The sequence below is a fragment of the Neofelis nebulosa genome, chromosome 2 (assembly GCF_028018385.1).
Source record: "Neofelis nebulosa isolate mNeoNeb1 chromosome 2, mNeoNeb1.pri, whole genome shotgun sequence".
Lineage (NCBI taxonomy): Eukaryota > Metazoa > Chordata > Mammalia > Carnivora > Felidae > Neofelis > Neofelis nebulosa.
In genome coordinates, this window is record NC_080783.1 from 14,538,256 (window position 1) to 14,682,434 (window position 144,179).

The 144,179-nt window shown below is 42.9% G+C and overlaps 1 protein-coding gene across 3 annotated transcripts; it reads left to right on the forward strand.

Annotated features, from left to right (window-relative positions):
- Positions 1–1,897: 1,897 nt before the first annotated feature.
- Positions 1,898–63,071, forward strand: AP1S3 (adaptor related protein complex 1 subunit sigma 3). Of its 3 annotated transcripts, none has more exons than XM_058703284.1 (5): positions 1,898–2,062; positions 45,492–45,670; positions 48,200–48,308; positions 55,778–55,915; positions 60,826–63,071. In XM_058703284.1, exons 1-5 carry the CDS (start codon positions 2,060–2,062, stop codon positions 60,859–60,861), a joined length of 465 nt encoding a protein of 154 aa, XP_058559267.1. In that variant the 5' UTR covers positions 1,898–2,059; the 3' UTR covers positions 60,862–63,071. The 3 variants fall into 3 exon arrangements, 2 of the variants coding, with proteins under 2 accessions (XP_058559267.1, XP_058559260.1); XR_009254811.1 differs by lacking the exons at positions 1,898–2,062; positions 60,826–63,071 and adding exons at positions 15,197–15,598; positions 52,691–52,821 and having other exon boundaries at positions 55,778–55,890; XM_058703277.1 differs by lacking the exon at positions 1,898–2,062 and adding an exon at positions 15,438–15,598.
- The last annotated feature ends 81,108 nt before the right edge of the window (positions 63,072–144,179 follow it).

A 144,179-nucleotide genomic window follows, 5' to 3' on the forward strand; every position in this document is an offset into this window, starting at 1 on the left:
CTGTGCGCCGCCCTGAAGTCAGTGAAAGGAAACAGACCCGCAAAGGTTACGGTTGAACCGGGTGAAGTCGAAAGGCCAAAGATAGGCAGAAAGCACACCCCGGGGTGACAATCAGAAGTTTGAAAGCAGCTCTCCTGAATTCACAGTAAATTGTGGAGCATCTGTCAGAAGGCACACTCACCCCATTGGGATGGGGCATAAATTGTTACATATCCTCTTCCAGAATCCTCTGGAAGATGTCACAACACCAGGGAAGGAAGCCAACAGGAGGCGTGAAGCGTGATGGAGGTGAGCTTTCTGAGAACTTTGCGGTTGCCGTCTTGGGGGCTGTAAGCCCTGTACGTGATGCCCTAAAGCAGAGAAGGCCCACGGGCTTCTGGTTCCTGCCATCTCTCTGACGTCCTATCACTTAAGTCCAGCCACAGAGGTCCCCTTTGGGGTCTTTCGAAAAGGACAACTCTCTTCTTTTCCTTCCAAGCACCGGCTTTTCACCTCCAGGTCTTACATCACTGCCTCAGGGGCATCCTTCACCTGCCCCCCTAGGTTCAAGGTACATAGCCTTCCCTGAGCCCATCCCAGCCACCTGCACCCACCTTCCTTAGAATCCTTTCACCCACTTAACACTGATCTTACTTTATAATTATTATCTTGAATCATCATTATTTATTTACCGGTTTATTATCTGTTGTCCCACAAGAGACTATAAGCTTCCAAAGACCGGCTGTCTCAGTCGAAAGAGCAGGTGATTCTTGATCTTGAGGTCGTTGAGTAGGAGCCCCACATTGGGTGTAGAATTTAGTTAAATAAATAAAAATAAAAATAAAAAGCTTCATGAGTTCACGAGCCCCACATTTGGTGTAGAGATTCCTTACATAAATAAACATAACAAAAAAAAGCTTCAGAAGAAAGACAGCTTGTTTCTTCTCAGCTGGCCCCCCATGCCCCTTCTGTAGGACCCCGCACAGAGTTAGCACTGATAAATGTGTCACCAGTGTATGGACGGACGGAGCACGCCTTCTGGCCCATCTTCTCAGCCCACACCCCGTGGAAATTACACAGTAAATCCTAGGAAGGTCTTTCAGCAATTTTGGCCTCCAAGGAGCACCCGGGCAAAGGTTTTTAACCTTTCCGCACGGATCTCTTCAGGTATTTGATAAAACAAACAGCTTCTCCCAAAAGAACATACACACACACCAAAAACTCTGCTTACAACGTGGGGGTCTGGACACTCCTACCGCCCCAGGTAAAAATCCAGGCTTAAGAAACATCAAGCGGAGAAGGGAAGGGACTGGACATTCGACGCCACAAAATCTTAGGAGAGACGTCCTAAAACCGGGCCTGTATAAAATGACCTATGTCCTCGGATTGCAGCATTAAAAAAATACACAAAGACGGGAAGAAATCGGGAATGGGTGGGGGGGGGAGGGGGTGGTGGCAAGGGATGGCTTCTAGTTCCGGCTCTGCCAGCCGCTCCCTCCCTTCTCGGTTTAGGACAAGCCAGCAGCGTCTGCCACGTTCCCTAAGGGTATCTGCAAGTGCTGGGGCAGATGCACATTTCTGGAATACAGGAATAACATATTCCCCGGGGCAGAATCAGGAAAGCAGCCCCCTCGGGGGTCCCTGCTCAGGGGTTCCCAGTGGCCCGGGGTGCAGAGGCGGGGGCAGGTGCTTATGCACCTGCCACAGCCTGCGCGCCAGGCTGGGAGGGGTGGGGGGGGGGGTGTGTGGGGAGGAGGGAGAGGAGGTGGAGGAGGGAGGGGAGGAAGTAGTGGAGAGACGGAAGGAGGGGAGGGAGAAAGCAGGGGAGGAGGGAGTGGAGGAGGGAGAGGGGAGGGGAGGAGGGAGAGGGGAGGGGCGGAGGGAGGGAGGGGAGCCGCGCGGGGAGGAGTCTGCAAACTTTCAGTTCGAGGGCATTGTGGGAAGCAGCCATGGTCTGACGCGGGCGCCTCACCTGTCAGCCTCCGGCTCCTGCGCTCGCCTCGCGCCCTGGTGACCCCCGCTCCTCGCTCGCCGCTCGCTCCTGGGCGGCCGGGGAGGGGGCGGCGGAGGCCCGGCCACCATGGTGAGTGACCCGGGGGCGCGCGCCGGCGGGAGGCACCTGCGGCGGCCGCCGGGGGGACCCCGGGGTCCCGGTCCGCCGCCCGACGGTGCGGACGCGCGGGCCACCGGGACGCCGGCCCGGGCCCCTCGGGGCCACAGGCGCGCTCCTTCATTCATTGGCTCGTTCGCTGAGCGCGGGGTTAGTGCCAGGCGCGCGCGGCCAGGTGCAGGGTGTCGCGGGGGACGCGGGGGACCTTCGCTGGCAGGGGGGTTACCTTCTGGGAGGAGGGTGTGCAGACGAGATGGGGAGCCGGGTGGCAGACCGGGGAAGTAAAGGTAACCGCCGCGAGTGAGTGCTCCCCAAGTCTCCAGTACCACCGGATGGCGGAGGGGAGAGGCCACTCGGGAGGAGATCGCGGAGAAGGCCCTTTGCGGGAGTTGACATCTCAGATGCCGGAGATCCCGCAGGGGCCATGCAGGTGGTGGGAGCCGAGAGAGAGCAAAGAGGAGCGAGAAGAAATCCTTGCTTGTGGCAAAAAGAGAGAGAGAGGGGCCAGGTCCAGTTGAGGCGGGTCGTTAGAAGCCAAGTTAAGGAGTTTGGGTTTTATTCTAACTTAGTTGAGCCTTGGGAGCCTTTTAGCGAGATTACTGGTCTCATCTCATCCCTTCTACACGCAAAAAAAAAAAAAAAAAATGCCTGTGGCTGTTGGCGGAGTCGCCTGAAGGACGCGAGTGCGAGGAGGGGTTTCAAAAAAAGTAGAAACAAGGAGACCAGTTCCAGCGCCCCAGGTGAGAGGTCGTGACCTGCCCTTGGGTGGAAGCAAGAGCTTCAGGCGCCTCTTCCGTTGCCTTCTGTCCAGGGCTAGCGTTTTGACAGTGAGGTGGCCTGAACTGTGCCAGTCGCACTTCCCCAGGTGAGCTCAGGTCCCACATCTAAGTAGGAACAGAAGCGACCGGCAGTCTGAGGGCTTGAGGGCCCGCTGCGGGCTGGGCAGGAGATAGTCAAGGACATGGTGGAATGCTAAGCCCCTGGACGCAAAGACCACAGATCCTGGCCCCGGGGAGAGGCCTGGCTGCACAGGCCGGAGATGCCTTTTGTTGTTTGTTGAGGATTCCTTGTAAATACAGCACGGTGTAAAAAGGAGGCTGTAAATAATGGAGCAGCTCTGTTCGTTTGCTCGGGTTTCCCAAGGAACAAGGTGACAGCGTGCGGAGCTCGCCAGCATCACTTGCCTGCTGGAGGGGTGGAAGTGGGAATGAACTGGGGCAGGGTCCTCCCTCTGGACAACACTTGCCGTGGAGTTTTGTTTTTTTTCTTGCTGGTGTCGTATGATCAGGTAGTCAGAAATGTGTACAGAAATGGGGCGCCTGGGTGGCGCAGTCGGTTAAGCGTCCGACTTCAGCCAGGTCACGATCTCGCGGTCCGTGAGTTCGAGCCCCGCGTCAGGCTCTGGGCTGATGGCTCGGAGCCTGGAGCCTGTTTCCGATTCTGTGTCTCCCTCTCTCTCTGCCCCTCCCCCGTTCATGCTCTGTCTCTCTCTGTCCCAAAAATAAATAAAAAATGTTGAAAAAAAAAATTAGAAATGTGTGCAGAAATGTGTGGCTTTACCACCAGGCCTCGCCCAACCAGAAATGTTCATGTGATTGAGCACTTCGGATAGGCCCAGCGGGATGCTCAACCCTACTATTCACCATCTCAGGCAATTCCTGATGAAAGTGAGTGTTCTGCTCTTTGCATTTTACCTGCTCTGACCCGTTTTTAGCAATGTGGCCCTGGACGGTCTCTTGACCTCTCTATGCCACTTGGCTTATTTGTAAAGCGAAGATTGTAAGTGTTCCAAACTTGTTTGAAGGGGTTCTCCACGTGCACCCTAAGGAGTCCCTGAAACTTTTCAGAGATCCACAAGACCCGAGGAATTTCATGATAGTTTTTTTTTTTTTTTTTTTTTCATGATAGTTTATAACAGCACTATGATATGTGCCTTTTTCACATTCATTCCTACATGACCGTGTGTGGAGTTTGCTTGAGACTAACATGTCCCGGGATTATGTGACAGATTGAATACGGACACAGCTAGGAGAGTCCAGCTGCCTTCTATTGAGCCAGACATTGAGAAGATTTAAAAAAAAAAATGTAAAATAGGGGCACCTGGGTGGCTCTGTCACTTGGGCTCAGGTCATGATCTTAGGTTCGTGAGTTTGAGCCCCACATCAGGCTGTCAGCACAGAGCCCGCTCTGGATCCTCTGTCTCCCTTTCTTTGCACCGCCCCCCCCCCCCCGCCATGCTCTCGCTCTCAAAAATAAATTAAAAAGAAAACGTTTAAATTTTACAAAAAGAAAAACTATAACCATACATAACCTACATAAATAAAAGGTCTTTGGAGCTGTCTATTTTTAAGAGCGTGAAGGAGTCACAGGCAGGTTCTGTGAGTCAATGTAAGCGAATGCGTTTAGGGCAGTATCTTTGCCCCCGTCCGAGCTCGGGGACTATAACGTCTCCTCCGTTATTACTGCCACGTGCTGGGAAGAACCTTCTTGGTGAGGGCCACTTTGTGACCCTCTGTCTTTCTCCTGCTCCGTTCTTGACTCCTGCCAACTCTTCCCTTAGGAAACTGAAAGGTGCTTACGCTGTCCTACTTGCTCCCTCCACACAGGAGATGGTTCTTCATCCCTGTGGCCGTGGGCCAGGTTTCTAGCACAGGGATTCTATACCTCCTGAATCTGGGGACTGGGTTTTTATCCGAATTGTCTTGTTTGCATCAACTTTGTACCTCGGCACCCTGTCTTTGTTTTAGAAACCTCTGCCCTCGGAAGGAAGCAATGAGAGGGTTATTGTGTTTCAGGGATCCCCGTGGCTTCTGAGCACAGTGTATTTAAACATCTTAGTGGGAAGCCTTTACTGTTGGATGGTTGACAATGTTGGTGGAGGAAGGAGGATTTTCTTTCATTTGTTTATTTATTTATTTATTTTTTTTTTTAATTTTTTTTTTCAACATTTTTTATTTATTTTTGGGACAGAGAGAGACAGAGCATGAACGGGGGAGGGGCAGAGAGAGAGGGAGACACAGAATCGGAAACAGGCTCCAGGCTCCGAGCCATCGGCCCAGAGCCTGACGCGGGGCTCGAACTCACGGACTGCGAGATCGTGACCTGGCTGAAGTCGGAGGCTTAACCGACTGCGCCACCCAGGCGCCCCATGTTTATTTATTTATTTATTTATTTTCCCTGTAAGAAGATAGCAGTGAGGATTTAGAGGGTGAAGTTTGAAGGGCTGTGGGGACGCCTTTGCTAAAAATGCAAGCGGACCTTGCTTTATGCAGTCCATATGCTTCGGATAAGTTGAAATGGCTTTTAAGGGGTGCCTGGGTGGCGCAGTCGGTTGAGCGTCCGACTTCAGCCAGGTCACGACCTCGCGGTCCGTGAGTTCGAGCCCCGCGTCAGGCTCTGGGCTGATGGCTCGGAGCCTGGAGCCTGTTTCCGATTCTGTGTCTCCCTCTCTCTCTGCCCCTCCCCCGTTCGTGCTCTGTCTCTCTCTCTGTCCCAAAAATAAATAAAAAACGTTGAAAAAAAATTAAATAAAAAAAAGGCTTTTAAAACCACGTTGCAAACAAAATAGAGGAATTACCCATTGAAAGAAACTCCAGGGGTGACCCATTTTTGAAATATGAAGAATCATCCTCTTGCGATGCAAATGATCATAATGGATGCTGCTTATATCTAAAGTGAGATCCACTTACGCTAAAAACAAAAAGGTTGAAGATTCTTTGGTGTGATTTTAAATCTTAGTTTAGAGAGAGACTTTCCCGAGCTGAACTGGGAAGCCAGTTCTTTTTTTTTTCAACGTTTTTTATTTATTTTTGGGACAGAGAGAGAGACAGAGCACGAACGGGGGAGGGGCAGAGAGAGAGGGAGACACAGAATCGGAAACAGGCTCCAGGCTCCGAGCCATCAGCCCAGAGCCCGACGCGGGGCTCGAACTCACGGACCGCGAGGTCGCGACCTGGCTGAAGTCGGACGCTCAACCGACTGCGCCACCCAGGCGCCCCTGGGAAGCCAGTTCTTGATCAGCGTTGACGTCAGTCAGTTTGAAACAGCACGAGGGCACCTTCTCCTAAATCAAGTACATCAGAGTTCCCCGTGTTCGTCCTAATCTCACCGTATTGCCTGGAAACAGGAAGGATGAAGAGGGTTGCAGAGGGCTGAGGAGGGAGAAATCTAACTATGAACCTGTAGATCCTGCTATGATCCCGCCTCCCTACCCAGTATATCAATTTAATCGTCCAAGGCTTAAGTGAACTGTAATAAGCACGTAGTTACTTAGGCAGTTTAAGTTCTAGTTCCAGGGTGAAGTAGTTTATTAGAGCAAGGAGCGCTTTCCTGCTCCAAAGCCTCGCGTGAGCTGCTGGGCAGCCATTAGTGGCGGGGGGAGGGGGTTGGGAAGAAGGGAGGGAGGGCAACGTGGCCTCCGTGGTGGTCGGTTATCCCCAGAGGCGAGACCACAGACAGCCCTTCCCCCAGGTCTCCCAACAACACCAGTGAGACTTGTGTTTACCCGACCCCAGGATTGTGATTCCTGAGTTCCCATTCCTGGTTTCTGTGGCCAATAATGTCAACAGCTTATGATTTTTGTGTGACATTTTACAAACAGCTGGAAGGAAATGGTCAGCAGATTGTGTACTTGCCACAGGGTATTTTCGATGTGTGTCTGTTTGGGTCCCATGAGTGATTTCATTATTGACTAAGACGGAACAGATAAAGCGAAGCCCATCCCCCAACACAAAGGACGAAAACTCCTTGAAGAGCCCCCAGAGATAAGCATTTTGGGATCTCCCCATGACCCATTCCTTTGATGATATTTTGTGGTTACTATGGCCAGGCCAGAGGTTCTTGCAGTGATCGGAGACTTCACTGGGGTTACTTCTTCCCTGGGGCCTGCCCGTGCCTATCCTAGCCATTTACCTGGGAGAAACTCCCTTTGGACCATCTGGAGCCCCCAGATCCTGTGCTGTGAGAGAATGCGCAGGGAAACCAGAAGCCAAGCCCCTCAGGCCTCCCAGGGCAGCTCTGACCTGTCTCGCCAGCACCCTGACGGGCCAGAGGAACTGTGCTGATTACGTGGCTGCTGATAGCAGGATAAATGGTGACTTTTAACAGTGAAAAGGAAGCGCTACAAATCACTTAAGTTAGAAACGAAATGCCGTTGAATGTTATGAGGAAGCTGGCCTTCGAAAAAGCTCCGACCACGTCCCGAGCCTGGGAACTTTCCGACAGGTAGAAGTGAGTTCTGAAAAAGCTCTGACTAGTTTCTGCAAAGCGCCCGGGGGAAAATGATCAAGTGTCCGGGAGTCTGCCAGTGCGATGGGCCACTGACCTGCAGTACAAGAATAAGGGCACTCAGGATTTCCTATGTTCATGTCCTTGTCGGATCCTCTCTTAGTAGGGCTTCCGGGCTGGTGAGAAAGGATGGGTGTGAGGTGGGGTTCGCTGCGTACTTAAATGCTGCAGGAGGCTTCTGGCCGCCCTGGGTTATTAAAGAGGAGAAGCTAAGGCCATGGTTTGCAAGCTGGGCCGCCTCGTACTTGGTCTTGTAGAGAGCGGACGTCAAGGGATAATCATGACTTGCACAGATCATTTTAGATTTAAAACTTCTTTGCACTAAAACACGAATGGGGGTGCCTGGGTGGCTCATTGGTTAAGCGTCCGACTATTGATTTCGGGTCAGGTCACCCTCTCACCGTGTGTGGGATGGAGCAGCCCATGTCGTACTCTGTGCTGACAGCACGGACCTGCCTCGGATTCTCTCCTCTCTCTGCCTCTCCCCCACTTGTGCGCGTGCGTGTGTACGTTATCTCTCTCAAAAATAAATAAACATTAAAAAAACTCACAAATGCGTTTGAGTCCACGCTGCAGAATTCGTACACACTTTAAAGATTAAAAAAAAAAAAAACCTAAGAAGTAGCTTGTGTATGGCTAGTTGCTTAAGACTAGCACTCTACATCTCACAAGGCTACCTGCCTTTTTTGCTGTCTCGGTGATTTGGGTCGAAAAGGTTGAGATGGTGTTTGAAGACGGGGTCAGAAAAATTTTTCTGTAAAGGGCTGGATCGTAAGTATTTTAGGCTTTGTGGGCCCTAAAGTCTCTGTCACTGTCACTTAACTCTTCTATTATAGAGTGAAAGCAGCCATGGATGAGACGCAAATGGGTGTGGCTATGTTTTAATAAAACTTTATTTATAAACAAAGGGGGCGGGCCAGAATCGGGCTATCGGCTGTAGTTTGTTGACTTACGTTCTAAAGTAACTTCCATTCATTCACTATATATTTGACAAGTGAATTGGGCACCTGCCCCAGGACAGGCAGTGCACCAGGTAGGACTGGCTATATAATTTGTCACACCTAATACAAAATGAAAATGTAAGGTCCCTTGCTCAAAAAACTGTTGAGAATTTCAAGATGACTGCAGAGCACTAAACTAAGGACTTGCTCTAGGCAAGAACCCTGTGTCCATGGAAACCAGCCCTGGGTCTAGGCCTCAGGGCTTGTGTTAAATAAACCAGAAACTCCTTGCTGTCCTGGAGCCCATGTTCTTGGTAGAAAGTTCTCGAAACTTTCTAAATATTTTGTACCAATGACACAGAAGAGGATATTATAAAGCATTCATAAATCGTCCTCTCATTTTTTTACTTGATGGAAGTTGCAGGTGTTTCTGATGTGGGCAATGTGGGACCCTGTGGGACCATGTGGAATTGGGGGCAGTCCTGGTGTTGGTGGCCACTTCAGGCCCTGCAATTTCACCCCTTCTCAGCCTGAGGAGGTGGGTCCATTCATCGGGCCAACTCAGCTGGCCCTTGGTCACTTCCTGAAGCAGTTGTGACTGGACAGAGAGTTCAGGAACCATGTCCTTCTCCCATATCCCCTTGGGTACAGGACATCGAGGCTTCCCCAGCCCGTTCCAGGTTTGCCCTAAAAGTCCAGGTGTGGTGTAGTTTGTCAGTGTAAATCCTGTACATTAGTTCCCCATTTGTGTAAAATGAGACCCATATGCCCGTGTAAAAACTGGAGACTTCCAGGAGGATATGAAAGAAACAATGATTATTCCTGGGAAGGGCTCTAAGCATCCAGTGTGATACATTTTCACTTCGTATTGTATGTTTTATTAGATACTTCAGTTCTCTCCATTTGAATGTTAATTATCTTCTAAATTATATGAAAAATAACTTTTAAAAATATCTCCATTTACATTAGTCCTCCAGCAAGACTCTGTTTGGTTTTTCCCTGTGTTTTGTAACTTTTTCTTAAAGTTTATTTATTTTGAGAGAGAGAGAGCACAAGCAGGTGAGGGGCAGAGAGGAGGGGAGACAGAATCCTAAGCAGTCTCCGTGCCTAATGGCACAGAGCCTGATGCGGGGCTTGAACTCATGAATAGTGAGATCATGACCTGAACCGGAGATCAAGAGTCAGACACTTAATTGATTGAGCCACCCAGGTGCCCCGCGTGTTTTGGAACTTCTTAAGGTTGGATGTGTCTGGAATTGGGATGTAGGCAGAAGTTTCCTGAAATCACACACACACACACACACACACACACACACACACACACACACACAGGCTTTCTCTCTGACTTGAGCTCTTGGCCAGCCTTCTGAGACTCCTATTAGTACCTGTTTTCATATGAGAACTGAGAAAACCTGAGGGGAAAAATGTGAACCATCTTTCTCACTTCAGTGACTCTGAAAACTTTTGGTAACAATGTAGAATAATGTTTCTAGTCACTTCAGAGAGGACTGAACCATTCAAGTAGAGAGATGGGTTGGCAGATCACCTAAGGTTGGCCTTCCTGCATTCAGTAAAGAACCGAACATTCCAGCAAGATTAAGAAGTCACGTCCCTGAAAAAGTCAGGAAGGCCCCATCAAATGTGTCATCAGATAACGACTGTCACTGATTTGTTCTGCCCCTGATTTCAGTGTCTGCTGCATATCCCCAGCTTCCCAAGCCTTCCTTTAAAAAAAAAAAAAAAGAAAAAGGACAAAAAAAAAAAAAAAAGGCAGCAACTTTTCGTTATATGGAGGTGAAGCTGTAAAAGGCTTGAAAAAAAGGTTTCTTTGAAGATAAATGTCCGAATTTCATCAAGTGACAGAACGTGTTATTGGAAGACACATCTCTGTTGTGAAAACGTTCAGCTGCTGGTTCCCTGTAGAAGTGACACGCGGGGCATTTTGCCCAGCTTCCCCCCACCCCCTAAAGCCTTCATGTGTTCATTTCCAGAGGCAGGTGTCAGATGTCAGTGCAATGTGTCCAGGAGGAGCACATGATGAGGCCGGCAGCCCCAAGCCCTGCATGTGTGCCTTGTGACCTTGACCACGTGGTTTATCCCTTTCACACAGGGCCCACTTCCTCGGTTTACCTGCAGATTGAATGAGATAATACAGTTCAAGCCCTTTGCATGCGGTCTGGCACCTGGAACACATTCCATAAACGTTAGCTAGGCTATTTTTAAGAGAAACAGGAGGGGCGCCTGGGTGGCGCAGTCGGTTGGGCGTCCGACTTCAGCCAGGTCACGATCTCGCGGTCCGTGAGTTCGAGCCCCGCGTCAGGCTCTGGGCTGATGGCTCGGAGCCTGGAGCCTGTTTCTGATTCTGTGTCTCCCTCTCTCTCTGCCCCTCCCCCGTTCATGCTCTGTCTCTCTCTGTCCCAAAAATAAATTAAAAAAAAAAAAATGTTGAAAAAAAAAGAGAAACAGGAAAAAACCCTAACAAAATGTTTAAAAAGGGTTATAAGTTGATTCCCGCCCCCCCCACCCCCCCAGGAAACTTATCTGAACCAATGAAATAAAGAAACAAAATATCATAGACTGTAAACACCGGGGAGATGGGAGAAGGTGAGGGTTTTTGTAGTATCACAGTGTTTTTCCAATGTGATTCAAAACCCAGTGTATGTATAGGACATTTTTCTTTTATTTCCTAAATAAGTACTTTCAGTTTCTTTACTAAGAAGCTGAAACCTCAATTCTAAGTGCACTGCACATGCACCCAACCTTTTAAAGTTTATTCGGCCTCATGACTTTTATACTTTAAGGATTCAGATAATCTAGTCTATATCAACAGTCTTGGTAAAATAAATAAATAAATAAATAAATAAATAAATAAATAAATAAGCGGGAGAGGGAAGACTTGACTATATAGCAAGCCAGGTCTTTCTCTCAGATTGAACCTGAGCTTTGAAAGAGGATGATGGATGTGCCATTGCCCACCTCCTAACAAATTTTGTTCGCCGGTGTAGACCTTGTTGTCAAGGTATAAAGGCGCGAGGGACAGATTTTTATTGAGTTCTGAGTAGTCTCCAGTAGGAGGAAAATGGAAGTTCTTAATAAACATTGAAGTGGTCATTACCATCGAGGTTAGCATATTAAGCATAGCCTCTTAAAGTTCCTGATCACAAAAAAATTCACATTAAGAATGATTGAATGAGCATCACTATGAAATACGAATAGGGTCCCAAGTTATTCATGTTTCGTTGGACTTCAAAGTCATACTGAATGTTGCCTGGAATTTCTACCCACTATTTCCAGTTATCTTTTTGGTCCTTAAATGATTTGAAACAGAACCAAAGGCCGGTCTGCCTCTCAAAAGACTCTAGAAGAAAATCTAATTGGAGTTATAGTTACTCTAAGACAAAAATGAAGCAATTAACAGGTATTGTTGGTATGTTCTAAATTGATTACTCTGCCCAGAGGAAGTAATGAATGGAGAAATCATATGTGAATCACTTCTCAGGCTTTTTTTTTTTTTTTTTCTCCTCACTTGTGAATCCTTGAGCTCTTTTAACTGGAGGTTATTAGAAAAGAAAACCCAGGGGCTCCTTGGTGGCTCAGTTGGTTGAGTGTCTGACTTTGGCTCAGGTCATGATCTCACAGTTCACAAGTTTGAGCCCCGCATCGGGCTCTGTGCTGACAGCTCAGAGCCTGGAGCCTCTTCGGATTCTGTGTCTCCCTCTCTCTCTGCCCCTCCCCTTCCCCCCGCCTCGCTTGTGCTCTGTCTCTCTGCCTCTCTCTCTCTCAAAAGTAAGTAAACATTAAAAAAATAAATACAAAAAAAGAAAAGAAAAACCCACAAGTGTAGATCTGTTTCTTGATTGCAAGATATGTGTGTTGTGGGGAAGAAATTTCTCACATGCGCAGGAGTGGATGATTAAGCACTGAAGTATATTGTTCAGATTATATAATTGCCGCAGGAACAGGACACGGTATGAGCTCTCGGGAGAGATGGGCACTGGGCTGAGACCAGAAGGGCAGGACGATCCTGCCTGCAGCTTTTCAGAAGAGCACGTATTGTAGATATGCATGTGAGTGGGAAGGGTTCATAAGCAGGCCGTAGAGACAGGCAGTTTGAGGGAAATGCAAGTCCTGGAGGAGAGCCTGGTTTCTCATCGACTCCACCTTCTCCAACTTTGCTCGTCCATCAGCCCCAGTGGGACAGGATTCATCCAGTATCATCTGGGAATGAGTGGATTTTCTAGAGAGCAAAATGGACAAACTTTTTTTTTTTTTTTTTTAGTTTTAGAGTTAAAAAAGTGTTAATACCCTCCTCAAGCATTTGGGGAAGTTCATCAGAAGTAGTTTGAAGCAGCCTCACTTCCCTGCTTGGTTTTGGGGATGAGTTAGTTGCCTTCTAAGCAGCCAAAGTACAATGGTACAGAAATTGCAGGTGTATTTAGGATGCATGTGTGTGTGTGTGCGTGCGTGTGTGTGTTTTAGCTCCGAGTGGGTTAGTTCCTTTAAAATACTGGGGTGCCTGGGTGGCTCAGTCGGTTAAGCATCTGACCGGCTCAGGGCATGATCTCTCGGTTTGTGAGTTCGAGCCCCGTGTTGGGCTCTTGTGCTGACAGCTTACAGCCTGGAGCCTGCTTTGGACTCTGTGTCCCCTTGTCTCTCTGCTCCTGCCCCATTCATACTCTGACTCTCTCTTTCTCAAAAATAAATAAACATTAAAATACCATCTGCTGTTCCTTCCCTCCACTACCCTGTATGTCTGCCCCCAAACTCTCTTCCTCCAATCACTTTCATGTATGTTTCAAGAAGGAAAGTTCATTTTTAAAAAAAAGTTTGTTTATTTTTATTTATTTATTTTTTCAACGTTTTTTATTTATTTTTGGGACAGAGAGAGACAGAGCATGAACGGGGGAGGGGCAGAGAGAGAGGGAGACACAGAATCGGAAACAGGCTCCAGGCTCCGAGCCATCAGCCCAGAGCCTGACGCGGGGCTCGAACCCACGGACCGCGAGATCGTGACCTGGCTGAAGTCGGACGCTTAACCGACTGCGCCACCCAGGCGCCCCAAAAAAGTTTGTTTATTTTAAGAGAGGGGAGGGGCGGAGGAGAGAATCCCAGGCAGGTTCTGCACTGTCAGCATAGAGCCCAATGTGGGGTTCCGTCCCATGAGCCAAATCATGAGATCACGACCTGAGCTGAAATCAAGAGTCGGTCGCTTAACTGACCAGGCCACCCAGGCACCCCCAAGACAAGGGAAGCTCATTATAATAGCAGCTTAAGACAGATATCACTAGGAAGACAGAAGAACATAGCACTGGTAGGGGTTGCCGCATTGGGAATGAGAGAACTCAGGGCCGTCACCCGGCTATACCAATGACTGTGACCTTCACTGCTCTCCTGCCTTCCTGGCTCTGTTCTTGCTGTCACGTGAAGCAAGCTTGGACCTGAGGCATGATCTTAAAAACTCTTTCTGGCTCTCACAGTCTGTTACCTGCTGCAAGAAAATCCCATGTCTCTCTAAACCTAACGCACACTGTTTTCTGAATGTGTCAGAACCAGAAGCAGGGCGGGGGTGTGATGCTGAGTTGTTGATCCATGTGTCTTTACGTTGCTGTTGATGCCTGACATGTCCTAGGTGCAACTTGCAGGTGCAGTTTCCATGTCTGCAGCTGGCCTGAAGGTCTGATGGTCGTCCCAACACTGAGGGTACATAACTAGGTGGTGAGTCATTGCATTCCTCACACATCTGTCTGTTTACAGCGCGTAAACGTCATGAGTGCATCGTTAAGTGCACGATCGTTAAGTGCAATTTTGGCTTCAGTCAGCATAAGTTTAAAAGAAGCACAGCGTTATTATTCTGCTTTAGGTACAAATTTACTGAACACCTACTGTGGTCTAAACCCGGAAATGGAGATTATTAAGCGCTATGAGGGAAACAGAACTGATGATACTTCTGATCCCACTGGGAGGGAAACCTATAAATAGAACAGTTTGTACTGCTAAACCATGGGTTTCTTCAAAGAACGTTGAAAAATGAAGATGTGGTCAGGAGGCACTAGGGTTCAGAGGGAAGTGTGAATCTGGAGAGAGGTTTTGAAAGGATGTCGCAGACGTGCTTTGGTGATGAGTGTATTTCAGACACGGGGCTCGAAGGAGGAGCCAGCTGCTGAGGTGGGTCCCAGTAACACATGTTCTAGGGCCTGTAAGCAGATTGGCATGGCTGCATGGGGGAATGGGTTGGAAAACACACACACACACACACACACACACACACACACACACACCCCAAATACTTGGGAGCTAGATATCTCCCAAGAAAGAGTAGAGTACTTTGGTGCTTTGGTGGAGGGCATTGAAAGACAGGAGATTTTCTCTGTGCCATTCTGGAGGACAGTCCCAAAAGGTCTGTCTTTCCTGTTTTCTGTTCAGAACCATCATTTCACAGATGTGGAGTGTGAACAGTGGACAGGCACTGCTTGAGACAAACACCTAAATGAAACCTCCGTCCCTCTGTAGTATTTTTAGATGGTAGGGGGTAGCGTGTGCACATATAGGTATAACTGATTTGAAGTTTTAAAGTGAAACAAAGTTTTTTGTTCATCTTGTTTGTATTGGTAACCACACCCATTTCTCGGAAGAATTTGAGCCTATCTTTGCCAATGATCATTTAAAAAAAATTTTTTAATATGAAATTTATTGTCAAATTGGTTTCCATACAACAATCAGGTTAAAAGAAAATTCAGGCAATAAATATTTATTGAGCAGCTGTTTGTCCATACCTATTAAAATTCAAGCCATTACACTTGCTCAAAAGTAAAAAAAAATTTAATTTTATTTATTTTGAGAGAAAGAGGGGGAGAGAGAAAGTGAATGGGGAGGGGCAGAGAGAGAGAGGGAGAGAGAGAATCCCAAGCAGGTTCTGCAAGGTCCACGCAGAGCCTGACATGGGGCTCGAACTCATGAAACCATGAGATCATGAGATCATGACCTGAGCCGAAGTTAAGAGCTGGATGCTTAACTGACTGAGCCACCCAGGTGCCCAGGCACATAAGGGACTGAAAGTGAAAACTTCAATTCTGGCTCCTTGTGTAAAGCTTTGGAAAGGACTTTTATTCTTTGTCAGTTGCAAGATAAGTAACTATTGGTCTGAGAAAAAAAGTTTTTTAAAGTGTCCTTCTTTAAAATAATGCGCTCGTCTGATTAAGTGATGTTTATCCATATTTATCAGTTTCAGGGTCAAAATGCTGATACTCTAAAGACCACGCTAAATCTTTCCAACACAGTAATGGTGAGACTTTTTTTTTTTTTTAATAAAACTACCCTTTCAATCCCATTTTCCTGAGCTCCTTCTTATAACCAGTGAGTATAATCATATTTTATCAGTAAGAGTTCAAAGAACAGAATATTTAAGATCAATAGATTTGCAATAATTATATTTTTTAGCAAATATTTATAACGTGAATGTTTCTAAAATATACTTTCAATTTAGAATTATATTCTGTACTACAGTCTTGACTATGGAAGCTAAAAATTTTAGACCTTGAGCAAAAGTGACCAAAAAAAAGGTCTAAACTTCTTTTTTGTTAACTGTGAAATGAGATAGTCATAAACACAGTAGGATTTCCTTTTTCTTACAAAGCATCTTTTTTTCTCCCCAGTTTTATTAAGATACAATTGACCAAAGCGTCTTGGGGTGGTATTTTTTTTGGTAACATCATAGAAAGATTTATAATTAAATATCAGTTTTACTGAAAATGCACACAATTATTTATGGGAGCCAATGACTTTAGAGTTTATTCCATAGCTACACGTTGCTAAAATTGGGTTTGATTTCTGAATTTTAAAGTAACTATTTAAAATGTTGCACAAGAAAAAAAAATGAGAAAACAGACTGTACTTATCTTACATTGCCGGTTTCTCTACTGAGTGGTATAAGGAATGGTGATTTCCAGCAAAAGTGACCGCAAAACATCTGTTGTATTCTCCCGTAATAAAACTTTATGCTACATGGGAAGTCTAATAAAAAAGAAACAGGTGTTCAAAATGGAAGATGTTAAGCCCATCTTCAGCCCTACCTGCACATGGCTGATTGCTGTGACCCCAAAATGGGCCAGCCCAGTGCAGGCTGTAGTCTGATGCTCCCTTTTGGGTAGGGAAATGAAGGCCACCAAGTAGAGAATAGAAGCACTTCGGCCAATGCATGTGCGTATCACCATCCACCCTTAATTACTCACGTCTTAAGAATAGAAGGAACCCGGAGAGGAATCATATAATGAGCTCTGAGCAGAGGTCAGGTTCACTATCAAGTAATTAGCCCTGAAGTTACTTTAACAGCAATTAATATAGTGTTAAACGATTTGCCTGTGACTGAAACTTAAATTGGTAACAATTAAGTAATGTCACCTTAATGCATGTAGCCTGCACGAAATACCGTGCTGGTGGTTCTTAAAGTTTTCTGGAATAAAAATCCTTCTTAAAATCTGCTAAAATTTCTGGACCTGGTTTCTAGAGTAATCGCTCATCTAAAAGTTCGCATCTAAAAGTTTGCATAGACTTTCAAGTCTACCAACACTCCTTTCCCTTTTGAATTACCCTTAGACCTTGGGGATTTATTATAAAGGTATAGAATCCTACCTGAATTCAATACCTAGCCCTGCCACCTATATTTTGAAGACTCCACGAAAGTCTTTGAAGTGTCAATAACTAATTTTTTTTTGTATTCAATATGATACGTCACCTAGGTATGTGGATTAAACAATACAATATGACACACATATAAATGTGCCCCAAACCGTGTCCGCCATGCAATGGATTGTCTTTATTGATGAGTAAATAAATTTGTCATGTGGCATAGTATGTTCATATGGGTTGGTCTGTTAATAGACTGGAGTCTTCCTGGAGAAAAGGGACCCTGAGAAGTTAGATGGTGATCAGAAAGTTTCTTGGAAGAGTGCAGGATCAGAGTAGCAAGATGGGGGGCCAGTGACAGTGTCTGTAGTGTGATCCTCCTCATAGCTGTCGTATCTACCTCCACTCTAGGTAAACAAGTCAACAGATGCTACTCGGAGAGGCCAGACAGGTGCCTTTGTCCCTAGAGATGTGTTCACAGATTCCTCCAAATTGTCCTATTTTTTTCAAGAACTCTGAGCAGACCACTGCTGCTAACACAGCTTTCTTCAGACCAGCTCCTGTCGAATAGGAGCTGGAGGCCCTTTCTGGTTGTCATCCCAGCCGTGTCATCCTGTGACCACACTGTGGCTGATTGAGCTGTGTCTTCTGTAGAGAGCTAATCCCACCACTATGGGCTATTTTATTTTCATTGCCAGATTATGAGGGTTACCCGTAGTCTTTTGTGAACAGGCTGCAGTCTTGTGGACCAGAGTGTTATGTATCTGTTTAACAGAGATTCAAAAGCATCATGTAGTATGTCCAGCAGTCTCACAGGCGCTGTGCACGTTGGAAGACTGCCTTTGACTGGCGGATTGTGTGGGAAAACCTCAGGCTTTAGAGTCGAACGTATCTGTGTGTTGGAATCCCTCTCTGCCATTTACTGGCCTTTGAGCTGAGTCCCTGACATAGGTATCATAGAACATCTATCCATGACCTCATATGAGTATTATCTGTTCCTTGCTGGTGGTTATCATGATTGTGATGGCTTGTGGCTACTCACATTTCCTGCTTCTCCTAGCAACGCTGCATGTTCGTGGCCCGGAACCCTGGCTTTGCTCGAAAAGGACCATCTGATCTCTTGATTTGTTTTTGATGGGTTATCAGTTGAAGTAGTTTTTTTTTTCCAAATGTATGGGGATGAAAAGAATAATCATCCACTCTCTGTCATAGAGGCTTATCACCACACACGTTACACTACGTTCCTAATTTAACCAATTAACCTGAGACGATAAAAGTTCACTCTGATAGTATTGTGTTCTGTGGAATGCAAAGCGATGTACCTATAAGATTGGTTTATGTGCTTGGATTTGCTGTGGAGTTAAAACCGTTTCAGATTTCTTAGGAACCTAGGACCCATTGCTTTAGGTTTTCTTACCAGGTTCACATGTTAAGTTGGTTTTACAAATCTGTGCATCATTTATTTTAGGTTAGTACCGCAGTCGTTAGGAATCTGATGTCGGTTCATAAAGTTAGGGGGAAAGTGATTGTTATCTGACCCTTAAAGCAGAAGCTAAAGATCTGTTACTTTGGGTCTTTCTGGAGTTAATTAACCCAGTCTCTCTGCTTTCCTTGGGTTGAATCCAGCATCAGCCCTGGACGGTTTTTCCCAGGCTTACCTTCCCCAGACTCTCCCTCCCGAGGAATACGTGTCTTACACTGGAGCCCAGGACTAAAATTTACCATGCAAGGTGAATCCGAGACTGTCCTTATTTTTATAGCAGAAGATACCCAAACATTTTCCAGTGTGGTTTATAGAACATTTACAGAATCAATGGTATTGTTTCACTAACTCAGTCAATCCCACTGGTAAAATGGTTTAAAAGTCCAAGTCAAAAATTATATTGATGTTCATTGAAAATAAAATTGTGGGGGTGCCTGGGTGGCTCAGTCCGTTGAGCGTCTGACTTCGGCTCAGGTCATGATCTCGCGGTCTGTGAGTTCGAGCCCCGCGTCGGGCTCTGTGCTGACAGCTTAGAGCCTGGAGCCTGTTTCAGATTCTGTGTCTCCCCCTCTCTTTGACCTCCCCTGTTCATGCTCTGTCTCTTTCTCTCTCAAAAATAAACAAACGTTGGGGCGCCTGGGTGGCTCAGTCGGTTAAGCCTCCGACTTCAGCTCAGGTCACGATCTCACGGTCCGTGAGTTCGAGCCCCGCGTCGGGCTCTGGGCTGATGGCTCAGAGCCTGGAGCCTGCTTCCGATTCTGTGTCTCCCTCTCTCTCTGACCCTCCCCCGTTCATGCTCTGTCTCTCTCTGTCTCAAAAATAAATAAACGTTAAAAAAAAATTAAAAAAAAAAATAAACAAACGTTAAAAAAAATTAAAAACAAAATAAAATCAGGTCTTTGTTATTACTGTCAGCCTGAAATATCTTGCACAGTCTTAGAATTCTTGCTATAGTTTTTAGTTTAATGTGCAAGCCTCATTTGGATTGAGGTACAGCTAGGAGCTGCTGTGTTTGAAGCCTGAGATTGTTTTGCAAATGGTGGATGTTCACATGATCAGTGAGAATTTTGTTCATGACGTTTGTTAGGGTCTTTGGAGAATCCGTCCTGGGCACCTGCCTCTGATTATTTTGGCCTAGGATGGTGACCAGGGATGGTTTAAATGTGACTTTTCAAGTACATTTGGTTTCAGAATTTGGTCATGTCAGTCCCTAGGCTGTAGGCTGTGAACCAGACAGAATGAAAAACAAAAGCAGAGAGGGGCCATTTCCTATTGTTAACAAAGCAGAGTGTAAGATTCCAGCTATTACCAGCTGTACCCACCACAGCCTCTTATCTATGATTTTTCTCAAAATTAGCATAGCCTTCCTCCTAGTGAGAGTCACAGGGAGTCAGGGCATGGACTGCGGGGGGCGGGGGCACAGGAAACGCAGGCTACTTCCATATTCTGAAGCCACCTGCACGTGAAAAGAGAGTGCCCGAACGAGGCTGTAAACATTGTGGCACCTTTTCAAGCCTTAGGCTTAGCCAGTTAGCACAGGCAGCATGCATAAAATACCGCGCACTTTCGTCTTGCCTTTTGCAAAATGTTTGAGGGATTCGTAAACAAAACAAAACAAAACAAAACAAAACAAAATATATTGATTCACTGTGTATGCCAGGAGCTTGGACTGGTAATGGGCACAAGCTTATGTCCGTATGAAGAATGTCTCTGCCTTTTGACCTCAGTGGGCCTTTTCTGTGACATCCTGAGTAGTATCCAATTTTAAGTTTGAGATCCTTTGTGGATGTGAGGCCTGCCCCTTCCTTCTAACCCCTTTCACTGAGATGGGTACCTCTGATTCTGAGGATGACTTATCTGTCATTGCTGCCCCAGTCATTGCCACTTAGGGTCCATATGTTAGAAAATGGCTTACAGGAGGTCAGAATCGCATACATGAGGCGATGGTGGAAGAAAAGGACATTTTTTCGTTGGCTTTTTTTTACTAGTTTTGATTCCAATTTACTTGTTTTTGTGACTTTGTGGCACATTCCCGATTTCGCTCCCCCTCCTTCCTCTGTTCTTTGAACAAGTAGACAGTAGTGGTCAAGCAAGGCTCCACGGAGACCCCCGGAAGCCTCCCACATCTCTTTCACCATAGCTGCTCAGATTTCTCTTTGACTCTTTGTAATGAACTTTTATTTCGATCTAGACACTCTGTGTTTTAAATAAAAGCACTCTTGAAAGCCCCTTCTCTAAGGGCAAAGGATAGAAGAGAACCAAATTTTGTTGCACTTGCCTTTTACCAGGTCAGCAATGGCTCACATACCTACATGCATAAATGGGGGAAGACTTTGGTCAGTGAATGGGAGACTTTTGCTTTTCTATAACATTTGATTTCCGAAAAGTGTGCAAATATGCTTTATGACTGCTGATCCGAGAATCACTTTCTGCATCCCATTGTTTTAAAGAATGTATGGGTGTCATTGCCTTGTATGATGGATAGATATCTAACGTCAGACTGTTGGGGTTGAAGGGAACTATGGAAATTATTTTAGGTCTAGTACCCCAGAGACACTGGTCAAGTTGCATAATCACATGGAACTAGTTCTTGGTTAAACCTGGGATTGTAACCACATTTTAAGCCTCTAGGCCATGCTGTTTTTCCTAAGGCTAATTATTTTACTGGCTCAAGAGTAAATAAGTAGAGAATAAGCAAGCCTTAAACTACTTACAGGGCACCTAAAAACTACCAAATCATGTATTCCAATTTCTACAGCTTATGTCCAGGAAGCCCCAAAACATAAACACAACTCCCAAGTCCCAAATAACCATTGAATCAGAATGCTCCCACCATCTACAATTATATGTAGGTGGAATTGTTTGGTTTTTTTTACTATTTTTTTTAACGTTTATTTATTTTTGAGACAGAGAGAGACAGAGCATGAATGGGGAAGGGTCAGAGAGAGGGAGACACAGAATCGGAAACAGGCTCCAGGCTCTGAGCCGTCAGCACAGAGCCCGACGTGGGGCTCGAACTCACAGACTGAGAGATCATGACCTGAGCCAAAGTCGGACGCTTAACCGACTGAGCCACCCAGGCGCCCCTGTAGGTGGAATTGTTAAAAATGGAGCCCAAACAACTCAATGAAGAAATAGATAAAGGCCTTGAATAGACATGTCTCGAGAGATGATATCCAAGTGACCAATATGCACATGAAAAAAAAATACTCAGTGTCATGATTCACTTCACACCCATTAGATGGCAACTATTAAAAACAAACAAAATAACAAGTGTTGGTGAGGATGCAGAGGAATTAGAATTTTTGTGCAGTGATGGTGGGGATGGAAAACGGTACAGCTGCTTTGGAAAACAGCATGGTGGCTCTTCAAAAATTTAAACATAGAATTACCATATGACCTAGCAATCCCCCTCCTGGATATGTACCCCCGAAAAATCGAAAGCAGGGACTTGAAGGGATTTGTGCACCCATGTTTATAACAACATCATTCACAAGAAAGTGGAAGCAACCCAAATGTCCATTGATGGATGAATGGATAAAATGCACTGTATATAAATGCAATGGGAATATTATTGAGACTTAAAAAAAAAAAAAAAGAAGGCAATTCTGACACATGCTACAACGTGGATGAGCCTTGAAGACATTCTACGAAGTGAAATAAGCCAGTCACAAAAGGAAAAATACTTTGCAATTTCACTTATGTGACATCCCTACAGTAGTCAGATTCGTAGAGACAGAAAGCAGAATGGTCGTTGCCAGGAGCTGGGGGGAGGGAGGAGTGGGAAAGTGTTGTTCAAGAGGTACGGAGTTTCACTCTGGGAAAATGAAAAGGTTCTGGAGGTGGGTAGTGGTGGTGATGAATGCACAACATTGTGGATGTATTTCATGCCGCTTGAACTATACATTTAAAAATGGTTAAAATGGCAAATTTCAGGTTATGTATATTTGACTACAATAAAAAATTTTAGATCATTAGAAATGGAGCCCAAATTTAAGCCATAAGAAAAGGATAAGGTACTTCTGGAAAGAATATTGCAGTGAGTGGATCTGTAAGAGAGGAATCTTTAATGGTTTATTATAAATAATGGCTGTCTAATTTATTGGGCATTTTCTATTCATCACAAAGTATTTGTGGAGTGTTTTCTGCATAGTAGTTTTTTGGTAAGTGGAACAGCAGATCTTTGCATTTAGGTAAGTAGACATTACTTCATGTGCTATTTCTTTTTTTTTTAATGTTTATTTATTTTTGAGAGAGAGAGAGAGAGAGAATGAGAGGGGGAGGGATAGAGACAGAGGGAGACACAGAATCCGAAGCAGGCTCTAGGCTCTGAGCTGTCAGCACAGAGCCCAACGCAGGGCTTGAACCATAAACCTTGAGATCATGACCTGAGCCTAAATCGGACACTCAACCGACTGAACCACACAGGCGCCCCTTTCATGTGCTATTTCAAGAAAGGAAATAACAATGCTTCCTTGAGCCAGCTGCAAACTTAAGAGTAGTGTATTTCAAAAACTACAAAAGAGAGGAGTTGGGATGGGGTCAGGTATCATTTATTTTCCCTCTGTCATGTATAAGCCACGTAGTCTAAATTTTCACTGCCCCAGCTGCATTTCACTTTGGTCAAAAGACAGCTGTGTCCTGGAATTTAAAACACACACACACACACACACACACACACACACACACACACAACGGTGTTTGTGGTCACGGTTGATGATCCTGAATCATCAGCTTATTAGTGATGCAACTTTGGGCAGTGGCCTCTCCTCTAGAATTGAGTTTCTATTAGACTGTATCCAATAGTCTATTCAGCTTTAGCATTTTGTGAACTCTATGCGATTTTTTAGCGCATATACAAATTTTAAAACATCTTGCTCTTGACTCTTGATCCATCTAACTCTTTTCTCATTTCGCAATCAAGAAAGTTCTTGAAGATTGCTTTTGAGTTAAATGTAGGAAACCCAGTGGACTCAGGTAATAGCCCAGACCTGAGAAGAGGTATGGTCAAAGATGTAAAAGCATCTTGGTGTTAGAAGGATTCTCAGTGTTGTTAGAGAAACATTTTCGTGAAAACCCCTCTTGAGCCCCCTTGATGCTAGTGCTGATGGGATCCATTATTAACTCCCTCTTGAGTCCCGTGGCGGGTGGGCCCTGCCACTTTTCTGCCATTCAGACGACACCTGGAAAATTCATAAGCAAAACATGAAGGGATGGACGGTGACAAAATCTTGGCTCTCCATTCCGAAAATACTGGCTTGGAAATTGAAACAATTTTTTTTTTTCCAGGGAAACAGAAAAATGAAATGGCTACCTCTAATGAGTGGTTTTAAGAAAATTCTTTTATTTCCTACTTAGCTAAATTTTCACATGTCCTTAGAGGCTTCCGTTGTGCTGGCTGTACAACGGTCATTCACACAATCTAGGTACATGCTAGACAGCACGGCCCAGTGTACTTTTGTGTTGTCAAGATATTTCCTTTGGCTGTAACTTTTTTTTTCTGACAGTTGATCATCTCATTTTCTGGGAAGGGTAACGTTGAATGTCCTGGAAGAAGAGATACTTGGTTTCCAGTTGAAAAGTTAAATGTTCATCAACTAAATGTTACGTCCCCATGGCGATTACTCCATGATAGTCTCTCTCTCTCTCTCTCTCTCTCTCTCTCTCTCTGTCTCTCCGTCTCTCTTTTTTAAAACATTTCTTTATTTTTGAGAGACACAGAGAGACAGAGAATTGAGCAGGAGAGAGAGAGGGAGACACAGACTCTGAAGCAGGCTCCGGGCTCTGAGCTGTCAGCACAGAACCTGACGTGGAACTTGAACCCGCAAACTGAAAGCATGACCTGAGCTGAAGCTGGACACCCAACCGACTGAGCCACCCAGGTGCCTCTACTCCAAGATAGTCTTGTTGGTAAATGCACTAAGGGAAATTTTCTTTGACTATATGTGATGGATTCTTCTTTTTTTTTTTAACTGTAAAATTTATAGGAAGAAAAATTCATAGTGTTCTCATGTTGCTTTCTCATCTGTTGTCCTAGGCTTATCCAAGAAGATTGGCACCAAATATACTTGTAGGCTGATTAGTAGATCAACATCCCCTAGAAGAAATTAATTTATCTTCTCTCCCACAGACACAATTCTGCCATTAAAATGTGAAGCAATGATTGATTTAGACATAATTATATAATAATAACCCATCAATATTATACTAAACATTAATCTTCTAAATCCTCACAGCTCTATTGTGAGTTAACCAAATAATTACATTTTACACGCTACCTTTTCTCTTTTGTATTACGGAACTACTATTGAGTGAATTACTGCTTCATCACCTACCTACAAGAGCAGATCTGCCATAATCATTCATTCATTCAAAAAGTATTATTTGAGGGCCTACTATGTGCCAGCCACTGTTCTGGAAGCTTGGGATACATCAATAAACAAAAGACAACATGACTACCTCATTGGGCATATATTGTATGATGTGTATTGAGTATAATAAAATAATAAAGTAAAATATTAAGTCACAAGTACTTTGAAAAATAATGGAGTAAGACTGGAAGATTAGGAGTATTGGGCCAGGCCAGTGATGGGATAGTACGTTTCATGTAGAGTGGTCAGGGTGGCTTTACTGAGAAGTAGATTTTTGTACGGATTTGATGGAAGTGAGGGAGTGACCCATGAAGATATGTGGGGGCAGAATGTGCTGGGCGGGGGGTACAGCTAGTGCCCTGAGGTAGGGTGTGCCAGCGTGGCTAAGGATAGGGCGAGTTAGGGGACAAGTGGCTGGTGACGTCAGAGGTAGAGAGGGCCTCATTGAGTAGGGCCATGTAGGTCACAGTGAAAACTTGGCTGTTTCTCGGAGAGAACATGTTGAGCAAGGGAGTGGCCTGTCCTACGATTGTAGTCGGGGTGCTTTATTAAGAACAGATGGTAAGGGAGCAGTGGATGAAGTCATTGTTATGACCTGGCTAATGAAGTCTCTTAAAACTTCACCAGCCTGTTAAAATGTATTGAAAAGAAAATGTTGAGTATTCTAAGGAAATGCAGCTGTATGGTTTTCCAGTGCTAATATTAGCCTGGTGCATTCTGGTTGATTGACCATCAGAGTACGAAAATTGAGGGCTCGTTTTTGGTCTGCCTTTTAATGAAAAGCTGAGCTATTTAAAAGTGGAAATTGTACATCATGCAACTTTGTAATGTAAATGTGATTGAAAAGAGTCCTTCCTTCTGCAGTGTTTCGGGGGGCCTATGGAATAACCAGAAGAAAAAACCCGCCCCTCACTTCCATGTAGTATTAGATTAAATTCTCCGTAATAGCCTAGATGTTCAAATGTATCCAAAGGGAGGGGGGTGCACAGCGGAGGGAGCAGAGACTTCATCCCATCTTGGGTATCCGGGGCCTTTGGGGTGGTGTTGGCTCGAAGCTGCCAGTGAAGTCATCGCAGCAAGATAGGGGTCTCCGAATCCTTGGAGCTCAGTTCTAACTATGTCACCTCCCTGTGTTCTGGGGTCTTACTTGCCTCCGAGAAGAATTTATATTACCGATTTTTTCACTTTTTAATGAGGGGAATGCTTACAAATACTCGGTGGGCCGTTTCTTGACCTAAAGCCCACATCAGTAAAGCCGTATTTTCTTGGGCAGGTGTGTTGGGCAGGGGTGGGGGTGTGTGTGGCAGAGTCCTTGCTCCGATGTCCCTGAATAACAGCTCTGCCTCCAGCTGCCCAGCACCCCAGGAAGCCCCTTCCCTTGTTAGAGTCGCTCCTGCGTTCTGTGTTTCCCTAGCAATCTTCACTTCAATTTTTAAAACTTAAAAATTTGGAAAAAGCAGAAATACAAAGGGGGAAATGCGAGCGAAGCTTGCAATGTTGTTTATACAATTACTTTTTCATTCAAATATAAAAAAATAAAGATGAACAATATCTGATATTATTGGCTCCCCCCCAAAAGCTCAGGTACAGCCTCAATCACGTGGATATAAATGAATACACATATGTTCTAAATACTGAAAGTGTAAGTCAACTTCCTTTTTTTTTTATTAAAAATTTTTTAATGCTTTATTGATTTTTGAGAGACACAGAGAGAGAGAGCAGAGTGCAAGCTGGGGAGGGGCAGAGAGAGAGGGAGACACTGAGTCTGAAGCAGGCTCCTGGCTCTGAACTGTGAGCACAGAGCCTGACACGGGGCTTGAACTCACGAACCATGAGATCATGACCTGAGCTGAAGTCAGATGCATAACCGACTAAAAGTCAACTTTCAAAAGTAAGATACGTAAAAGGGAGAATCTAAAATGATGTAAAACGATATGCAGCAAAAAGATATAAAACGCAGGTAAATGATGTGATATAAAAATAATCAGCCAAGTGATATAAAATATCTAGGTAAAATGATATAAAATAATGCTTTGTTTATATCAGAAACTGAAATGTGACTGTGAATTTTACAAAGCGTGCATTTCACTTTACTGGGGTGATTACCAGGAGGGGTTATTTGGGTTTGGCACATTTAGTAATGAAAGCATGTGGTCATTTGGAACCTGTCTGGTTTCTTTTTAACTTGGCAAGCATGCCTGCTGGAGAGCCATGAAGTTTTTTCTAGTGTTTGTAACCAAGTCTGTCTGTGTTTTTGTTTTTCTAGAAGTTAGTTTGACATTCTTTCTCTCTCTCCAGCCTTTACTTGGAACAGTACCAATTCTCCTGTAACATTTGTGATTCGGTCCTTGATCAATCATTGTTAGAAATGGAGGTTTCTGGTGTACTCAGACTAGGGAAGGCACAGAAGGTGCCTTCAGATTTAATCTCAGAATCATCATCATTTGCAAAAGTTCTGAAAAACATTATAACTAAATTATGTATGCTGCTTGGGCAAAAAGCATAAGGCAAAAGGGAAGAAAAAAACAACAACTTCAACTCATCCAAACTTGCAAACAGCCTAGGTTAAGGATCAGCTGGCAAGATCAGACTACATTTTTTTAATGTTTTAATTTTTATTTTTTTATTGTTAAAGTTTTTATTTAAATTCTAGTTAACATAATATTAGTTTATATATTATTATTATATATTTATTATATTTATATATTATTTTATACTTATAAAATATATATTTATATATAAATATATATATTATAAACTATATATATTTATAGTTTATATATTATATTATATATTTATTATATTTATATAATATTATTATATAATATTATTAACATAATATTAGTGTAATATTAGTTTTGGGAGTAGAATTTAGTGATTCATCGCTTACATATAACACGCAGTGCTCATCATAGCAAGTGCCCTCCTTAGTGCCGTCACCCATCTAACCCATCCCCCCCCACCTCCCTCCAGCACTTCTCAGTTTGTTCTCTATCCTTCAGAGTCTCTCTTCGGGTTTGCCCCTCTCTCTCTTTTTTTCTTTTCCCTATGTTCATCTGTTTTGTTTCTTAAATTCCACGAGTGAAATCGTATGGTGTTTGTCTTTCTCTGACTTATTTTGCTTAGCATGATACACTCCAGCTCCATCCACATTATGGCAAAAGGCAAGATTTCATTCTTTTTGATGGCTGGGTAATATTCCCAAGTAGAAGAAGGGAGCTGTAATTCTGACCTACAACAAGGTATTAGCATATACTTGTTAAAGTAACTTACAACGGTGCCGGATACACACCTGAAGCTTCTCGTAGATCACTTACTTGGCGGAATAAACTTTGAGACCAAATGCTTTTGTCCTGATTTTAGCAATGTATGTTGGAAACGTAATGGTAGAGAACAAAACCGTCCGGAAGCATTTCTGGAAATTGCTCGTAAACACGTGTTAAAGCTGTAGTGGTCACAATTGCCTTCTTCTTAAGCCCGCTGACAGGTGTCCAAGGCTTCTGTTCAATGCTGGCCTTTTCTTTGCTGGGCCATTCAGAGGCAAGTCCTTTCAGTGGTGGTTTTTCCTTGACTGTTTTCTCCTGGGTTCTTTTTACGTGACTTAACATTTGACATGCATTTCAAGCCTATATAATTTCAGGAGTTAGCGATTTCCAACTAACCAGCACCAGAGTGCCCATTCCTGCAGTGCTGCTGCAAAATTAAGTCTTCTAAGATGCAGTATTGAAGATGGATGTACAAACACAAGTTGCAGATTTTACCATTAATATCCTTACTTTAAAAAACTTCTGTTTGTTTCATTTGATCCAGAAGATCCTGGTCTTTTCTGTCATCCCATAGTTTGGAATCAGTGGGCCGGGAAACTGGAAGAAAGGGAATTATGGCATTGGCAAAGCGGGCATGTTCACTTGAGCGTGCATTGTGATGTTAATTAGTGCTTACACCTCCGAGTGGGCAGCTCAGATCCACAGCCACTAATTTGGAGCATTTGGGACATGTGCTCAGCCCCCATCCGACGGCTGTTCTGTCACGCTTAAGCCACGGATGGGACCTAAATTTAAGTGTGTGAACGTAGACATCGATTGGGAGGCTCTAACTTTACCTGGCTCTCATTGCAATAGTTTTTAGTTGTTTTGTTTGTTGTTTTTATTTTCTTTAAATGTTTATTTATTCTGAGGGAGAGTGCACCCGCACATGCATGAGCGGGGGAGGGGCAGAGAGAGGGAGAGAATCCCAAGCAGCACGGAGCCCCACTGGGGGCTTGATCTCCTGAACCCAGAGATCATGGCCTGAGCCGAAATCAAGAGTCCAGATGCTGAACGACTGAGCCACCCAGGCGCCCCTGTTTTGTTTTTAAAGGCTGTTGTTCAGCCTATAGGAAAGGGAGATGCAGAATAGGGTGGGTCACAATTCAGCATTCTATTTGAACTTGAATAATGACAGCCTTGCATCCCACGTTGCTTCTGTCCAGTCCTCCTTTCAAAGGCCAAGAAAATTATATCTGTTATTAAATACCTTTTGGAGCTTTCTGTCATCATGGCTCCTCTCTCTTGTTTTAGTTACGTCAACTTTCCCACATGTTTTCTGAATTCAGGCACACAATTTTCACCCCAGTGGTAATAAGTGACCTGCCACCCTGGGACTTGCAAGAGCAATTTTCTTTAAGTACACAATATGGCTGGACCCATCACCTTTACCCTCACGCTAGGTGCCATGCTGTTAGGATAAAACCAATTAATTGTTGCACAAAGCGAAAAGCACTTACATACGGAATTCTGAGAGGTGATATTTAGTAACACTAAAACGCATCATGAAATTGGCGCATTATAAACCTGATGGCATCTAATTTTTGTATGCCATTTTGGCTCCTCTTGACTCATCTTGGAGATAAATGAAAAAACCTACTGGCTACATTTGACTTTGAATAAAGCTTTGGCTTTCTGAAAGAGGAAGATCTCTACCTGAGTTTGTGATCTCTCTGAGGCTAGATCTTAGAGTTGGGGTGAGTTGTCCACACCGAGCACGAGTGACTTACAAGAAGAAAGAAGAAACTTGACGGCTGGTAGATGTATTGGTTCACAGTTGATATCATTGCAGTTTCAAGTTGCTTTAAGCAGGGTTCAGGCAGTCATAGAAGAACATTGCCTTCTAGTGACAAATGTGCTTCAGTATCATATTGACTTAAAAGTGGTGAAGCCAGCCCAGTTGGTGCCCACGGATGTGTACTTGCTGTCTTCAGGGAGGCGATGTTGTAGAACCATTTAAGGGGTGAACTCTAGAATCAAGCCCAGCTCTGGAGTCTTCTAGCTGATGGACCTGGAGCTAGGCACTTCACTTTTTGGGGGGCCCCAGTTCCCTTATCAGTAAATGGGGGTAATAACAACATGCTGACAAGGATGAAATGAGGTGCTGCATGGAAAGTGCTTGGTGTGGTTACAACCACATGTTCCCACGTGTCAACCATCGTAAATAGGTTTCTCGTGTTAGCATGAGACTTGCTTGCTTGTCACTATTTGCACAAATAGAAAAAAATGAAGAAGAGTAAAAATTTTAGCTTTGCTGGAAACCCAAAGGGGTTGAATGCATCGAGTGCAAACAGCCTTGGGAGGGGAGACAGGAGATCATTTTAACTCTGCTGCTCAGTAGCTACCCAACTGAGGGTCCAGCCCCCTAGCTCTCTGGGTCTGCATTTCCTCATCTTCAGAGGAGAAGATTTGCCCCAGCCCAGCTCTGTTGTCCTTGCTAACGTCAGCATTTCGTGCGTCCAGGAATGCGTGATTATTTCATTTAAAATACCTCACTGTGGTAGACACTGAATAAATATTTGCAACGTTGAGTGGAATCTGCCAACTTTGTCTCTGGAATGTAGATGATGCGGTTTTAGGATAGGCATTATAATGGCGTAGAAAACAGCAGTCGTGCTTTTTGAGATTAAAAAAGAAGACATAAAATTCAAAGCCACAGACAAGCTGCTGTAATCAAGTACCACAGACTGAGGGGCCTACACAAGAGAAATTTATCACCTCAAAGTTCTGGAGGCTAGAAGTCCAAAGATCAAGGTTTCTGCAGAGCTGGTTCCTTCTGGGGGCCCAGAGAGAATCTGTCCTACACTTCTCTCCTAGCTTCTGGGGGGTTGCTGGCCATCCTTGGCACTCTTGGTCTCTGCTGTATCACTCCCACCTCTGCTTCCATCCCCCCCCCCCCCCCCCCCCCCCGGCATGCTCTTTGTGTGCGTGCCTGTGTCCAAATCCCCCCTCCCCCCCCCCCGCCGCCTTTTTTAGAATGGTGCTTATCATATTGGAGAAGAGGCTCACCCTCTTCAATACGACCTCATCTTAACTCGTTACATCTGCAGTGACCAAGATCACATTCTGAGCTACTGGGGGTCAGGACCTCCACATATGAATTTTGGGGTGATGCAGTCTACCCCCAATAGGTTACTTGTTCCGTCTTCTAATGCTGCTCCCCAGCCAGCCATCCTTCCATCCTTCCCCCCAGTAAACACTACTGCTCAGTACAGGTGGGTGGATACCAACCAGACAGTCTTATGAGGAATTTTCTTCACAGAAGGATCTTTAAAGTCCTACATAAATGGTCCCCAGCTAGTTCTCAGCAGTGAATCCTTTAATTTGCGGCTGACTGGTGACTTTTGTTTCTATCTCATTCTTTTTGCCTTTTCTCTGGCTGTCCCTCTAATTCTGCTCTTCCTCTTTCCTCCTCATCCCGTTCGCCTTCTTCACCGAGCATGTCACTTGTCATAAGCAGACCATTCTGCCACCAGATGGTGTGCAAGGATTGTGAAAAGAATCGAAAGATGTTGGCCAACGTGGCCGCTTTTCAATATTTTATTTCCAGGAAAAGGCTAGCACTGCCAGCCCCAAATGAGATTCTGAGATTGTGTAGATTTGACTTTCCATATAAATTTCATCTTCTTTTATTGTGGAGACAGAAACCAGAACTGGAAATCTTGCAGAAAATTTGATGAATTAAGTTCATAAGAGATTCTGATTCAGAATGGATTTGACAGTATTATTAGGCTGGGATGTGGGAGCGAGACTGTCGGGTCGGAGGGCCACCTCCTCAAACAGATAGATTCAGAAATCTCAAGAAAAGGGAAATCGATTGAGGGCACGCATGCTATTCGTGACTTGAGCTGTCCCCTCATTCAACAGTGTCACATGAGGCCTGCAGCCTGAATGCCATTCGAGACTGCAGCCACTCACAGTCTGCTTTGCTCAGCTTATATAGTGTTTTCTTAGAATTATTATTATTAATTGCCAATGTTAAAATAATCACGGTATTTTCCACAATCACCCAGATTTCGGGCTTCTTTTGGAAAAGAGAAAATCTGAAGACCCAGTGAGACTGGCTCCTAGTTTTTCTTGGCAGTGCTTTCGTATGGCTGAGTTATGCCTGTCCCTTTCGTCGGAATGTGTGATTTCCAGTTTCACTCTGTTTCCTCCACCCCCTCTTATGTTACCCTGAACCTTTACCTTTGTTTAAAATGTTACCTGCCTCTGCCCAGCCCTTGAAAGGTATTTGAATATGTGACCCTGCTCTCCTGTTCCCTAGGTGAAGACACGGGGCCTGGAGAGGGGAACTGATGGCTGACTCAGTGCCACACGGTTCTTGCTAACCCAGGCTGCCCCTGTGACTACCTGGCACAGAGGAGCCCTGCCTTTCAAACAAAGAGCTAGGAGAGAAGGCAAACACTAATAATTAAAACATGAATCGCCAGGGGCCCCTGGGTGGCTCGGTCAGTTGAGCATCTGACTTCGGCTCAGGTCACGATCTCACAGTTCGTGGGTTCGAGCCCCGTGTCGGGCTCTGTGCTGACAGCTGGGACCCCGGAGCCTGCTTCGGATTCTGTGTCTGCCTCTCTCTCTGTCCCTCCCCTGCTCACGCTTTGTCTCTCAAAAAATAAAATTAAAAATGTTAAAAAAAGGTTTTTTTTTTACAACATGGGCTGCCATCACTCGGGTGTAGAAAAGGAAACTGGAGACACACACACACACACACACACGAAGAAATGGGGAACCCTAAAGTAAACACCTCACAGAGAACTTGGAGAGAATGGGTAGATACACGATCAGAAGACCATCGGTCTCCAGAAAGAAAGGAGCTCTGAAGGATTTACATGCAAGTTTGGGCAGTCTTTGGGGCAGACTCATGATTAAGCATTAGGCAGGTTAATTAAGGAGACTAGGTAGCAAGTCAGCTAGAAACTGGATGGTTTATCATGACGCCAGGAATCAGCAGAATGCCTTTGTGGGTGCCTGGCAGAGACTCTCCATATCAACGCGGGGACCGAGGAGGGAAAACAGACGGGGTAGCAGTGATTCTAAAGGAGGGAGCAGAGAATTTTTGGCCCCAGTGAAAACCAATGGCAGTATCAGCGGGTAGAGCTGACTCCTGGGTGATTTATGGCAATAGCAAGACTTATTGAGAGTTTACTCTGTGCTAGACTCTGCACTGGGCTTGATACGTGTGTTATCGTTGCAGCCCCTGGAGGCTCGGCCTGGTGATAAATGCCCTTAATCAAATTTGGGCTGGCCAAGCGGTAAACGCACAGCATACGTAGGATGTGATCCGCAACAGTGGCTGAGACACATGGTTTTGGTTGGAAGACAGGTCACAAGTTTTATTTATTTATTTTTTAGATGTTCACTTATTTTTGAGAGAGGGAGAGAGAGAGGGGGAGGGGATGAGTGAGGGAGGGGCAGAGAGAGAGGGGGAGAGAGGATCTGAAGCGGGCTCTGTGCTGACAGCCGAGAGCCCCGTGCGGGGCTCGAACCCACGACCACGAGATCATGACTTGAGCCAAAGTCAGACGCTCAATGACCAAGCCACCCAGGTGCCCCAACAAGTTTTAAAGAAGTAAAATTTTGGGGTGCCCAGGTAGCTCAGTCGGTTAAGTGTCTGATGCTTGATTTCGACTCAGGTCAAGATCTCGTGGTTTGTGAGATCGAACCCCATGTTGGGCTCCGTGCTCTCAGCACGGATTCTCTGCCTGGGATTCTCTCTCTCCCTCTCTCTCTGCTACTCCCCCACTTGCATGCATGCGGTCTCTCTTTCTCTCTCTCTCTCTAAATAAATAAATATACTTAAAAAAAAGTACAGTTTTAATTTCTAGCATGTAACAAATTTCCAAAGGGTCACTAAGCTGGAGGACTGACAGATTGTCAGTGAACCTTTATCCTGAAAGCACGATGTAGCTTTTGGGAAAGCGTAGTCTAGCAAATCTTATTGCCACTCAGGGTGTGCTGGTAAAATCTGTAAAAAGGGCACCTCACTAAAGTGCTAAGCAAATGACCTTTGTGGAGAGAGAGAGAGAAGATTGCTGGGCTTCCAGAAGAGGGAGCTGTGTGTGGCTAGAGCCCTTTTGAGGAGGGGAACGCATGGGGCTGGTAAAGAAACCGTGGATGTCCCGTCCCACCTTCCAGAAGCCCCTCTGATGCTTCAGAGGCGGCAGCTCTGAAGGAATGAGTGCCCAGACCCGTTGTGTGTAACGTGGTTATAATCGATCTAGAACAGTAGCTGGATCTCTCTGTTTGTGGATGCTGTTAAGCTCTTTGGACCAGAGGACTACTAAACCAGTCGGGAAAAGCTGCCAGAACTCCTGGAAGGTACAAATCCTAGACGCATGTATTGCATCTGGAGAAGAGTGATTCCAGTTGTAAACTTATGATGCCCCATGAAACCCCAGGCTTTTAAAAGGTCCGCTCGAGAAAACCATAATGTTCTCTAAGCCTTAAGAAAACTCAGTTCTCAGGATATTACTACAGGACTAGTTGCCATTTCTCAAAATCCAACAGTCCCACCGATAGGTATTGAGTCCCTGTTATGGGCACAGAATGGAACTGGACATAATTCGGGAAGAAACCTGCCAACTGATCTTTTCTCCTTGCTTTCTTACTGTGTCCAGTGGTTTACTTTCTTTTTCTATTTGTTCTAAGGGCAGAGTCACACCCACGGCCGAGTGAGGCATTTCCCTCCATTTTACTTGCTGTTTTAGTTTGTCTGCATTAAGAAAAAAGACGTTTGAGTTCACTCCTACTCCAAAGAGGGCATCTTCCTGTTGTCACAAGCGGACTTAGTTATTTGACCTTATGCTGCTCCTATCAAAAGTCGGCTTTCTCACTGTTTGCGATATCATGGTTGCTACACCCAGAGATCCACTCCAAATGGCTGCTTCTCATATTTGGGGAAAAGAAAATTTTTTTTTAGTTTTCATTTTTTAAAATAATTTTATTTTTTAAAATTTATATCCAAATTAGTTAGCATCTAGTGCAACAATGATTCCAGGAGTAGATTCCCCAGTGCCCCTTCCCCATTTGGCCCATCCCCCCTCCCACGACCCCTCCAGCAACCCTCAGTTTGTTCTCCATATGTTTGAGTCTCTTCTGTTTTGTCCCCCTCCCTGTTTTTATATTATTTTTGTTTGCTTTCCCTTATGTTCATCTGTTTTGTCTCTTAAAGTCCTCATAGGAGTGAAGACATGTGATTTTTGTCTTTCTCTGGCTGACTGATTTCACTTAGCATAATACCCTCCAGTTTCATCCGCGTAGTTGCAAATGGCAAGGTTTCATTCTTTTTGATTGCCGAGTGACACTCCATTGTATGTATATCCCACATCTTCTTGATCCATTCATCCACCCATGGACATTTGGGCTCTTTCCATCCTTTGGCTATTGTTGCTAGTGCTGCTATAAACATGGGGGTGCATGTATCCCTTCGAAACAGCACACCTGTCTCCCACGGATAAATTCCTAGTAGTGCAATTGCTGGGGTGTAGGGTAGTTCTATTTTTAGTTTTTTGAGGAACCTCCATACTGTTTTCCAGAGTGGCTGCACCAGCTTGCATTCCCATGGGGGAAAAAAATATTTGTATGTGAGTATTCTTTCTGGTACCCCGCATTCTCTAAGAGCTTAAAATATTAATGCTGAATAAAGGGCTATTTTTATGTTAACATTCCCTTACTGACTAGCCTCACATAAAAATATTTTTTCCTTATGTTTTTACCTTCAGTGGACAACCTTTTCACTAGGCTCAGTGTCTTTGTATTTGTCTCCCCCTCCATTTCCTCCTCTTCCTCCTCCTTCTCCTCCTGTCCCTCTTTTAGCCACAACCAATAGCAAGAAATGTACTTTACACGACTACTCAGTATAAGTATACACAATAGGAACAAGTTTCTTGAACCACATACCTTTAAGATATGTGGTTGCTCTGCTATGTTCTGTTCTGTCCTTTTTCATTAAAAATATGCTGATTGGGAACAAACAATCCTAAAGACCCCACAAGCAACCACAAAAGACCCCAAATAGCCAAAGTAATGTCAAAAAGGAAACCAAAACTGGAATTATCACGGTCCTGGACCTTAACCAGTACTACAAAGCTGTAATCATCAAGACAGTATGGTATTGGCACAAAAACAGACACGTAGGCCGGTGGAATAGAATAGAGAACCTGGAATTGGACCCACAAATGTATGGCCAACTCATCTTTGACAAAGTAGGACAGAGTATCCAGTGGAAAAAAAAGACAGTCTCTTTAGCAAATGGTGCTGGGAGAACTGGACAGCGACATGCAGAAGAATGAAACCGGACCACTTTCTTACACCAGACACAAAAATAAACTCAAAATTGATGAAAGGCCTAAGTGTGAGACAGGAAACCATCAAAACCCAGAGGAGAAAACAGGCAACAAACAACCTCTTTGACCTCAGCCGCAGCAATTTCTTGCCTGACATGTCTCCTAAGGCAAGGGAAACAAAAGCAAAAATGAACTATTGGGACCTCATCAAGATCAAAAGCTTCTGTACAGCAAAGGAAACAAGCAACAAAAGTAAAAGGCAACCGATGGAATGGGAGAAGTTATTTGCAAATGACATCGTATAAAGGGTTAGTATCCAAAATCTATAAAGAACTTACCAAACTCAACACCTGAAAAACAAATAATCCAGTGAAGAAATGGGCATTAGACATGAATAGTCACTTCTCCAAAGAAGACCTCCAGATGGTGAACAGACACATGAAAAGATGCTCAACATCACGCATCATCAGGGGAAATACAAATCAAAACCACAGTGAGATGCCACCTCACACTGGTCAGAGTGGCTAAAGTGAACAACTTAGGAAACAACAGATGCTGGCGAGGATGTGGACAAATGGGAACCCTCTTGCACTGTTGGTGGGAATGCAAACTGGTGCAGTCGCTCTGGAAAACAGTCTGGAGGTTCCTAAAAAAATTAAAAATAGATCTACCGTATGACCCAGCAATAGCACTACCAGGAATTTATCCAAAGGATACAGGAGTGCCGATTCATTGGGGCATATGTACCCCAATGTTTATAGCAGCACTTTCAACAATAGCCAAAGTTTGGAAAGGGTCCAAATGTCCACCAACTGATGAATGGATAAAGAAGATGTGGTTTATATATACAATGGAATATTACTCGGCAATGAGAAAGAATGAAATCTGGCCATTTGCAACAGTGTGGATGGAACTGGAAGCTATTATGCTAAGTGAAATAAGTCACTCAGAGAAAGACAGATATCATATGTTTTCACTCATATGTGGAATTTGAGAAACTTAACAGAAGACCATGGCGGAAGGGAAGGGGGGGGGGGAAGAGTTCAAACAAAGATGGAGGCAAACCTTTGTATTAAGAGACTCTTAAATACAGAGAACAAACTGAGGGTTGATGAGGGGGGCAGGGGGAATGGGAAAATGGGTGACGGGCCTTGAGGAGGACATTTGTTGGGGTGAGCACTGGGTGTTGTATGTGAAGAATCATGGGAATATATTCCCAAAGCCAAGGGCACACTGTATACACTGTATGTTAGCTAACTTGCCGATAATTACATTTAACATACATACATACATACATACATACATACATAAAACAAATGCTGATTGTGGTCCATTGAGTTTGTTAGCCTGTCGTAAAAGCAATACTCTCATTCATGTGAGTAAAGCCTAACCTGTAGGTCCACTTTTGCTCCCTCTCCCTTTCTTCATTTCGTTGTCAGAATTAAATAGCATTGTTTTGAAATTAGAGAAAAATAGCTATCAGGGCCCCCCATGTCAGTATGGCAACAATGATCATTTTGCATATTCCTTCCCTACCTCCCTTGTCCTTATGCTTGTATAGTTGTGTGGCCAGGACACCAGCTGTGAGCCCCACTTGTCTGATTACATAGTACTGCAGGGTCTCTTGAGTAGAGTACGGTCTCCTTGAGGTATAGTTGTATTTGTTGCAAGCACCTTGACATTTACGTAGTGTTTGGCCGCCAGATAGAATGCTGACTGATTTTTATTGAATTTGCTAATATTCTTTTCATTATGCATTTTTTTTCTAATTATAAAATCACGCGTATGAATTTGGGAAATTCCAGGCGAGTACAAAGTAGAAAACAGCATTTAGAATTCCACTCTTCCAGGATAAACACTATGAACCATTTAGTGTCTTTATATAATTTCTATGTGAGTATAGTTTGAGATTGTTGCTATAATACTTCATGTACTATCTTATATTCCTTTTTTAAGCTTGACATTGTACTATAGACAGTCTCACTTACTGAAATCATTTAACAAATACCACTTAAAAATTTCTCTATTATTGCTAATATAGGTAGTTTATAGTTGTATTTGTTTTGTATGTATGTGTGTGTTTCTATAAAGAACTACAGTAAGCATTAGGGCTTAAATACTTATCTGCATTTTAAGGCACATCCTTAATATAGATTTAAACAGCAGGCTTATTGGGCCAGAAGGTATGGGCACTTTCTGGACTCTTGACACTGACTGCTGAGTCCAGGTTGGGATTCCAGAGTGGACCACTGTGTTTTTATTTTTTTTTGGTAATGTTTATTTATTTTTGAGAGAGAGAAAGGTGGTGGGGGGAGGGGGAGCGGCAGAGACAGGGAGACACAGAATCCAAAAGCAGGCTCCGGGCCCTGAGCTGTCAGCACAGAGCCCCACGCGGGGCTCGAACCCACGAACTGTGAGATCATGACCTGAGCTGAAGTTGGACACTTAACCGACTGAGCTACCCAGGTGCCCTGAGGATCACTGTTTTTTTTTTTTTTTTAAACATGAGAGGGAACTTGGAATTACTCAATATCTACGTGTAATGTGTCTCAGAAGGGAGGGCCAGTGTCAGAATGACGGATCCACACTCCTGAAGACATCGGTGAGGGTTGAAAGCCAGGGCAGAAGATGATGTCGTGTCCTCTGACCCAGGGAGAAAATAAGTTGGCAGGGGTGGGGGGTGACCGAGTTTGTGCATGTGAGTATACAGGTGTGTTGGGGGCGGGAGAGCTAAGGAAACCCTGCAGAATGGTTTTTATCCTCTCGACTTTTATCTTCCCAGAGTCAGGGAGTAATTGTGGAAGTAGGGAATAGGAGGGGCATTACGGTAACTTGCAATAACCCCCTTGAGAAATGGAAGGGGGAGTTGCCTAGCAACCCTTTATATGAAGAGGTGGATGGAGAGTTCCCAAATAACACTGGGGAGTTCACTGAGCCGGACCTTCATACATCTAAAGTAGTACCAGTCTGCAAAGTCCTCTGATTTTTCTATGATCGGGAGTGCCTGATGCTTCAGCAGGGAAGCAGAGAAGAGAGTGGATGAGCTGATCTGGGCTAGGAGTTTGTAGAGTGGCTGCCGAAGTTGGGAATGAGGCTAAGGAGGCAAGGACTCTAGCAATAGTGTTGTTTAAGTGAGGCATCATGGGATACAGGGCACCAGAGGGCCTATCAAGTTTATGGAATGGGAGGAAAGGAGCGTATTCTGTGTATTTATATTTGCAGCTCAGATCCTGAAATACAGGCTAGCCTGGGGTAACGGTGTTGGAGGTAGGAAGAGGCTCCTGGAGACCTCTCTCCTTAGAAGCTAGTTTTGCGTCTACTCCATGGGTTCAGGTCAGGAGCAGGGAGATTTGAAGACATTAAGAACTAAAGCTGCTATCGGATGCTTTCGCCTTTTATCTTCGACTAGAAGGAAAATGCTAACAGTGGCTCAGAACAGCAGACTAAATAGTTCGGTGCTGGTCTGCTTGGCGCATCCTTAAAAGGCCAAATGGTGCCTCCCTGGACATACTTCAGAAATAAAATTAAGAAAGTGCCCAGAGCAGTTTGCATTCTGGGTCAAAGTGAGAAATTCGGGCTATCTTCCATCAGGTCGAGGATTATACTAGTGGACATTCTGAGGACTGGGCATTCTTGGATTAACTTGACATGTTTGGATTTAAAGGATCGTTTGGGACAGAACCAGACCCCTCAGAAGGGCTTCTGGGGTAGGGATGAGAGATCTTGGTGAAGCAAAATGGCCACCTGCCAAGGTATTTGGGCCAAATGTAGGAAGTCAACGTTGCTCAACACACTTCATTGGATTGTGTGGTTATTTCTGGAGTTGGCGTTTTCCGAAAGAGTATTATCAGTCAGCCTCTCCATTACTCTTTTTGTCTCAGCAATATTATGGAAGGGGAATGTCTGGGTATTGTATTCTGAAGTCAGATGAAGTTTGTTTATGACATTAACTGAAATGTAAGTTGGCTCTTTGTAAATATTGGAAAAAAGCCTTCCAGCTGCTCTTTTTCCTGCTCTCAAGCTAATGCTAATCAATGAAGGTATTTGATTAACCTCTTGAAGCCTATTATTCAAATAGGCCTTGAATGACTAGACTGATAAATTGGACAAAATTAATTGCGGGAGGTGACGAACTCTTGTGCGTCACCACAGTTCATACAGCTCATTCTGCCGGTTCTCTCAAGCGAGACCATTAACTCTGGGGTGTGATAGACACCAGACACCGCAACACAAGCCATGTTTCATTTCAGAGCAGAACTTGAGAGGACTAAATCTCTCAACACTGCCTTATGCAGTGCAATTATGGGATAAACTTGAATCAATTTGTTGCTTCTTTTGAATTTGGAACGCATTTCTGTATTTTATACGGGCTTTATAGATGTGTGTATCACGTTCCTAATCATCCTTCTCTTTGAACTCATGGTTAGAGTAAGGAGTTGCTCTTTGTTCATTGTCCTACATCGGTGATCCTTGTTTAAGAAGGCCGGCAGGGGCTCCTGGGTGGCATTCGACTCAAGTTATTTAATGTTTATTTATTTTTGAAGGAGAAAGAGACAGAGTGTGAGCGGGGGAGGGACAGAGAGAGAGGGAGACACAGCATCCAGAATCCGAAGCAGGCTCTGGACTCTGAGCTGTCAGCACAGAGCCCATCACGGGGTTTGAACTCACAAACTGTGAGGTTATGATCTGAGCCAAAGTTGGATGCTCAACCGACTGAGCTACCTAGGCGCCCCGCATCTGACTCTTGATTTCAGCTCGGGTCATGATCTCATAGTCATGAGATCGAGCCCTGAGTTGGGCTCTGCTGGGCACGGAGCCTGTTTGAGATTCTCTCTTTCTCTCTCTCCCTTTGCCCCTCCTCCGCTCATATTCTCTCTCTCTCTCTCTCTCTCTCTCTCTCTTCCTCTCTCAAAGATAAAACAAAGGCAGGCACCCAATCTTGAGAGAATGTTGCAACGTAGAAGAACTAGAAGGGAATCCACAATTAAACTCAGACCTAGTGCCAGCCTCTCACTGGAACTTTGGACATAGATCTGAGTGCCCCCAGTTAAAAGTAACATTTAGCCTATGGAGAAATCTTGGAGGAATCACAAGAGTGATTTCGAGATCTGCAAGTAGAACCAATATGAAGACAACATGAAACCAGGCTTATTTCTTCTGGAAGGAAAAAGATTTATGGTAGACCAAAAGGCATCTTCAAATATGTGAAGGGTTAGCTATTACTCCTGGGATAGTGTGATATTGTGTTTTAATATACTCTCTGGATAAAAATCAGGGAAAATTGGTGTAAATGGTAACAGATGGGAGGAAAAGAATTTTCTGACGGGAAATGCAAAGAGAACACTAACAAAACGTGTGGATTTCATTTCTCTAGTGAAGGTCTGACCATTTTCTAGACATTGGATTGAATAGATTTTTCCATTGGTGGTGACCCACAGCTGAGTCTTGTTCTCAAGATGCTGAGGTTTTATGATTCTGTCACCATTCAACTTTGCCCTTTTAGAATGTCACTTTTACTATGATCTCTTCTTGGAAGTAAAAATATCTTTTCTCAGGTTAATTCTTAGAAAACGGTAACGGTGTTCCATTATGGAGTTATTTATACCTGTGTTGATAGAAAAGGCTGTGTTCGGGGCGCCTGGGTGGCTCAGTCGGTTGAGCGTCTGACTTGGGCTCAAGTCATGATCTCTCAGTCCGTGAGTTCAAGCCCCGCGTCGGGCTCTGTGCTGACAGCTCAGAGCCTGGAGCCTGCTTCAGATTCTGTGTCTCCCTCTCTCTCTGACCCTCCCCCATTCATGCTCTGTCTCTGTCTCAAAAATAAATAAACATTAAAAAAATTAAAAAAAAAAAGAAAAGGCCGTGTTCTCAACAGATATTTAACACTCCAGACTGAGGGTGACTTTTTTTTTTTTTTAATTCAAATCCAAGTTAGGTAACATATAGTGTAATAATGATTTCAGGAATAGAATTTAGTGACACGTCACTTACGTATAACACTCAGTGCTCATCCCAACAAGTGCCCTTCTTAATGTACATCGCCCATTTAGCCCATCCTCCCACCCAACATCCTGAGGATGATTTTTCTTAAAGTTGCTAGATGAGGAGGGCTTTTAAATTTGCTTTCTCCTCACTTGTGATGTCGTGGCCCTCAAGTCCTTGTTTTCAGAGATGTGTTCTTTGTAAGACAGAATATAACCTTATTAAGAAGACCTCAAATTCTATAGGCTGGGGTCTGGGGAAAGAGCCTGGTTTCTTTTGGTCCTCAGATATCACCACCTAGTGAGTTTTTATGACTTATGCCCTGACATTCAGAGCCAAACCCCTTCAATAAAAGAAGGTGAATATTTTATTTATAAAAATTCTTTAAAATTATAAGAATTTTGGTTTCTAGTATATATTATTCTTCCCTCCCTGACACAATTAACCTCCACAATGAATTTTATCAAAAAAGGATAAAGCAAAAAACATGATAAATTATGATTCTAAACTTCTTCTCATGCAGTACATGAGAAAACGTCATCTCCCATCAGATGAAGATTATGTACCATGTGACAATTTCCAGGAAGCATAGTGACTATACCTCCAAGGTAGCAAAGTAAATTTCTACATGTTATGGTGTTTTCTAGTTATTTAAAACTTTTAAAATTCATTGAAATGTGGGCATTTATCTAAAATGCAGACTTTGAAACTTCACTGAAAATCAAGATTGGGTTGCTTCCTAACGTGGTCAACACACTAAACTGTTAACAGTCTATTGTGGTGACAAAGACAATTGTTACATGAGATGGTTGATTCTAAAGCTCTCAGCCAAGTTACCCACAAAGTGGAGTAAAGAGCTTATATGTAAGACTTAGTTTGAGTGGCACTTGGGTGGTTCAGTTGGCTGAGCATCTGACTCTTGATTTTGGCTCAGGTCATGATCTCTTGGTTCATGGGATTGAGCCCCCTGTTGGGTTCTGCACTGACAATGTGGAGCCTGCTTGGGATTCTCTCTCTCTCTCTCTCTCTCTCTCTCTCTCTCTCTCTCTCTCTCCCCCTCTGCCACTCACACTCTCTATGTCTCTCAAAATAAATAAATAAGCTTAAAAAAACCAAACAAACTTAGTTTGATCTTCAACAAAGGTGCCAAGAACACACAATGGGAAAAGGACAATCTCTCGATAAGTGATGCTGGGAAAACTGGTTACCCATGTGGAAAAGAATGAAATTGGACCTTATCTCACTCCATTTTAAAAAATCAACTCATGTTGTATGGAAAACAATTTGACAATAAATTATATTTAATATAAAAAAAATCAACTCAAAATGGATTAAGACTTAAATGTTAAGATCTAAAACTGTAAAACTACTAGAAGAAAGCATAGAGAGAAAGCTTCATGACATTGATCTGAGCAGTGATATTTTGGATATTGACCCGAAAGCAAGGGCAACAAAAGCAAAAATAGACAAATGAGGTTACATTAAACTAAATAGCTTTTTCACCGCAAAGCAAACAATCAACAGAATGAAGAGACAGCCGAGGACTGGAAGAAAATATTTGGAAACCATATATCTGTTAACAGGTTAATATCCAAAAAATATAAGAAACTGAAGCCAATAGCAAGAAAATAAATATCCTGATTTAAAAATGGGCAAAGGACTTGAACAGATACTTCTTCAAAGAAGATACACAGATGGCTAACAGGTATATGAAAAGATGCTCAACATCATTAATCATCAGGGAAATACAAATCAAAACCACAAGAGGAGATCACCCCACACTGATTAGAATGACTGTTCTCAAGAAAACAAAAGATAACAGTGTTGGTGAAAATGTGGAGAAAAGGTAACCCTTGTACACTGTTGGTGGGAATGCAAACTGGTGTAGCCATTATGGAAAACAGTATGGAGGTTCCTCAAAGAATTAAAAATAGAACTACTGTATGATCCAGCAATCTCACTTCTGGGTATATTTCCAAAGGAAATTAAGTCGGTATCTTAAAGGGATACCTGCAGTCCAAGTTCATGGCAACATTATTCACAACAACCAAGACATGGAAGCAACCTAAGCGTCCATTGATAGATGAATGGATAAAGAAAATGTGGTATATATGTGTGTGTTTATGTGTGTTTGTGTGGGAGGGTGGGTAATAATAGAATATTTTCAGTTATAAAAAAAAGAAAGAAATCCTGTCATTTGTGATATCTTGGATGAACCTTGCTCAATGAAATAAGCCAGGCATAGAAGTAGAAATACTGCATGATCTCACTTACATGTGAAATCTAAAAAGTTAAACTCATAGAGGCGTATAGACTAGAACAGTGGTCACCAGGGGTGGGGAAACGGAGGAAACGAGATGTTGGTTGAAGAGTACAAAGTTGCAGCTGTAAGATGAGCAAGTCTAGAGATCTGCTCTTCATGATGACGACGATAGTTAATAATGCTGGACTGAATACTGGGAGTTTGCTAAGGGAGTAGATTTCAGGGTCTGTCATCATACACACAAAATGGTAACCATGTGAGGAGGTGAAATGTTGATTAGCTGGACTATAGTAATCACTTCACTATAGACATGGATATAAAATCATGTACACCTTAAATATATACAATTTTTATTAAAAAAAAAAGACAATGTTGTCCCTTTCTTTCTTTCTCACTCTTATCCTCCTTCCCTTCTCTCCCTTTTTTTTTTCTCTACTATCATTACATTGCTGTAGTTGTGATGGGCAACTGGGGTGTAATTTTTAGAGCAACCTCTTCTGCCATTTTTTAACACTTTGTTTTTGGCTTGGGAAGGAAGATTTTGTTGTTTTCTCAAAAGAGTTACATGCTTCCTCAGTATCTTTTTCTCCGTGTAATAAATTTATGACTCCAGAAGCGAGTACTTTTTACAAATCCTATCTTTCCCCACGAATATAAATAAGCCATGTTTTTAATGTCCCCATTTCTTTATTCTTTAATGGGTTAAATGTAATTTGCAGATGAGATCGTTTTCACGCTGGTGAGAATTTTTTCATTTGTTCATAACTAGCATCCTTTGTAAGCCCTGCCATTTAATTTCCAGTGTCCATGTAGAATGACGTAGCTGATAAAGCTCTGTTTTTCTCTGTGCTTTATTTGTTCTAGATACATTTCATATTGCTTTTCAGTCGACAGGGGAAATTACGGCTGCAGAAATGGTACACGACTCTCCCTGACAAAGAGAGGAAAAAGATCACCCGGGAAATTGTTCAGATCGTTCTCTCTCGTGGTCAGAGGACAAGCAGTTTTGTTGACTGGAAGGAACTAAAACTTGTTTATAAAAGGTGTGAGTAACTTTATGAGAATTGTCTTTCTCATTATGGCTTTGGATTGTTTAATACCGAGCGTTTTCGATTACAACACCAATTCCACCATTCACTGAAAGTTTTGGAGGCTGGAGCCCAAATATTTATACCCATAGACTAACAAAAAAGAATTCTCATTTATTGAGAGGTTCTCCCTGTGCCATGATGACTTCTAGGTGCTTAATCTACATGTGGCTAATATACAAGTACATTCAAGGAATAGCTTATGGGCACCTATCCTATTTCCAGCCCTTCTAATGGCTGTGGGCGCAGTAACTACCAGGCAGGGCTCAGTGCCGCTCTCTTGGAGTTCACTCATTGGTCAGGTAAACAAAACCTCGGTTAATAACAGATGCTGCGGGGGGCGCCTGGGTGGCGCAGTTGGTTAAGCGTCCGACTTCGGCCAGGTCACGATCTCGCGGTCCGTGAGTTCGAGCCCCGCGTCGGGCTCTGGGCTGATGGCTCGGAGCCTGGAGCCTGTTTCCGATTCTGTGTCTCCCTCTCTCTCTGCTCCTCCCCCGTTCATGCTCTGTCTCTCTCTGTCCCAAAAATAAATTAAAAACGTTGGAAAAAAAAAAAAATTAAAAAAAAAAAAAAAATAACAGATGCTGCGGAAAAAAATGCAGGTTAACGTGACAGAGAGATGGACGGCTGTTATTATTGCTCATATTTGCAGATGAGGAAACTGAAGCCGCAGAGAATGCAAGTAATTAATTAGTCTTCAGCCCCAGTAACGAAGTGGCAGTTGGTAGAGCCAGGCTTTATTTTTTTTAAGTTTATTTATTTATTCTTTTGAGAGAGAGAGAGAGAGAGAGTGCGCGAGTGGGCGAGCATATGTGCATATGTGGGGGAAAGGCAGAGAGAGAGAGGGAGAGAGAGAATCCCAAGAAGGCTCTGCACTGTCGGCTCAGAGCCCCGTGCGGGGCTCAAACTCACGAATCATGAGATCATGACGTGAACCAAAGTCGGGCGCTTAATCGGTTGAGCCGCCCAGGTGCCCCCATATCTTTCTGGCTTTAAAGCCTATATATTCTCTCGTGATAGCACCTGCTTGCCATAGCAAGACCATACTGGAAAGGGACCTCAGTTTATGGATGAGGAAACTGAAGCCCTAAGACGTAAAGCACTTTTGCCCATAAAGACCCAAATAACTGATGCCTAAGCCAGGACCAGAACCCAGCTGACCTGACCCTGCATCCAACATCCTACTGCCACTCCCAGAAGGAAAATGCATTAGGAAGGTTCTTGCACGGGGTGTTTATAAAACCTGAAAGGAAAAGACAGAGGCGACCTTGTGGACCATATTTAATGAAGTAAATTACCAGGAGGTGCCTGGGCAAAGCTTCTGCTGCTGAGTCCCAGGATTAAAGCTTTTAGTACTAGCATCCAGAGAGATGTCAGTGAAGGCCTCTTAAAATGAGCATCCCAGGGACAGTAAGGCAAAGTCCCAGGAAGCACTTGCCAACAGGAAGCTTGCCCTTACTCCCTGCCTGCTGGTTTTTTAAAACTTTAAGGTCATTTGTAATTTAAACCATTGTATAAAGAAAAGGCTTTAGCAGTTTTCTCAACAGATACTTGCAGCTCCTGGGTTTATGAGGCTGAGCAAGGCAGACTGAGGACCTGCCTTTGGGAAGCCACTGATCTCGTGGGGCAGAGACAGGCCACTAAACGGGCAGTGCTCTGATGGGGGAGGCACAGGAGTGCATAGCAGGGCATCTGGTCTGGTCGGAGAGGTTGGAGATTTCCCAGAGGAAATGACGTCCAAGTTCAGAGCTAAGGGAGATGGAGGCAGTTATCCACACGAATGGGATGGGGAAGACTATTTTAGGCAGAAGAAAGAGTTGCAGAGGGTAGACTGGATAGGCTAAAGGCGGACACATACAGAAAGAGGGCAGCACAGTGTGAGGCGAGAGCCCCGGTCAGGGGGTTGAAGTTTAGAAAGGACAGTTCACAAGCGGGAGAGGGGCGTGAGCATTCCCCCATTCCAGTGGGCCAAGGACTCTGTCCCCACTGGACTGTTTCCTCGGGGTAAAATGGTGTTGAGAGTCTTTCATATAATTAACAGAAAGAACCCAATGGCTGCCATGTTTTTACATATTCTATTTCACATTTTGGAAACATACTGGATATGGTGAATGATGATTTCCTTTTTTGATTTGGATGGTTGGGGGAGACTCTCTGAAGAAGAGGTAACTTTGTGTGTTCACTGCAGAAAACACCAACTTCAGGTTATTTGATGTGTCATCATATTTTACTTTTCTTTCTTTCTTTCTTTCTTTCTTTCTTTCTTTCTTTCTTTCTTTCTTTCTTTCTCTTTCTCTCTCTCTCTCTCTCTCTCTCTCTCTCTCTCTCTTTCTCTTTCTTTCTTTCTTTCTTTCTTTCTTTCTTTCTTTCTTTCTTTCTTTCTTTCTCTCTCTCTCTCTCTCTCTCTCTCTCTCTCTCTCTCTCTTCCTTCCTTCCTTCCTTCCTTCCTTCCTTCCTTCCTTTCTTTCTTTTTTTCTCTCCAAGGTATGCTAGTTTATATTTTTGCTGCGCAGTCGAAAATCAGGACAATGAGCTCTTGACGCTAGAGATTGTGCATCGTTACGTGGAGCTGCTGGACAAGTACTTTGGAAACGTAAGTGTTGTTCTCGTCTATTCAGAATCAGTCCCTATTTCAGTTCTTACACCAGTGCTATCTTTCCTTGCATTGCTTCTCCCTCTCAAGTCTAAAGAATGAATTGCATGGGTACAGGGTCCAGAATGTGAGGCGTTCCCCCACTTCCCATGATTCTTTGTAAACAAAAGACCCACAGCTTTCAAGAGGCAGGCCGTGTCTCTGTCTTCAGACCACAACTGCACTAGAGACCTTGTTCAATGAACTGGAATTTAATTGTGAAGGATTCCTCGATCTTTTCCTTCTCATTCTTCACTGACTGTCATCTCCCTTCTGTTTTGACTTTTCCATCCCCTCTCCAGCTTCTTTTACTAAGTTCCAAGTGTTCTTTTATATTCTTTATATGTTAAGAAAATGCCAAGCAAATCAACAAGAAAACCCAAATCCCTTTCCTTCCTATTGTTATTTAGTTTCCATGCATTTATTGCCAAGTAGGATTCCATACACAAGGGGTGGCGTCCTCAGAACCCATGTGCTCTGGGGCCGCTGAGAGCTTGGGTTCCACCTTTCCTGCTCCACGGAGATCACGGAGTTACCACCGGCCCCTTCCTAATGGTCAACACCAGTGATGCTTCTTAAATCTTCACCTGCTCACCTCCCTGCAGTGCTGGATCCTTGCTCGTCACCGCACCTCTTTCTTTTGCCACAACCCCGAGTTCTGATTCTCATCCTGTTTCTAAAGGCCCCTCCTTGGTTTCTGCCCCGAGCTCCCTTCCTCGCCCTGCCCTTTCTACTCTCCTTGCATGTCTGACTGACTGTCTCTTCCAGAATCCATGGCCATATGGCTCTCTTGCGCTCTGCTGAGGACGGTCTTCACTGGGCTTCCTACAGCTGTCTCAGTCTTTTGTTTTCTTCTTACAACCATCTCAGCCTTAACACGTCAAGAACTGCAGTCACCTTCTGCAAACGCATTCTGTCTTGTGATTGAGTCTATTGTGTCCCGGGATCCTCCAATGCTTCCTTCTTTCTTCTTTCTCCACGCTTTGCTAAAGGCGGCCTTTGTCTATTCCAATTGGACTACAGTCCATCTGTTTGCTCCCACTCCCACCCGGTTTACTGAGGATCGCAGTTTTCCTTTTCATTGGGACCTCACCTCTGGCCCTTTCTGCCTCTGGGCTCATCTCTGCCTCCCCTTCCTGGCTTGTCAGTTACCATCTTCCTTGCAATGCACAGATCCAGGGTGACAGACGTCTTCAGTCACTTTCCATCATCTATAATGAATAACAGCCAAACATTGTAGCCTGGCACGTGAGCTTTCTAAATATCCATCCCAGGCCACTTCTCTGACCTTCTCGCTTTTCTCTTTTTATCCCTGACATGCTCAGTGCTCCAGCAACATGCAACAGCCTGGTATTATCCGTAACTTGTGCAGGGTTTGTGTGGCCCCCAAACAGCATGTCTCTCGAGATCATGACCTAGGACTTACTCGTTTGATTTTTCAACACGTGTAAGCAACTCTGGGCCAGATTTTAGCAAATGTTCCAGAAACATGTCATCCAGTTCACAGTCTCAAGAAATAAGTCATTGGATTTGGAGTTTCTCTCAGTAATGCTCTCTTCCCCATTCCCCTGCTCGCTGGTTTTTATTAGGCGTTGTTGGGAGAGTTTGCTTCCATAAGACGTTTTGTTCTCTGTCCAATGGAATGAGTAGCATTTGCCGTATTGGTTGGGGTTTTATCAGATTTCTTGCAACGATTGTCACCAGCGTGAGCACTTGAAAGGTTTTTGAAAGAATTTTATCTCCCTCCCTCCCTGTATCCTTTTGATTCTCCTTTATTCCCTTTATAAATGATGTTAGATGACCTTTAATGTTGCTTCAGAGATTCAGGTTGTTGGTAAGTATACAGAGTAAGACAGGCAGACCATTTTTCTTTCTCTTCCTCTTAGGTTTTCTCTAAGTTTGTTTTTATTTATTTATTTATTTATTTATTTATTTATTTTTCAATATATGAAATTTGTTGTCAAATTTGTTTCCATACAACACCCAGTGCTCATCCCAAATGGTGCCCTCCTCAGTACCCATCACCCACCCTCCCCTCCCTCCCACCCCCCATCAACCCTCAGTTTGTTCTCAGTTTTTAAGAGTCTCTTATACTTTGGCTCTCTCCCTCTCTGACCTCTTTTTTTTTTTTTCTTCCCCTCCCCCCATGGGTTTTCATTTTTTTAAAGAGAGATTTGCAAACATATAATAGCATGTTTTCAAACTTGAGATTAGTTAAATTTATGCTTTCCATTATTCAAATGAAGCCTGACATTTTGAAATCCACTGCAGACCTGGCCTTTTGTAAAGGCCTGCAGGAGTTTTTGTGAGGCCCAGGCTTCCCTAGGACCTTCTGCCCCTAATTTCTGCACTCTGGTTTGAACTATATGTTTTCCTAGATTTACCCAACTGTGATAACGTGAATCGGGGTTAAATTTCGATCTTAGTCTTATCACGACACATTGCTTTCTTAAGGCAATCTAAATCACCTTCACCAATGCTAAGCTCAGTTAAGATATAAGGAGAATCAGAATGAATTCCTATTTCTCTAACATTAATTTTTCATCCTATTGTGGCGTACCTTTAGAAGCTCTGTCTTTGCCATGGACCAAAATTTAATTCACTAAAAAATTCAATGAATCTTTTATTAAGCTAAGAGCAGCTAAGAGCAATTCAAGGCTATGTGCCCAGTAGGTGTTCAGTTCTTATTAATTAACTGTGATGAGCAAAGCCTACCAGTACTGATTCTCATTGACATCATCTCAGGAATAATCTATTTCTCTTTGGCACTCTTTCTTTCTTTGTTAATACTGAAGGTTTCCTTGAATTCTGCCCTTGATATTATCCAAGAGAAAACTTTGTACTGTGTTTCTCTTATAACAGTGGAAAATATTCCCTTCCTATGCCAGATCAATCAAACTCTGTGGCTACTAACTTATGTATTTTTTGAGCATTTTTCCATTCCAGGGAGATTTACACGGATTAACTAGTTAATCTCTCAATCTTCCATAAACAGCATTAACCCCAATTTACAGAGGCTACGAAGAGATGCCCCAGAGTCTTAGAGTAGATAAAGGTCTGTTTGAGGATTTAGCCACCTGCCGTATTTTCCCATTACAGACTGTGGTGTGAGTTTTTGCTGATGTGCTCAGAGGGTATGGGTGTTGCTATCCCAAAGAGGCTTGATCTTGATTTAGGAAGTTTTCTTCTAGGAGGAGGAAGGCTCTGAGTCCTGCTAGGTCCTGAGTGAGCGGTGCCCAGTCACCCCACTAACCAGACCCGTGATTTGGCTTATGATAGATCTCTAATTTCACAGATAAGAAAATAACACTCCAAAAGGTTAACAGAAATATTTACTTTGCTAATCTCATGGGGCTGTTGTGGGGATCAAAGAGACAGTGTGATCGACAATACTTTATAAACTGTCATTTGCTATGTCGTTGTACCTTAAACTGTAATTATTATTTTATATATGGTTTTATACGTTTGCTGTATGTAATTTAAACTTTTTGTTTACTTTAGAACTTTAGAACAGAATACTTTAGAACAGAATTCAGTAAGAGAAGGCTCTTCTTAGACTCTATCCAAAAGTATTTAGTTAATGAAATGTCAGAAATAATCTTACGAAGTCATGTATTCTGCTCTAAGAGAAGACCCTCAAGCCAAATTAAAGCACAGGCTAAGAGATCAAGGGTGAAATTAAATTATCACTGTTTCTGCCTTCTTATAAGCTTTCTTCCAGGGTCTATATATACACAAGAAAATGTGAAAAAAAAAATACAGATGCTCACGTGTTTATAAACATGGAAACCATTTATTTTTACATAATAGACGAAATGCGGTAATTTAAGCATTGAGGGCACGTTCCTGATGTACTGGGACAGTACCTTTAAGTGGAATCACCAGTATTTGAGTAATTGGGCAGTTAGCTGAAGAAACCTGCATTTGGTCTAGGGTGCTCCGGGAGGTGTTTCCTGTTTCTGCTCTCAGATACAGTAACCCCTTGGGGTTAGGCTCAAAGAATAACCATAGAAGTAGCATTTTGGAGTTGCTGTATACAAAATCGTTGCTCATATGTGACACTCCCTACAGTTCCGATAGAACTTGTATACCTGTTTCCTTATAACCTAGAGATAGTCACTGTACATCCAAGTTGCTGCTGCTGTGTGTGTGTGTGTGTGTGTGTGTGTGTGTGCATGTGTGCCTGCGCGTGTGTGTTCTCTATCGGACTTTGCGTGCCTGAGACTTTATTCCCTTCCCTTGAAACTAGATGCAGTCAGTTAACCGCCCCATGGCTGTCTGCGAGTGGGGTTTGAGACGTTCCTGAAAAACTTGCATTAGTATCTGCCAGGTTCACCTTGCAGGATCCCAGCTGCTGGTTTCTCCTAATGAGGCTCCCGTCTGTCTCCGATTCCTGTCTACGCCTGCCTTGAACTCTGAGGTTCCTCAGCTTTTGCTACTGTTACTCCTGACTTCCTGCCTCTACTGACCTCTGGTAACTGCTTGCTCCTTGTGTCTTCTTTAACCAGACATACGCAGTTTTATTTCTAAATGGGATTGCATTACGCATGGTAGTCTGCAGCTTGCTTTCTTTTCTCTCCCCTCTCCAAATGTCCCTTGGAGTTCTTTCCCCATTTGTCCATGGAAATCTCTCGCATTCTTTCCAACTTCTACACGGAATTTCCACACCGTCACAACAGACAGAGAGGCAGACAGACTGTTGCGGGAGGGAGGAGGTAGAGATAGATGTATACACCCGCTTGTTGTGGATTTACCCACTTACTGCTGTTTTCTAGTGAATGAGGAGACCAGGACCTTTGCAGGTAGTTGGAAGAGTTTTTCTGAGCTGGCCACTTATGGTTGTGATATTTACCTAATGATTTATAGAGTCTGCAACTTCATTGACCTAAGTCCTAAATACATGAAGCAGTTTGCTAAAACGTTGACATCCACTTCATGTAACCTTATAGCCCTCAGTAGGATCAGAGAATCAGTGATCTGGGAACCCATTAATTCCCAGCCTCATAGAAACAAGGCCTAAATAGTGACTGACTCATTTATCCTACAGATATGTCCTCCATCCTATGATGTGCTGGATACCAGGGATATTAAGATGACTGAGGTCTGTGCCTGAGCTCACAGTGCTGGGGGAGAGATCGATAAGTAAGCATATCCTAGTGCCCACAGATGTAAGAGAGAACACAGAGCAAGTGGTGTGAAATCTGAGTGGGGGAAAAGAGGCTTTGGTGGAATCTCTGTACCCCTGACTTTTGAGTTTGGCCTTGGAAAAGTGAGCTTCATTTTTTAAAAAAATTTTTTTTTTTAACATTTATTTATTTTTGAGACAGAGAGAGACAGAGCATGAACAGGGGAGGGTCAGAGAGAGAGGGAGACACAGAATCTGAAGCAGGCTCCAGGCTCTGAGCTGTCAGCACAGAGCCCGATGTGGGGCTCGAACTCGCGGACTGCGAGATCATGACCTGAGCCGAAGTCGGACGCTTAACCGACTGAGCCACCCAGGCGCCCCAAGTGAGCTTCATTTTGCCAGCAGCGTAAAGAAAAGGACATCTGGGGTGTATCCCAGGAATCGCTCGTATGTGCAAAGGTAAAGGCATAAAAGAACACAGTGGACCGTGGCTATAGCACGGGGGTGATTCTGACACAGGAAGCTAGAAAGAGGGGGGCCCAGGCTAGGTGGTAAAGAGTCCCAAAAGGCATGTAGAGGAATTAAAACTTTCTTCTGGACATAAGACCTTACACAGGAGAGGAACGAGATCAGCACTTTAGCAGAGCGTTAGTCATTGTTGGCCTTGAGTGGGGACCGACGCCACCTAACAGGTCATTGCAGTGGCCTCGGTGAGAGAGGTTGCAGGCCTGAGAGAAGGCGGCGAAAGGGTAGCAGACAGAAGAGGCGAAGGGGTGTCGTTTATTTACACGATGGAATCAACAGGAACTGATGACCAGACTGAGCGCCATGAGACCCGAGGCAGGGGGAGAAGAATGACGGGGAGGGAGAAATCAGCGGCACTGTGGAGTGATTTCGGTCAAGCCACAGATCGAATTTTCAGCTACTAAGCAAAATGGTCTGCGGGGAAGAGAATATGCTTAACTTCAGTTTGGCAGATGGTGACTTGGACTGAGGAATGTCCAGGCAGACGTGTCTCCTGAGCAGGTGAAGATATTGGACTCGCTCCAGAAGGAGATCAGGGCTACACATCCAGGTTATGGGACCCTGGATGCGAGACACAGCCATAGAGAGTCTGTGAGGTTGTCTAGAGTATATGTATCGCAAAGAGAAGAAGCTCTCATGAAACACGCCAGTGCTGAAGAAGAAGGTGGGTCACTAGAATGTAAACGGCATGAAGCAGCGATGTTGATTTTGCTGATGTCCCAAGCCCCCCTCCAGAAATACTTCTTCACCGAATGCAAAGTAGCGGGGGAGATAAATCATCCAGCGAGTCTGAGAAGGAATCACCAGAGATGTTGGGCAAGAACAGGCCTTGAATGGTATGGCCAAGGTCAGGGAGCAAGGGAGAGATTTTAGACATGGTGGAGTGTATCCAGTGCTACTGAGAGGTAAAGGAGGCGGAGGGCAGAGGGCGAGAAACTTGCAGTTAGCAGCAACCTTCCAGAGGGTGTGGAATAGGAACGGGGACGTCGGGGAGTTGAGGAAAACGTGAGAAGGAAAACCCCAGGAGAGTGCCAGCGTGGCCAATCAGGGAATTGGAAACAAGCCCTGTTGGGATCATGAGGGGCGGCTCTCTTGCCTCTGGCTTCACTTGAACCACGAAATCTATTAGGCTCTGCTTTGGTCTGTGACAGTGGTTCTCCCCCCGTGGTCCCCAGACCTCCATCATTAGCATCGCCTGGGAACCCCTCACAAGTGCAGACTCTCGGGCCTTACCCAGACCCGCCAAATCCTAACGTTCAGGGTGGGGGCCCAGCAGGTGCCTTCCGTGTGGATTCAGTGCGCTCTGAAGTTTGAGAACCACTGGCTTGTGGCATAATTTTGAGAGAAATTAGCACAGGTGAGCTGACTTGCCTCTGAAGAGTGAGCTGCTGATAGTTCTGTAGCTAGGAGCCCAGACTTATGGACCAGAGAGCGGGAGGAAGGAGGCGAGGCCCTCGTGCCTGACATCACTGGGGACTCGGCTTCCGTTCGGGCAGCTGGAAATAGGAGCCATGCTGCCCGATTCCTCTCCCGAGTCTCAAATTTCTTGTGACGTCAAAGAATATTATTTAAGGACATGGTCTGCTTAATAGAATGTGGTTTTACTTTTGCTAAAGCGCCTGGGATTCCCCACTTCTATTTTTCTGTCCTTAGAATACCATTTGATAGTTTTCCCTTTGGTGCGCCACCTGGGTGTGGCTGTTGGAAAAGCTTGAGGCTGATACGTGTTTCCCCTGCTGCTCCTGCAAGTTCACCAACACGTTTGTTTTTGTCTGACCAGGTCTGCGAGCTGGATATTATCTTTAATTTTGAAAAGGCTTATTTTATCCTCGACGAGTTTATAATGGGTGGAGAAATTCAGGAAACGTCCAAGAAATCTGCTGTCAAGGCCATTGAAGATTCTGATATGTTACAGGAGGTCAGTACAACGGGGACAGTTAACGATGGGGACGATGATGATTGTGTGTTGGGCGACACTTCTTGAGTCCTTGACGCTGTGCGAGGTGCGGTTTTTAAGCAACTTACCTGTGTTCGCTCTTAAGAGGCCAGTGAACGGAGACACAGAGAGGTTAAACAACCTGCCTGATGTCACACAGCTGGAAAGTGTGGAATAGAGAGTTGAACCCAGGAACCTGGGCTCCAGAGTCTTGGCTTTTCGTGTTTGGCTGAGCTCTTTAGTGACGGTACCTCAGTTGTCAACAAGGAACCAAAACCTGGGTGCTATTTTTTTTTTCAGACATTTAACGAGAGGTATAAAAAGACTTTCATTAAAATATCTGTGCTCCCCTGGGAAAGGAGAATAGCAGTGCATTGTCACTCCATTTGCCAGGGATATTAGAAGTTTATTATTGAAGATGGCATTTATCATTGTAATTAAAATTCCTTACACCTCCTGGCGAGGCTGCACGTGTGCTCCTATTTGCATAAGTAAATTGGGAATCCTGTGGTTTGCTTGCCAAGGTATAAATGGGCCCTGAAGCATCCATGTGGTCGTGCTCCTGACTCTGTGATATTTACATAAAATACAGTGGGTCTTTTATTTTATTTATTTTTTATTTTACAGAGAGAGAGAGTGCCCATGAGTGAGGGAGAGGGGCAGAGGGGGGAAGAGAGACTCTCAAGCAGGCTCTTTGCTCAGCACGGAGCCCGATGCGGGGCTCGATCCCACGACTCCGGGATCGTGACCTGAGGCGAAATCAAGAATCAGACGCTCGACCGACTGAGCCACCCAGACGTCCCATATGGGGCTTCTAGAAGCGGTGCAGATTTGCACCATACGTCACACCTAATAAGGGAACTTACCTACATCAGCCCCTTGACTCCTCCCAAGGACACTGACGGGAAGCACGGCACCCCACTGACCTTTGGCCTCCTAATGAGGTGATCCCACCAACCCCAGCACAGGCCACCTCTAGGTACTTCTTCCCACAGCGTCACTGGGTCTTTCCACCTGCCTGTCTCACAATGGCAGGTCATGAGATTCCAGAGGATTACATGCTCTCTTTTAAAAAATGGCGTTAAAGCCATTCTTCCTGCTGTTCAAGAAATACGAGACTGGGTTAATAAAACGGTATCAGGCATGGTTTCCCAGCAACTTTTCTGGCACCTCGCTGAGCTGATGACTTATTCCAGCCCATCTGGGGGGAAGCAGAGCTCAGGTGAATGGACTCTGAGGAAGACACCTGTTGGAGTAGGTGCCCGGAAGCATCCGCGTGTGCCTTTGAGGAGACTGGTTCATCTCCCTCTGGAGGTGTCCTCACCGCAAGAAATGCATTTAAACCTTCTGATGTTTGCTTGGCTCTCTCCAAACGCCAAAGGAAGGGAATTTCTCAAGGTGCTCGAGAAATCAGGGGTTTGGAAATTCCACAGGACAACCTTTCTTAAAATATGCCAAGGGTTATTTATAACCCTATCCTCAGGGCCCTTACTGGGGAGTCTACTTACGGGAGAAAGAGACTTTTTAGCGGGGTCTTGGGCACTAATTGCAGCTTTCTGAACTGGGGCCAGGACACAATCTGGGTTATTTTGAATTCCTGCTCTGGAAGAAATACAGGGTTTTAAAGAGCTGGGAGTACATCTGATGCTGCTAGTTCCACAGAAATCTGGGAAGCAGGTATTTCAAGAAAGAGCCCTTCCACAATTAAACGCTAACTGGTAGTTCGCGTTCTTGCTGATCGAGCGGAAGGTCTTGATGGGCAGGGCTCACGGGCCCCTCCGTTTAGCCTCTGTGTCCCCATGGTGACCAGGCAATGTCATGACTGCCCTCTAAATCTCTCGGGGTAAACTAACAGCACCTGCCAAATAGAGACAACGTTATCAGCATTCTCTTGGGCTCCGGGTACTTCAGCTAAGTCAGTGAACGTTTGGGGAGCTGGCTGAAAAGTGGGCTGTGTATATCCGGTCAGAAAAGTGTAGAATGACTAGGCACAAGCCATGTAATTACAGAAAGAAAACAAAAAATACTGCTTCCTTTTTTTCCCTGTCCTTTGGACCTAAGCACATATTTTAGCTACTAAAGGTTAAGGGAGGCCTTTGTAACATTGCTTTTGCTTTTAGCCCCTAGAACTTTCCCTGACCCCTAATTAATAAAGGTTTCTTAGAATAAAAAGGCCATCCTCGCATATTTATTAGTAAGAAGACACAGAGTCTTAAATTTGCAAATGCTCAAAGATTATTCTGAGTGTCCTGGGGCTTGGTGTTAGTGATATGGATTAAAAAAGAACAGATTAGGGGACCTGGGTGGCTCAGTCGGTTAATGTCCAACTTCGGCTTGGGTCACGATCTCACGGTTCGTGAGTTTGAGCCCCGCGTCGGGCTCTGTGCTGACAGCTCAGAGCCTGGAGCCTGCTTCGGATTCTGTGTCTCCCTCACTCTGCCCCTCCCCTGCTCATTCTCTGTTTCTCCCTCTCTCAAAAATAAATAAACATTAAAAAAATTTTTTTTAATAAAAACATGCAAAGAACAGTTTAATTGGTTGGGGGTGACTTTTGGAGGTATCTTATTTTGTGGGTGACAACCCGTGGACAGTGGCTTGAAGTGATAAGAAAACAAACTGAAAGAGGAAGGTAGTTAGCTTATTACCTGCAGGGGTTGCAATTCCTGGCATCACCAGTGGGGGCGACGGACAGAAGAGGTTTCCCCACAAAATGAGGAGCCCGAGTCAAAATGGTGTCTCATTGGCTCAAGCAAGAGAATACCTTGCCTGTGTATGTGTGGAGGCATGAGAATGGCATAGGTGCATCCCCACATTGTCACCCTGAAAAGCACAACCCACGCTGGGATACCTCGGTGGCTCAGTCAGTTAAGTGTCCTACTTCCGATCTTGGCTCAGGTCATGATCCCAGGATCCTTGGGCTCCACACCGAGCATGAAGCCTGCTTGGGATCCTCTCTCCCTCTCTGCCCCTCCCCTGCGCTCTCTCTCTCTCTCTCTCTCTCTCTCTCTCTCTAACAACAACAACAACGACAACGAAAACAAAACCCACAACCCATGTTAACTGCTAAGCAAAGCCATAAAGCAGTAAAAAGTTACAGTATGTACAGTGCGAAATCCACAAGAAACTCGGTGGTGCAAGAAGGGGTCCTGAGGTACAGATCCTGGTCCTCTTGTGAAACACAGAGCTCTTTAAGGTTGTGCCAGCCTTGAGTGTCTATTCCAACCTTGAAAGCAGGAAGCTCAAGAAAATACCAACCTTGTACGCTATTGATTCATGTAACTTGAGTGACAGCATGGCCCAGAAAGGACAGTCAGTGTCGTCTGTAGCCGACTGAGGTAGCCAGTGGTGGGAGGTGGTGCCAATAACTAGAAGCCGGCAAAGTGACAATTCCAGAGGCTTTTGCTGGCCCAAGCCCCTTCCGAGGCTGCAGGCTCATATGGTGGAATTTGTAAAGGTAAGATATTGTAGCCGCAAAGCGCATGTAGCCATACAGTGAATACATTATAGAAGCATGTCAGACACTTAATGAATGAAAACCTTAGGCTATGGTTCTGGATTTTGGGCTACTTGTCCTTTAAAAACGCATAATCTGTTATTGCCTTCCTCATTCTAAATCAACTTCATACCCAATTTTGTATTTGCAACTTTGTATTCCTTTTCAAATGGTATAAACTCTAAGTGCTAGAAAACGGGCGTGGGCCCCTGGCCAGTGTGATAGCCCTGCTAAGTTTGAAGACACCCGCAGCAATTGTAAGAGGAGATGCAGACAGAGCAGAGGGCTGGGGGTGTGGGCTTCTCTTGGCCAGTGCTCATCTGGAGGCGTAAGAGCTTTATAAGAAAGTGTGGGTGACCGAGCGCAAGTGTTTCAGCATAGGAGCCCTGGAATTCTAAACAGAGCTGGTGGAAACCCGTTGGAACGCCTGATTTCTAACCTTGGTTCCCTCTGAGTGATATTGCTTAGCCATGGCCTTGCCGTTTGGCCCATGCGGATCAATTGTCTTCCCGGCCAGGTGCAAGTGAATTATGCACCCTGAGGTTCAAGGTTAAGCACAGTTTGATCACTGCTGATGGAGCTGACTGGGGCTTACACGAAAGAGGCAGGGGCGTTTCCCCAAGGCTGCCCCCTTGAACTTTTGTATTGATTCGACACAGGAGCCACTGTGTTACACAAATATATAAGTCTACAATAGAAGAGACTGCAAGAGACGACCCATTTATCTTGCATGGTAAAGGGCTTGCCCGTCACGGTCTATTTCAACTCTACCTGTAATTGTGAATCTGGCCGAACGTTTCTTAAAAAGTACTGGCAAAAAATTATGGCCTTCTGGCATGTTAACAAACTTGCTAACTGGTGAGGAGGATGAAGGAAGTTCGCATACTCTGGAGGAAAGCCTTTTCAAAATACATGGAAGAAATCCTTAAGAATCCTAGTTTGTGTGTGCTTTTTAATATCTTGCCAACAAGCGTAGAAAGATGCTTTGCACAGTATCTGTAGCAATTCTGATGTTACAGAAATACAGTCGAGATTTCTCTACTACGTGTGCCTGGAGGTGGGTGCTCATGATCATTTAGGCACGTTTATCCGAAGTCAACAGTGGCATATTGGCAGCTGTTGCTTTAGAATTTCTCTTATCGGACATTCTTTTTGGGATCAAGCGTAGCTTTTTCCGTGGAAAGTTATTAAGTTCCAGCCACATGGAGGTGTATGCACGTTACGCTCAAACTTTGAACCGCCGTTCTTGATCAGAATGCAAAGATTGATGTCCATCCCCGTTTAGATAACTTCTGTTCAATAACCACAAACAATAAGGAAGTAAAAGAATGACAAAGGTTTCACATTCTGCTAAAGGCTGTCGAAGGGGCTCTTGTCCTAATTTCTTGTTCTCTTTCAGACGATGGAAGAATATATGAGCAAGCCTACATTTTAACCGCGCGTCTACTTGAAGACTCCCGAGTCCCCCACGCTGTGAGCCTGTAAATTAGCAGAACCTGCCGTCCAGTTCCTTGACGAGCTTCTGGCAGCATGCCAAAAATAACCTAAAAGGGATCCTTCGTTAACTAGCAATTAACTTGTTTCACATAACATATTTATCATTATTACATATCTGTATTATGCTGTACGTAACTACTTATTGTGGCTCTGGATGTTCAAGCAACTGCTTTATGACTCAGTAGACTGGGTATGTGTCTACAGTGCTTTAATTCCATGTGATATTTTTAAGCTAATTTAAGTAAAGGTGTTGCAATATGTTTATTGTTGCATTCCATTCTCTACCGACAGCTGAATAATAACCCATGGTTTTGAACATGAAATACATGTTGTATTATGAATAATTCTTTTCTAAATGTTCAACTTTTTAAATTGTATAATAATTCAAAATTATGTTAATAGTTCAGAGTTCATACATAATGCTAGACATTTTTTTTTTTTTTGGATACACTTAGTAAAATGTAAATTTCAGTCCAGATACAATGTATCTGATTTTAATGTCCTGCATTCTTTATTTTTTCAGGGTTGGAATTAAGGAAAATAACCAAAGATAGTAAGGGACTTAAGTGGTTTTGATATCATGGAAGCTGCTATCTAGTCGAGATTTTCATTTTACCTTTTAATTGAATATAAAGGGCATTCCATTATAAGGTTATATTTTCCTATAAACTCTCTGTATTTATTAAGGATTTGAGACTTCTGGAGATACAGTGTCTATGACTTCCCTTATTATAACAATAGTATAATAAAGATGAATAAAAGTAGCAGTAATTATTATAACTACTACTATTTTAATAAATTTTAAGGTTCCAAGCACTTAGCTGCTTGAGAGATTTTGCTTCAAACATGTTTTAATGTGTTTCTACTATGTTTGACGACTGATTGTTTATTAGACTTACTTATTATAACAGCCTATATAGTAGATGCCCTTCCTCCTTTCTTACTTCCTCATGCCCCGAATTAAATATTTGCTGCTGATCATTATTATTCTCAATATGTTGCATTCCTGATTTGCCGGAATGAAAGTTCTCTGTAACCAGGTAGTAAACGTGATCAGACATTACAGGGAAATAGCTCGTAACACTCTGTCTTGATGCCCCACCTCTGATGTCCTACGTGTGCATTTTCCATGTTCATTTTGAGGTCTGGTATCATTCGGGTTGGAGTGGTTAGGGATCCCTCATGCTTTTCCTAAGAGAGCAGTGTGCTGGCTGCTGTATTCTTTCTCTAGAAGATCCTATATGGTGGACCTTTAGAGAACATGAAGGAAAAATGCCCTCTCTGATTCGTCTTGCCAGATATATTGAAGGAAAAATAAGACACGAACAGAAGAAAAACTTGGCCAATTCCTCAATAGAGCCGTTACTAAAAAGAAGGAACTCAGATTAGTATACAAAGGAATTACTGGGCTTTTAATATCTATTTACTCAGGCTAATCCTGTGATTACAATGATGGCATTGGATTGAAGTTTAACTGCCATTTTTGATCACTCTGTTTATTTGATGCCTTCCGATTTGTGTTGTCAATATGGTGGAACTCTTTTATTTTTAAAAAGGTTTGTGGGGCCCCTGGGTGGCTCAGTCGGTGACGCGTCCGTCTTCGGCTCAGGTCATGATCTCACGGTTTGTGAGTTCAAGCCCTTCATTGGGCTCTTGTGCTGACAGCTCGGAGCCTGGAGCCTCCTTCTGATTCTGTGTCTCCCTCTCTTTTTCTGCCCCTCCCTAGCTTGTGCTCTCTCTCTCTCTCTCTCAAAAATAAACATTAAAAAAATAATAATAAAAAGTTCTGCAAAGGTAGACTTTATATAAGTCATTGTGTTTTCCTGGTTCTTTTGAAGTTTTCGGCCATTTTTGGGTGAAGGTATTTATTCATGTATTCTTTCAAATGGGCTAATCCCACGTTAGACATTATCAAGCTGTATACTGGGCTTTCAGACTCTGTGTCGGTGTCTCACATAGAAAACGAGCATAATGATGGAGCACGCCGGGTGAATATGAAGTATTTGGGGGACATTTTATGTGGGTCTCGGTGAAAGCAATCATTATATTTTCTTTATATTATACAATTATAATAGAACTACCAAGTGAAAGATAATAAATACTTAATTTGTATAAAACTTCCAAATAAAATGTTTTTACATTTTTTAACGAGGAATTTGAGTGTGTTTTTTACGAATAGAATTGGTTTTTGATCAAATTTTATGCTAGAAGTTTCTACTCCTAATTCCTGGTGATAGTCCCTTCAATGTGATCTCTGTGGTTTCTTGGCACTTACCGTCAGGAAGCAGCTTCACAAGCAGGTGAGAGCAAATGGAGAGAAGAGTCTGAACTGGTTGGCTTCGACTGACTTCTCCTCATCATTCACCCACATTTTGGTAATCTGATCTCTTGGCGTGTAGTCAATGATGCATTCTTTAAGTCTAGTAATTTCTTTCATGAGCAAACGTTAAGTTGGGACAAAGTAAGGGAATTTTTAATTCATTCAAACTTTTTTTTTTTTTTTTTTTTTTTTTTTTTTTTTTTTTTTTGCCAAATCAAGTCTCCTAAAGTAATGCAAATCCTTTTCATCAAACACACAGATGTTGTTCTACTAGGCCTAATCATACCTCCTTAAGATTCATATTGTAACACCTAGGAAACATCACTGAGGAACTGTGTTTACTTTTCTGAGATTGAATCAATGAACTTCATTGGTAAATGTTACCGTATTCTTTCACATGGTCTCTGGAATTTTGGATGAAGTCCAGTCAGATGCTCTGGGAAGTAAGTAACATAAGCCAATGACTGTTTTTCAGTAATTAGCAAAGTGTGGGCCATTAAAAATCTTTCTCTCCTTCCAAAAAATTGGGGGGGGGGGAGTGCTTAAATTACTATTGAAGTAAGAGAAGGATTATCTCACATTTAAAATCAAGCAAACTCATAAGTCCTTTTCTTCAGCATAAATGTCTTATTTACTTCCAAATATTATCAAGTAAATCATGCTGGCCTCTTTCTACTAAATATTCCTTTTACACACAAGATTAACATTTATTTATTTATTTATTTATTTATTTATGTTAACATTTATTTATTTTTGAGACAGAGAGAGACAGAGCATGAACGGGGGAGGGTCAGAGAGAGGGAGACACAGAATCTGAAGCAGGCTCCAGGCTCTGAGCTGTCAGCACAGAGCCCGACGCGGGGCTCGAACTCACAGACCGCGAGATCATGACCTGAGCCGAAGTCGGCCGCTTAACCGACTGAGCCACCCAGGCGCCCCAAGATTAACATTTTAAACGTACAAATTATCAAGTAAGAAGCAGCATTCCAAGTTAGAACAGTACCAGGTGTAGCTCAGAAAGTCAGTTGGAAGTCAATGCTAATAATAAAAAGAGCTCACAAACTCACATACTGCAGAATTTTCATTATGGTGGGAAAATATCTATAAAATTTAAGACGATATAAATGTGAAGAATAAAGAACTAGGATACTTGCAGGGGTTTGTGATCCGAAAAGGAAGTTTGAAAACAAATTTAGGTCATTAGCAGTTTTTAGAATGGTATAAAACCAAATTGAAAAATGAAAGTATGATGATATAACTTTGCAAGTTAATGCAGTCAGAATTGGAAGTATTGGAACATTAGTTTTCATTCAATAAAATAATCAAACTTCTAAAAGCATCTTAAAATATAATTACTTTTACTTATGTATGAGTAAATATATTTTGGAGAAACTGTACAATGAATTGATTAAATTATGGTTTTCTGGATTTAGAAATAGGCATCTTTTTATTTCTGGAAACAAGTTTTTAAGGATACTTTATCAGGAATCGCACTGTGGCTAATGTAGCAATTTCATTACTATGTATTCATCCAAAGGATACAAAATTACTAATTTGATGGGCTACATGCACCCCAATGTTTGTAGCAGCACTATCTACAATAGCCTAAGTATGGAAAGAGCCCAAATGTCCATCAACAGATGAATGGATAAAGAAGGTTTTATATTATACATATAATATACAAAGTTGAAAAAATATCTCATGGAATATTATTCAGCCATAAAATAATGAAATCTTGCCATTATGCTGAGTGAAATGAGTCAGAGAAAGACAACACATGATCTCGCTCATACATGGAACTTAAGAAACAAAACAAATGAGCAAAGGAAAAAAGAGAGACAACTCAAGAAATAGACTCTTAACTGTAGAGAACAAATTAATAGTTACCAGAGGGGAGGTGGGGAGCGAAGGGTTAAATGGGTGATGGGGATTAAGGAGGGCACTTGTGATGAGCCCCTTGTGATGGATGTTGTATGTAAATATTGAATCTAAATGTTGAATCGCTAAAGTCTACACCTGAAACTAATATTACACTGCATGTTAACGAATTGGAATTTAAATAAAAACTGGGGGAAAAAAAGCCAAAACTGACACAACGGATGGATGAATGAATAAACCAAAGTATATTATAAGAAGAATGAATAAAATCAATTATGTTCTACTTGGAATACCTAATCTCATATGAAAATAGTAACAGTTGTAAAGAAAGCAATTTTCACGTTCTTTCTGTAGTCATTGAAAACTTTACTTCAAATATAATAAGGGCATAGAACCTATTAAGTTGGAAGAAAATTTAAATCTTTAGCCTACACAGCCTCCAGAATGATAAATCGTAAAGTAAAAATGAGACTAAGTCATTAGTTTAGAACGTGCTACGTGTGGACACTTCTTCCAGCCTTCTGCCTTCTGTCAGTGTGTTCTATATTCAAAATTGTAGAAGCCAAAATATATAATTGCTAAATTTCCCTGAAGTTGTTTTTCTGAGGCAGCCATCCAAATACTACTCAAATATAATTTCGACTCTTGGGAGCTTTTGAATCGGTGGGAAATAATGCCTTGATTTTTAAAAATCTTTCTCTATATAGATTTTCAGCTAACAAGTCGATCACTACTCACTGACTAGGGCCACAACTCTGATGGGATTGTTTGAGCCACAAGACTATCCTCATTTGTGGTCAGAGCATCAGAATGGACTAGAAACCGGGAACCTTTATGCTGGTCCCGGATGTACCGCTGAAAAGGCCCATAACCTTGCCCTTTGGAATGGATGGAAAGTTAAGAGTCAGATGGGATTTTGGAAGTGAGCTAGTCTGCGCTGCTCATTATACGAAGAAGACGAGAGTAGTCAGTGCATTAACATTTACGCTTTGATCAAGTCTCAGAGCTAATGATTTGTTTAATTAAACCTTGTCTTGATCAAAGGTGTTACCTGATGAAAGTATCTGATGAGCTTGTTTTCCTGGTATGAACTACAAGCCTAATGACATTTAAACATGTTTTTCACCCTTTTAAATGATACAAATGAAGTACATTGCGTGCACTTTAAATAAGGGATGCCATTATAAGAGTAGAAAAAAAAAAGGTGGTGCTGTAACAGGTAAAGGGTGAATTGCCGAATTAGTGTTGTCGAATTTTAGAGGTGGGAGATCTTACATGTTTCAGAGGGAAGGGAGAACAGAGGAGGAATAGTTTTGTTTTTGTTCTTTGGGGTTTTTTGTTTGTTTGTTTTCTGCTGGTCTTGAATCAAAGGGACTGATCATCTGGAAAAATCCCTGAATTCAGTGACTGTTTCCTGCGTGTAATGAAGGTTTGTCGTTTCAACACTGTTTGTACCTAACTGTGAAAAAAGACCTTTCTTCGCGTTTGGTTGTGAGCTGTGAGGCCCCAGTGCTGGATGAAACCAAACCCCGCTTGAAAATGAGGCAGATCCCAGCTGTTCATTTACCAAATCATTTCCTGTTTCCTCCTGGGCACAAGGCTAGGCTTCATTCCCCAGCCTCTCTTGAAGTGTGGTTTACCCGTGGCGAAATCGCGGCCGGTGGAATGCGGGTTGAAATAACACAGGCCCCACCGCAGGTCTGGCTCATCAAACATTCCCCCACAGGACCCTCCATTTTCCGTCTTTCCCTGTTTACACCTGAAGGAAAACACGACAGCATCCAGACAAGGCAGAACCATGAGACAGCAGGAACCTGAAAAAGGTGGTCAGGAAAGCCAACCGGGGAAGAACGGCCACACTGGACCTTTACCTGCGACAGAAACAAACAATTGCGTTAAGCCGCGGAACGCCTGAGGTTGTTTGTTTCAGCAACGAGCCCACCCCGAAGCAGGAAACAATCCTGGGCTCCCATCAGGAGGATCAAGATATGTGTAAACACGTTTCTTTTCAGGTAGTGGAAAAAAGTAGCCCCTTTAGAGCTAATACAAGCAACTAATTATCTGGAAGAGGGTGCCACCATTACATCTGCCCCCGTCACTGAGTTACAGATTCGCCTACCCAGGGGACATGTTCTTTTTGACCCCTGTACTAAATTTTCCCTGCGCTTCTGCGGTGGCTGATGCGCTTCTTAGTCTGACTTTTGAGACCTTTCATGATCTGACCACTTCTGGATTTTTTAAGTCTCATATTCCACACTCTGATAACACAGGTCAGTGTGTTTCTCTCTCTCTTCTTTGCTGAGGCTTGTTCCATTTATTTCTTCACCTGAAGCGTTATTTGCGCCAATTGTATCCCGATTCTTTAACACACAACCCAAGGTGTCCCTTTCTTTATGGCTCTCGCCTCCTTCCACCCTTCCTCCCCTTCTCTGCAAGCCCTTTGCATTACATAGCTTCCCACGGGGCACTTGCTGCTTTAATATTCTATTGTAAATATTTAAATACATGTCTTATCTCTTGCTGAAAAATGCGAGAGAGCAGGATATGGGTGTGTGTGTGTGTGTGTGTGTGTATGAGGAAAATAGAGAGAGAAAGATCACTTTTTGGGCTCTCCTAAAGGGCCTGTCAGGGTATTGCATACATGAACACAATTACTAACACTTACTGGATCAGGCTATGAAAACCTCCCCTTTAAAAAGGCACATTTCCTGGGGCGCCTGAGTGGCTCAGTGGGTTAAGCAGCTGATTCTTGATTGTGGCTCAGGTCATGATCTCACAGTTCGCGAGTTCAAGCCCCAGGTCGTGCCCTGCACGCTGACCTGAAGGAGCCTGCTTGGGATTCTCTGTCTCCCTCTCTCCGTGCCTCCCCCACTCACATTCTCTCTGTCTCTTTCAAAATAAATAAAAAGGTACATTTTCCTTAACACTCCCTGACTGGAATGTTTTTGAAGAACCATAAGAAGTTTATGAGGCCAACGAGCAGTCTGCCCATTTCTAGGGTACATCCCTTCAATAGTGTATTTTTGGCCAAGAGGGTATGTACTATCTCTTGGATTGTCTTAAGTTCTGAAATAACATTAAAATCTTCTACTTCTTTTTAAAAAATTTTTTAAATGTTTTTATTTTTGAGAGAGAGAGACAGCATGAATGGGGCAGGGGTAGAGAGAGAGGGAGACACAGAATCCGAAGCAGGCTCCAGGCTCTGAGCTGTCAGCACAGAGCCCAACGCGAGGCTCAAACCCATGAGCCGTGAGATCATGCCCTGAGTCGAAGTCCGATGCTTAACTGACTGATCCACCCAGGCGCCCCTAAAATCTTCTACGTCTGCTGTATGACTGGATCCCAAAACTTCAGGTGGCACTGCTCCAGGTGACTCTTTCAATCTCACCTACTGCTGGGTCCCCAGTGCCCTTAGTGGTGCCCGACAGAGACTAAAATATCAATACATGTTTGCTGACTGGAAGCTTAGTGATAAGACTCCATGCAACATGGCAACGAATTGGCCGCGGCTGTTTCTGTGATAGCAGCAAAGTGATTAAAATTAAAACTGAGCACTTAGCATTGGTGCCATATGGATCTGTTTTGTTTCTTGTGAGGGGCGCCTGGGTGGCGCCGTCGGTTAAGCGTCCGACTTCAGCCGGGTCACGATCTCGCGGTCTGTGAGTTCGAGCCCCGCGTCAGGCTCTGGGCCGATGGCTCGGAGCCTGGAGCCTGTTTCCGATTCTGTGTCTCCCTCTCTCTCTGCCCCTCCCCCGTTCATGCTCTGTCTCTCTCTGTCCCAAAAATAAATAAAAAACGTTGAAAAAAAAAAATTAAAAAAAAAAAAAAAAAAAAAAAAAAAAAAGAAGAAACAAGAGACCTAGTGGGCTGGGACCGGGCCAGCCTTCACTCAATATACCACTTCCGTGAGGGGCACACAAAGCTTTTATGTTGGGGCCACTCATCTGGTGGCAGACCTGTCGTCAACTCTTAACCGGGGTGAGGAAAGAGAGCCACAAGGTTTGCTGATGTGGTCGTGGACAGAGGAATAACTTCTTGAAACATAGACGAATTTACTTCTACCCAAAGATGAGTACTTTCAATACATTTATTTTATTTATTTATTTTATTTTATTTCATTACATTTCATTTCATTTCACTTCACTTCACTTCACTTTATTTCATTTCACTTCACTTCACTTCACTTCACTTTATTTTATTATTTTATTTTATTTATTTATTTTTTTTAATTTCATTTCATTTCACTTCACTTCACTTTTTATTTTATTTCATTTCACTTAACTTCATTTTATTTTATTTTATGTTATTTTATGTTATTTTATTTTATTTTAAGTTAACTATTTTGAGAGTGCGAACGGGGGAGCAGAGAGAGAGGGAGACAGAGAATCCCAAGCAGGCCTCATGCTATCAGTGCAGAGCCCAACATGGGGCTTGATCGCATGAACCGTGAGATCGTGACCTGAGCCGAAATCAAGTGTCTGACATTTAACCGACGGAGCCACCCAGGCACCCCAGTACTTTTTTATATTTTTAACTGGGTCACGTGGATGATGACCCTGCTACATGATTATCCCAGGGTGTGGCTTTTTGTTAGAATGGAAGTTCCCTTTTCAATAATGTTTCCTGCCTCGTGAAGTAGAAGGCAGTGATGTGCTAGTCCCTCTCTGTCTCTTCATGTCCTTCCTCTGCCCTCTGCTATGAAAATGAGTTGGCCTGCTTTTTGGATCCTCTGTAAGATCTGCACAAATTCAAGCTATATGAAAAGAAAGCTATGAAGGCACATTTATAAACCGAAGTGAAAGAACACCTTTTACAGACGCTTACTGTAGCAGAAAGCGGTATTTGCCATAGGAATGATTGACTACCAATTACGTTTCACATGAAACCTAGCGAAGATAGTACTCACAAGGGACAAGAAAAGCAGTTTCTATTTTAACAAGATCTTTTAAGTTTAGAACAGATGAGGAAGCATGGGGGAACAGAGAGCGGTAGAAGAGAAAATGATTATTTTCTGCTGGCCAATCTAAAGATTCCTTATTTATTGAATCTCATTTCACGCTCCTGTTTATAGATGGAAAAGTAGTAAAACAAGAATTTAGAATGCACAGCCATTGTACAGGAGGTCTGAGAGCCAAATTGGATAATTTTTCATTAGAGCCATGACATAAAAAGGTTGGGGAAACTCTGTCATAAACTACTTGGTAACAATCAGCCTTACAAACTTTCCCTTCTGGAGAGGACTTAGGAAAGGAACCTTCGCAGGACGATGGTCCAGAAACCCCAAGGCACCTTGCAAATCCTGTCTCCAGTGCATGTGTTGAACCCTTGACCCGAAATATCCTACCTTTCTCTTTCTTGCTCTGAGAGTGCCCTGCTCCCTGTTGACCTGGCAATTCTTGGTCACCAGCCAGTCCCCAGTTCAGGTGGCAGACCCTGTGAGACTGTGTCCATTACCCCCTTTCCCCAGGATCGATGGATTATGTGGGATGCTACAGAGCTGAGAACGTTGTGGCTTATCCGTATGTGACCACACACTGACAGCACGGGGCCCCTTCTGCGAGACTGTGAGCTCGTCGGGGCAGAGGCTCTGAGATTCACGCTGCTATCTCGATAGCTGCTTGACGTTTGTTACATAAATAAACACATCACACTTTTCCTACTCAGGTGGAAGGAAGAAGGTGGAAACCTTGGCCCACCCACCACATCCCCCCCACACAGCTGCCTGGAGACTCAAGGTCCCACTGTTCCTTTTTATTCCTTGATATTATGGAAGAGATCATTTTAGGAGGTATAACTTTTTCTCTGATCATAATGTGAACAGGAAAGGTTTAACTCAACAGGCCTGGGGTGCTCAACCCTTCACATTCTAAATAAAAACCTGCCTCCAGAATGGGCTGGCTCTTGGGGAATAACCTCGGGCTCCTTGGAATGTTGTGCCTGATAAGAGCGGTTTTTTTGCACGCCTGAGAACTTGAACCATGCTTTACCAGTGTGGCCAGGTAAGTTTATCCTGACAGAGTGATTTATGGCGAACGCTTGTTTTTGCTCTGGGTTAAGGGCTGGAGCATGAGTACGTGGGATCAGTCGCATGGGCCTTGCATACCAGCAGGACTGGTTCTCAATAAAACTTCTGGCCACCATGACTTTGGGAGCTTCCCTGATTGGTACCCTTGGCACATCGCTGCTGGAGGACTGAGTGTGTCCCCGTGTGACACCACCGAGAGGGACACTGAGAAGCTTGCACCTGGTTCCTCCTGGACTTTACCCCATGTGCCTCGTCCCTTGGCTGATTCTATTCTACATCCTTTGACCGCAATAAGCTGTAACAGCATGCGAGCCCCGTGAGTCCTAGGAAATCATCGTGGGGACTCCCAGCATGCCACCCATTCAGATGCCATCATCCGGGAGGATGGTAGGTGAAAATAAATAATTACGGGGGCGCCTGGGTGGCTCAGCTGGTGAAGAGTCCAACTTGGGCTCAGGTCATAATCTCACAGTTCGAGAGCTTGAGCCCTGCGTCAGGCTCTGTGCTGACAGCTCGGAGTCTGGAGCCTGCTCCGGATTCTGTGTCTTCCTCTGTCTCTGGCCCACCCCCACTCATGCTCTCTCTCTCTCTCTCTCTCTCTCAAGAAAACAAAAATAAATAAAGAGATAAATAAATAAATAAATAAATAAACAAGCAAATAAATAAATAAGGAGACCAGAAAGGAGGAGAGTCCAGAAGATGTTTGGGAGGCCAAATGCAATGGGTTCTGTGACAAGTGGGTCTTTCCACTTTACTGGGATTACGTGCCTAGAGCCAGTGTGGACATGGCCGTGGTAAAGACTCTCCGCTGTGTGTCTTTTGACACAAAAGGTATCTCCATGTTCCCACGGGAAGGAAATGAAGCGAACAAACGGTACGTATCCATAACTGGCACCTCTCCCGATTTGGGGGGTCTAAGTCCGCCCAGGGCAGCTTGTCCATCTAGCACTAGTCCGTCCAGGGCGCGGGAAGCGCAGACAGACGTGCATGGGAGTTGAGGGCACAGGTGGCCAGTGCTCTAAGACCAGGGAAATGTCGTTTCACAGTCTGTTTTATCAACCCTTGAAATTAGCACCCAGAATCCCTGAGTTGATTAACAAGGTGGGTTTTGCACCCGGAGTCTCAGAGCTCCTCCCCCGATGCTGTTGCTCGCCTGTTGTGTGACTTTGGCAGGTAACTTCTGCCTGCCTCAGTTTCTTCATCCGTGCTCAGGACAGGGTCAGGAACCTAGGAAATGTTCATTACATGGTAACCGCGGTCTCTGGCTTCTCTTCTGGATCTCTCTGAGAAGCAGCAGAAGAGCTCTCCTAATGGTATTGTTGGGAAGAGGGTTTGTGGTTGTTTAAGAGAGCTTTCTGGGGCGGGACTGGAACCGAGTCAGCATTTTGTGAGTTGATTACAGAGATTGCACTTGAATACCATTTCTTCCTTCCTTCCTTCCTTTTTTGGAGAAAGAGGGCACAAATAAGTGAGGCGCAGAGAGAGATGGAGAGAGAGAGGGGGAGAGAGAGGGAGAGAGAAGTGGGGCTCAAGCTCTCCCAACTGGGGGCTCAAACTCACAAGCTGTGAGATCATGACCTGAGCCAAAGTCAGATGCTTAACCGACTGAGCCACCCAGGAGCCCCGGAAGAGGATTTCTTTATGACAAATAGGTTGGGATGTGTTCCCCTGGTGGCCTTCCTCCTCCCCTCTCCCCTAAGGCGTCCTTTCCTGACGGCCCCCCCCAGCAGCAGTGATTGGGGCCTCGGGCATGCAGCTGGCCAGGACGAATTTCTTGCTTCACTAGACAAAGCAAGTAGGAGGCTAATATCACCCCGGAGGCCAAGAGGGCAAACTGACAAAATAAGAACTTTAATCACGGGGCGCCGGGGTGGCTCAGTCGGTTGAGCGTCCGACTTCGGCTCAGGTCATGATCTCGCGGCTCGTGAGTTCGAGCCCCGCGTCGGGCTCTGTGCTGACAGCTCAGAGCCTGGAGCCTGCTTCCGATTCCGTGTCTCCCTCTCTCTGCCCCTAACCCACTCGCATTCTGTCTCTGTCTCTCTCAAAAATAAACATTAAAAAAAAAGAAGAAGAACTTTAATCACAAACAGGTTTAAAATAGTCTTTCTTTGACATATTCAGGATAATCCCCAAATGATAAAGCTTATTTTCTGCACACATTTGAAAGGCCACAGGCCAACGTTTTCCGGAGCATAAGATCCTCAGCGTGCTGAGGGTCTGATGTGACACGATACCTTAGGTGACCTGGCGAGGCTGTCCCTCCACAGGACAGGAAAACAAAACGAAATAAAAGGCATCATGAGGCATTTTAATTCTCTAGGGTTATGGGCTCCGTTTCCAAACCTCTTCAGAGTTTCAGTAAGATTGGCATGTTTAAAGAAGTGAGTAAGAATTCCTAGCAAATCCCGCACACAAATTCAAATTATATTTAGCGGAAAAAGAAAAGCCAAACATAATACCCAATATCGGATGACACAGGTGACCAGCATAGACTGCTACAAAAGAGGTTGTTAGTGTGTATAAATAACACCGTAATGATCGTATCCCTTGACCCGGGGACTCTGAGAATTGAATGCAGAGTTTGGCACGTGGTCCGTGGGCCAAATCCAGCCTGTGACCCGTTTTGGTATGGCCAGCAACGTAATGATGGTCTGTAGGGTTTTAAAGAGATTTCAAGGGGAAAGAGAAGAAAAGGAAGGAGAAGGAGCGGGAGGAAGAGGAGACAGACCGCGTGGCTCACAAAGCCCGACATTTTTACCACCTGGCCCTTCGCACAGCCACCTTACCTTAGAAATAACCCCAAACGTGCAAAACCTACATGAACGAGGGTGATTTCTGCGGTGGTCTTACAGTAGTTCAAAAGACCGGGAACAATCTCCGTGTCCAGGGATAGAAGAATAGTTCCACAACTAGTAGGTAATTCGCGTAAGAGGATATTTTTCCACTACTAAAGTGATGCCTCTCCAGGGCCACGGGTCTGTGATTATGTATTTGGCCCCTTTTGAGGAAGGCTTTATGGACTTCCGGGCTCACAGATGCCTTTCTCACTCCTAAACGCTCAGGGCAGATGTTTTATAAGCCGCACATTTTAAAACTTCGTGATGTTCTGCCTTGAGTAGGGAGGTCGTGGCTTAAGAAGTTGATCCTGACTGGGGCTCCTGGGTGGCTCAGTTAAGCATCTGACTTCAGCTCAGGTCATGATCTCAGGGTTCGTAGGTTCTGCCCTGCACTGGGGCTGTGCTGTGCTGACAGCTCGGAGCCTGGAACCTACTTCAGGTTCTCTGTCTCCCTCTCTCTCTGTCCCGTCCCCCACTCGTGCTCTGTCTCTCTCTCTCTCTCAAAAATAAATAAACATTAAAAAAAATAAAAGAAAGAAGTAGACCCTGATGGCTCTTGATACCCAGGCTGTTAGGACCCTCTGTAGTAGGGAGATTATGCACAAGGTCACTTGGGAACATGTTCTAGCTCAGGCCACTCTTTTCTCCTCACTTAAGGAAGCTTCTCTTTTTCCTGGCAGCTCCCAGGGCCCCTTCCTCTACATTCTGCAGACTATGGGGTGGGTGGTGGGATTCCCATACTCTTTAATTGATTTATATGTCCTTCTGAAGGACATATATAATATATATATAATTATAATATATACATATATAAATATATAATTATAATATGTACATATATAAATATATAATTATAATATATACATATATAAATATATAATTATAATATATACATAGATAAATATAGAATTATAATATATACATAGATAAATATATAATTATATACGTAATAAATATAATATGTATAATTATATATATAATTACATGTATATATTATAATATATATAATTACATGGAACTTTTGTGGTTATTTCTCTAAGAATCTGGCCTCAGAGCCTTGGCCAGGAATATAATCAGGGTCACATTTTTGTTGAAAGACATCAGCTATCATTCACATTGTTTGCTCTTTTCAGAGAGAGAGACAGTGTTGATTGTGTCTGTCTTTCTAATGAAGATTTGGGAGGAATTCCTGAACCCAGGCTCTGCCCGGGCCATTTCTTTGTGATTGAACAAAGCACAGCTGAGCTACAGGTCAGATCCATGTCCTGCGTTGTCCTTAATCCCGCTGTGGGTCCCTGGTGCCCGTAAGATAACGTTCAAGCTCCCTGGTGTGGGGCTGGGTGTTACCACAGTCCCTCCAGCCTCACCGAGTGCTCTATCCCTCATTCGCCTGTGCCCCCACCGTGTGATGCCCTCGCGCTTTCTTCTGCAATCTTGCATGTTCAGAAACTACAACTTCTGTGTCCCCTCCGCAGAGTCCTTCACAGATCACCCCAGTTAGGTGGCAACCTGTCTCCCCCACCCTTGTCACGTTGCCCCCATGGTCCCGTTTTGTTTTCTTGACAACACTTGCCTGCTTCGCAATTATCCCAGTGCTTTGTTCGGTTGTTTGCCTATTTATCTACCTGTGTTTGTAGGTATTCATGCATTTACTTTCCCCCTCTTCTCCCTCACGAGAACGTATGCTGTTTGAGGGCAGGGACTCGTGTTCCCAGCCCCTAGAGCACATCTTCGAAGAGAGCTTGGCACGCAGTGGGTTCCCTAAATTTCCATCTTCCATCGTGTGCCAGAGGACATCTTCTCATCTGTCGGGTCACCCTCGTGGACCTTCCAAGGTCGAGGAGGGTGCCTCGTCCTCTGCATTCTGCCAACACAGTTGGCACGGTCAAGATAGGCATCAGATCCCCCGCTACAGTCTGAGGAGCCCGGGAAGGCAAAGATTGGCTCTTTGTGCCCATAGCTCACAGTCTGGCATCAAACAGGGCCAGGTTTTTATTTCATGACTGGGCCGTGAATAAATCCATAGTAGTTTCCTGATGCTGAGTTGACTTGAGTCTACAATTTCTTGGTTCCCTTTTCTTGAAAAGAAATAAAAAAAAAAACACACCTTGCTATATCTGTTATCCTCATATCGTGCTGTATTTATTAAGCTACCATTATTTTCACTCACGTTTAAAAATATGTGCCTTCATGGAGAATGCTAGCTTGGTTTATATTTGGCTTAGCCTTTGTCTACCTCTGCCTCTCCTCATTTGACAGACAACCAAAAACTCTAGAAGTTATGTGGAGGCACAATACTTCCGGTGATTATTTCGCTATGTTCCCCTCTTTCTCCCATTTACGGTCACATAGAAAATAGAGTCCGTGAAGCAGCTTCATAGAGTTCATTTCATGATTCCATGCGATGAGACTGTATTCGGGCCGGATACCTCCCACACAAAGAAAGAGGAATCAATCACAATCAGGGCTGCATAGTGGTGGCATAAGGAGCACACATTGTCCAAGTGTTTTAGATCCAGGAAATATGGGAAGCCTGTCCGCTGATTCATTTCTTTGTTCGTCCATTCACCTCTTACTTAGTAGTACCTCACCTGAATACGTAACGAACTTGGAGCGAATTATGTCCGTGGACAAGAATCAAGGAGCTTGAAACAGAGCAACTAGCTTGGGCTAGAAGAGATCCATGGGGGACCCAGTTCAGATCAGAACTGGTCCCAAGGAAACAACCACAGAGCATTCATTCTTCCCTCACTTGCCCGACGGCTGGTAGGGCACAACCGGAAGAACAAAGCCAGCTCAGGTGAGAGGTTCAGCAGAACCGGGCTCAGCAGCCACTCTGGGTGCCTCTAAGTTTCTGGCCGCTTTTAAAGCTGCAATGCCAGAGCCTGAGATCCAAATGAACACTGGCCTCATGCGGAAGAGATGTGCGCTTAGTCCAGACTGCTGCCACTGCTCTCACCCACATGGGAATTCTCTTCCGGAACGCCCCTCCGGAATGCCACATTTTCAGCCACTTGATAACTGGATGAATACGGAGCTCCCACCACGTGAAAGCTGTTTGTGTTCTTACTTGCTGAGTAGGTATTGTTCCAATTTTGCCGCTAAGAAAACTGAGGCACAGAAAGTGATCGACTTGAGCCTGGCACCTCGGTATTAGGAGGAAGAACTGGGACTTCCGGCCAAATCTTCTGACTTCGAATCACTGGCCAGCAATTTGATACCTGGAAGTTTTGGGATGTCAGGTCTGGTGACTGTGGAGGAGGGTTGGCTTGGGTGTAAACCATCTAGGTGAAAATAAGGCGTGTCAATTTGATGAGACTGGTTTTCTTGTGGGAGTTATAAAGTGAGTTCGAAGGCAACTTCAAAAGAGTCGTTCATTCAGAAAGAAAAAGAGTGAGAGAGGAAGGAACAGAAAGAAAAGTGATAGAACCGAAAGGAAAAGGAAGGAAAAGGAGAAGAGGGAAAATGACTGGCCGGTCATCCAAGAGCACACCGTACTGATGGGCAGCACAGGAAACCAGCCTGGGGAAAGACAGAACCCAACAGCAAGAAGTGGCCGCTCAGAAGCACCCCCACTACCCAGACTGTGCCCGGGGCCACGTGTGGCAGAGTAGGAATTGCCCACAAAGAAATGGAGAGAACTTTGGAGAAGGGGAACGAATCCTGGGCATGCAAGGGCAAGGGACGGAAGGGCTCCAGCGAAATGTCCAAGACTGCCTCGAAGGGATGAATGGGGAAAAAACATCCAGAGCATTTAACTGCAAATATTTTCAGGAAGAAAAATGCCATGAGTTACCCTTTTATCTATGGATTCAATTTGGAAACACCAAGCACAAGGACTACAGACTTACAGTTGATGGGATTTTGAATACGATCATCTCGTAACCCCTTGTCTGTATTATAAATCAATTTAAAATAAATTTATTTTCAGCAAGTGACTTTCCCATTTAGGTAACGAATTGCAGAGTTAGAATTGGACTCCGCATCTCCAGATTCCTACTTTAGTGCTGGGGTTAGGCTAGAGTTTCTTGTTCAATGTCATATTCAAGGCTGTTGAGTTGGAGCTGGTTTGAATCCCAGCTCTGCCACTTACTCTCAATGGGACCTTGGATTTTGCCCAACTTCTGAATTCTTTTCATCAGTAAAACTAGGGGGCAGTGGGGGCGAATCCCCTCCCCTTTGTTAAGATTCTTGCGGGAGTTACATTAAATAAATCTTCTAAAAGCTTGGTTCAATGCCGGACAATTAGAAAGCGCTCAATTAAGGGTGCCTGGGTGGCTCAGTTGGTTAGTGAGTGATCTCCGTGATCTTGCGGTTCGTGAGTTCGAGCCCCGTGTCGGGCTCTGTGCTGACACCTCAGAGCCTGGAGCCTGCTTTGGATTTTGTGTCTCCCTCTCTCTCTGCACCTCCTCTGCTCGTGCTCTGTCTCTCTCTCTCTCACTATCTCAAAACTAAATAAACGTTAACAAAAATTAGAAAGTGCTCAATTGATGTTAGTTGAACCCAGTTATGGGGACTTGAATGAGCGGGATTGATCTGTTGCAGTGACATCGTCCTGAGATATCCATTCTGCAGTCAAAAAATAAATTGATTCGTGATACTGGTGAGTGGGTGGATGATAAATGTGTTAAGGAACTTGCCAAAGAAACAGCTGAGTGAAAGACCAAATTCCTGGCCCATGATGGTTTAAAAAATGGCCAAGAATATGTTCCAAACAGAAGAATGGAACTTCGAACGTAGGAGGAGGACAAGAGAGGAATGGGGCTGTGTTTGTTTCAGGTGCTTCAGAGTTCTGGATGTTCTTGGAGATATCCAGGTGCTACACGGGGCTCCTCTGTGAACTTGTGAGCTAGAAATGGGAACAATCACGACGGGCTCCAGCTGAGCCTGTACCACACGGGGAAATGAGCTCTTCACCCTTGAAGCCCATCTCTGGTTCCTCTCTGCACCATCCTGCTTGGAGCCCCGCCCCCCAGCCCTCTTTATGGGCCTCTACACGTTCGCTGCTCCAAAAGACGTAGCTGCTTTGCACCTGCCTTGACCCATTTCTGTCCATCGACAAATCCATGCGAACCTCCTAATCATCTGATCTGTCCTTGCCTCTGAAAGACCTTGCCGTTGGTCCAAATAGAAAATGCCAAGTCAGGGCCACCTGGGTGGCTCAGTTGGTTAAGCATCCAACTCTTGATTTCAGCTCAGGTCATGATCTCAGTTTGTGGGTTCAAGCCCCACTTGCTGGCAGGACAGCGTGGAGCCTGCTTGGGATTCTCTCTCTCTCTCTCTCTCTCTCTCTCTCTGAAAATAAATAAATAAACATTAAAAAAAAAAGAAAATGCCAAGTCAAAGATAGGGCGTGGGCCACAGTTTCATGGTCATGAAGCTTGCTGTGAGGCAAGACCGAGCTGCCCCCCATCTCTGATACCCTGTATTCAACACTCCTCCATTCTCCCTCTTCTCTTAACTTCGGGGCTCTTAGAGGTGGGGGTTCCACCTCTGACCTCTGACCTCAGACTCCCTGGTTGCATTCCCCTCCCAGTTCCATGTGGCCCAGTACCTGCTCTGGTATTTGGCCTCTTGGAATTAGCCTCAGAATCCTCTCCTCGGAAGCGCCTGCCCCTCCCTCGTCACACCCACTTCCCTCCAGAGAGTGAGTGGGTTGATGGTTATTTCTGCCGAGTGTTTACCAGGGGTCCTTGGGATCTGCTGCTTTTATCCCAGTGCTTCCCAGGGTGTGACACATCCAAGTCATTGCAAAAGATATTCAAGAAAATAAGGTCCTGTGCTGAAAGCTGCTTTAAAAGTCACAGTACAAGGCTCCTGGTGGCTCAGTCGGTTAAGCCTCCGACTTCAGCTCAGGTCATGGTCTCATGGTTTGTGAGTTCGAGCCCGGTGTCAGGCTTTGTGCTGACAGCTCAGAGCCTGGAGCTGGCTTCGGATTCTGTGACTCCCTCGCTCTCTTCCCTTCCCCCCCACTTGCGTTTTGTCTGTCTGTCTCTCTCTCAAAAATAAAGATTAAAAAAAAAATTTTTTTTTTTAAAGTCACAGTGCATCTTATTCTATTGTAGGCTCTGGAAACCCCAATTGTGAAGAGGCTTTTTTTTTTTAAGTTTATTTATTTATTTTGGGAGAGAGGGAGAGAGAGAATCCCAAGCAGGCTCCGAGGTGTCAGCACAGAGCCTGACGTGGGGCCCCCATCTCACAAATTGTGAGATCGTGACCTGAGCCGAAATCAAGAGTTGGACCCTTATCCGACGGAAACACCGGGGCGCCCGGTGAAGAGACCTTTTAACTCGGTGTTTTATAGCAGCATTTGAATATAGGAACATTTTCCCAGAAAATACTTACCAACAACCCAGAGAACTAGTTTCCTGGAGAATGCTGCCTGTACTTCCTGTAACGGTGGCACTCCGAGGGGAGGATGTTGCCCCATGGAAGGAGCTCGCCCTTATAGTTTTCTCCTTTAGTCTCACAGCCACCCTGTAGGGTGGATGTTATTGTCCTCGTTTTATTTTACTATTTTGTAAGAACTTATCTTATTAGAGCATTTTCAGGATTACAACAAAATCTATGGTGTTTTCCATATACTCCCTACCCTGATGCAGGTATAGCCTCCCGCCTAAATTAGGAACATCACTCACCAGAATGGTACGTTCTTTTTTTTTTTTTTTTTTTTTTTTAAATCAAGGAGAAACCTATATTAATACATCATAACCACCCCAAGTCCATGGTTCACCTTAGGCTTCGCCCTTGGTGTTGTACATTCTGTGAGTTTGGACAAATTTATAATGAGACGTATCCATCATGATAACATATAGAATATCCTCATTGCCCTGAAAATTCTGCCCATGCTCTGCCTATTCATTTCTCCCACACCTCAACCCTGGCAACCACTGATCTTTTACCATCCCCATAGTTTCGCCTCTTCCAGAATGTTGTATGGTTGGAATCACGCAGTACGTAGTTCACATTGGCTTCTTTCACTTAGTAACGTGCATTTAAGAATCCGCCATGACTTCGTGACTCGACAGCTCATTTATTTTTAGTACTGAATAATCGTCTGTTGTCTGTATATACAGTTTGTGTACCCCTTCGATTACTGAAGGACAGTATACTTAACTTTTTTTAAAATAATTTTTTTAATGTCTACTTATTTTTGAGAGAGGGAGAGAGACAGAGCACGAGCAGGGAAGGGGCAGGACAGAAAGAGGGAGACACGGAATCTGACGCAGGCTCCAGGCTCTGAGCTGTCTGCACAGAGCCCGACGCGGGGCTTGAACCCACAAACCACGAGATCGTGACCTGAGCCGAAGCTGGACGCTAAACCAACTGAGCCACCCAGGTGCCTCAGTATGCTTACTTTTTAAAGAAACTGCCAGACTGTCTTCCAAAGTGGTTGTACAATTTTGGATCCCCCATCAGTGATGAACGAGAGTTGTTGGTTCACATTCTCACCAGCATTTGGTGCTGTTAGTGATTACTTCCATTTTATTTATTTATTTTTTAAAATCACTTTCCTGAGGTAGGATGGATCTATGAAAAGCTGTGTACATTTCATACATACAACTGAATGAGTATGTAGGTAAGTATACACCCATGAAGCCATCACCACAATCTATGCCAGAAACATCTCCATCACCTCCCAAAGTTTCTTCAAATTCTATTTATTATTACTATTTATTTATAGTATGAGATAACACAGCATACAATCTACCCTCTTGGCAAATTTTTAAGTAGACAACACAGTATTGTGTTTTTATTTTATTTTACTTTTCATTTTTAAAAAATTTACATCCAAATTAGTTAGCATCTAGTTCAACAGTGATTTCAGGAGTAGATTCCTTAGTGCCCCTTCCCCATTTAGCCCATCCCCCCTCCCACAACCCCCCCATTAACCCTCAGTTTGTTCTCCATATTTAGGAGTCTCTTCTGTTTTGTTCCCCTCCCTGTTTTTATACTATTTTTCTTTCCCTTCCCTTATGTTCATCTGTTTTGTCTCTTAAAGTCCTCATAGGAGTGAAATCATATGATTTTTGTCTTTGACTGACTAATTCCACTTAGCGTAATACCCTCCACTTCCATCCACGTAGTTGCAAATGGCAAGATTTCATTCTTTTTGATTGCCAAGTAATATTCCATTGTGCACGTGTGTGTGTGTGTGTGTGTGTGTGTGTGTGTACCACATGTTCTTTATCCGTTCATCCATCGATGGACATTTGGGTTCTTTCCATACTTTGGCTACTGTTGCTAGTGCTGCTATAAACATGGGGGTGCATGTGTCCCTTTGAAACAGCACACCTGTATCCCGTGGATAAATGCCTAGCAGTGCAATTGCTGGGGCGTAGGGTAGCTCTATTTTTAGTTTTTTGAGGAACCTCCATGCTGTTTTCCAGAGTGGCTGCACCAGCTTGCATTCCCAAGTATTCTTAACCATAATCACTAAGCTGTGTGGTAGAGCTCTAAGACTTACTCATCGTGGGCAATTGGAACTTTGTACCTAATACCTCCCCGTTTTCCTCTCCCCCCAGGCTCTAACCACCACCATTTTACTCTCTGCTCCTATGAGTTTGGCTCTTTTAGATTCCTCATACAAGTGGTACCATGTAAGATTTGTCCTTCTATGTCTGGCTTATTTCACAAAGCACGGTGTCCTCCGCATTCATCCATGTGGTTGCAAATGGGAGGATGCCTTTCTTTCTCTGAGGCTGAACAATATTCCACGGTACGTATGCACCACATTTTCTTTACCCATTCATCCAGTGGGGAACATTTAGGTGATTTCCATGTCTCTGCTGTTGTAAATAATGTTGCAGTGGACACGGGAGTGCAGCTGTGTCTTTGAGACCCTAATTTAAGTTCCTTTGGAGGTCTGGTTGAGAATTGGAGAGGTGAAGTTTTACGGAGCTCATGTTTAATGTTCCCACTTGCAATCAGGGGTGAGGAGCACACCATCTTATGTCGCATCTGCCGGTGCCACGAGAGTGGCAGAAAAGGGGTAGTGTCACCTCCCTGGACACGTGTCTGGGGCAGCAGGCGGAGTGGTTAGTCCACCTTGCAGAACCTGCTTCTAGAGCTTATCTCCCTCTCTTTCATTGACCCACCTCCATCCAGTCCATCTGTAAGACATGTTGCGTTATCTTCGAAAAGATTTTTAAAAATCTTCCTTCGCTACCCCAGATCAAGCCACCAGAATTTATGGTCCGGAGCTCATAAAGGCTCCTTAGCCAATCCCTTCCACTCTTGCTTCACTACAGTCTACCCTGCAGTCGCGAGTGATCTTTTTCAAATAATAATCACATCGTGGCACTTCTCTCAAAAGCCTCCATAAGCCGCCCATTATGTCTTCTGTCAAATCTGTGTGAATCTGGCCCCGGCCAGTATCTCTGTCTTCAGGTTGCTCTCTGTCTTTTCGCCGTGGCCACGTGGGACTTCACTCCCGGTTTGTGAGCCCAGCCAAGGTCAGTGGAGCCACCTAGGCAAACCCCCAGATGTGTGGGCAGCACTAGCCCAGTGCTGTGTTCCGGGTGACTGTTCGTGATTTGTTACAGGCACCGTTTGGCAAGAAAGCCAGTTGTCTGGCTTCCTCACTTTGCTCATTTATATTTGGATGCCTGCTGCTTCGAGTGGCTGTTCTTGTCTATGGGATCACTTTCTATTTCTTTATTTTTTTATGATCTTATTTTTTATTAAAACAAATTTTATTTTGTGGTGGCTCACTGGGTTGGGCATCCAACTTCGGCTCAGGTCATGATCTCGCAGTTGGTGAGTTTGAGCCCCACATCGGGCTCCGTGCTGACAGCTCGGAGCCTGGAGCCTGCTTCGGATTCTGTGTCTCCCTCTCTCTCTGACCTTCCCCCGTTCATGCTCTGTTTCTCTCTGTCTCAAAAACAAATAAACATTTAAAAAAAAATTTTTAAATAATAAATTTTATTTTGTGGTGGTTCAGCGGGTTGGGCATCCAACTTCGGCTCAGGTCATGATCTCATTGTGGGTTCGAGTCCCGCTTCTAGCTCAGCGCTGACAGCTCAGAGCCTGGACCCTGTCTCTCAGATTCTGTGTTTCCCTCTCTCTCTGCTCCTCCCCCACTTGTGCTCTCTCTCTCTCTCTCTCTCAAAAATAAATAAATAAACATTTAAAAAATTAGAATAGGGGTGCCTGGGTGGCTCAGTCAGTTAACTGTCCTACTTCACTCAGGTCATGATCTCTTGGTCTGTGAGTTCGAGCCCCGCGTTCAGCTCTGTGCTGACAGCTCGGAGCCTGGAGTCTGCTCTGGATTCTGTATCTCCCTCTGTCTCTTTCTCTCTCTGCCCCTCCCCTGCTCACGTTCTGTCTCTCTTTCTCTCACTTAAAAGTAAATCATTAAGAAAATTTTTTTAACAACAACAAAAATTAAAATAAATTTTATTTTAGGCATATGATCACTGTATTCCTATTTCTTCATTTTCTTTGCTTTAGTTTCTGTTAGCAGTTATCACTACCTCAATCAAGACTTCGTATCTGTCTCCCTATTTATTGTAGGTCTCTCTCAATACGCTATGGGAGGGCAGGAGTTTTGTCTTATTCATCGCTGTCTCCCCAGGATCTAGAACAATGCTTGTGCAGATGGGGCACTCATTAAAGATTTGTGGAATAAAAGCTGATATTAAAGTCTTTATCTCAGCGTATGTGTTACCCTTAGAGGCCTCCTCTTATCCCCGCCTGCTCCCATTCAGTGCTGACTACTCAGGTTTGGGACTTTCCTCCTCCCCACTACTTTCTTGTCTTAGCACTCTCATTTTGCTCGCTTATCCATCTGTATTTCTCTCTAGACTCTACGTTCCTGAACACCAGGGTCTCTGTCTTAGTCATCTTATCCTTAGAGCTTAGTGTAAAGGCACACTCCATGGCGAGGGTCACTAAATACTTTCGTTTTTTAAATTTTTATTTATTTTTATTTTTTTTAATGTTTCATTTATTTTTGAGAGGGACAGAGTGCCAGCGGGGGAGGGGCAGAGGGAGAGGGAGACACGGAATCGGAAGCAGGCTCCCGGCTCCGAGCTGACAGTACAGAGCCCGTCGCGGGGCTCGAACTCACGAACCGTGAGATCATGACCTGAGCTGAAGCCGATGCTTAACCGACTGAGCCACCCAGGCGCCCCGGTCACTAAATATTTTCTGAAGGTGTAGGCATATATTCAGCACATACTCAGTCCATTCTGGGGTGAATGACTTTGGGTATCGTGTTAAGAGAGGAAGCAAATAGAATAAAAATACCCCCAAAGAAGAACAGGATGTTTTCATGGCCACTTGTTTTATTTGTACAGGATCTGTACTTTATGAAAATTTAAAAATTTTACTTTTAGTTGGCTGAACCGTCTACCCACAGATAATTTAAAGCTGCCCCTGGAGAGGGAATGACGCAGAAAAACAAGAATAACTGGGGTTGACGTGTGAATTACACCCCTGGAAGGCAACAGCAGCCTGCATATCAGTTGCATCAGGCATCAGCCTCCTCTTAGTGACTGTATTTATGATGTGGACTTATTCGGAAGGCTAAATATAGCAGCGAGAGCCCCAGGCAGTTTATAGGAGCCTTGGCCAAAAGTTTATCTCATGTTTTCCATCAAGCTCCCACTTGAGCTCGTCCCTCTTGTATTGGCTTTTTATCTGGTTTTATCTGGATAAACCAGGAGCAAGGAACATTTTATTCAAGATACCCTATTTAAGGTTAAAAAGCACCCCTACCTGTGACATATTCAAAGCAGGGTTTGATCTTTGTTTCTTGTCGCTCTTTCTTTTCTTTTTATGCTTTCACTTTTTCCTCCCTTCCTTCCTCCCTTCCTTCCTTCCTTCTTTCTTTCTTTTTCCTTTTTGGGCTTTGTCAGCTCACCTACTGTCTGCTGGAGTGTAATCCGCAGAGATGTTGATCATCTTGACACTCCACAGAATAACACACTAGTCTATGACGTTGATGGCATCGTGTCGATTGGACTTAGGGAAGCCACCAACCTCTTTAGGTGCCTTACTCAGACACAGGTGAGCCAGGGTATGGGAAAGATTCCTATGTCTGGTATCAATTACTGTGTCTTTAGACAAGACGGAGGGTTGAAAAGGCTAAAAGGGAATTCCGATGAATTGCAGAGGGAGTAGCTGCAGGAAGCAGTTGTCCCTCTCGGGGAACAAAGGAGAGACATTGGAGTTATCAGAATCTAGAGTATTGGAGAAGGAACCTTCCAGAGCTGGGCCTGGTCCTCTGAGGAGTTTCAGAAGAAACTCCTTGGAAGAAGGCCCTGCAGAGTCACTGACATTCAGACCTCTGATGAGAGAAGAACGAGAGAGAGAACAGTAGGAACTATGTTGGATGAATTGTGTGGCCAGAAAATGAAAATTCGTTCAAGGATGTAGGAACATCAGTTTCTTCTTAACATGGTGGTTAACTTATTTGACTTGATCTATTTTAGGAATGGGCTAAGGAAGTAAACATGTAAGATGGGATAACGTTCAATAAAATTTGGGATATACTTCATGCAGGTACCTCTGACTTTTACTATTCACTTTAAAATCAGTATTAGCAGAGATGGAAAGCATATAGAAAACCAGTAGAAAGTCAACAGAACTATAGTGGCTGAATCCCGGAGCTGAGAAACCTAAACATTTGGGCTCAGCCTACAACGGGAAGTTCAGGGAAGCATGAGTCAGAGAGAATGTAGTTCAAATCTCAGCTTTATTGCAAATTGTAAAATCACTCAGGTTATTTCACCTTGGGTTTCTTTTTATAACTGGGATTATAATTATACCATTGTGCCTTGACGTCTATAGAGTTAAAATCAAAGTGTCATTATGCCTCCTACATTATTACATACTTCCTTTTAGGCCTTCTCCTCCCCGCCCCCGCCACCCCCGGTTAAGGTTCTGTACTTAATAACCATAAACCATTTGTGTATTCTGATCTCCGACGATTATTTATGATGCTCCTTTTCTTCTCCAATAGAAGCCTGGAGTTTGGATCTACTAGGAACTGCTTCACTTTCTTGATGTACCCCCAAAATTGGGAGATTCAAGACTGAACATAGAAAGAGGGGGCTACCAGGCAGGTGTCCTCCAAGTGTGAAATAGAGTCCCACTGAGAGTGATGGTAACAACTAGCACAGAAAAGGCTGCCCTGGGGACAAGGGAGAAAGGCAGAGAGTTTTGAAATAGGATGAAGATCTAGTATTCAGAGGATGCAGAATCACATAAACTTTAGAAAAGAAAGTCAGAGAATAAGAATTTGTCATGGTGCCTCTAGGTATTTCCCAAAGGATTGGGGTTCCAATCGAAGAGACCACAATGTGATCCTTCTAGAGAAGGGAAGGGCCATGCAACAGCTGTCCAAAGTCCGTTTATTGAAGGTTATCCCATCTTACATATTTACTTCCTTCACTCTTCTCCAGTATTCATCGGGCATCTACTTCTCCAGCAATTTGCTTTCCTTAGCAGACTTGTGCCATAGGAAGGAAGCGCCCTCTGCTAGCGTCAAGTTCATAGGCCAGGACCTTCTCACTATAATTTAGTGAATTTATCATTTGTTTCCTATTACCCACCTGCGTGCATGTGGGTGATGATGTCACGCTGAGGCAGTAAAAAAAGCAAGACAGTGATAAAGTAAGTTGATCTTCCTCAAGAGCCACAAAACAAATCATAAGAGGGGATGGAAAGTTACTATATCAAAAAATGTTCAAAGGGCAATAATGCTTAGGCAATAAAAATTCGAGGAACTAAGAGATCGGTGGATACGGCAGTGGCCAGACATAGGACTTGAATGGAAACATCACAGGAAAACCAAGAAACCCATTGGTGGGCGTGAACATTTTGGGTTAGGGAGAGATCCAGTCTCCGTGGAGAGGAGGTCCTGCCCAGGGGATAAGGCCATGAGACAAGCCCGGATCGGAAGCACTAGGACAAACACCTTGGAAGCGGAACTATTACACAGCCAGAACGTTTCTAAGAGAGTATCTGTTTGACTATTTGCACAGGGATGTCAGAGCTTTGTTGGATTGTGACCCAAAGGTCACCTGACACACTTGAAGCTTTGAGTAAGTGTCAGGGCGAGTGGTGGCCATGGCCCCACGCGTAAGCTGGTAAAGTCCTTGGAAATCTGGCCGTGAAAAGGCAAACTGGAAGTGGTCACTGTTACTGTGTTGTAAAGAAATCGTTGTCGACTGCATGTTTGGTCTCCCCCAAATCATCTGTTGATACGTGATGGTATTTAGACATGGAGCCATTGGAGGTCAATTAGGCTCAGATAAGGTCATGATGGCGGAGCCCTCGTGATGGGATTAGTGTTCTTTAAGGAGAGAAAGAGACCAAGGGGCACCTGGGTGGCTCAGTCAGTTGAGTGTCGGACATCGGCTCAGGTCGTGATCTCATGGCTTGGGAGTTTGAGCCCCACATCGGGCTCTGGGCTGACAGCTCAGAGCCTGGAGCCTGCTTCGGATTCTGTGTCTCCCTCTGTCTGTGGCCCTCCCCTGCTTGTGCTCTGTCTCTCTCTCTCTCTCTCTCTCAAAAGTAAATAAGCATTTAAAAAAAAGAGAAGAAGAAGAAGAAGAAAAAGAGACCAGAGCTTGCTCTCTACCTTGTGAAGACACAGCAAGGAAGCAGCCATATGCAAACCCGGAAGAAGGTCTTCACTAGACGAGAAATCTGCCGGCACCTTGATCTTGGACTTCCCAGCCTCTAGAACTGTGAGACATAAAACGTTTGTTGTTTCGAATACGGTATTTGTTACAGCAGCCAGAACTAAGACACAAATCAGTACAAAACACTGTATGCCTTCAGCATTTTCCGAAGGAAAAGAACTCACAACACAGACTGGGTCTTGCTTGACAAGGAGAGACATGCCTTTTGCCAGTTTTTCAGTCAACGTGACATTGAAATTGTGGAATGTTCACAGTTTAAACTTTCTTTGCGTTGAAATCATCATCACCAGGCACGGGGAGGAGGAAGCTGTTATGACCCACAGGGGACTCTGGAGGGCATCTGGGTCATTCTACCCTGGACGTTACTGTTCTTTTCCTACTCTTCTGAAAGAAGCAGAAGCTTGGCGTCAGGTGCTGGTGAGTCATCTCTCCTCACAGGGGCTCTGACTGGGATTTGCAGGCTGCCTTTGTCGCAGCCACTGTTAGTCATTCACAAAAAAAAAAAAAAAAAAAAAAAAAAAAAAAAAAAAAAAAGCATATTGGAAAAGCTGAAGGGAAATGCTTGGGTGAACAAGTGATTACATTTCTATTTTCATGGCAGTGAATTTGCTTGCTGGCTCACAAAAGCAGCTTCATCCAGTACCAGGCGCCCTGAGGGCACTCAGTAAATACCTGTTGATTGACTGACAAAAGGATCTTCTGGGTCCTGGTAAATGGGGGTGCTGAACTGAATTGTCAGATATGATTATGTGGTTGGTACACAGAAGTCTGTGCTTATTCACTTCTCTGTGGAACGTCAGCTCAGAGTGCTCAGATTTACATAAAGAGGTTAGTAACCCTGCTGGCCCCACTATCATGAACTTCCTGAAAGGAAAATGGAAAGGGCCCTTTCTGGAGATTCATCTACAAGGGGATTTATACAGGTGGGATTCCCATACAGGCAGAAGGAAGGTTGAATTGTGATCTAAGTATTATGCTTTGTTTTGCTCTAGGAGGCACCGCCCCTCCTCCCCTCCAAATCTTTCAACCAACTTCAGAACCTGCGAGGGAAAAGAATAAAAATCTCTCCTTCCTTGCCAGGAATGTAGAGGAACAATCAAGAACGAAGGAAAAGAAAGAGGGCTAGTCCTCGATTCCTTCAGCCCGAGGCAGGAAATACCATTATTGCTTCACTGATAGAGAATCTGACAACCATTCAGAGAGCGAATCTGAATTAGCCAACAATGTCTAATAGCCAACAGTGTCTAAGAACTATGGCCGGTGCCTTTTTGTTTCTTCCCTCTCTTAGGTGATCTCCATGGCTTTCTGCATCGTCTACGTGTCGATGACCCTTGCGTTCCCCTCCTCTAGCCCTAAGTTCCAACCTCACAGGTACAACTTTGTGCTTTACACCTTCATAGGAAAGTCTGAAAGGTAGTTCAGACGTCACATTCATGCTGGAGCTTGTGACTTTCCCCTCCAAATTTGCACCTCCCTTCCCTCCCTGGGGAGGGACCACCATTTGCGGTCCTCTGAGCCAAAACATCTAGGAGTCATAATTGGTTCCTCTGTTTTTCTCATTCTCTATGCCCAATGCATTAGGAAGACTTTTCATTTCTATCCCTTCATCTCTCCACCCAATGTCAACACCCTACCATAAACCACGGTTATTTCTGTATTGATAGAAGTCACTCTGACCTAGTCTCTCTTCCTTCACTCTTGACTCCTATTATCTATTCTCCAAACAGACGTTAATGGGAAAAATTAAAAATATTAATCAGATTCTTTTTATTCTGGTCCTTGCTTTAAAAAGTCCACTGGCTTCCTGTTCCCCTTCAAATGACACTCAGACCTCCCGCCGGGCACAGGGTCTTTATCTCATTCCACTCTTTATCTGCTTTATCTCATTCCACTCTTATCTCCTTGCTCTGGCCTCTCTTGGTTCCTCCCACATGCATCTTGCCCTCCCTCAAGAGCTGTGCACTTGCCTCTTCACAGAGCTCTCTTGTCCACATTTGAGATCTCAGTGCTAAGGCTCCTCACCCGAGAAGCCATTTTTGAAAATGCTTTTGTAAGTGGTATCCCTTGATCACTCCCATTCCCTATGCATCACATCACTGTTTAATTCCTTTGTAATGTTAATCACACACCCTAATTATCCAGCATATTTATTTACTGGTTCATTGAATTTCCACCATCATCCTGCCTCTTTGTAAGTAGGTTGTAAGCTCTTTGGGAGCAAGGACTTTTGTCCTTACAAGATACAGGGTGGGACAGTGGTTAAACTCGCACAGTCTAGAGATAGATTTCTTTTCTTTTCTTTTCTTTCCTTTTCTTTTCTTTTCTTTTCTTTTCTTTTCTTTTCTTTTCTTCTTTCTTTCTTTCTTTCTTTCTCTCTTTCTTTCTTTCTCTCTTTCTTTCTTTCTCTCTTTCTTTCTTTCTTTCTTTCTTTTTTGCGAGAGAGAGAGAAAGCATGATGGGGAGAGAGAGAGAGAGAGAAAGAGAATCCCAAGCAAGGAATGACCGTGAACTCAAGACCTGAGCCACAATCAAGAGTCAGATGCTTAACTGACTGAGCCACCCAGGCGCCCCAGATTTCTTTTTTTTAGTTTATTTTCCCCAGTTTTATTGAAAAATAATTGAAATGGATCTGTGTATACTGAATTAAAAGCCCACTGGGAAATTGTCTAACCTCTCTTTCCTCCTAGGTAAAATAATAGCAATAAAAGGACCTACCTCACAAAATTGTTGGGAAGAGGCCACTATCCACACAGCACTGCGGACACAATGGTAGGTACTCAGCAACTGTTAGCTGTCACTACCGTTAACTCCAAACCTGCCTAACCTGTATTGGTTGAATGGCCAATACATTAATTTTACGTATTCAAGGACCCCTTCTGCTGTGTCACAGATCAGATTTTAGAACATTCATTGAAGGGGGCCTGCTGGAAGCCGAGCTATCCCAGCCTGAGTGGCAGGGCCCCGGGCTGTGGACGGATTGGTGACTGCAGGGTGGCCTGCCGACCTTGAAGCTTCTGGTAAATCCCACTTTTAGGTAATTTGGCCTTAATAAGAGTACCTGGGGTATTGTCTGTTGGGGAATTGCCCTCGTCAGGCCCCCTGGGAAAAGAACCATTAGGGAAGAAAATAAAGCTCGGTGAGAAATTGTGCGGCCTTACGTTTAGCCCTTGCCATCCCCTATGGAGACCCCTCTACTTACAGGAAGGATAGCCTCATGCATTTGCCAGCAAAGGAGGCTGACAAAGGAGAGACGTATGGATTTGAAAGCCTCACTCCGGCAACTAAGGACTGTATCTCTGGGCACAGGTGACTTCAACCCCTAAGCCCCCCTGGCCCCCCGGAGGCATTCCAGATGATGACTGAACCTAGTTGGTTAAGGTACAGAATGGTTCCTTGGTCCCTAGGTGCATTGTGTCTCTGAGAATGTATGATGCATGGGTTTCTAAGGCCCTTTCGGCCCCTTCCTGGCACCTCGGACCGAGGCAAACACATTGTTCTTCTGGCCTCAGGTGGTCAGGAGGTCATGTCCCTGTAACTGTTCCACTTGAGGTGTTGAGAAATGGAGGGCCTTTCACGAGAACAGCAAAGCAAATGCTGCGTAGATTATAGATAAACGCAGATGCATAACGGAATAATGTAAGAAATTAATCTATAATCAAAGGGTATGCGGGAAAGTTAGGGGAAGATCGCCGTGTTATTTCTTAAAGGTTGTTTACACACAGGAACATTTTCAAAATTAGGTAACGTTAGGAAAACATAAATGACGTGTGCTACAAGGAAATCACTAGCACACCTAATGCCACATTTACTGCAATGAATCTGCCAGTTCAACACACTGCGGTTGTCTGTGTCCATTTTTATTTTAGTTTTAGTTTTTTATTTTCTAGTTTTTTTATTTTAGTTTTGTTTTCTTTTCACCGACGCCGTTCTTCCTTGGGGAACCCCTGGACCTCCCGGAGCTGGACTCCGGCAGGGGACTGAGGGATAAGTTCAGAAACTGGCTGGGTGAGCAGCCGCTGTGCTGAGAGGAGGGCGACAGCACGTTGAAATGGGAAGCGATAGTCATAGAAGCCAGAGTTTATTTAGCACTTACTCTGCGCTAAGCACAGTGACCCATTTTTCCTTTTTTTCCTCTCCAAAATTTTTGACGCATTACTACGAAGTTATCTTATGAGGCACTTCGTGTGGTTCTTTGTTATACCAGAAGGTTCTTCCTCCTCTTACAGAGACTGGGTACTGTCCACTCCCCTGTACAATTACCTTTCCCATCCCCTCCCCTCATGCCTAGTTACAACGTTCTCTTCTTCAGCTCTCAACTATAATGCCACTTGCGTAGAGAAGCCTTCTCCGAGCCTGATAGAATGTTCCAGATCTCCCTGCAGCATCTCATCATACCACCTACCTTTCCTTTCTTGCGGGTACCGTTGCTTACATTAAATTCCATGTTTATTTTGGGGTGCCTGGGTGGCTCAGTCAATCCGAGTGTCTGAGTCTTGATTTCAGCTCAGGTCACGATCTCACGGTTCGTGAGTTCGAGCCCCGCTTCCGGCTCTGTGCTGACAGCATGAAGCCTGCTTTGTATTCTGTTTCCCTCTCTCTCTCTGCTTCTCCCCTTCTCTCTCTCAATAAATAAATAAATAAATGAATAATAAATAAATAATTTTTTTAAATGTACCTCATTATTTAGTTAATCTGCCTTCCCGACTAGATTCTATAGCTGTGGGGGCCAGGTCTCTGTCTTGTTTTTCTCACCATGGAATCCCCAGAGCCCAGCAACATTCTTTTCCAATGGTTGGTATGTCAGAAATATTTGCTGGATAAGTAAGTGAGCATCAGTACGGCAGCCGAATGAGGGGCCCCTCAAACCTGTCACTCTCCTTTCAAGATGGCAACATGCAAAAACCAGTTTCAGTTGAAGTTTTGTGCGTATCACTTTCCATGCTTCTCACTTTCTTCCCACCTGAATGTAACCTGAGATAATGATGAAAAATGAAAAACAAAATTTGTCTTGAACTCTGGAAAAAAGAGAAGTCACTAAAAGAAGGAAACAGAAGACAGCTGTGGTACATGAAGGATAAAACCAGGATACTTTCAGGGCACTTGGGTGGCTCAGTGGGTGAGGCGTCAGACTCTTGATTTCGGCTCAGGTCCTGATCTCATGTGAGATTTAGCTTCACATCAGGTTCTGCACTGTCAGTGTGGAGCCTGCTTGGGATTCTCTCTCTCCCAATTTCTCTGCCCCTCCCCCACTCACACTCTTTTGTTCTCTCTCTCTCAAAATAAATAAACATTAAAAATAAAACAGAATACTTTGAATTTTTTTTTAATGTTTATTTTTTATTTTTGAGAGACAGAGAGACAGAGCACGAGCAGGGCAGGGGAAGGGAGGGGGGGGGGGGGGAGAGACGCAGAATGTGAAGCAGGCTCCAGGCTCTGAGTTGTCAGCACAGAGCCTGACAAGGGGCTTGAACTCAGGAACCGTGAGATCACGACCTGAGCCGAAGTCGGACGCTTAACCGACTGAGCCACCCAGGCGCCCGAGGATACTTTATAGCATCTTTCAACTTCTTATTCTATTGAGAATATTTCAGAAAAAAAATTATACGTAATTGTGTTTTCCTCTTTGAAGCCAAACAGACAGTCTCATCTGACTTCTGTACAGTTATCTGTATATTCATTACAACCCCTCTAGAAGGAAAGCTTGATTTTTCTTTTAATTTTTAAGTAGCAGTAGAAAGAACTTCTGCTGATATCATCAAATTTATAAATGAAAAAAAACCAGCACCGATCTGATTAACGTTATTTCTAAAGAGTCTGGCTCAACAAAAACCCAAGGAAATTCAAGAAAAAAAGAATCATCAAGTAGAAGTCTGTTTAATTATCTCTTGGTAGCACAGGGCATTCAGCACTTTATTATTCTCATTAAAATAAGAATGACTAATTCAGCATGACCCATACAAATTGTTTACAACTTTCGATTATTCAGGTCGATCATTTCCACTGGGGTTTATTATGAAACTAGACGGAAGCCTGATGGAATCCAGAAAAAAGAACACAAAACAGTATAGCGATGATAGTATATTCAGATATGGAAAGAGTAGGGTAATGACCAAAAGAAGCTATTGTTTGATGGTTTATAAAACAGTGAAATGCTTCTGAGGGGAGAGATCAGAGCACTGAGAGGGCTCTTCTAGGAGTTCAGAAGGAAACGTGACAGGTTAGAACTCAAAGACAATTCATAAGACGTTTATCAAGTCGGACTGTGAAGACACCTATTTCAAATTTAAAGACAAATCTCTTGTCTGGAATTTGATGTTTTTTCTTGCCTTTAATAAATTAATAGTCAAGCAGGGGTAAGATTTTTCAGGGGGGTGTATGTATCCATTTGGGATGAGGTGGAGGCACCATGAACTGAAGTTACATCATTGATGAAGTTACCGGAGATCTCTCAACATGAACTGGAGCCCCAAGGTGATGTTTACATAAGAATGTTCTTTTTGAAACAGAGTTCAACCTACAACCTATGGACTTCTATGAATGGAGGGAAACCGCGGAAGAGAGTAACAGACAGGAACAAAATAAAACAAATCGAAATGTGAACTACTGTGGAATATGTGGTCGCCCATCTTTTAAGTTTATTTTAAAATTTGTTGGTTTTTTTTAAATTTTTATTTCTTAAATTTTAATTTGTACCAGCAAGTTTAGGAACTTTCTGTTTCTTCTACAGAAGTTTTATCTTTTTGAAATCTATATCTAATGGGGTCAATTTTGAAAAACCGTGTTTTCCTATTTTTCTAGAACACTATCCATTTATCCAGGGTTTCAAGTGTATTTGTATAGAGGCCTGAAAAGTAGACTTATCTAAAAAAGAAAAATTCTTCTCTTTCAATGTCATTAATTTTGTATATTTGTGCTTTCTTTGCTCAAATTAGTTAGCTAGTGCTTTATTTTGTTGTTTAAAAATATTCATATCTTGTTTTACTAATTAGATCCGCTATTTTCCTGTTGTCTTTCTCATGAATTTGTTTTTATATTGCTTATTTCTTTCCTTTTGTTATATTTTGGTTTACTTTGTTATTGTACTGATGAATGTTTTGTTTGGCTTTTATGAAACCAAAATTGGAAATTTAGATTATCTTTTATTCCATTCAATGTATTGATAAAGCATTTAAGGCTATGAATTTTCCCTTATAATCAGCTTTAGATATATCCCATAGATTCTGAATTGTAGTGTTTCAATCATCATAAAGATTAAAAAGGAACAGTGAGTCTTTTTTGGGCTTCCTTTGCTTATAGCTCTGGCTATATATCAAAAGCATTTGACCCCTCAGTTTTGCCATCATAATCCTTTAATAGTATGGCTTTTAGTGTTGGTTTTGGTATACAGACTCTAGAAAGCATAATACATTTTAGATATTTATGAATGGTAAGTAGGCCCATTTGGTCATGCCTTTCAGAGTAATTAATAAATATCTGAGTTAAAAATAATTTTTAGAAATTCTGTTATATTGGTTGTATGTTTATTTCCTTCTACTTGATAGCTATTTGATAGAAGTGTTTTTCAATTTAAAGGTTTTCAAAACAAACTTTTGACTTTGAAATAATTTTATGTTCACACAACAGTTGAAAAGATACCATGGGGTTCCCATATACTCTTTAGTAAGTTTCTCCTATGGTTAATAGCTTATATTATCATGATAACATCTAAGAGCCAACACTGGTACATTACTTTGAACTGTACTCTAGACTTTATTTGGATTTCTTCAGTTTTTCCATTAATGTTCTCTTTCTCTTCCAAGAATCGATCCAGAGTATCACATTGCATTATATTATGTCTTCTTCGTCTGCTTTAACCTGTCATAGGTTCCACAGTAATTTTTAAATTTCCAGGGTGGGGAGGGACTTTTAGCTTTTTAAAAAAATATTTTATTAATAATTACTGACTTTGTTGCATTGTCATCAATTTTTTACTTTTTTTTTTTTTTTTTAATTTATTTTTGGGACAGAGAGAGACAGAGCATGAACAGGGGAGGGGCAGAGAGAGAGGGAGACACAGAATCGGAAACAGGCTCCAGGCTCCGAGCCATCAGCCCAGAGCCTGACGCGGGGCTCGAACTCACAGACCGCAAGATCGTGACCTGGCTGAAGTCGGACGCTTAACCGACTGCGCCACCCAGGCGCCCCAATTTTTTACTTTTTAATTTTATATGCCTTACTTTCCTTTCCTTTTGACTTAATATTTGATCATGTTTGTAAGAATTCTATGTGTGCTTGAGGAAAAAGTGTATTCTGTATTATCAGGGTCAAAGTTCAGCGTAGATCCATAAGATCCGTCTCATGCTGGGAGTGGTCTGTTAAAGTCTCTTGTTTTTAATAGGTGTCCACTCATTTCTCTTTTTGGGGGGTTTTGCTTTATAAAGGTAGTTTCTAATTCCTTTGGTGCACTAATATTCATAACTGTTTGAACTTTATTGTGAATTTTAACACTTAGTACTTAACATGTTACGTTTGTTTGTTACCTTTAATGTTTTTTGACTTGGATTCTTTTTATTTGGTATATCAGAGTCTGAAAGCTTACTTTCTTATTATTTCCATTTTCCTGGTTTATCTTTGCCCATCACTTCATTTAAACCTTTATGAATCACTTTATTTTAGTTGTGTCTCTTGAATATAGCATAAAGTTACATCTTGCTTTGTGAACATAACTGACTTTTTTGTTTTTGTTTTTGTTTTGTTTTGTTTTTAATATGTGATGAAGCCCATTCACATTAATTGGCATGATTTTTGTGTTTGGTCTTTTTCAAATTATTTTATAAGTATTATGTATACTGTATATTTTTTATGTGTTTTTTTTTTCCTCTATATCATGTTCTGTCTTTCCTTTTTAAAAAATTTACTTTTATATTTAGGAAGTTTTTATTTTTCTCTAGTAGTTACTTTTTCTGCTTTTTCTAGTAGTTATTTTTGTACTTTTGGGGGGATGGTATCTTTTTTAGTTCCTTTTAAAAATGTCTCTAGCCCATGTTTCCTTGTTTAATCTTTATTATCTGGTTTGTGAGTGTTTTTTTTTTTTTAAATGTGTCTCTTGGCATAAGGATTATTTTACATTATCATTTTATTTTATTTTTTAAATTTCTTTTTTATGTTTATTTTTGAGAGACAGAGCATAAGCGGGGGAGGGGCAGAGAGAGAGGGAGACATAGAATCCGAAGCAGGCTCCAGGCTCCGAGCTGTCAGCACAGAGCCCAGTGTGGGGCTTGAACTCACAAACTGTGAGATCATGACTTGAGCTGAAGTCAGTTGCTTAACCAACTGAACCACCCAGGCACCCCTGGTTTGTGAGTTTTTAATGCTTTCCTATGACGCCCACCAATTGTCTATTCACCAATCAGTGAACTTACTCTGCTTTCCTCTTTCTAGTCCTCTCGTTTTCATTGCATGATTTATACCTTGTCAGAATGGACAACACTGAAATATCATTCTTCCATCTTGTAGTCCCAAATCTACAACTATATATTAAATGCTCACCATCTATTCTATTTCCACTGCTTCCTTAATCCTTTTGGTTGAGCAAAGCTCCTCTTCCAGGAGATCCTCAGGAAAGGCACCTGTATATTGCACCCCGAGTTCTGACACATTCAAAACTGTTTTCTAGATCCTTGACATACAAAGGACCTCTTGACTGAGTATAAATCCCTCACTTCCCACCTTCTTTCCATGAAAGCAGTACATGTGGAGGGGCACCTGAGTGGCTGTCAACTAGTGTTATGCCCAGAATTCATGATCCCCAAAGACCGCCAGGGAGCCGAGTTCCATGCAAAAGCAAAGAGCCTTTACTTGAGCTAGCTCAAGCTCAGTCTCCTACCTGCACCGACGCAGCGGTGAAATACCAGAGAGAGAGAGAGCGAGTTTCAAAAGCACAAAGGTTTTAGACTGATCATGGTCTTAGCCGATTGGCTGGGGAAGGGTCGTGGCCTCAGCCGATTGGCTGGGGAAGGATAGAACAATGGCTGCCAAGGTGTGGTCCCAGATCAGCAATTTTCAGCGTCACCTGGAACTTGTTAAAAATGCAAATGTTGGGCCTGGTGGTCACAGACCTACTGAATCAGAAACTCCGGGGGTGGGGCTCAGCAATCTGAGTTTGAACAAGTCTTCCAGGAGATTCTGATGCACCTGAAGTTTAAGAACCACTGTGTCTGAGGATCTCTAACATGTTTGGCCTCAGTGTATACAGAACGTTTCTCACTGGTCACCTATGAACCATTGGCTGTCAGCCTTGCTGTGCTATATAAATACCTAGCACCAAACACCATCCCCAGAGACTCTGATGAATTGGTCTGGGGAGGGGTAAAATGCTCCCAGGTCATTCTAAGCCCGGACAGGGTTGAGGGCTCCTGCCTCTGGCCCCTACCTGAGAGAAGGCCTCCCTCTTCTACTCACACTTTCCACGCCTCTCACACTCCCCTTCCTCCCACCTCAGACTTCGGAAGAATGCATCAATCCGTAAGTTACTTAAAGGGAGGAGGCGTGGTCTGAGGTTTGAGAGGGCACCTCTTTCTGCGGCCATGTCGGGGACACAGTCGCTAGTCAGCCGGCCTAGGTCTGCTCTTTCACTAGAGAGTTTGCCGGAGGTAAGGGGTAACCAAAACCATTTGTGTCATCTATGCATATTCTCCAGGCTGGCAAGAAAGTCCCAGGTAAATATGTAACTTCAGTTACGCTGGCCTAGGTACTTGTTAAATATTAGTTCTCTTATGTTATCTTTATCTTAAGTTATCTTTGGAGAACTTTAGATGTCCGAAACTATCTTCAGATAACTTGATCACACAACCCTCTAGGTGTGTATAATTATTTGCACTTTCTGGTGGAGCTCAGAATATTATATGTCACACACTCACACAGCTGAAAAGTGACCAACCTGGGACGTAAGCTCTAGGTCAGATGGTACCCAAACCTACACGCGTTGTGCTGTGAGGGGTTATCGAGTGTAGTGGTTGGGGTCACGGACTATGATGCCAGGCTGCCTGGGTTCAGATCCTGACTCTTTTTCCTCATCTGTCAAATGAGGATGACTACAGCTTCTGCCTCATGGAGATGCTGTGAGAGGGGGTCTCCAAGTACATGTCAAGCATTTGGAACATTTGTCTCTGTGAACTAGTTCAACTTCCTCTCTGATATTAATTTCCATCAAAATTCATCCATCTATCCACAAATCCATCCATTTATCAGCCGATCTATATAATGATTATTCCATTTCATGCGATACCCAAATACACCATGCTCTTTCATACCTCTGTTCTTTTCTCTGTGCTCTTCCCACAGGTCGAAGAATACCCGTGCCGTACAAATTCTTTTTTTTTTTTTTTTTTTATAAATTTTTTCAACTTTTTTTTTTTTATTTTTGGGACAGAGAGAGACAGAGCATGAACGGGGGAGGGGCAGAGAGAGAGGGAGACACAGAATCGGAAACAGGCTCCAGGCTCCGAGCCATCAGCCCAGAGCCTGACGCGGGGCTCGAACTCACGGACCGCGAGATCGTGACCTGGCTGAAGCCGGACGCTTAACCGACTGCGCCACCCAGGCGCCCCCAAATTCTTACTTTTCATTCAAAACTGAGCTCTGAGGGCGATTCGTGTGAAATTGTTCTCAGGCCCCTCAGGCTGGATTAGGTGGCCCTCTCATACTCAGCCCCTCAGCCCAGCGCTCGAAGCCTCCCAGAAAACCTCGTCCCAAATTAGTTTCGGGCTTTGTCTCTCACCATGGCCCATCACAAGTGCATAGGCAGAACTGCATAATAGTCAAGAGAGAGGGCTCTGATATCAGCATGCTGGGACTGAAATCCCACTTCTACTATTGTTATTTGTGTGACCTTGGCCAAATTTCCTAACTCTAAGCCAATTTTTTGTGTGTAATACGGAGATTTTAATATATCGCCCACCTCCTGATAAAATCAGGTGTCACGATAAAACAAGGCAATCCACTTCGTAAATTGTCCCACTTACTAAGCACTTTTCATTTATTAAATATTGTCGTTAGCAACTGTAATAGTGTGTCCCATGCTGAACTTTGTTTAGTTTTTCTAAACTCTGATTGACATTGAAAGAATCTGAGGAACAAGAACTTTCACCATGTTAAAAGTTCAATCCAGGGGCGCCGGGGTGGCTCAGCCAGTTAGGCGTCCAACTGTGGCTCAGGTCATGATCTCACAGTCTGGGAGTTTGAGTCCCGCGTTGGGCTCGGTGCTGACAGCTCAGAGCCTGGAGCCGGCTTCGGATTCTGTGTCTCCCTCGCTCTCTACCCCTCCCCTGCTCACACACACACACTCTCTCTCTCTCTCTCTCTCTCTCTCTCTCAAAAATAAATAAAACATTAAAAAATTAAAAAAAGAAAAGAAAAGTTTAATCAAGAGAAAAGTACACAGAAAGAAGGAAGTCAAGATGTGTTTGGTGATCTAAGGAAGGCAGTGGAAATCAAACCCGAGAAAACGTACCAAGAATGAATTAGGGCTTAGAAAGAAAGTGATTTGTGTGGTGGAGAAAATTTTAGTCTGGCCAGAGGTGACATTTGAATCAACACAGGAATAGTATAAATAGTATAAATAGTATAAATTAGAACTTTACATCATGAGCTATTGCAAGGTATCCTTAGGAGAGGCTTAGATTATACTGACTTTTATTTTAAAGGACTAAAAGAAACCATTAAAATTTGTATTTTATTTTATGTCATAAACCAGATTAGAGATATTACATATTGCATGTATTTTATTTTTCAACTTAAAAAAAACCCCGTAGGTAATTCACATATCCTGATGAATTTTCTTTCTCTTTATATCTAGCATTTATAAAATAATGTAGTTAGATGGGAGGATCTCTAAGGCAGACTATAATATTTAAGATTACCTCTATCGTTGACATTCTGTGATATTCAACAAAATTGTTTTCCTAAGAAGATTTCTATGGTAGAGAAGGGACAGTAATATAGCAACAACCTTCCTTTAGTGAGCTTTCTTCAATGGGATGCCATTTAGAGTTTAATGGGATTAATTTGGCCGACATGTTCCATTTTAAAAGAAATTTCTGTTCTTGTGCCAGCCAGCATGGGTTTCGACAGGCAAAAAGCTCCGATCCTGCCAATTTCACCCAGGAGTATGGCCCTTTAAGCCGTGCCTCTGGCTGAAAGCCACTGGCAGATATTGGTTGCTTGACAAAATAGATAGTTGGATGAAGTATTCCGGGGCTCTCAAAAAAGATCAAATCCTCCTGGCCCCCCAGGCTCTCCAGCCCAGTCTCTGGGACCTTCTTCCCGATCTGTGCTAAGAGGACAATCAGATTCAGAGGGAACAGTATTCCACTACTCCAGGCCCCATACGCAACTGAAGATGAATTTCATACTAGGGAGGTTCATTCCAAAAGGCAAAGCAAACCCTTTCTATGAGGGAAGCAGCCTTGGCAGCCATATAATTTCCCTCTCCCCTTCCGGCCTTCCTGTCTATGTGCCTTCAGGTTCACGCAGATAGAACTTTCTGTCAGCGACACGGGTATTTTCAACAGCAACGGCTCCTTTGCCTTCCTCTGGTGCTAGCAGGGCCATTTCGTGGTAAACTCCAGCTCCTTTTCATGCATTTTGCACAAGAGGGATGATCTTAGCGACTGAGGGCAGGGCAGCTATAAATAATTAGGGCCAACCCAGCAGAAGCTGAACCCACCGGGATTCCAAATAGATCTTCCCCTTGCCCAAGAAAGTATCACCAATTAGCTAGATAGATTCCATTTTTATCTTTCCTCTAAAGCTCTGGGTGAAGAAGGGCGTATGAGAATAGACCAGGTATTGATCCCCGGAACACATTTCTGCCACCACCGTGTTTTCGCACATTGGGTTTAATTGATTTGAGAGGACTTGCCCTGGAGCAGAGGCACAATGATGCCATCAAGCTGCCAGTGGGCTCACTGCCCAGCCCCTGGAAGCTGTTATTTGCCGCAGTAAGGGCTTATACTTTAGACTCGGACTTGACTCAGTCCAGGCCCCACTTGGTACCGTATGTATATCGGTTCCATGGGCAAGTTAATTTCTCTCTATAGTAGTCTTCCCCTCCCTACAACTAGGATAATAAAATGTCTCTTTCCTAGAGTCGTAGTAAGGATGAGACAAATTAATTGAAAATAATTTAAGTGCTCAAACCTCACCAGTTACTGAGTTATTTGCAATATCTTCTTTACTTTTATTTTTTTTAATGTTTATTTTGTTTTTCAGAGAGAGAGAGAGAGAGAGAGAGAGAGAGAGAGAGAGAGAATGAGTGGGGGAGGGGCAGAGAGAGAGGGAGACACAGAATCTGAAGCAGGTTCCAGGCTCTGAGCTGTCTGCACAGAGCCCGACACGGGGCTTGAACCCATGAATCGCGAGATCGTGACCTGAGCCAAAGATGGATGCTTAACCGACTAAGCCATCCAGGTGCTCCTCTTCTTACATTTATATTCTTTATCCTTGAACCCAGGCTTCTTGGCTCCAAGTTAAAGGTCTTAAAGCCTGAATCAGATTGAAGGCAGGGCGAAGGGAAAGACAAGGCTAGCTTTCAGAGACTTTGCAATGAAAAGCTTGTCAGGACACAGGAAATACTTTTCTGGGAGATGAGAGTGAACCCAAAGATAATGTATAGGTTTAAAACTTCAGAGCCAAAGAAGATAGCAGTATCAGGGAATGGGAACTTAGGAGAGGAAAATGTTTTAAGACCGAAGATATGGAGTTTAACTGCTGATACAGAGACATTGAGACCGTGGTGGAGCGTCCAGAAAAGCTGCCCAGCAGGCAAATGCAAACATTGGGAAAATAAATTGTTTGTTACTTCTAGAAATTATCTTAAATGTCTGAATATGACTTTGAGGACTTTATTTTGAAGATTTAGCTCTAGATTTAAAAAAATGTTTATTCAGGGGCGCCTGGGTGGCTCAGTCAGTTGAGCGGCCAACTTCGGCTCAGGTCATGATCTCGCGGTCCATGAGTTCGAACCCCACGTCGGGCTCTGTGCTGACAGCTCAGAGCCTGGAGCCTGTTTCAGAGTCTGTGTCTCCCTCTCTCTGACCCTCCCCCGTTCATGCTCTGTCTCTCTCTGTCTCAAAAATAAATAAACGTTAAAATAAATAAATAAATAAAAATAAAAAAATTAAAAATGTTTATTCATTTTTAAGAGAGAGAGAGCTAGTCAGGGAGGGGCAGAGAGAGAGCGGGACAGAGGATTCCAAGTGGGCTCCATATGCGGGGCTTGAACTCAAGAACCATGAGATCATGACCTGAGCCGACGTCAGATGCATAACTGACTGAGCTACCCAGGCACCCCTCACTCTCGATTTTTAGTAGTATGTGATGTCCTTTTCCTGTTCATCATTTGAAGTCATTTTTAACGTCATTTTTAAATTATACTTTTCTTTTTGGAGGAGTTTTACATTATAATTTGGGAGACAGGGTTTAATTGTTTCTCCTTAAGAATTTTGCCCTTTAGTGAATATGTTTTGGTCTTTATTTTAACTAAACGTTATCACAGTCAATGCACATAGTACATTTCCTGGAATCCAGGAATTCTAACCACACTAGAGAGAGTTCATGGATTAGCAATACAGAAATCTCTCCAAACAGAAGCCCATTAGGAAAATATCTCCCTTTTAAGAGACGTTCTGAGAATAATCCTATTAAGCTAGAAGCTTGCTAAGCTTATCAACTCCAGACACATTTCTCTACAAAGGGGAGGAAAAATCCAAATAGAATTTAATGTGACAAGTAAATGTTGATAGAAAATAGATATTTAACCTCAGAAAAGAATAATCACGTTATATCCAAATGTCGGTTTCACACCAGGAAAAAATGGATGACCTTTTAAGATCTAAGCTTGAGAACATGAAAATGTTAAAATGACGCATTTTTCACTTTAGGTGAAAAACAAAAAAATCAGTGTGTCTTTAAAGAGTTGGATCGCTGTGATTCCTTAAATAGTCATATGTATTTTTTTTTTTAAGTAAGAGGAAAAAATGTCTTTCATATATTTTTTTATTATTTTACCAATGCTGATGCTTTTCATTATTTCCTGAAGATTTGGTTTTCCATAGGACCTCATTCCCCTTCAGCCTGAAGAACTTCCCTTACCATTTTTGGCAGTGCAGGTCTGTCGGTTGTGAAATCTTAATATTTTCTTATCTGAAAATGTCTTTATTTGACCTTGATTTCTGAAGGATATTTTTGCTGGAGATAAAATTTTACATTGATTATTAAAAAAAAATATTTCAGTACTTTAAAGATCATCCTTTCTTTTTTATTTTGTTCAATTTATTTGTAAAAGTTTTAAGTTTATTTTGAGAGAGAGAGAGAGGGAGAGGGATGGAACAAGGGGGGGGGGAGGGGCAGAGAGGAGAGACGGAATCCCAGGCAGGCTCCATACCATCAGCACAGAGCCTGATGTGGAGCTCAAACCTACAAACCCTGAGATCATGACCCAAGCCGAGCCCAAGATTTGGATGCTTAACCGACTGCGCCACCCAGGCACCCAAAGATCATCATTTCTGATGAGAAGTCAACGATCATTTGAGTCTTGTTCCGTTGTGTGCAATGCGTTATTTTCCTTTGTCTGTTGTTAAGACATTTTTCTTTACCTTCGATTTTCACCAAATTGACTGCGATGTGTCATCCTATAGGTCTCTTCATATTAACACCTGCTTGTTGCTCGCTGTAAATTTATGTCCTTCCTTAAAGTTGTAAACATTTCAGCAATCACTTCCTAAGAAATTTTTTTCTATCCCATACTTTCTCTCCTCTTATACTGGAACTCAGATGACACATATAGACTTTTTGATATTATCCCACTGGTGTTCCTTTCTTAAATTTCAATCTTCTTTTCTACTCTTTTTTTAGATTGGATTACTTCTGTTGATATATTTTCAAGTTAGCTGGTTTTTCCTCCGTTGTCTCCGCTCTGATGCTAAGCCCATCCAGTAACATTTTTATTTCAGATATAGCATTGGCTAGGTGTAGAAATTACATTTGATTCCTTTTTATAGCTTCTATTTTTCTGTTGAGAAGCCGTAATTTTCACACACTATGAGAATGTTGTCCTTTGCATTCTTGGGCATAATTGTAACAGCTGGTTGAAAACCTTAGTCTGCGAATTGCCCAACACCTCTGTCATCTCAGAATTGGTCTGCACGGATTGTCTTTTCTCTGGAGGATGGTCCGTGTTTTCTTATTTGTATGTTGAACAATTTTGTATTGTATCCTCAACATTGCAGAAAATGTTATAGAAATTCTTGGTTCTATTATGTCCCTTTGAAAAATATAGATTTGAAAAACCATCAGGCTGATTGATAACTTGACTGAGCTGAAATGGAAAACTTTTGTTTCCTCTGTAGTAGGCAGTAGCTGAGACATCAATTCACTTCTTTTGCCCTTGTGACTGCCTTCCATCAGAAAGTTATAAAAACTGGAATTTTACCCAGTGCCTCTCTGTTTTAATAAATATTGTCTCCACTCCATTTTCTGCCTGCTTTTGTTCACTCTCTAGTACCTTTAGCTGGTTGTTTTTCTATCTTGTCCAGAGTTTATAGTTGTGATTTACTGGAGGGTTGGTCTGATAGGAACCACTCAACCTTAGCAGAAGTTGAAGTACACCATTTCTTTCCCTACTCTCTTGAAAATGGAATGGCTATTTCCACTAATTCATTGTCTTGAGCACTCTTGATTTTTTTCCATTGCCTTCCTGAAAATAGAGCGTGGTCTTGCATAAGAGGATAAAACGTTTGAGCAGATGGCAAGAAAATATCTATTCTTTTAGTCTCTGTTCTCTCCGTATCATTAAGCCACAGGGATTTGGCCTATGCCTCTGGGTAAGTAACACTCCAGAAGGGAATACATTGAGAATATTAGGTAAATAGAAGTAAAATGTAGTGCAAGTCTGAATTGCAGAGATTTGAAATCTGTTGCTTTTCTTTATGCTCGGAAGTCTAATATTACGTCTTTGACTAGAAAACCACAGGTGATGAGTATAAGAAAATGGGTTTATAAAAAATTAAATACAATATACTAGTCACTATTATCTTGTATAGCATTTCGCAAATTTCGTTTCGATGAACACATACCCCAAGATATTTTTTTTTAGAAAGGGCTATGTCGTTGAATACATTTGAAAAACCTATTTGGGGGAATAGAAATGTGGGCTTATTACCATCCACAAATTATAGATTTACCAAGATGGAGAGCACAATAAAAGTACTCTTAGCACTGGTTAACTAAGCTGAACATGATTGGTTTATTCTTGGATGATTCAGAAAGAACCGATCTTTCCTCATCTTGTTTTTCCATTCTCTATTCTCTGCCTAGGTAATTTCATCCATTTCCATGGCTTTAAATGCCATCTATGAGCTGATTACTCCCAAATTTATCTTCTCTGAGTACATTCAAAGAGCCTGACTGGCAGTTCTTTTTTGCATTTTCATAACACTTCAATCCAGAAATTTTAATTCTACCCCTCATCTCCAAATATGCTCCTACCCAGTCTTTCCCATGTCAACAAATGGCATCACCATTTACTTATGTTGGGAAGTCTAGACTCATCATTGATTCCTTTCTTACATCCAACTCATTAGTGAGTGTGTTCTGTTTGGTGTTGATTTTCCTCCAAAATATATTTTTAACTCATCTGTTAGTCTACGACATTACTATAAGTTATAAATATGGAGAGAAAAATGTTTCTCATATTATTTCCTGAAGAACTAAAGCCCTATGAATGATTCTCATGCCTAAGATTTACTGTTTCATATTTTTTCACTTCTGCATTATTACCTGGATTAGTGAAGAGTAGGAAGCATAAAATCCCCTGTGGTTATTTAGATCAGGGGTCAGAAAACTATGATTATGCACCATTTTCAACCTGCCATATGTTTTTGAAAATAAAGTTTTATTGGAACACAGATGAGCCCATTCCTGCAAATACTGTCCATGGTTGTTTTCATGTTACAACAGCAGAGGTGACTAGTTGTGTGACAGAGGCTGTATGACCCACTAAACCGAAAATATTTACTATCTGATTTCTCTTGGAAAAGGCCAATTTGCCAATGCCTGATTTAAATAAATGCCATGATACTTTGAAGATAATGAATATTTAGTAAAAACAACAACAACAACAACAACAACAATTAGTGAATCTTTAGGTCATTATAATTTTCTTTTCTGTACCAGACAAGGCTAATCTCTCAGGAGATGTCAAAACATGAAGATAATAAATGGAAAATGAAAATCTGGGCTATTTGACTTTCTACCTGTGAAAGGTAACTTGTATATCCTGCCAATACCTTTAGGTGATGATGGTTGATGAAGGATTTTAAAAACCATGAACATACTCAGTGTTTGATGTTGCATATTGAAGCCAACTCTTCTCTCCTTTTCCAATTATACTCAAAACCTTACATAAAAATAATTGATGGTAGAAAGTGTGTGGGACGTGGATCAAAAGTTCTACCCACCAAATTCAAACATATCCTTTATAGCTAATGATCATGATCACATTGAACTTTCTGACACTCCATTTTTTCATCAGTTAGATGAGACTAAAAACCAGTCATAGGTTATATGAAAAGGTTCTTCGCAAGAAGATATATTTTTAGAATCTTATACAGTTTTTCCCTGCTAGTATGATTTCTCCTAGCCTCTCCCAATTCCTCAGCCACACAGATCACCTTAATATTCCTTTTCAGTGGACCTATTCTCGGATATTTTGCTTCACTGGCATGCTGAATATTCTCTGCTGGATTCCCAGACTCCTACAAAGTTACTCTCATCTGTGAGTGAATGCTGACGTTAATGCTCTGCAGTAAAAAACTCCTGGCTTGCCATTTTGCTGATGTCACTCTTCAATATTGCCGCTTTCATTTCTAGCAGAAATTCTCAGTTTCTGTATAGTTTCAGCAATTAGTGTCTTTCCTCATTTGTGACCAGCACCTTCCTTTAGGGCACTGCCAGGGGAAAACAAAACGTGATGGAAAGATAAAGACTTTCCCAGACAAACAAGAGTAAGGGAGTCCGTCACTAGACCTAACTTATAAGAAATGCCAAAGGGAGTTCTTCAAGCTAAAATTAAAGGATGTTAATTAATAATGAGAAAACATGAAAGTATCAAACTCACTAGTAAAAGTAAGTACACAGTCAAATTCAGTTTTCTAATACTGTAATGGTGATAATATGCCATTTGTGATAATATGAATGAACCTGGAGGATATTATGATAAGTGAAATGATCCAGACAGAGAAAAATGGTGTACTATAAACTCCTAGAAGGAAACTTAGGGAAAAAGCGCCTTGACAGAGGTCTTTGCAATGATTTGTTTTCATATGATCCTAAAGGCACAGCCAACAAAATAAAAAATAAGCTAGTCTGAATCCACCTAACTAAAACCTTCTGCACAGAAAAGGAAACAATCAACAAAATTTAAAGGCAACGGACAGAACGGGAGAAAATATTTGCAAACCATCCATCTGTTCAGAGGTTAATATCCAAAATATATAAGGAACTCAAAGAACTCATAGCAAACCCCCAACTAATCCCATTAAAAATGATCAAACTGAATAGACATTTATCTGAAGAAGACATACAAATGGCCAACAGGTACACAATAAAGTGCCCAACATCACTAATCGTCAGGGAAATGCCAACGAAAACCACAACGAGCTATCACTTCACACCTGTTAGGCTGCCATTATTAAAAAGATGAGAGATAACAAGTGTTGGTGAGGATGTGGAGAAAAGTGAATTCTTGATCACTGTTGGTGAGAGTGTAGATTGGTGCAGCCATATTGGAAAACAGAATGGACAGTCCTTAAAAGATTAAAAATAGAACAACTATATGATCCAGGAATCCACCTCTGGGTACCATAATTCTACCATAATTGATGGGACCTTTATGTTCATTTCAGCATTATTCACATAGCCAAGATATGGAAAGAACCAAAGTGTCTCTTGACAGATCAATGAATAAAGAAAAATATGAGATATAGATATAGATATAGATATAGATATAGATATAGATAATGGAATGTTATTCAGCCAGAAAAAGGAAGCAAATCCTGCCATTTGTGATAATATGAATGTGAACCTGGAGGACATTATGATAAGTGAAATGATCCAGATGGAGAAAAACAATATGATTTCCAGTATGATTTCACTCATATGTGGAATCTTAAAAAAATAAGATTAAGCTCATAAAGCACTAGAATGATGGTTTTCGGGGATGAGGGAAGGGAAATGGGGAGATATTGGTCAAAGGGTCCTGACTTTCAGTTATAAAATGAGTTAATTCTGGAGCTATAATGCACAACATGATGACTATAGTTAATAATATTGTATTGTGTATTAGAAATTTGCTAAGGGAGTAGATATTAAGCATTTGCATCACACACACACGGTAACTGGTAACTGCGGTGATGGATGTGTTAATTATCTTGGATATGGTTATCAATACACAATGTATACATGTATCAACTCCTCAAGTTGTACCCTTTAAATATGCACAATTTTGTCAATTATGTCTCAATGAAGCTAGAATAAAAGAAAATATACTCTCATTGCCTTCCTGGTCTTATTTTGTTTTAAAAAGAGATATTTATTTATTATGAATATGAATCCAAGTGTTTGGATGGACATAAAAGGACCAAATGCAGTAGAAATTTAAGATGATTTTTCCCTATAACAAGAACAACTTGGTGCTTTGTACTTCATTGGATACATTATCAAACATTTTCTAGACCCTGAGGTTGTACAGTTTATTATGTGGCTGCCGCAGAGCTGCCCTGATTGGGTTTTTCAGATAGTGAATTTAACTCCTTGCTAATACCTATGAATCTATATGCCCCACAGGGAGAGAGCATAGATTATATCCTTGCATTGATGAGTTCCTTGTTATTTGAATAATTCCACGATCAATGCAGATGTTTACTTGGAAAAAGGTAGAAGAAAATCAAAGCCTCTTGGCTTTTGGGAGTGGACTTCATAATAAGGTTAAGATCCAAACTTATGAGATCAAGAAATATATTTTATGTTGGAAAATGAATATACTGGCAATAAAAATAGTATTCAGTAAGTTTACTTCTCAACTTTCAAACAAACTGTGTGTCAGATTGGCTGAGTGTGATGCTGAAACTCACACAGCTAAATACACCATCTTATGACTCACTTCCTCTAGTTAGCCCCTGAGTCATAACTCATCTTTTTCATCACATCTACGCAAAAGGTCTCAGGATGAACCCAAGGCACCTTATGTTCTTTGTAACGAGGTGGGGGAGGTATCTAAGTACATTCCCAATTTTTTTCCCAAATATGTAGTAAGTGACTTTGATGGGTAGTCACATGAGATATCAGTAAACATTGACTAGATAGCTCATGCTCTTTTCTCATTTTCCTTTTTTGTAAAGTTTTTCTCCTCTAAACTTTCTCTAGCCTTTTACATCACCCCTTCGGCCTCTAACACCAACCAAGTAAACCAACTTTGTTGGCTGGAAATGATTTGAAATTTGTTCATGCCTGAGATCAAGTTGGAAAACTGAGTCAAAAATCCCCTCCCTTTCAATGGCTACTTTCTTTTTAGCTACCTGACAATTATCCCACCCACTCCTTAGGCTTATTTTCTGTACCGAAACAATAATTTCCCCCTCTGTCACCACCTAACGCATTTCTACCAGCCAGAAGGGTTAGTTGCTGAGATGGGATGATGGAGCCATTCCTGAGAGCATGTAGTGGCTGGACCCAAACACGAAGGACAGAGAGGGAGACTACTTGAATTTGTTCTCGTATTGTAATCAGGATAATAAAGAAATCCGTTTGACATGTGTGCATAGACTTTATTACTCTGGTCCATCTCTATGTACTGGACAGAAGGAAAACTTAGAGAAATTCTGAATAACCAGGAAAAAGCAGCAAAAAAATGTGTGCTGGAGTTTATGGAACTGGGGGGCCTCAAAAGATGCGAACAATAGATCTGAACATATTTTGTAACAGTATTTGTGCTTGTTTGTAATGAACAAAAAAGTCTGCCTTCTTAATTAGGGTGAATGTAACCTGGAGGTAAGAAATTTTCCTCTGGGAAAGGAAATGACTTTGGGTCCGTATACCTTAGAACTTGGCTTATTCCAAAAGTTTATACAAAGTCATTTGGAAGAATACATCTCCTTCTTTAGGAAAGTCATGACATTACTTAGTGATCATACAAAATCTGCAAATGAGGGACGCCTGGGTGGCTCAGTCGGTTAAGCATCCGCCTTCAGCTCAGGTCATGATCCCGCGGTCCGTGAGTTCGAGCCTCGCGTTGGGCTCTGGGCTGATGGCCCAGAGCCTGGAGCCTGTTTCCTATTCTGTCTCCCTCTCTCTCTGCCCCTCCCCCGTTCATGCTCTGTCTCTCTCTGTCTCAAAAATAAACGTTAAAAAATTTTTTTTAAATCTGCAAATGACAATCAGAAGCCTTTCCAAGGGAAGATCAGGGTAAGCCATCTTTCTCCTTAAGTACATTCTACAAATGTGTGTTTTTGTTCCAGCAATATTAAAAAAAAAATGTTTCAAAGAAAGAAAGAAGAGAGTGGGAGAGAGGGGCAGAGAGAGAGAGAGAGAGAGAGAGAGAGAGAGAGAGAATCCCAAGCAGGTTCCATGCTCAGTGTGGAGGTGGACATAACCCTCGATCCCATGATGCTGGGATCATGACCTGAGCTGAAACCGAGAGTTGGACGCTCAACTGACTGAATCACCCGGGTGCCCCTCCAGCAACATTTTTAGCAGCACTATATTATACAATCACAAATGTGTTATTAAAAAATTTGTTAGGAGGGTAGAGCTCATGTTAAGGGCTCTTACCTTGCTCCCCACCCCCCCCCCCCACAACCCCGAATAACAACAAAGAAGAAACTTTGGTTTTTGGAAACTTTTGGAGGTGATGGGTATGTTCATTACTGTGATTGCAGTGATGGTTTTATGGGTACATGCATATGTCCAAACTTATCAAATTGTATACATTAAACATGTGCAGTTTCTTGTATATTAATTAGTCTTCAAAAAAGCTGTTCGAAAAAAAAAGAGTAACATGTTAACAGGGACAGCTATGCCGAGAGCATGTTAGACAAAGCAAGACTGTACCTAGGAGGTAATTATGGGGCGTTATAACATATGTTGTCCCACCAATTAAGGACACAGATCCCCTGCCCCTCACCCCCACCTGATCCCAAGTATTGCTCCCCTGGAAGTGAGAATCTAAGCGTGCCTTAATGTTGATGTAGGTACTTACGTAAGATGATAGGTGATCTATTGCCTGTATCAGGAGTAATACAGGAGTATACACAGTAGATCTATTGCCTGAATTGGGAGTCTGTAGTCCCAAGCACAGGTGGCAAAATAGTTCTTGGCTTCCCTCTCAGAACTGACCTTGGATGCTGCTGTGTTAAAGCAAATTCGTCTCCTGGCCTTCTGCAGGCCCAGAAGAGTGTTATACCATACACCTTAGCAGACAGCTTCTATTATCTTGGGGTGTGTGTGTGTGCGTGTGTGTGTGTATGTATTTTGACTCTGCAAAATGAATTATTTGTTTTTCTTTTCTGAGGAAAACCAATCTGTCAGCTTCTCCAGGGTTATCTCAATATTGATGAGAAAAGTAGGTTTTTTAAATTTTTTTATTTCAAAACCCCCGGGGCCAGATCACAGCGTTCCCTAGACTGAGTCATAAAAAAAGCTAAATGCATTACCTGTTCCTTGATGAAAAGCATGGGTGTGAGATCTCCTTGAAGTTCATATGATTCACAGGAAATAAATGAAAAGGACAAACTTATAGAATAGCATCGATTCAATTTATCTTTCCCCCTGGTAATTACAAGGCCTCATTTTCATTTGGGTTCAGCATGTTTAATAAAGAAAGATCAGTTTCTGTGGAGAATCATCTCACTTGCATAGATGAATAACTGTTGCCAACGACAAATATCTTTTAGCTGTGAAAATTATACTTTGTCTTTTACTAATCTCTAGAAACATGCCATACTCCCCAACGTATTCAGTGTCGCAAAGTGCTGGTGAGATGGGAAGCCTTGATGGATGTTCATCCTTATTTTAGAGACCGAGAGCCCGAGGAAAAGAAATGTTGGAAAATTTTTTCCAGCAGTGACATATTGGGGAAGGACCAAGATATAATGGCTGTGAGTTCCATTGACTCCTATACGGGCCTTTAAAAAGATACATTTCGTTTGATACATTCCCATGCCGGCATGACCTCATGCCGGTTTTCACCAACTGCTTCCTCTTGCCAAGATGGCAAGATGCCAAGACTGGGTTCTTCTTTTGGGTAGCGGAAGTAGAATGATAGACTTCCAGGACTAGACAGGGGGGAAATAGAGGTGGAGACCGGGGTACAAGATTTTTGTATTACGTCTTACAGACTAATTCTTGGATGATATTAAATATTTGAAAAGGAAAACAAATGGGGACTTTGAGCTAGGTCATGTTTCCTTAAATGTGTTTTTCTCTGGAATGGATTAGGGAGGCGGGTGCTTTCCCAGGTAGGAAAGCTGAAAGCATTGGTGAGCATTTCAGCGATAGCAACGATCCAGGCTCTTTCCATTGTTCTACCTTGTCAGCCATAGAGTGCCCGTCATTCGTCTTTATACTTGCCCCTCCATGGTCCCAAGATGGCCTCACATCCAGCTGCAAAGCAGAAAAAATAGGGTAGGGTTGATGCCAGGAGCATGGAGCTTGCACAAGTCCTGGAGTTTCCCAGCCCCACTAGTAAACGTCCCTGTGACTTATTCACCAAATTGGGGCACAGTGCCATGTTGCTAGTAGCCCTGTGGGAGCCTACAAACATGGGTATTTAGCTTCTCTGGCATCTACAGCGAAACACAAAAAGGGAGAAAGGGGCTAGAGCTGGCTGCTGAGTCAGGCAACCAACAGAGTATGTCACGGCATGTCACAGCTTCACAGGGCTTGCCCTTGGTGACAAAAAGGAACTGAAAAATGAGTCCTGGCAAAAGAAGTTGAGGCAACGACTGTCTTAGAGTAGTAATTTCCAAGTTTTCAGGATCATTTAAGACTTGTTGAAAGCAGATGTCTAGGCCCCGGTCTCTATATTCTGGTTCAGTAGGTTGGGGATAAGACCTCGATACTTACCTCCTCATTAATCTTCTCAGATGACGCAAGAAGCCTATGGGTCACACATTCGGAAACAATGGTTTTGAGACACAGGCCAAAGTTGGTGCAGTGGTTCTGAAACTGGCTGAATGTTAGAATCACTGGAAGCTTTTTAAAAATATCCAAACAATGCTTGTGCATGGGCCTGTTCCCAACCAATTAAATCAGGAGGTCCGGGTTTGAGAAATCAGGATCATTCAGAATCTCCCAAGGTGATTCTAATATGCAGTCAGGGATGAGAATCTCTGACTTAAAGGTTCTGGTGACTAACAAGGTCCTTGCACAAATAGGGAAGCCAGGGACAGTTGGAGTGGCAGAAAGATGTACCAACCTCTCCATGCTGGCTCTTGGAAATCTGTGAGGACAATGGATAGACATGAGAGTAAAACAGGCTGGCAACCTTAGGTAAAGGTAAATAACAACCGAAATGCAAGAAATAATAGTACAAGTGAGGCATTTCAAATGGCCCAGTCATTTTTGCTTTTAAGTAGTGACTGGAAATATCAGTATTTATTTATTTATTTATTTACTTAATTTTAATTTTTTTTTTTTTCAACATTTTTTATTTATTTTGGGACAGAGAGAGACAGAGCATGAACGGGGGAGGGGCAGAGAGAGAGGGAGACACAGAAGCGGAAGCAGGCTCCAGGCTCCGAGCCGTCGGCCCAGAGCCCGACGCGGGGCTTGAACTCACGGACCGCGAGATCGTGACCTGGCTGACGTCGGACGCTTAACCGGCTGCGCCACCCAGGCGCCCCTATTTACTTTATTTTAATGTTTATTTGTTTTTGAGAGAGACAGACAGAGACAGAGTGCGAGTGGGGAAGGGACAGAGAGAGAGGGAGACGCAGAATACAAGACAGGCTCCAGGCTCTGAGCTGTCAGCACAGAGAGAGCCCAAAGTGGGGCTCAAACCCTTGAACCGTGAGATCATGACCTGAGCTGAAGTCAGCCGCTTAACTGACTGAGCCACCCAGGTGCCTCTGGAAATATTAGTTTTAGATGCAGGCATCTATCTATCTATCTATCTATTTATTTCTAATGTTTATTTTTTTAATTTTTATTATTATTTTTAATGTTTATTTTTTAAGAGAGAGAGACAGAGTGCGAGTAGGGGAGGGGCAGAGAGAGAAAGGGAGACAGAGAATCCGAAGTGGGCTCCAGGCTCTGAGCTGTCAGCCCAGAGCCTGTCGTGGGGCTCAAGCTCACAAACTGCAAGATCATGACCTGAGCTGAAGTCGGATGCTTAACCAACTAAGCCACCTCGATGCCCCGATGCAGGCGTTTAAATACCATTTTTAAGGTATGGTATCAGTTGCTGTAATGTGCCCATGAACACAAATTTATTAATATTTAGGTAGATATTGTGATTAATCATTTTATTTTGTCCAAGGAAAAGAAATACTGTTAGAAATGGCAGTCTCTGGAACCTCTTCAATCTTTATCCGTAGATAAACTCCCTGTTTGTCCATGATGATGCCTAGTGTAGACTAAATAAGGCTACAAGACACTGGTTCCTTGGGATCTGAAGGCTCTGGCCTTCCGCAGCAAGTTTAGCAGATTAAATAGGTCAGTTTCAAATTCTCAACAGTAAACCCAGTAGCATTGGCTCGTAGAGCGAGAATAAACAAAATACACGCATAACTACCTATGTAAGACACCAGCCTGGTATTCTAGAACAAGGGCTTTATTTGTGAGAAATGCTGTCTGTGCTGGTACACGGAAGCTTCCGCCATAGTGTTGAGGAATGTGGTTAGTTTATGCATGTTACCAGACCAGCTCTGTGGTCAGGGAGCGAATACCTTTCTGGGTGTTTCCAGTTGCAGCTTCCTGGTAGGAAAACAATGAAAAAGTGAGTACATGAGAAAAACTAAAGGAGGAAATTCAATTAAATTCTGTTCTGCGAACATGGATCAGGCACCAGCTGGGTCAAGGAAATGCTCATGAAGAAAATGTGAAGACGGAAAAGAAATAAACCCTACCTGCAGGAGAAAACGTACGTGGTGAATAACTAGGAAACAAGTGTTTGATGCACCACGAGACATTCAAAACTCATTCAATGTAAATCACCTTTGTAAGTTGGGAGGAGAGCAATTTATATTCCACCTTAGAATTTGAAGATGCTTAAAAAATTTTTTTTAATGTTTATTTTTGAGAGAGAGAGAGCGAGCGTGCGCAAGGGAGGGGCAGAGAGAGAAGGAGACACAGAATCTGAAGCAGGCTCCAGGTTCTGAGCTGTCAGCACAGAGCCCGACTCGGGGCTTGAACTCACTAACCGTGAGATCATGACCCGAGCAGAAGTCACATGTCTAACCAACTGAACCACCCAGGTGCCCCCCTGGGGATGATTTTAAATGAAACGGTAGTTTTTGTTGTTTTTTTTTTAATTTTTTTTTTAACGTTTATTTATTTTTGAGACAGAGAGAGACAGAGCATGAACGGGGGAGGAGCAGAGAGAGAGGGAGACACAGAATCGGAAGCAGGCTCCAGGCTCTGGGCCATCAGCCCAGACCCCGACGCGGGGCTCGAACTCACGGACCGTGAGATCGTGACCTGAGCTGAAGTCGGACACTCAACCGACTGAGCCACCCAGATGCCCCTGAAACGGTAGTTTTTGATGTAAGAAGTGGGGCATGACGTTATAGACTGAATTGTGTTCTCCCCCCAATTTATATGTTGAAGTCCTAAGCCTCAGTATCTCAGAATGTGATCATTGCAGATGTAATCAGTTGAGGTCATAATGGAATAGTCGGTCCCTAATCCAATAGCATTGGTGTCCTTATAGAAAGGAGACATTTGGAGACAGCCACGCATAGGGAGAATGCCAGGGGAACGTGAGAGCAGGGTTTGGGTGGGAAGCATCCTACAAGGCTAGGGACGTCTATGAACAGGCAAACCAGCAGACACGAGGGGAGAGGCCTGGGACAGATTTTCTATTACAGTCTTCAGAAGGACCCAACCCTGCCGACACCTTGCTCTTGGACTTCCGACCTATACAGCTGTGAGACAATTTCTTTTGCTGAAGCCACCCCATTTGTGGTACTTTGTTACAGCAGCAGCAGCAAGCTAATCACATGGGTGTTGTTTTGACAGACAACAATTAGGGAAGGGCATGCCTGGAAGAAGGAACGGTATGAACAATGACAAAGAGGTAAAGGCATCTTCTGGCAACGGGGGTGTGAGGTTGCCGTGACTGAGACTCAGTGTATGTGATTGGGGGAAAGGAAAAGAGTGGCCAGAAAGGCATGTTGAGGCAAGAATGTGGACGTTGTGAAGGGGTATGGACCTTTCTCTTTGGGTATTGAGGAGCTGCTGATGGTTTCTAGTGAGGGGAGAGTGAGACGTTTAGAGCTCTCTAAGTTCTATCTACACGAAACGCTTCTAGAGGAAACCATGAGAGGAAATGCTCGAGGAACCCAGTGTAAAGAAACTGAAAAACTCCCTTTAGCCTGTAAATGATGGAGCCTTATTTCTGTCCATTAATTCTGCCCCATTCTAATATTCACATGCTATTGCCTTACACCTTGCCTTTAGCAAATGTCACTGTGCTGCTTGGCAGGAGGGCTTTCCTAACAGACCACCGTCCCTTGCATGTACCAGAAATTAACTACACAGGCATTTCAGACTCCTAGCTTCCTGAATAGAGTTGGCCAATGTAGATGTAGACGGTATAGATGACAGAAGAATTGGCCATCGTACGAATTTAAAAGGACTCAAATTATTCGACGGGCTGAAAGAAACACTCTTCTTGTACACCTTATTTTTCCTCAGTTGTGCCATCCAGAAATCCAGGGTACCAGTTTGGCAGAAGCTATCTCATGTGTAGGTTGTGAGACTAAATGGAAAGATGCACGTCATATATGTAGACAGTGCTCAACAATGTGAGGTGTCTTTTCTGGCACTAGAGGAGCTGGGATTCAAATCCCTGTTTTTGACTCCAAATGCTATGTTCTTTCTACCCCTCTACTCTGCTTTCTATATGGTGCTGATCTCTAACAATAACAGCCTTTATGCTTCACCCCTACTGGCTTCTTATCATTACTTCTCTCTCCTGACACATGTTACATCCCGTCTCTCCGTGCAAACTCCTCACCTGTGACAGACCATGTCAAGCCTCAAGGGGTCCTCTGGGGCCTCGGAGAGGAGGGCTGGAGGGCTGCCAGTGTGCGACTCACGCAGTCGCAACGCTGATGGATCTGAGCTGAACAGACTGCCTTCTAGAAAGGCTATCATCCCAGGGAGGGGGGAACCCTTGCCTTCAGTCAGGAGACTACACATTGCTGTAGACAGCATATTCTCGAGTCATTGAGAGAGCCTTTCTCTTAGGGCGTTGCGAGAAGATCTCATCCCTGTGACTGCTAGTAACGAGCTGGGATGGAAAATAAAAACAACTGGGCACCTGGTGAAACGTGAAATTTAACATCTGGCGGGAAGCATATTCCTGCCAGGGGCTCTCCATGTTTGACTCTGCAAGTGATGTGTATAAGAAGAAGTTCTGCCCTTGGCGTCCTTGCAGATGCTCCATTGCTTAAAGAATTTGATACGCATAGTGGCCAAAGTTCATAGAGAAAGTTGTACCTAGTAATTCCTTTATTTAAAAGCAAAACATTCTACCATCAACTGACTTATGTATCAGGCAGAAGAGCTAGGTTATGCAGCAGTAACAAACATCTCTAAAATATGAGTGGCTATGATACTATAGTTTTATTTCTCACTGTTACTTGGCCAAAATCCAGCAAATTTGTAATTTTGTAGCTCTTCTCTCATTTAGTAATACTTTTTTTTAATTTTCTTTTTTTTTTAATGTTTATTTATTTTTGAGAGAGAGAGACAGAGCATGAGCAGGGGAGGGGCAGAAAGAGAGAGGGAGACACAGAATCCAAAGCAGGTTCCGGGCTATGAACTGTCAGCACAGAGGCTGATGCGGGGCTCAAACCCACCAGCCATGAGATCACGCCCTGAGCCAAAGTCGGAAGTTCAACTGACAGGTGTCCCTCATCTCTTTTTTTTATTGAGTATCGTCAATCTGGCAATCATGAGACTAGGACTTTGCACATATATTTTCTTTAATCTCACGTAACTCTAAGAAGTTAATGTTTTTATTTCCTTTTTTGCAGATACGAAATTGAGACACAAGTTCAGTGAGTAAGTGGTAGACTGGTTTGGGATCCAATTTTTTTCTAATGCGAAACCTGTGATTTTTAACTATCTTTAAGTTACTCTTCTAAACATAACCCTCAGGTTTTAATTTTTTTTTAATTTTTTTTTTTTTAACGTTTATTTATTTTTGAGACAGAGAGAGACAGAGCATGAACAGGGGAGGGGCAGAGAGAGAGACACACACAGAATCTGAAACAGGCTCCAGGCTCCGAGCTGTCAGCACAGAGCCCGACGCGGGGCTCGAACTCACAGACCGCGAGATCATGACCTGAGCTGAAGTCGGACGCTTAACTGACTGAGCCACCCAGGTGCCCCACAGGTTTTAATTTTTAAATGTAACTTCACTATCGTTATCTTTGCAATATTCTTAGGGGAAAGGAAAATCCAAATGCGATTATCCTGCTGTATAGAGTGGCAAATCCAGGCATAAGAGAGTATGTATTTATCTTAGTCAATAAACCTGGTGGTAAAGTTTGAAAGAGAACCTTGACCAGCGTGCCCACATCAGAATCACTGTGTGTAGCTTGTGAAAAGCTCCCCCACCGGGTCTAGGGTGAATCCCATTCTGGCGGTGAAAGAAGGGCACTTTGGGGATTTCCGGGTCCTCGACTTTCCCACTACCGTCGCCACGAGGCCATGTTGTCACTGAAAGTTGGAAAACTGTAGAGGTTGAAACTCTGCAGGTTTGTTAACACTTTGCCCAGAGAGGTTGCCTGAACTTGAAATTTGAATCTGAGAGCATTGTGGGCTTGCTGCTTGAGCTCCCTCTGTAACGTTAGCTATATGGAAATTGTGACTGTCTACAGCTTATTCAAATCGAGATGTCTGAGAAGGCAATGAGCCTAATTAGCTCAGTAATGAATAATGTTAACCGCTGGAATATCATCAGAGAGTCCACGATACTGGTTTACTTCTGTCCCTCAATTTTATATGTCATTAGAGATTGAGATGGAAGTATTGGGCTCAAAACTCAAAACAACTGCTCAGTTAGGAAGGGGAGCTGAGTGATAAAAATGTCAAATGGGTGAGCCCAAGGCAAATCTACCTGATGGATTATTGAAATCTTTCCTATTTCATCCATTCTGATACCCCATGTCTTAATCTTTCCTATTTCAAATATGGCTATGTCAGCAGGGGGCAAAATTGCTTAAAAGGAATAATTACATACTTGGATTCCTTGCTGAAATGTCACTGGATGGTTGCAGATTCGTTTACCAAAAGTTGATTTGATTGTCGTTTTTTACTTCCTAGGTTAATGTTTTCAAATTGGCTTTCCATCAGTTTTTAAGAGCTGAGGCACTTTATTTATTTATTTTACTTTTTTATTTTAATGTTTATTTATTTTTGAGAGAGAGACAGAGTGTGAGTGGGGGAGGAGCAGAGAGAGAGGGAGACGTAGAATCTGAAGCAGGCTCCAGGCTCTGAGTTGTCAGCGCTGAGCCCCACGTGGGGCTCGAACTCAGGAACCATGAGATCATGACCTGAGCTGAAGTCCGACGCTTACCGAATTAGCCACCCAGACGCCACTACTTTTTTTTAATTTTAGAGAGACAGACAAGAAACAGAGTGAGAGAGGGAGGGAGAGAGAGAGAGAGAGAGAGAGAGAGAGAGAGAATCTCAAGCAGGCACCACATTCAGTGCTGAGCCCATGGAGAAGCTTGATCCCAGGACCCTGGGATCATGACTCAAGCTCAAATCAAGAGTCAGATGTTCAGGGGCACCTGGGTGGCTCAGTCGGTTAAGGGCGGGAATTCAGTTCAAGCCATGATCTTATGGTTCCTGGGTTTGAGCCCCGCCCGAGTCGGACTCTGTGCTGACAGCTCAGAGCCTGGAGCCTGCTTCAGATTCTGTGTCTCCCTCTCTCTCTGCCCCTCCCCCACTTAGGCTCTCTCTCTCTCAAAAATAAATAACACGGAAAAAAAAATTTTAATGTGCAGATTCCCTGATGCACTTTGATAATCGTAGTTTAATCTGCTATCCAGGTCATTGTTACGTAAACAATTTAGGCCTCATACTCAGACGCCCCACCTAGTGGTAAGTTAAGAGCTCCCAAAGAGTTGACAGTCTCACCCCTTGAAGTCTTGGAATATTTACCTGTAAGAGTTAGGTTAGCTAGATTCTGTCTCGGCCTATAGAACTTCTCCATCAGAGCAAACGTTACAGCTTTTTATTTATTTTTTGAAATCCCCAAAACTCTAATTTTGCTTTTCAAGGGGCAAATACCACAAAGACACCATTGTGAATTAACATGCACAGCTGCTCCTTGAAATTAAATTTTTAAAAAATGTTTGTTTATTTTTGAGAGACAGAGCACGAGTGGGGGAAGGGCAGAGAGAGAGGGAGACACGAAATCAGAAGCAGGTTCCAGGCTCTGAGTTGTCAACACAGAGCGGGCCGTGGGGCTCAAACTCACGAACCTCGAGATCATGACCTGAGCCGAAGTCAGACGCTTAATCGACTGAGCCACCCAGGTGCCCTCTGCTCCTTTGAATTTAAACGAGATCATGCATTTCCGTGTACAGGAGACCAAATAGATTAATGAAGGGAAATCTGGGGAAATGAGACTTTCACCCAAAAGACACATACCTTGCTGGGTGACTATAACGAGTGGAGTGGATATAATCTGTGCCATAATTTAGCTTTGCCCTTTTACGTACAACTTGTTAAGAATATCACGGCTTTCTGCCTTTTTGATACTTTGCTATATTAGGGAGATGAGGCATACATGATTCCTCATGGGGGAAATCAAAAGCAGCTCACACCCGTAACTTCCCTAATTCTTTCAAGGATATCAGAGGAGACTCTTCAATCACTGGCTTAATATTTTAGAAGCACAGTAAGTCACTTTCTCAGACATGGCTTGATGCACATAGTTTAATTTTCTTAAATGTCCACAACACCAAAATAATTAGAACCCATTTTTTTATATTGACAACCTAGAAATTATACATATAAAAATAATATAATAGGTAACAAAATATAAAATGTTAACATAAAATATAATGTATAAAATAACATGATATAGGGGCACCTGGGTGGTTCAGTCGATTCAGTAGGACTTTTGCTTTCCCAAGGTCTAGGGACTGAGCCCCTCAACGGGGCACTGGGCAAAGAAGCCTGCTTAAATTCTTTCTTTTTCTCTTCCTCTGCCCCTCCCCCACTCGCTCTCGCGCTCTCTCTCTCTCTCAAAGAACAAAAATTAACATGTTATATAAGGTATACAACACAAGATATACACATAGGTTTATAATATGACATTATTCTGCCCCAGATTAGAAATAGGTTACAGTTCACGGGTTCATTTGGAAGTCACTTACTTGGAACTTGGAAAAATGCCTGATTTCTGATATGATATTATTTATTGTTATAATATGTGTGTATTTTAGATTATAAGAAAATTGTATATTATATATTAAATTACATAAGAATTTATATTTGGTTATAGGATATCATTATGTTATTGTTTTCTGACATTACAAAAAGTGTCGGGGGCGCCTGGGTGGCTCAGTCAGCTGGGTGGCCGACTTCAGCTCAGGTCATGATCTCGCGGTTTGTGGGTTCAAGCCCCACGTTGGGCTCTGTGCTGGCAGCTCAGAGCCTGGAGCCTGCTTCTGATTCTGTGTCTCCCTCTTTCTCTGCCCCTCCCCTGCTTGCTCTCTGTCTCTCTCTCTCTCACACACACACTCTCTCAAATAATAAACGTTAAAAAAAATAAAATAATGAAACAAAAAGTGACGAACTCCATGGGTTTTTGTTTATATTTGGCAATGACATTTTCCCATTATTTATTTCTACTACCTAGTAGCACAGTTAAACCACTAGCTAAATATGCTTTGCTGTGCACAACTGATGGTTTTACAAAGTTATAATGAAAAATGTCCCACAGTGACAAGGGAGTGTGGTGGCTGATGACTTTTCTTCCTTTGGAGGGGAACTGGCAGACTAAAGGGAGCCCTGCCTGTGGCATGGTTTGGCCGTTGCCATATGTGGATATTTAAATGCCCTTACTTACAAGACGATGGAGACTCTGCTTTAATAGTAATGATGTTGATGAAAATAATAGTCATAACAAGAATAATGTCCACCAAGTGCTTATGATATGCAGGCACCTTGTTAAGACCTTAAAATATGTCGTCTCACAAATCACACATTTATGAGATGATTACTGAGGAAACTGAGCCGTGGGGATGTTGAGTGACTTGTTCATTATCCAAAGGTCATTGAGCAAAGGTTACTGAGCAAACGTCATTGAGGAAAGGTCATTGAGGAAAAGTCATTGAGCAAAGGTCACTGAGAAAAACCAGGACTTGATGTGGCCTGCCTCAGTCAAAAACATGTTGCTTCTCCAATGTGCTCTAATATCTACATATACTTCTATTTAAAAAAAAAATTATGGGGGCGCCTGGGTGGCGCAGTCGGTTAAGCGTCCGACTTCAGCCAGGTCACGATCTCGCGGTCCGTGAGTTCGAGCCCCGCGTCAGGCTCTGGGCTGATGGCTCGGAGCCTGGAGCCTGTTTCCGATTCTGTGTCTCCCTCTCTCTCTGCCCCTCCCCCGTTCATGCTCTGTCTCTCTCTGTCCCAAAAATAAAAAAAATGTTGAAAAAAAAAAAAAACTTTAAAAAAAAAAATTATGCAAGTTATCCATTTTATGCCAAAAATGGTAAATAAAATCAGCATATAGGAAAAAAAATCACAATGTTACCATTCAAAGATAACTACTATTAGAACCCTTTCCAATTCCCTGAGATGCAACATTAAGTGTAGAATTTCTGCTTAGGGAGTCAGTAAGAGTACATTTGATTTCATCCAACTTGGCGTTCCTTCTCTCATTATCCCACAGCCTTAGTGTCCATTCCCATACATAGTTCCTAGATTTCTGCTTCTACGTATTAGAAAATTTAAGTAGTTCTTTTGGAGTGTGTCATACTTCCTCATGGGTCACATTTTGTACCTCATCTTTAGGGACGTACTGGGTCTTGAATCTAGTTACAGGTCTGGAAGCAAGCAACAGGTCCTGAGCAGACGTAGCATTATCTTTCACGGCAACTACCTCAGGGGAGGCCATTACTGTTTCCTCAGACACTGCAGGGTTAACCCCTTCAGAGGGAGGTGAGAGGTCATTTTCCCTGTGGGTGGAAGGACTGATACCACTGGGGTGGAGAGATTGCATCTGCTGGCAACAACAAAGACTTACCAGAATTTATGAGAAAGTTTCTCCTCACCCTAGGATTACATACATTTTCTCCTACATATTCTAGTAATTTTTGGTTGCGTTTTTGACATTAACGTTTTAATATCTTCGGGATTTATTTTGGTATGAGAAGTGAGGTAGGAAACTTCTTTCCCATTTAATACTTTTCAGAGCCTTTTAACACCAATGAAGGTATTTTATACTTGTGAAGAGGACAAGAGCTATCTCATTTCTTGTATTTTATACATATGAACACAATAATTCAGACATTTCAACTGATGTGCCTGTGGTAACAAATTTAGCAAATGACAGAATCAGTCCTGGAATCTAGATCACAGGCGTCTGTCCCGAATTCTTCATACCCTGTTAACTTGCTTCCTGTTTGGTATTAGTTAGAGACAGTTCTTTTTCTGTGCTACTTTTATTACTCATTGGAAGTAAATTTTGTCATCACATTTCTTAAATCATTACTGAATTCAGTTTATGACATTTTTGTTGAGAATCCCCGCATCTTTGAAGTCCCTGGTCTATCACTAACAGTGTGAGTTTAGGTAAGCTCTTTCACCTCTAATAACAATGACAATAGCTGTTGACATATGTTGACCTTTTCCATGTGCCAGGTTCCATGTTAAACTCTCAAAATAGGTTATCTCATTTAATCCTCAAAACCCGCTCCCCACCAGTGGATACTATTACTGAAATGCATACTCTATAGCATAGCAGCCATTTTCCAATGTTTGGGTTCCTGACGCTCCCTTTATACTCCTAAGTATTGAAGGGGTGCCTGGGTGGCTCAGTCAGTTAAGTGTCCGACTTCGGCTCAGGTCATGATCTCACAGCTCGTGAGTGTGAGCCCCGCGTCAGGCTCTGTGCTGACCTCAGAGCCTGGAGCCTGGTTCGGATCCTGTTTCTCCCTTTCTCTCTGTCCTTCCCCAGCTCATGCTTTGTCTCTATCTCTGAATAAATAAATAAATAAATAAATAAATAAATAAACATACATTAAAAAAAATTTTTTTAAAGTATTGAAGACCCCAAAGAGCTTTTGTTTATGGGTTACATCTATGAATATTTATTTTGTTAAACAGTGAAACAGAAAAACAATTAATATTTATTTACTATTTCCTTTAAGGAAGGACAATAATAAATGTCAACCTAAATATCATTTTTCAAGTAAAAATAGCTACATCTTCCCAAAGAACAACTTTCTTTTTCGTTTTTGCCATGTGCCTTTAATGGCTGCTTTCATAGACGGACTACAGGTTCTCATGTTTTTTTCTACATTTAATTTGCAGCAATATCGCATACCACACAGCCTCCGGAAGACTCCCAGTGTAATACTCATGACAGAATGACAGTAGGAAGGACAATTAATGCCTTGGTATTGTTATTAAAATAGTTTTGATGTTGTAGACCTCTGAAAGGCTCTTGTCGGTGCTGCCGTGGAGCTAGCTGGGTCCTTGGGTTTTAAAAAAACATTTTTTTAAAAAAATTTTATTTATTTTTGAGACAGAGACAGAGCATGAACGGGGGAGGGGCAGAGAGAGAGGGAGACACAGAATCGGAAGCAGGCTCCAGGCTCTGAGCCATCAGCCCAGAGCCCGACTCGGGGCTCGGGCTCATGGACTGCGAGATGGTGACCTGAGCTGAAGTTGGACGCTTAACCAACTGAGCCACCCAGGCACCCCTAGGTCCTTGGGTTTTAATCCCAACCTCACTGTTCACACCCCATGTGATCCTGGGCAAGGTATCCTGCCTTTTTTTTTTTCTTTTCTTTTCTTTCTTCCTTCCTTCCTTCTTTCCTTTTTCTTTCTTTCTTTCCTTTTTCTTTCTTTCTTTCTTTCCTTTTTCTTTCTTTCTTTCTTTCTTTCTTTCTTTCTTTCTTTCTTTCTTTCTTTCTTTCTTCTTTCCCACAGTCCCATGTCTGTAAAATTGGAGTGAGTTGTAGTGGTAAGAATGAAATCAGGTAAAATATCCAAAACATGTAATATTTGTTTTTTTAAGTTTATTTATTTATTTTTGAGGGAGAGAGAGAAAAAGGGAAAGAGAGAGAATGCAGCATGAGACAGGGAGGGGCAGAGAGAGGGAAAGGAAGAATCGCAAGCAGGTTCCTCCAGGCTGTCAGCACAGAGCCTGATGTGACATGAACCGTGAGATTATGACCTGAGCCAAAACCAAGAGTCAGACGCTCAACTGACTGAGCCACCCAGGTGCCCCAATATCCAAAACATATAAAACAATGCTTGGAAAAACATAATCACTTCTATGCAATAATAATAATAATAAATTAAATACTTGTATATTCTTCTTCTTCTTCTTCTTCTTCTTCTTCTTCTTCTTCTTCTTCTTCCCTTTCTATACTGAGTAACCTGAGGTTTAGTGAGGAAGTCCCTAGACTGAGATTTGGATCACATCTCTGTCAGATTTTAGCTATACAATTTCTTTACCTTCAGGAGCCTTAGATTCCTTCACCTGGAAGATGAGAGTAACAAAATTAGCCATCCCAAGAGGTTGTACTAAGCTTTTTTTTTTTATTTTTTTTTTTATTTTTTATTTTTTTAAATTTTTTTTTTTCAACGTTTTTTAATTTATTTTTGGGACAGAGAGAGACATAGCATGAACGGGGGAGGGGCAGAGAGAGAGGGAGACACAGAATCGGAAACAGGCTCCAGGCTCTGAGCCATCAGCCCAGAGCCTGACGCGGGGCTCGAACTCACGGACCGCGAGATCGTGACCTGGCTGAAGTCGGACGCTTAACCGACTGCGCCACCCAGGCGCCCCTGTACTAAGCTTTAAGTAAGACAATACATGTACGATACTTAGCATAATGGCTGTCATAGAGGAAACACTCATTATGTGTTTGTGGTAATGATCCATAACATTGTTACTTCCATTAACCATGACATATATGTTTATGTATATATAGGCCCACACACACCAAGAAGATATTTAGTGGCCTATGGGGATAAGCAAATAAACCAAGCCATGGCATGGCCAAAAGAGTTGGGTCGGTCAAATTAACTAGATATCTGGACTATCAGTTTGTCATTTTAGCTGAGATGCTTTGAAATCAACCGTGAACCTTGTCTTTTATTCATTAGTATTCAGAGGCAGGAATCTATGGGTGCATATCTACGAGCAATCCCCTAACAATTATAAGTTTTTAAATACTAATAGATCTCCACAAAGAACTCTTTTTATTTCGTGTTTTATTAGGAAGCTCTGAACGGTTGCCTACCAACAGCCAGATCTGAAAAATCCAACTCTGACGGGGCAGAATGGCTGGTTGGTCTTTTGAAGTGACAGCCTTTGGATTAATTAGAAATAAAGCAGCCTAGTACTGCACATGTAAAGCTGGGAGTGCTCTGTCTAAACATCCTCCTCTGATCGTTAAAATGTGATGTGTAATCCCAGTTGATTGAGTTTGATTTTTTGTTTTTGTTATAGATCATACCTCAGGAAGGCTTTCTTCCATGCAAATTATGATTCCATATAAAGTTTAACCTTTATATTATAGCTGTTTAACAAGAGAAGGAAATAAACCACAACACCTTTGTTTATGAGTAAAATAAATTCTCTATAAAAATATAAAGAATTAGGGACATTTGGGTGGCTCAGTCGGTTGAGTGTCCAACTTCGGCTCAGGTCAGGATCTCACGGTTTGTGGGTTCGAGCCCCGCATCCCGCTCTGGGCTGACAGCTCGGAGCCTGGAGCCTGCTTCGGATTCTGTGTCTCCCTCTCCCTCCACACCTCCCCCATTCGCGTTCTGTTTCTCTCTCAAAAATAAACCTCAAAAAAATAATAAAATATTAAGACTTGTGTGTGTGACTCTTTATGAAAAACACTAGGATAATAAACTTCTGTAAACATCTAGAGTTTTTGGATAAAATTAAAACAAGAAACTTAAAAAAAAAGCATGGCTGTCTCAGGGTTCTCCAGTGAAACAAAACCAATAGAGCGAGCGCGCCTGTGTGTGTGTGTGCGTGGGTGTGAATGCTCAGGCAATTGTGGAGGCTGGCAAATACAAAGTCTGCAGGGCAGGCTGTCAGGCTAGAGACCCAGGGAGGAGTTGAAATTGCAGCTTGAATCTGAAGGCAGTCTGTTGGCAGAATTCCCTTCTCCTTGGACGAAGTCAGTCTTTTCCTAAGGCCTTCACTTTACTGGATGAGGCCCACCCACATTATGGAGGATAATCTGCTTTACTCAGAGTCCACGGATTCAAATGTTAATCTCATCTAAAGAATACCTTCACAGTGACATCTGACGTGGTGTTTGGGCAAATATCTGGGTACCATGGCTTAGCCAAGTTGACATGTAAAATTAGTTATCACAATGATTAATTCCATCAGAAGGAAAAGGAAACTGCACATGCCCTAGAATTGCACAGAATGTTAATTACCACAGCATAGGAGCCATCTGGTCCTGGTCATGGCATGGGCTATGCAGGAGCAGAGGACAGTGCCCTTTTTGTTTGTTTGTTTTTGCTACTATCACCTTTGATTCCATTTTTTTCCATTTAATTTTTATTTTAATTTTTATTTATTTTTTATCTTTAAAATATTTATTTAGTTTTGAGAAAGAGAGAGTGGAAGTGGGAGAGGGGCAGAGAGAGGGGGAGACATAGATTCCAAAGCAGGCTCCAGGCTCTGAGCTGTCGGTACAGAATCCGGTGTGGAGCTCGAACCCACGGACCACACAAGACCATGACCTGAGCTGAAGACCGACCTGAAACTTAACCACCTGAGCCACCCAGGTGCCCCTGCATTTAATTTTTAAATAGCTTTATTGAGATATAGTTGATATACAAAAAACTGCACCTAATGTACACAGTTTGATGAGTCTTGACTTACCATACGTGCATGAAACCATCACCACAAAGTAATAAACATATCCATCACCTTTCCCATGCCCACCCATTTTTTTTGTTTGTTTTTTGGTAAGAACACTTAACGTGAGCTCTACTTTACCAATTTTTGAAGTGCACACTATACTATTGTTAACGATAGGCACTATATTGTGCAGCAGATCCCTAGAACTTATTCCTCTCGCATAACTGAATCCTTATACCCATTGAAAACAACTCCCCATTTCCCCCTACCTTCAACCACTGGCAGCCACCATTGCACTCTCTGCTTTCACTATTTTAGATTCGCCATATAAATGGAATCATACAATAGTCGTCCTTCTGTGATTGCTTATTTCATTTCACCTAATGTCCTTCAGGTTCGTCCATGTCATTGCAAATGGCAGGATTTCCTTCTTTTTTAAGGCGGAATGATATTCCATTGTATGTCTATACCACATTTTCTTTACCCATTTATCCATTGATGGACATTTGGATTGTTTCCATATTTTGGCTGCTGGGAACAATGCTACCATGAACATGAAAATGCAGATGTGTCTTCCAGATCCTGACTTCCTTTTTAATGTACACCCAGAAATGGAAATTGCTGGATCATATAGTAGTTCTATGTTTAGTTTCTTGAGGACCTTCCGTACCGTTTTCCAGAGCAGCTGCACCAATTTATTCTCTCAAAACAGTGTAAAGTGTTCCAACTTCTCCACCAACATTTGTTATCTTTTACTTTTTCTTGTAAAAGCCATCCTAACAGGTGTGAGGTGATATCTCACCGTGTTTTTAAGCTGCATTTCCCTGATGGTCAGTGATAAGAAGGTGAGCACCTTCTTATGTATCTGTTGGCCATCTATATGCCCTCTCTGGAGAAACATGCATTCAGGTCCTTTGCCCATCGTTTAATTGGGTTATTAGTTTTATTTATTTTTTTTGCTATTGAACTTAGGAGTTCATTATATATTTTGGATAGTAACCACTTATCAGATATGCGGTTTGCAAATATTTCCTCTGGTTCTGTATACTGCCTTTTACAACACAGTTGATTGTTTCCTTTGCTATACAGAGCCTTTGAGGTTGACGTAGTCCTACTTGTTTATCTTTGCTTTTGTTGACAGTGCTTTTGGGGTCATGTCTAAGAAATCATTACCAAGACCAGTCAGTGCTAAGAAGTTCTCCCTCATGGTGATGGTTGTTGTTGGTTTCTAGAAATTTTATAATTCCAGGTCTTATGTTTCACTTTTTCATTCAGTTGGAGTTCATTTTTTGTATATGGTATAAGATATGGCTCCAGTTTTACTCTTTTGCATCTGGATACCCAGTCTTTCCAGTAACATGTATTGAAAATACTATTCTTTTCCATTGTTATTCTTGGCACCCTTGTTGAAGATTAGTTGACTTCTATGTGTGGGTTTATTGTAGGCTCTCTATTCGGTTCTATTTGTCGATATGTCTATCTTGGCTCTAGCACCATACTGTTTTAATTATTTTACAGATTTGATGCAATCCCTATCAAAATCCTAATGCTGCTTTTTTTACATAAATAGAAAAAAAATCCTAAAATTCATATGGCAGCATAAACACTGGAGGACACAGCATCTCCAGTGGGTGTGGGTTAAATACTGAGACTGAAGCTCTTGCATAAATCTGGATGGGGGGCAGTTCTCAGGAAAGGGGAACTTTGAAAAAGAAAAGCCATGGAAAGCCAGGAGAAAGCTTATCTGAGGTAGAGATCAGAGTGGGGAAAAAATCAGTCTCCCTTGAAAAATAAAATCTATGATCTCATCGATTTGGAGTCTGAATTTTAATTACCTTTGTGTTGGAGAAATCTCAGGATAAAAGATTAATGTAAAAATTAGACTCAGAAACTCTACTGGGACAAGAAGTAGAAATAAGATGATAACTTCCCCAGAGGTACATTTCGATAACCCTGACACTACAGAGAAAAACAAGTGTCACTTATAATGAGGGCACAATAAAAATTAGAAACCATGCAAAAACACTCTAGTAAGATGGCAAAACGTCTGAAAGAAAAAGAGAGAGAGAGAGAGAGAGAGAGAGAGAAATATTTCCTCCAGGAGCTGGAAAGTCTATGAAATATGAAATAATATGAAATAATACAAACTTTGACACATATTTAAAATGATTTAGACAGAGAAGAAGTCTAAAATGCATGTGGATATAAAGGGATGCATTATAGTCAGGTTTTAGAAAGAACCAAAGATAAATTACAGAAAAAACAGTCATTAAAATTAAGAACTTAGTGGGCAGAATACACGTCAGAGTAGGCACAGCTAAAAGGATTATTAATGGACTAGAATAAGAGCTGAGAAAATTACCAATAAAAATAATAACAATAACAATAAAAAGACTAACACGGACTGACCATATACTCTGTACCGATCACTGTAACTGCTTTATAGTTAGGTTTTTTCAATCCTTACAAATACTCTTTGAGGAAAGCAGTTCTGGATCCAGGTAGGTGAGAATAGCAGATGTAGCAGTTTTAGCTTAATCTAGAAATATACAAATATAAATTTGGAATGTATTATGATCCAAAAATAAAACTATAGGCTGCAAGCAGTAACAGTTGTGTCTTGGTAAAGCTCTGTATTTGAACTACCCAGTCCATAGGCCTGAGTATTTAAAAGTTCTTTTTAACATGTATTTATTTTTGAGAGACAGAGAGAGACAGAGCAGAAGTGGGGGAGGGGCAGAGAGAGAGGGAGACACAGAATCGGAAGCAGGCTCCAGGCTCTGAGCTGTCAGCACAGAGCCCGACGCGGGGCTCGAGCTCACGGACCGTGAGATCGTGACCTGAGCTGAAGTCAGACGCTCAACTGCCAGAGCCGCCCAGGTGCCCCCATAGGCCTGAGTATTTAAACTTTAATATCAAAAGAAGGAAAAAGATGTATAGAAAAGAAATACTAAATCATTTAAGAAACATATTAAAAGTTAGGACTCTTGAGTCAAGTTACCTGTATTCCAATCTGGATTCTCTTACACTTATTCCTTCTGTTTCAGAGTCCAGGCCAGGTTTACTACATTGCATTGGGTCCTCATGGCTCCTTGATCTGTTTCAATCTTGTTTGTAATTTAATTAAAAGCCGTTGACAGCCAACTGTCAATTTAAACTTTGACAGCTCAGAAGAACAACTGTTCTGCATTTTGTAGAATGTGCATGAATTTGTGTTTGTCTTGTGTGTTTCTCGTGATTAGCCTTGCGTTATGGTTTTTTGTTTCGTTGTTTTTTGTTTTTTGTGTTTTTTTGAGAGAGTGCAAATGGGGGCGGGGCAGGGAGGGGGTCAGAGGATTTGAAGCAGGTTCTGCACTGACAGCAGCTCACTGTGGGGCTTGAACTCACAAACCATGAGATCGTGACCTGAGCCGAAGTCCGGTGCTCAACGGACTGAGCCACCCAGGTGCCCTCGTTTTTGAGAAGAATACTACAGGGGTGAAATACCCTTCTTATCACATCCTATCACGCTACATGGTATCATGGGATTTAGTACCAGGGACGTTACCCTCAATCACTTGGCCATAGTGGTTCCTGCCAAGGTTTTCCACTGTGGATTTATTATATTTTCTCTTTTTTCTTAATTAATTTATTTTTTTTTATTTTTAAAAGATGTTATTTATTTTGAGAGTGAGGGGCAGAGTGAGGGGGAGAGAGAACCCCAAGCAGGCTCAAAGCTGTCAGCCCAGAGTCCTATCGGGGCTTAATTTCCAGAACCGTGAGATCCTGACCTGACCGAAATCAAGAGTATAGAGTCGGACATTTAACCGACTGGGCCATCCAGGCACCCCTATATTTTCCTTTTGATATACTCTATTCTTTTGAAGTGGGTCAAGTCCAATCTACTCTCAAGGAAAGAGAAATGAAGCTCCACTTCCTGGGAGGGGAGGAGGGCATAGCCCTCATATATTATCTGGAATTCTTCTGTAAGGAAGATTTCTTCCTTCTTCATTTATTTATTATTCAACAATTTATTTATATTAGTGTGAACTAAACCTTTAGTTAATTTTATGGTGATTTTATATATAGGGTAACATTCTGGGCTCCAAAATCTGGGTTTCTGGCTTTGGTTATTTGATAATTACTTCATGAAAGCAATTAAAAAGTCTAAATCTCACTGGCTCCAAATAAAATCTAATACATTTTACCTTGTAATATGGATTTGGAAAGGCTCCATAGTTCAAACTAATATTTTATTTTATTTTATTTTATTTTAAGAGAGAGAGAGAAAGCACGTATGAGCATGAGCAGGAGAGGGGCAGGGAGAGGGAGAGAGAGAATTTTGAGCAGGCTACATGCTCTGAACAGACTCCCGTGTGGGGCTTGGTCTCACCAGTGTGGCATCACGACCTGAGCCTAAATCAAGAGTCAGACGTTTGGCCAGCTGAGCCAGCTAAGACCTCATTTTTTTTTCCCCTTGGAAACTAATATTTTAAAATATATATGCATCTAAATTCCCTGAACTTTTACTAACCTGACAACTGAAGAGTTGAGTTAATGATATCGATTTAAAATTTTTCCAAAAAGGGGCACCTGGGTGGCTCAGTCGGTTAAGCATCCGACTTCAGCTCACGTCAATCTCGAGGTCCGTGAGTTCGAGCCCGCGTCGGGCTCTGGGATGATGGCTCAGAGCCTGGAGCCTGCTTCCGATTCTGTGTCTCCCTCTCTCTCTGCCCCTCCCCCGTTCATGCTCTGTCTCTCTCTGTCTCAAAAATAAATAAACATTAAAAAAAATAATAAAAAAAATACAATTTTTCCAAAAAAATAGTTTAAGATCTATTACTTGACTGTAGATTCAAATACTCTGTTACCTACTTCATTTTGAATTTAACAGTGACTAAGCAGAACAGAGGAATGTGCTGCCACAAATACAAGTTTCTTTTGTTGAATCTGCAAACCTGATTATGAAGCTGTTTAATGCTGTGTAACCTAGTGTTTTTCCTCCTTATTTGGCAACAGAGATATTTTGTGAGTGTGTGTGTGTGTGTGTGTGTGTGTGACGGTGGCATTAATCTTCTCAACCCAGTTGGGAAAATGCTTAAGGTATTTTCCCAAATTATGTTTTTCTGCCTGCTGTTTCCAAATGTATGCTCTTGTGAGTAAAGGATTTTCACGGTGTCCAGTGTGAGCACGGCTATTCTGAACACTTTTTTTTAAGTGCATTAAAATAAATAAAAATACATTATCCGTATAAAGGGGATAACCAGCTTCGGTCACCACAAATACAGATTTCCCCCGTTATCCAGAAGTAGAGCATTTCCCTGAAACCTTTCATAAGTCAGAATGGCATATGGTGAAGAGGCAATTGTCATTAATTTATACGGAAAAAATGCTGAGCGTTCTCAGACCCCAAAATAACCTCTCTGAAGCTTTTCTGTTACCCGAGGGCACACCTTGCTGACAGCCACACAAAACAAAATAAATGGAGATAAAACACAGATGCTCAAAGACACAACTCAAAGCGCTGGTGGCCCGATGCTGAGATGCTGAGCGTGGTTTCCGGGGACAAAGCTTCGCGGGGCCCCTCTCGCTGCTCCCAGCTCACGGCTATGCTGCCTTTATGATAGCTCCCTGAAACAAATGCTGAATGCTGTTTTTGCTTGTTTTCATAAAAGCAAAAATCCTTTTTTTTTTTTTTTTTTTGGATTTCTTCTGGTTAGCAAAAACAGATACTACCGTAAGTCTTTCCTAAAAGGAAAGTGGCATGGCACAAACTTCAAAGAACAAGGAATACCCGTATATTGTCGTCACATTCCTTAATGCTATTGCTAACATGGAGGTAAACAATGTCATCCTTGTCAAGGGGAAATTTGAGTTAATAATAATGATGATGATGATGGTAAAATGATGATGATAATGATAATGAGGTACCAAGCATTGTTCTGAGAGGCACTTTTCCATATGTTACAAAATTTAATGCTCTCACTAGCTCACAAGTTAGTTACTACCATTTCTCCCAGTTTATAATGAAAAAAAAAAAAAAAATCAAAGCCAAAAGAAATGATGTGATTTGCCCAGAATTACAAAGGTGGTAAGTGGCAGAGTCTTAAGTGTGTGTAAGTGTGTGTTCCAGGGACAGGAAATGCTCAGAAGTCAAACAGAAGAGAGGAAAAGTTGGAAGAAGTGCCGGGAAGGAGCTGGAAATCAGACCCATGGGGAAGACCAGCTCCCCCTTTGCATCCTCCAAAGTCTCTTCAGTTCCGAGAGCTCATTTTTTATCTTATGTGTAATTGGCACCTAAAAGAACTCTGAAGACTTCACGGCTTTTTAGGCAAGTGAAAGTCTAAGGGACTTTTTCATTTTTGATGAACTGAATAAGCCTGACAGGGTTTCGTGATATCCAAAACCTCTTTCCCATAGTGTATCAGTTAGTGTGCCTCCAACTGCTAGAAACATTACAATTCAGGTCCACATAACTTAAGCACTTAAAGGGAAGTTAACATCTCACAGAACAAAGAATCCAAGGTAGGATGACCTTAGGGTTTGTTAACTGAGGAGCTCCAGAGAGCCATTGAGGATTCAAGTCCTTTTCATTTGTCTGTTCTGACATCTTCTTCAGGTTCCTTCATCTCAGAGTTGCAAGATGGCTGCCCCAATTCCACGCATGAGACCCTGACATGACAGCTTCCAAAGAAAAAGAGGAACTGTCTTTTCCTTGATCAACTGATGAACATATGCCCACCCTTAAAAGAATCACTGGCAAAGGGAACGGGACTGTTACGGCAGGCAGGCTAAGATTGATCTGGATTTACCCTTGGAATGAGGACTGGGCTTCCTTCCTTGGCACATGCACAGAAGAGGGTACATGCTCAGAAAGAAGGAATTGGAGGATGGATGTTGGAGAGGCAACCAGAATGCCTTACAAATGCCTTCGTCTTATATTTGGTACTTGTTGAGATTGCTGGCACGAAATTATTGAGTTTTCAGAGAAGCATGGGATCCTTTTACTAAAAAACAGAGTTAAAGCTCCTTTTCGTATTCACGCATGGCTAACCGCTCTCCTCTTTTTGTCCTTATTTTTCTCATAACAGTTCTGGCTTCCAGTGGTTTTGTGTTATAATCTATTATCCTGTCTTTGCTAGCATGTTTTTTTTTCTTCGTTTTTTTATTTATTTAAATTAATTTTTTTTCTGATGCATTTACCTGCTAGTTTGAATATATTTCAGAATCGTTTTCCCAACCTTCAATGAAGAATTGTGGTAAAGGAATCAATAGTTTTTGACGGGACCCATTTTGAGGAAAATTTGCAGGTAATCCTGATGTAGTCTATTTGTGATTTGTACCTTTTTAAATGATATGAATGAACATATCCAAGCTAATGAAAAGAAAATAGGTAACGGGCTTCAAATATTTTCAACATTCAGGGAGTAAAAATACAATCTTGTACCTTCTGCTAAATTAAAGAGAGTGATAAGGAGATACCAGACTGAGAACCTCTATTCTCCAGGAGTTACAATTGGAAGAGACCATTGAATCTTTACAAATGTTGTAGACTAAATTCTCTGCCAACTGTCCTGTTTTCAATTTTTGTTACACTAAAAAAAACTAACATATGTGCCCTTTGTTGGGCACTGGGAATACTCAATGAATTTAACATTAATGATTTTTTTTCTTTGCCTTGATCAAAGATAGAACAGCAATTAAGAGCTGTTTCAAACTCTTAGAAACAAATTGGGAGTATTTTAGCAATTAGCATTACAAGATCTCTTGCTTTTTGAGACCCCCTGCAGCAAAGAGTTAATGTTTAAACCATTTAAAATTCAGTGGTGGTTAATAAGGCAGTTCACAGGCTCTCATTTCCTAACCACATCAGATTTTTCTTATGCAGTTTTTCAGTTATTCCAGCCATTTTGAAAGAAATGACTTCTGATTTCACGTGACTATTTTAGCACCTTAATCCGTGGACTACATTTGGATTTATGCTGTGGCCTACCTTTGGATACTGTCACATTTCCAAACTAAAATGGTAGAAACGGGAACCCCAAATTTCCTTTATTTCTTAAAACACAAATTCCTCATCTCTTTTGAGACCCTTCTGCCAGTCACAAGGAAAATGTGGACTCTCTAATTCCATTCATTTCTTGTAATAAATGATGTAGTCTTAATAGAAATTGCCTCCATAATCCACAAACAGTTGAGCTCATACTGTGTGAGAAAAAATATGATATGCACGCAGTGAGAAATCAAACATTTCAGAAGAAATGCCAAGGCATGTCTTGGCTCTTAAGGAGCTCAGGAGGACTTGGGGCAGAGAGCCATGGAAACAAACACGGACAATACAAGGCTATAAGGAGGTTAGTAGAGAAACCAAAGACTTAGGTGTGTACCCTTGGACTTGAAGGGGAGTGTCAGGGAAAGTTCATGATGGAGGAGGTCATCCAGCGGAGATGAAGGCTGGTTGACCCAAGAGCTGGAGCCGGGCAATCTGGTCAGTATATGTGACTGAGCCCAGCTAAGTCCTCTACATAAACTCTTCTTCTTCTTTTTTTTTTAAGCATTGTATTTTTGAGAGAGTGCATGCAGGGGTGGGACAGATGTGGGGGGGGGGGGGACAGAGGATCCGAAGCGGGCTCTTCACTGACAGCTGTGAGCCCAACATGGGGTTTGAACTCACGAGCTGTGAGATCATGACTTGAGCTGAAGTCAGACGCTCAACCGACTGAGCCATCCAGGCGCCCCCTCTACACAAACTCTTAAGAGGAAATAAGATCTCAGTGGCGTCTTGAAGAAATTGAAAGGGTTTGCCAAGCAGGACATGAACCAAGGGCACGGAAAGCCAAAGGAACTGCATGGGCTTCGAATCAGATACTTATTTTAGGGTGTTTTCCTTAATACTGAGAGGCATTTTGTGAGCCAGGGCATGTCCCTCAACATCACTTGTGTTTTTGTTTCATCAGCTTATTTCCCCTCACTTTTTTTTTTTTTTTTTTTTTTTTTGTGGCACCATCCCTGCCGGTAACATGGCTCCTGACATCTTCTGTGCATTGGAAAGGTGAAAAGCCAGCAGGATGTCACTACAGGAGCCTCCAGGACTGGTACTGTCCTCATCTTATAATACTGTGATATTCTCCTTCTGGTTGTTTGGCCACCCTCAGTGCCTGCTCCTTTGAGGATGTTGCCTGTGATTCCTGTGTCCCCTCAACCCGTTAGCTTTCACCAAAGTCATGCATTGAGTGTTTTGATGATTGACAAAAACGGTTTTGCCCTCTTCCTAAGTAATTCCTCCTCTGGGAATTTTTTTCCCCTTCCCGCGTGGTGGAGCTGAGCTCATCCAATCAATATGTAAATTCATTCTGTTTGTTCTCCCGGATGCCAAGCTAGTCTTCCTTTGTTAATTAGAGGTTAGATTTCACATCGCCTTCAAAGCCGAGCAGTTCTCTGTTTTAAAGACTTGTGATTCTATTCTCACAGCACTTACAGCCAAGAATTCTGAGCCAACCTCAGCCAGTTGTACGGTAACAAAGATAAGGGCTGCTGAGGTCTCTCAAAGACCACAGAGTACACAGTGGAATGTACTTTCCAGATTGTGCTCTTCCCTCCCATGGATCTCTGAATCTTCTGCACTGACTTGAACGACAGGGAAAGGGATGTTGACTTCCCTGCGAAGACTTTCTCGGTCCTTTACTGGGTTGGGACTCAATCACATTTTTTTATACACGACGCATGTAAGAGAAGGGGCCACATGACATGCTCGAGGTGTCACATCTTGTGCCAAGTAAGCAAGTCGTGACCTTGGGCTAGATGTTTCACCCTCCTTCTCAGTTTCCTCATCAGTAACATGGGGACAAAAATAGGACCTCCCGCAGAGGATCAATCAGCCTAGAATAGCCGTGTCTACCTGAAAAATCCAGATTGTTCTCTGGGATTTGCTCACAGACTTCCTGGAAAGTCACTGGCTTCTCTGCTCTTTGTGGAGACCTTGCTGGCTGCGAGTCTAGCCCAGGGCGGTGGACCTACTAACCAGTCAGTACGGATTGCTTCCGTGATGGATTTGTATTTGGGTATGACACCAGCCAGCCACACACAGGGTTTTTGAAACCGATCTCATCTTTTTCACTCACGTCTGGGAAATCTTGCACACTTCCGCATTCACATTTTGGCTCAAACGTTTAAAAAATGCAGATTAAAAGTACGCTCAAGTCAGGTCATGCGGCTTCCTGACTAATTTTCTACTGAGATTAAGGAAGATTTTAGTAGCATGGTAGCTATCAGATTTGTGCTCACCAACTCCATTTAGTTAGGTCTTTGAAATTTTTTAAATTTATTTTACATTTATTTATTTTTGAGAAACAGTGAGACAAAGCGTGAGCGGGGGAGGGGCAGAGAGAGAAGGAGACACAGAATCAGAAGCAGGCTCCAGGCTCTGAGCGAGAGGTCAGCACAGAGCCTGATGTGGGGCTCGAACCCACGAACCGTGAGATCATGAGCTGAGCCAAAGTCGGACGCTCAACCGACTAAGCCACCCGGGTGCCCCTAGTTAGGTCTTTAAAAAATGACCCCTATTTCATATTTTGTGTATGTATGTGTGGTGTCTTTCACTCTAAGGACTGGAGGATATAATAAGGAAATTATTGTTAATTTAATTTAACAATAATTAATTTAATAATAATTAATTATTGTTAATTGCAAAATCAACTACCTCGTGTAAAAAGTAGGCTATACTCAGCACTTTTATTCCTAGGTGCCTTAGTACGCATCCATTAGACCGCCTAAAAAATGAAAAGGTCCCATATTACAAAGAGAAAGCCAAAGTGTTATTAATTTTTGGCTTGGTTCAAGAACCTGACTCATTTTATAACCTTGTTACTGTATCTATTACCACCTGGAATAATATTCTCTGGCTCAGAAGGCCAATAGTTAAGTTCCATAGTAATCAATTCAAACATCTCCTTTAAAGAAACATTGACCTGTTTGGTTTTGACTGATTGAAAATCGCTCTAAGAACTCTTCTTTTTCTTGTCTTTTCTTTTTTTTTTCTTTCTTTTTTGAGAGAAAGAGAGAGCACATGAGCAAGGGAGAGGGGCAAAGGGACAGAGACAGAGACAGAGACAGGGAGAGAGAGAATCTCAAGCAAGCTCCACACTCAGCATGAAGCCTGAGGAGGGGCTCCATCCCATGACCCCAGGATTACCACCTGAGCCGAAATCAGGAGTCAAACACTCAACCCACTGAGCCACCCAGGAGCCCTCCCTAAGAATTCTTAAAATTGCGATCCTGTATCTCATTTCCTCAGCTGTTTTCCCAGCCCTAATTCAGACTTTGGCGGTCTGGTAGGTGAGCCATTGCAATGATCTGCTAAGAAATCCTCGTGTTTACCTTTCAAATTAGAGTTGCCTGATAGAGAAGGAGAGAGAGAGAATCCCAAGCAGGCTCTATACTGTTCGTGCACAGAATCTGAAGCAGGTTCCAGGCTCCGAGCTGTCAGCACAGAGCCCGATGCGGGGCTCAAACCCACGAACTGCGAGATCATGACCTGAGCTGAAGTTGGACGCTTAGCTGACTGAGCCACCCAGGCACCCCTTAAAAATTTTGTTTCGACTAGAGTAGAGCCGGCTGAAAGAATCGCATGGTTTTAGGATTAAATTGGCAGTAAAGGAGAGATTGAAAATAGAGTTGGAGGGGGAGCGGGGGAGGGCTGCTAGCAGAAAGATCCTGGAAAAGAGAGAAAGGACAGGATCTGTAAGAGAGGCAAAAGGATTTAGTATATTTAGGATAAGAAGCAATTTGTTTTCCATCCTCACAAGAAGGAATAAACGGTTGGGGGCAGATGTTGTAAAGCTGGTTTAGAAAATTCACAAAGCGGGACGCCAGGGTAGCTCTGTCGGTTAAGCATCCAACTTCAACTCAGGTCATCATGTCGTGACTCATGAGTTTGAGCCCCACTTGTGAGTCTGCTTCAGATCCTCTGTCTCCTTCTCTGTCTGAGCCACTCCCCCCGCCCAGCTCATGCTCTTTTTTCTCTCAAAAATAAACATTTTTTTAATGTTTATTTATTTTTGAGAGAGAGACAGAGCACGAGCGGAGGAGGGGCAGAGAGAGAGGGAGACACAGAATCCGAAGCAGGCTTCAGGCTCTGAGCTGTCTGCACAGAGCCGGACATGGGGCTTGAACCCACGAACTGTGAGATCATGACCTGAGCCGAAGTCAGACGCTCAACTGACTGAGCCACTCAGGTGCCCCCAAAATAAATAAACTTTTTTGGAAAAAGAAAAAGTAAAAAGACAGAAGGAAGCTTTATTAAAAAAGAGAAGAAAAGGAAAGAAGAAAGAAAAGAAAAGAAAAGAAAAGAAAAGAAAAGAAAAGAAAAGGAAAGGAAAGAAAAAGAAGAAAAGAGAAAAGAAAAGAAAAGAAAAGAAAAGGAAAGAAAAAGAAGAAAAGAAAAGAGAAAAGAAAAGAAAAGGAAAGAAAAAGAAGAAAAGAAAAGAGAAAAGAAAAAAGAAAAGCAAAGAAAAGAAAAAAGAAAAGAAAACTCACAGAGCTCTTGTCTGGTATTATCCATTTTCTCTGTGATTTTCAGAGAGTGAGGGGAGATCGGAATGCCAGGGATGGAGAAACATGGAAGGTTAAACTATCCCTTCCCCTCTGGGAAGATACAACCGGATGAACAGTCAGGAGGTATTACGGTCCCGATTGTCAAACCGACCTTAGTGAACATCTGTCACACGTGCATCCCTTACACTAGAGCCTAGTGGTGGGACGGAAGGAAAGGTGGATGGTAGGGTTGTGCTAAAATTCAAACATGATTGATTGCTTACATCGTGTTCACCACCCTTCTCCCTTCTTCCTTCCTGATAGACCCCTGTTTTTGTTTAGGTCCCCAAAGTCCTCAGATAAGCCATGTTCTTCAAGGGATGCTGGCCTGTCCAGCATCTAGGGAGACTGGCCCTGATTCGTGTTAAGCCAACCACAATGGTCCCTTTTTACCAATGACTGATTCGCATAAGGTTGTGAGCATGTCATACAAGCCCAGGCGATGAGAGGGATTGCACAGACAAGGAAATGTTTTCTTGCTTCCAGAAAGAGATAGAAGGAAGAGATGGTCTATTTTCTACCTTGGGATGCTGACCTGCCTGCCGGGGATGGTTGGTGAACTAGTCTAAAGTCAAGGTGACGTGTAAGGATGCAGGGTTGAAAGACGGAACTGGGCGCTTGAACCAGTGGTCTTCTTGTTCCGTGAAGTAATTGCCTTATTGCTTCTGTCAGTTTGGGTAGGTGTGGTGCCATTTGCATCTGAAAACCTTTTACCCGATGCGCTAAGTAAACACATGGGAAAGACAGAGAAGGAAGGAGGGGCGCCTGGGTGGCTCAGTCGGTTGAGCGGCTGACTTCGGCTCAGGTCACGATCTCGCGGTCTGCGAGTTTGAGCCCCGCGTCGGGCTCTGGGGTGATGACCTGGAGCCTGGGAGCCTGCTTCTGATTCTGTGTCTCCCTCTCTCTCTGCCCCTCCCCCGTTCATGCTCTGTCTCTCTCTGTCTCAAAAATAAATAAATGTTAAAAAAAATTTTTTTTTAAAGACAGAGAAGGAAGGAAATGAGAGGAGAGGGTGATTTGGAGAGAAAGTGGAGGGCTCTTGGCCTGTAAATCACAAAGAATTCAAAGAAATCATGTCTGGAGTGTAGCTGAGTGAGCAAAAAGAAGAAACTGGAGACAGGAAAAGAATGGCACTTACTCTCATTCTTTGGGATTTTCCTATCGTTGTCATTTTTAGGATCTATTTGGCTCTCTATTTCAGAAACGGTGAGTATGTCTCCAAAGGAAGTAACGTAGACTCCTGTCAGCAGAAGTGGGAGAGGCAAGAGTATCTGGGCACTTTTTATATATTTTAGAAATAAAGAAGGAAATGGTATGTTTCGGAGAACATTTGTGGGAGATTCGCTTTTCATAGGGAACTGCAAATTGTGTTTTCTCCCAGCCAGGCTCCGTGCCAACTGGAGAAGATGGTAATTAGCAAGGCCCACTGTTGTCTATTCTTATGCATCTAATAACCCAAGCTTGATTCACAGAAGCTACAAAACAGAGTAGTCGCTGTGAAGCGGAACATTTTTATGTAGGGCATTTACTTTTAATGGAAAAGTTTGTGCTATGACTGAAAGGAACAGCTTTGAATCTAAATGACAGCCCTGCCTTAGTTTAAAGCTAGGTTCTCT

Bases quoted from the DNA above. Each gene is read 5' to 3' on its own strand.
- AP1S3 (XM_058703277.1), top strand. From the start codon at position 15,518: ATGTTTATCCATATTTATCAGTTTCAGGGTCAAAATGCTGATACTCTA. The intron at 48,309-55,777 runs GTAAGTGTTGTT...TTGTCTGACCAG, and splicing joins TGGACAAGTACTTTGGAAAC to GTCTGCGAGCTGGATATTAT. The intron at 55,916-60,825 runs GTCAGTACAACG...GTTCTCTTTCAG, and splicing joins ATTCTGATATGTTACAGGAG to ACGATGGAAGAATATATGAG.